This window comes from Thermobia domestica, chromosome 2 (genome assembly GCF_964235325.1).
Source record: "Thermobia domestica chromosome 2, izTheDome1.hap1.1, whole genome shotgun sequence".
NCBI lineage: Eukaryota > Metazoa > Arthropoda > Insecta > Zygentoma > Lepismatidae > Thermobia > Thermobia domestica.
The window spans coordinates 154,326,624-154,470,802 of NC_137455.1; the positions used below are offsets into that span (position 1 = coordinate 154,326,624).

The window sequence follows — 144,179 nt, forward strand, 5'->3', positions numbered from 1 at the left end:
ACTAAATGCCTGTGCTCTTAATTTGTATTTATCCTAGTGGTTGAAGATCAGTGAGAGGTGTCTCATAATTACCCTCCATAAACAGTCACAAAATTACGATCATTGACCCTAGATCCAACACAGGTTCCGATATATGCTGTGAGACCTGTCTTCTTACACGGAAAGTACATTTCAGAAAAGTATGTAGTTTCATTAAAAAAAAAAAAGTAATTTTAAATTCGGAAACTTTCAATTACGACATTTTAAGTTAGTTAATTTAGACTTAATGAATATAAGATTCTAAAGGATAGATGCTGTGTACTCTGTTTCCCCGCAAGCCTCGCCACTGTTTTTCTGACTTCCTTCCCTAATTATTTTGACCAGTGTATTTATTATTTAAACAATACATCTCTAGATTTGCCCTGAGATCTTACAATGGACGAGTCAAGTAATTTATTCACTTCCTGCGACAATGGAAGTGCAAGTTTCTAGAACTTTCATTTCCGGTTCCAAACAAGTAGATGCTAGGTAAAGAAAGCATAGTCCGCTTTGTAATTAAAATGCATTTGTACCCAGTATGCTTACTTATTTTCCTTTCTTTGATAGTTATATTCTTTCAAGTTTTTTTTGTAAGATTCATATAAAAAAAAATCTTTTATTATAACGTTTATAGGTTCAACCCAAAACCACAAAAGGCGTAGTGCAAAGTGTTTATAGTAGCATGGAATAAAAAATTGTTATATGTACGAGTGCAAGTGTAAACCTCGTCATTTTTCAATTGGGTACACGCAATTAGTGCATGATGGCATTTCTAAGATGAGGTAAGAGTTTCCGATGAATGTGACAGTGTTTGCTGAAACGGTTCGATGCAATTACACTACACTTTAGACACATTAAGTAATTATTTCTTACAAATTATAACCACAGTAAATTCAATACGTATAAGCTGGCGGGCGGAAAATGCTATGAACTTAGCGCCAGCTTGTGTAGGAGGACTGAAAGATCGAGTTTTTGACATTATTATACATTGTGATAGAAACGAAGTTTGTACACTATTTAATTCGATTACCTATGAAATAAGTATTCAGGCACTAAACCACGAATAATTCTTTAAATTAGCGCCTTGTTATTAATTACATTATATTAAAAGTATCGTGTGTGTTTTCCTAAAATAAAACTGGCGTAGTTATACATTTTTGAACCTACACAATGGTTGATTCGCAAGCATCCCGTGCTCCTCTAAAGGTTTCATTACTTTGTGATAACCGAAAAATAACATTTTCGTTGGATACAAGAGCTGCTGTATCTGGAATAGGTTCAAATCACTGCCAGGACTGATATGTACACAAAGAATGATGTTTTATAAGTCCAAATTGCATAACGCCGATCATGATTCTGGGTCAGCTATATGCTGATGTGCTTTATAAGGAGAAAATGTACGACTTACCACTGACTATGTTAGAACAAATTAATATGATCCATTTTGCGTCGTTAATGGTTATCTCTTTTAACAGCATTATAGAAACAAGTATTTTAACTGAAATTTTCTGCTCCAAAACATCTTGAGAAACTTAATGCTATTACCAATGAAGTGCAAATTTATACAACAAATATTTTGAATGAATTTCAATCCCTGTTCGAAAAAAGTAATTCAACTGGTGAAGAACTTCGAAGTTACAATACCTTTGCGATTAAATGCTATATTACCTGATCTGGATAGTAGTGCTGATTTTGGCTGGGGATGTTCTAAGTGTTTGTTTACCACAATTATTGGGCGAGCACAGGGGACAAGTAAGCAGAGAATCTCACTGCTACAGTGTATTCAATGGTTTTTCCAAGTTGCAGTTTAGATATTATAAGTAGACTGACTGTTTGCGCTTAATATATAACATCATAAATTATATAGTTGTTATTGAATGTAGGAATGGCCCACCATTGCTACAGTAATGAAAATGTATTGTGCATATGCGTGGAAATACCAATTCAAGAACAACATAGCACAATTGACAATTCAGTGAGGGTTTACAATGCATTAAGCAGACTGTACAGAAATTGGTTAAATGTCATCGATTTCATTATAAAACAGGAGCAACTTTTAAAAGGCATTTATGACTAATAGAATAATTTAGGTTTAATAATTTAGAGAATTGCGATAAATCTTGTAAGAGTAAATAAAGTTAAAGTTCAGGCTCAACGAATTTTATGGTAATTGTGTGTGTTTTTTGTTAAGTGTATGTTTATCGGTTGACACAAATTATTTTCTCGAGTTTTAACCAGGAGATAAATCAGATGATTTTCCGGGAAGACTCTGAAAGTCCTTTCCGCTGTTTTAGAGGCTAGGGCGTGTGCCATTGATCCACGAGTTCGACTCCTGGTGGGATAACACAAAAACACAATTTCATCTTCAATTAATCATCCGTCTCCTTTAGCCTAAAGGGAATAATCGTGGGACGTTAAACTAAAAAAAAAAAAAGAAATTAAAGTTTTCGAGGAATTAGAATCCTTTTGGGGAAAAGGGAAAGGAAGAAAATAATTTTCCTGTGCAGTTTTTAAAGTATTATGGGATTGGATAGCTTGCCTTTCGAGATTAACTTGTAAAATTAGATTAGATTGCATCTTTCTTTTTAGAATTATTATCGAAACTCAGCTCTTTGGTAGAGCTGGAATAAAAGTATTTGAGCATTTGGGTGGTGTAAGCGTAAGTGTCATTGCTTTAGCATATAATAAATTCGTACATTTTTATTTATTAGTACAAAATTTCTCCCTAGACTCCCTCTGGTTTTCTCTCTGGTTCTACCACAGATAATTACTCCTACTAACTCAGGGATGCAAATAACCACTCGCCCGGGGCGAGTGGTTCATCAGTGCGGGCGAGTATTTAATATCATAGCAAAGATAAGTAAATGATTTCTATTGTGGAATGTGGGCTATAGCTTTTTTCCTTGGGCTAGTAAAATTTTATTGCTTATTTGCATCCCTGTACTAACTGTTTTCACCACGTGATTTTGAAACATGAGGGAGTGTTCTTTTTCTATCTGTTTTTCTGGAGATAATAATGGCAACACGTTATTCTAATGAACAATCTTTTAATGGTATTTGTCGGTTGATTTGAAAGAACTAAATTTACCCTGGAAATACAAGATGTTATAGTTTAAACGTGTCAGATGTACGGTCCACTCCAACTCGTCTCTCTCTAAAAAGCCTTGTATTGTTATCCACAAGTAGAATTTAATAAAAGGCCAATTGCTTTTAACTACTTGTGATCTACATTTAAAGTCATAGTAAAATGTGCTATATATAGTTGCAAAAGAATGGAAATAGTTCTTAAACAATACTGAACTTACGTATTTGAAATTAGCACCCACAACTCCTGAAACTGTATTTGTCTTAACATGAACATACTGTATCCGTGAAGTGGTTTATTAAAAACAGCACAATAAGAACTGAGGTAGATTAATTACAAAGTTTACTGGTTGGTAACACTGCTGTTTACATTTGTTACAAACCCGGCCGTCTATATTCGTTCGCTGGTCGGGATATATCAATATTTCTAAACCCACAGGAAATTCCAAATGCATTGTTGAAACAAGTTTTATATATATATATATATATATATATATAAAAAAACTTAAATCACTTATATGTTGCTAACATTCTTCAGGCAATTTCACACCTGGATTGGGTCACTCCCATGGCTGTTGTCAAAGTGATTTACGGTATGTTTCTATTTCAAGCAGACAGCCAATTATCTCACAGAAAAACATATATCTACTTATTCCTTGCCGAAAATCAGGATATATTTAATCAACTGAAAGAACAACATCGATGGAACACACCAGATCAATGTAAGCTACAGCCAATTTTAAATGCACACCCTCCATCATCAATTTCGTAGTAGGAATCATTCTTAGGGCTCACTAATTTTTATAGTCGGCATTTACCTACCAACTCTTTGAAGGTGACATTTCTTTTCCAACGATTACAGAAAAGAACATGATGGGCGTGAACAGACGCCCATCAAAAGGAATTTGAAGGTGTAAAGAAAAGTATTCTTAATGCTGAGATCTTACATCCACTGGATTAGGACGCAGATGTGTTTGTAATGACGGAAGCTTCAGTACTGTCTGGAGTTCGAGCTGTTTTATTTAATCAGTTAAATGGAAGTCTGAAAATTATTACATGTACTTGAGAAAAACTACTCGCAGTTCCGAGTGAGAAGTACTAACTGCTTTATTTCCCATGCGCAATTTTCGCAAGTGTATTTACAGTAGACCTTTGAAGTTACTTACAAATTCCCAACCCATCAGTTGGATTTTTGGTGTGAACGCCCCTCCAACAATAGCATCACATAGATTATAGACATAGTTTCTTCTTATGTCCAATTATGGTTTTCAAATTATATATAGGCTACCAGGCATTTTTAAAAAAAATCAAGATTCGTTATGGTAAAGGGAACCCAGGATGATGAAGCCTCAAAATAATACGTGAGTTAAATACTTTCATGGTTTCGACAGATCACATTATACTTGAAACAAAGCAAATATATGGTTATCCATGGTCATTAATGTCACGAGAAATGGATGACGCAAGGAACTTCCAACTACAATGACTTCGAAAGAACATCATCCCTTCTTCAAAAATATATTTATGTTTGAGTTGCAGAGTAAGTTATTGTTATATAATGGATGTGTAGTTCTACTTTATTAACTTGGGCACCTGTTTAAAAAAGTCGCACAAAGATCACATGGGCGTAGAACATGGAAAGTGCTGCTTCTGAGGAAGTTTGGTATCCGGATTTACTAACTGATATTTATAATATAGTGAACAGTGTTCATTTTGTCAATCCATGGCCAATTTGTGATCATCTGAGAATCAACCTTGGGAACGAATTCATTTGGATTTACCGTCTTACTATTAGTCGATGCTTAAACTAAATGGAAAAGCATTTGGTTTATGAGTAACATAACTTGGAACAAATTCTCTTTGTTTGGATTCCCTAAGGCAGTGGTGATGGACTATGATGGCAACCTCTTTCCCCATAAGTCTTTTCCAATTGTGGCCCATTTTAATCTTTCCACGGAATTATCTCGAAAACGGTTAAAGATAAATAAACCGAACAAAAAATTCAAATAGCAAATGTGATGGGACACATCGAATGGTATTATCACGGTGTCCTCCAGGGCCGCTCTTCAGGGAGGGAAAGGGCCCAACTTTGAAAGTTTAAATGGAAACATGGGTTGAGTGATATCTCGTTCGATATATCTTTGAAAACTAAAAAGCATTGTCGCAAAAGATTTCATATGGTCACCGTTTTCAAAATGGCCGCCAAGAATTGTGCCTGTATCAGATAAAACGTCTACTACCACTAATATGAAAACGATTGGAGATAAATGAACAGAACAAAAAGTGAAACAGGAAAATGACAGAGGGCACGTCGAATGACATTGCCTCGGTGCCCCAGGGCGCCTTTCATGTGGGATCAGGGTCCAACTTCGAAATTTTAAATGGAAACATGGGTCGATAGATTTTCAAACACAAAACAGCGTTGTGGCAAAAAAATTTTCAGTTGGGTCAACGTTTTCAAAATGGCCGCCTAGACATGGTACCTGTATCAGATAAAACGTACAGTATCACTAATATGAAAACGGTTGGAGATAAATGAACAGAATAAAAACTTGTATAGGAAATCACAGAGGATAGTTGTCATTTCACGGCTCGAGAATAATGCAAAGGAAAAAAAGGATATTTTAAGTAAAAGTGACATAATGCAAACGAGGAAATTTAATTCTTAGAAAATTATTTTTCCGGCCTTCCTCTGTAAGTGGGTGAAGCTGAAATGAATAGTAAAATCTCAAATTAGAACCCACTTTTACTTGCAATAGCAATGGTTTGTGTGAAACATTGTTGTGTACAAGTGACTAGTACTGCAATTAATAAAAATAAGGTGAAATTCGGTTTGAAGTTTAACACCCATTTTTATTGTATTGTGTGATTTGATGTGAAAAAAGAAGCAACTGAAATACAAAGCAAAGGTTTTAATAATACATTATTTAATTATTATGTAGGTTATGTTAATTATTTTCATATTAGTGGTACTGGACGTTTTATGTGATACAGGTACCATGTCTTGGCGGCCATTTTGAAAATAGTGACCGATATAAAAATTTTTTGCCACAATGCTCTTTAGTTTTTAAAGATCTATCGAACGGTATATCACTCGATCCATGTTTCCATTTAAACTTCCAAAGTTGGGCCCTGAGCCCCCATGAAGAGTGGCCCTGGGGAGCACCGCGATAATACCATTCGATGTGCCCCATGACACTGCTTATTTGAGTTTTTGTTCGGTTCATTTATCTTCAATCTTCTTCAAGATATTCCCGTGGAAAGATTAAAATGGGCCACTCTGTATATAGCGGAGAGGTCAGCGCAGTCGACAAATAGAACATAGGTACCCCTTCAGGTCCACCACCCTGAGGCCAAGTTAAGTGAATTACGACAAAGTAAACTATTTCAAACTATTAACTAACCAAAATGCCAGTTGCATAATAGGATTTCTTTCAACAATCTACATTATAAAATAACAGTACGGGGAACACGCATATTATTTTAGAATGTATTATGTTTTTGAGAGAAAACCTTCATGCAAGTGGAATTTTGGTTAATTAACAATTTCGAATAATTCATTTTGTCGTAATTCACCCAACTCGCACCAAAAAAAACAAAACTAACCAGGAACATCAATAGCATCAAACAATGAAAAACAATATACCCATTGTGAACAAATGAATTTCAAATAACACCATACTGTATGCTTATTAAAAAAAAAAAAAAAAGTCCATACAACCCAAGCACACATACAAACACACCAGAATCAAATAGTAGAACACACATGGTAATGGATTGTTCTAAGATTGAGTGTTTTTAGTTTCGGTAATAATATATTTCAACGATAAAAAAAAGTCCAAAAACTGGATTAAAAAAAAAAAAAAAAAAGAAAAAGAAATGAAAAGGTACATAAAATATATTTCATTACTTTTATAAAGGGGGGCCCGTGTTCTAGAACCTTCTCTTTAAGTTCAAACCAAGGAGGAATCACCTGGGTCAGATTTAAATTATGGAAGAGCAATATGTGTTAGAAATCACCAGCATTCAATTATTATTATTATTATTATCAGGGCTTGAAAAATACACTCACCTGCTCGCCGGTGGCGAGTACTTTTTCACATTTGACGAATAAAGTCCGATCAATCAAAAACGTTAATTCAAGAATAAATAGCAGATGTTGCTCTTTTTATTATTTCTAAGAGACATGCTAATAAACAAAATAAAAAATGTATTGATATATCTACTGTATCGCAAAGTGATTTTTGTTTATTTGTATAAACACTGTGACTGTAAACTGGTTTGGCTAGTACATTCTTTGGCTGGCGAGTACTTGCAAGCAAGATTTTTCAAGCCCTGATTATTATTATTATTAAGTATTCTGCCGTTTTGGCAGTTGATGGAACTAATGAGGGTTCTTTTTTTCCTAAGTTACTTAAATACTGAAGTTAATTGAAAGGGTTGTTTTGAAGGAAAACGGTAACAAAACATATGAGGTGGTAGTTAATGGAGTTCACAGACACCAATGAGTTGAGTTGATTTTGAGTTTAACGTCCCGTTCAGCAGCGAGGCTATATGAGACCTGGACCTACTGATTAACGTGGAATCCGAACCACATGAACTCCCGCCGGGAATCGAACCCGGGCCTCCCACTCGCAGATACCAAGTTCGAGACATTAACCAAAGGAATCACGGACATTCATTTAAACAGAGAATACCCCAGGGAAATGCAGTGTTTCTAGACAATCGTTGGAAATCGGTGCCATTCATAGTTGATCAGTTGCCAGTGAAACAAATGTCAGAAGAGGTACTATTTTAGGAGGGCTACGACGTTCACAAAGGATTCGTAAGACGTTCAACCGATAGGGTTATGGCTGCTAATTAAAAAGAGGATAAAGGTATTGGGTGGAAAATACTATAAATTTAGCATAAGCTTGTGAAGATGATGTTGACTTTTTGACATTATGATACATTGCGATAGCAAGGAAGTTCATACACGATTTAATTCGATTATCTGTGAAGTAAGTGTTCAGGCACTAAACTAGATGGATTTCTTAAATTAATGCCTTGTAATTAGTTACATTTATAATAGAAATAACGTGTGTTTTGATAAAAGTAACATATTTCTTTGAAAATCACTGGAGGCAAATGGTGCATACGTCACTCTTGACCCATCAAACTAAATTGAGATGAAAAACAATAATTTCGAACACAATTTAGCAGGGCACAAAATTTCGGGTCGCTACAAGTATTTATCCTTTCTGCGATCTGTGCGAGAAAAATGACGACCAAACTCTGATCTGACTACTATATATGTACATTCAAACCTGAAATTTCATGCCCTGCAACATAGTCGTAGATTCACACTTTTTTTTTGACTTCTTGTTTTTTAAATAATACACAGGAAGATAGAACGATTTTGTTCGCGAGCTGTTGGATCAGATTAACTGAACACTGAATTCGCCGGAACAAATAGCCTAAATAGGGAGAGTTACAAAACAACATTTTTCGATTTGCACATGGCATTTACCGTATTTTTGACAGAGTTCTCACTTACTTGGCGAGCACAAAATTCCCTGACGTTTCCAGGTCACGATTTACACATTTTCACCTACACATAATGTAAAACAGCAACTATATTTTCTCCTATCACGGGGCTCCTCATCTATAATTCACGTACACCTGTCAAGTGTATATATAGGTAGAGAAATTTTGCAAAATAAACAATTTTAATTTTATAAAGTATTCCTTACCAAATAACCGGGTAGGGTAAAAAGAGAAAAAGGTTTTGAGAAATAAAAATCCATATTAAAATTCCATGACTTTCTAAGGTTTATTGGAACCGTTTTTAATTAAATTCCCTGACTTTTTAAGAGTAAGCTGAATTTACTAACTTTTTCATGTCGATCGAAACCCTGTCTCATAAAGTGTACTTCTTGGGATACATGCAAATATCCTTTGCTGTAAGTTGATAGTTTTCGAATTCCAATAGCATTAAAAAAAATCAAGCTATTAATCGCTACTTTGCAACATACGGTATAACTTAATATAAACGATTAGTTTAGTAGGCTAAATAAAAAATTCATTTGCATTCAAAACAAAACAAAACAGATGCATAAATATGCATTAACCCCCTCAATACATGGAGTTATTGGTACAGTAGTTAAATGTATGCTACACATCACTACGAACATCGTTTTGTGAAATACATAAGTAGTACTGCTCAGTATACAAGAACTAATGAGTTAAAATTCAGGGCGCTTTTGAAAACTTCTTGTTCACTATTAAATATTAAGGCTACTTTTTATCGTCGTCGTCTATACGCACTTTCTTGGTTTCACTGATTATCTCATCCAGTCGATGCAAATCTTTCAGCGACAAATTAGCGCTTCCACGAGGAAGAGGCTTTGGCTGGGAAGCGTCTGGCTTCCACCCTAGCATATAAATTATTTGAAACGTCGCTGGTATGGTGCCGTCTTTATTTCCATACAAACTATGATAAATAGCCGCTGCAGCTAATAGTGTGTCCCTGCGCAAATGCAGCTTTCTATTCCACGCGGCGTTATTTTCGGCCATCCCTTGCAAATCCCACATGAGTTCAAACGGCGTTGGATAACCTATACATATTTCATCAGTGTCAATAGTTAACATAGTAAAGCCTGCTCTTGTTAATAAGCCACCAATATCTCTAATTTCAGTGAAAGGAGAAATATGAGGCGCAATCCCTCCCTCACGTTCCAATTCTGCCAACTGTAATGAAGACCTAAGTTCAAACAAGGTTTCTCCACCAAAAACTGAAGCCATAAACACACCATCATTCTTTAAACTATTCAGTATCTGTCCAAAAGTTCCTGGCAGATCATTAACCCAATGAAGACTCAAACTACTTATTACAAGGTCTAGAGAGTTCGGTTCAAATGGTAAAGCTTCTTCATCAACTACTATCTTTTCTACATTTATATCCTTTGGAGTTTCCGCTTGTCCTAGCCACGTCGGTGATAGATCGCATATCGTAAGGTTTTCAACTGAATCTGTTGAAATATGTCTCGCAACATAACCACGCCCACAACCCAAGTCCACAGCTTTAACAAACTTTCGTTTTATGTCAAAAACACGATCGGCCAGTCTGTAACCAACTTCTTCCTTCAAATAATCGTATAGCTTAACATCAGGCGATAATGCAGCTCTCTCCTTCTGAAGTAATTTAGCTTTACGGTCGAAAACATTCATTACAGTGTCTTGGATTCTTTGTCGTATACACTGAGAAGAGACACATATTGTTCTAGCTAGTAAAATACTTGCCGAACAAGACTGAAAGGAACTGTGCTCTATTATCGTCAAACTGTTTATATTGGACCTTACGACGCAACATATATTACGTGACACTGCTTGTACCGGCCAGATCATACTTGGGATTTTCAATTAATTAGCTTACAACCTTCCTGAATTGCAACGTCAATGAACTAGAGTATTCTACGATAAAAGCACAATAATAACAAATCCACTTTTCCAACAAGAAATGGTCATTTCTTTCTGCTACATTGCAGCACTAATCAGACCTTGCACTTAGTTCATATACAGAACAGTAAAGCGCTAAAACGGCTGTCAGTTGTTTAAAATTGGTCAGTGGTACCAATACAACAAATCAATTTAATTTTCCACTAAATTAAATGTTTTGCACCCAAATCCGCAGTTCTCCTTCTTCACCAGTTTAATGTCCCAGGCGGGTAACACCGTTGAGCAGCTATTAAGTGTACTAAGATTATTTATAATTAATTAATAAATGCATTTTCCATAGTAAAGTATTAAAAGTATAGAATGAGAGGTGTTGCCACCTTCGACGCTATGACATCAAAGGAAATCCGCACTTCGGGTGGCATTTCACGCCAACCTTTTCAAAATTTGCGATGCATTAAATAACGCCAAACATGCTAAAATCAATTTTTAAACTAAACGCAGATTTTGCGTTGCGTTGACGCAAACCGGAACGTAATGAGATCCTTAGGTATATCGCACAACTAGCATCCAAATTTTATGAAGAATACGGAAGAATTTGTAGCATTTAGACCCATCGCAGAGTCATTGTCAGTGTTGTATTAGGAATTTGACTAATTTCAAACGGGAAACGGTTGCTGCAAACGTCTGCACTGAAACACATTGAACGATTTCAATGAAAAACGGCAATCTCGACTTTTTCGCAGGATTATTCAACTATATTAGGAAAAAAATGAGGTAAATGAAACCACTCTCTCCGATATTGATTTCTCCTAATGTGTTGTGAGAATCCTGCGGAATAGTTGAGAGAATTAGTATCACGTGTTAGCCCTAACAGCACAAGATGTGCTAAGCATGCGCCATTTGGGTGTTCTAAATTCATCTCCCACATTTCATGCATTTGTTGCATCTTTTTCTAAGCGATTGTGTACTAGAAGCAACAAACGCATCAACTTTATTTGATGACACCTGTCGCCAATAATTTGAAAGCGAATATGGAAGAACCATGACCATAGACACTCGTCATTTTGTTATAAAATTACATAGAGAGCAGATTTTATCTGATCCCGAACGATTATTGTCGAATATACGCGGTTAAAAGAGCACTCCAATTAGCGAAATTCAAAATACCTCAACAATTTATCTCTCAACAAGCTACGTTTTCTTCATTGCCTCCGTGGCCAAGTCGGAAGAGCAAGCGGCGAGTAATGCAAAGGTTGGTGATTCGCGCTTACCCCGAATACATTTTTATTAGTTGTTTAAAGTGTTTTTAGACTCACCTTAATGTAAACACATTATGTATATAGGCGATTAAACATATTTTGGGGAAGTAATTTTGTGGTTCATTGAGGCTTGCGGCATTGGGAACATACCTAGAACATACTACAGACGTTCCCCAGGTACATATCAGTCATGTGCCTAGGGTCGGACATAGATTATGACTATCACTTGCCATCCACGTGATCTCTCTCCCCGAGGTACATAAGGCACATACTGGGCGCATTCCCATGCACCTGGGGCAACATGAGAGGCATATGCCTGCTATGTAATTGTGCTGTTAGTGCAGTAGATCTTCCACCAGGAAATACCTTCCTAGCACTGGAGCAAATCTTGGGGGGAGATGAGGGAGATATGTCTCCTCCAATCTAGGAAGTGGGGACTATCTCCCCAAATAACTAGATTTGAAATGTGTTTTTCGGGAAGAAATGTGATTTGTGTCTGATTGCCACAAAGGAAAGTGAAATGAAATTGATGTCGCCTTCAGAATAAGCTTCAAATCTGCCTCCCTCCCAATGTTGAAGACAATTCTGCTTCTCTGATCTTCCACAGCATTGGTATATATATATATATATATATATATATATATATATATATATATATATTGAAACGGTCGTACTCGTCCCCCCTCCCCCAATGTTGAAGACAGATTTGCACGGTGATTCCTAGTACTTTATGAGTTATTTGATGCGGGAAAAGTTGCTTTCCCGAGTGGAGATTTATTTTAGGAGAGCTCAATCCTTTTAAGTATACGTTCGGGTATATGTCATGGAACCTACAGTGCGAAAAACACCAACCAATCTGTGTTAGGTACCCTGGTCACTAATGTATGAATTGTATCTAACCATCGTAAGGATAGGATAAAGCTTGTATGCCCGCGCAATGTTTTTGAACATTATAAGAGATTCTCACATGTAAGATCCCCATCCTCTTTTGGAAAGACATCAGACATTTCTTCTGTAAAGTTTACAAGTATATGCTTCCACAAACCAAGATAATACCTAATAATATTAATTTTACTAGGAACTTCATATTTATACACCTGTCTCTGAACAGAGTAGGTATACACAGTGTTTTTTTTTTTTTTGTCTCCCTGGTGATACAATGAATGTGTTATTGCAGAAATTTCTACATGTAACCAATCATCCGACATACTCTCGTCGTCATGTTTAAACCGCTTTTCTTGCTTTTAGTATCAACTCAACCATAGAATGACACAGTGGCGTAATTTAAAGCTTCAACGCCTCCCAGCAACCTTTAGGTATGCGCCCCTATTTTCTATATATTTTGCGCCCCTGGAGCCGGTGCGCTTCACGCGCCGCAGGGGTTTGCGGGGGTGCTATTTACGCCTATGGAATGATAGCACCGGAGCAGCCATAAATGAAAATTTGCGACTGCGAATTACATCAACGTGTATCTTATGAAGATTCAAGTTATATTTTAGGGCTGAGAATTCACGTTTTAAGCTTCTGAGAGAGCGGTAACAGCGTACTAATACTTATCATTAAGTACAATAAATATAATTTTGCTGTCGATTAAGGAATTTATATTCCGTTTGTGGGGTTTTAAGTTTCCTCTAGAGAGTCATAAGGACGTCAGCACCCCCACTATATTCTTTTACTTATATTATAACACGGTATGTCTGGATAATTTTGATAATTAATATAGTATAGAGAGGTGTACCCAACAAGTTTCTCTTGGGGGGAACCCAAGAATTTTTCAGAGATGCCGGACTTTTACATACTAAAAGCAAACCGAAAGTGCTGCTTCAGTATGTGAAAGCATTAGTAACTCACTATGCGTAAAGTACATATATATTAAACATTATTATTATTATTATTATTATTATTAATATTATTATTATTATTATTATTATTATTATTATTATTTGCAGTTGAAACATGGGTTTTGATAATGAACAAAATTGGAATTGCAAGTTGTAGGAAATGTACCAATAAACTATTCATAAGAAGGGAAAAAATATTTTGGGAAGCCCATTTGTTTGACTCCAGCTTTATGTATGTAAATAAAAGGTATATGTGCCACCGTATTGAACTTTCCTGCTACAACTTCTATGTTATACTGCAGTTATTACTGAAACATTTATTTATGAAATACGAACAGAATTATATTTGCGCAAACTTCGTTCGAAGAAAACTCAGTACCGTTTGAGGACTTCTTAATGACAAATGACTATAACGTGTTAGGGTAATAGGGTATTTGTTAACGAGACACCAACAAAATCATCTGAACCGTACTTGAGGATATAGGAAACAATAATAAAAAGGAAGTTACCCCTGTAAACATTTTCGGCACAAGTAATTTTTGCAAATTTGTAGAGTTATTAATGATACATTAACAAAGTACTCTGACAAGTAAGTCACTTTATTTAAAAAAAGAAAAACTCATATCCAAGAATAAACTACCGTGTGACGTTCATTGCCACATGGTGAAAGTAGGTGAGGGTTTTTTCCTGTAAGGTGAATGACCTGCATCACATGATTTTTATTTCTATCGTATTATTTATAATAATATTCGTTGTTAAAATATGCGTAGGAAGCTTTGCTTACGTAAGCATGGTCCCTGCAGCCCCTGATCCATGTAAAGAATGGTACCTGAAGCTCCTGACCCCTGTAAAGAATTGGACCTGAACCACCTAACCCCTGTAAAGAATGGTACCACCTGACCCTTGTAAAGAATGGTTGGTTCGTATTATTTATTTTAAATTGGATCATTTACTTCTTGCAAATTCAGAACACTACGTGCTCGATGAAATAATCTCTGATTCTGATGTATTAAAATTAAAAAAAAAAAAAAAAATAGTTGTTAAAATTGTAAAGAATGGTTCCTGAACCACCTGGCCCCTGTAAATAATGGCTCCTGTGTAGGACCCCTCCTTAATTATTTTTTACTGTGATATGATGAACAATCTTCGATTCTGATCCAATTAAATTATATGCTGCAATCCAATTTTTTATAGTTCGTTTGTTATACAAACTCAGTATATGGGGCTTAAGCAAGAACTTTAAGGTATGTAATAGTCTCAAAACCATTTCATTTTGTCTGCAGTAGATAACGATTTCAAGCTATTATACCCTTTCATAAGTAGCTACCTACGATGTTCTCACTAGCCAGTGGAGGATTCAGAGGGGCGATCGGGCGATCACTCCCCCAGAAGAGAAAAGTTATTTTTTAAAATTTTATATATAAATTAAACCCATCCCAGAGTTTGGAGCTCTTAAAAGTAGCTCTAAGTACCAGTATTACAACCCACCGCCTCCCCAGAAGTCCGTCCTGGATCCGCCCCTGTCACTAGCGTACATTAATTTTCCCTAACTTGAATTATTTTCAAAAAGATGCAACTGTTAAGAAAGCTTTGGATCAACGAATTCATATTACTATTTATTTCATTAAGTCTTACAAATATAAACTTTTCATAAGAAATTATGCACAGGTGTTGTGTTTTATTCAGTCATGTTAACCAGGGCTGATTACTTCCCATAGACCACCTCCAATATCCTTCCTTCCCCAGTCTCTGCACTCCTCACCCCGGATAGAGGGCGTAACCCTCGCAAGGGAGCTAGCCTTCGGCTAGCACCTTAAAAAAAAACCAGGGCTGGCCTTAGGTGGTGCGGGGCCCCAGGTTTACAACTAATTTGTACCAAGGTCTGTAGATCCTGTATATACATACATATATATATATATATATATATATATATATATATATATATATATATATATATATATATATATATATATATATATATATATATATATATGTGTGTGTGTCGCTCTCCTAGCTGGTCTAGTGGTTAGCGCGTGCGACTTTGGAGTATAAAGTCTCGAGTCCAATTCGCGGTGGAAGAGCTCACAAAATTTAATTTCATAATCACTCCCTTTCATTAATGATTGTTGATTACTTGAAAAATTTTGATGTCATACCTTCTTGAGGATGATTGTGGAAATATCCTTAGGTTTGAGAGTAATGTAAAAATTATCTAAGGTTGGTGGTATGATGTGCAGCTTCTTCTGTAGAATCGTATTTTTACATATAGTTTTAGTACTAAACTTCGTAGCACTGATAACACATATCTACAAATTTCGACTTTCAAAAATGTTCAGAGATAAAACAATGCAATGTTTACTAAATCACACGATGAAGGAAGATGAATGACACATTTTCCATTGGATTATTCGAGTTAGAAGACAAAACCTTCATAAGCAGCCACCTATTCAGTACGCACTAGTATACATTCGATTAACCTGACTTCATTTTAAAAATATTATATCCGCGGGATTTTTCCCAGGAGAGGGCAAAGTTTGTTCTCTGGTTTTATATTTTTAATATAGCTATAGTAGGAGAAAGGATATGCAAAGAAGTCGCAATGAGGCTGATTTATTTGATACCATCTCGGTATTCACAACAACGGCGCCGTATTTCCTTAATTTATGTGGGTGCATATCAATAGCAGGGCATGTTAGCCTATATGTTTTCAGGGAAGTCTCGATATATGATTGATTTATTTTTAGTTAAAATCTTTTATGAACACTGTCATAAAGGCCTGTGCTGTGATAAAGTAAAATATGCCTTACTACAAGGATAAGTCAGACGTGCCCTAGCTTAGTCGGTAATACGGCTGACTTAAGCACAAGATTAACGTGTTCAAACCCGGGTCCAAACTAAAAATGTCGTGGGTGCGCCACACCCACAAGATTATTTGTGTGAGTGCCGGAGCCCCAGAGCACCCACGTAGTCGGCGTGCATGATTCACGATAGTATCACATGACATAATCAGTAAGAACGACAGAAACTTAGTGTGATGTTCAAAATAGGGATGCGCACGAGTCGAGACACACTTTGGAAAATTCGAGACGAGTCGAGACAAACGTATTTCTCGACTCGAATTTTCGAGTCGAGACTCGAGTCAAATCGATACTCGAGTCAAGTCGAGACAGCTTTTTAAAAACTCACTCGACTCGAATGTCTCGAAAATCTTATTATTATTATCTTTTAAATATTATTTTGAAGAAAGTACTCACTCAGAAACACTCGGCACGAGAATTTCGGAAACTGCAGGACTTGTCAGGTGTTCGAGGAGTGCTGAGGTGATTGTTTTCAACAAGTGGCGAAACCAAGGGGAAAAGACATCCAAATGTAGAGGGGTTGGGCGCCCCCCACCTCATTACAGATGTCGGACGTCGTAGGCTGGGCAGACTGGGAAAACAGAACAGGCAGCGAACTGCGTCGGAACTAAGATCAGAGTTTAATGCTGTTCAAAGTACAAGTGTGTCTTAACTAGTGTTGTCAAATTTCCGGAAATTTTGAACCTGTTTTTTTTTAAAGAAAACGTTTTTTCGATTTTCCGCAAAAATTAAAAAAAATATTTGTATTAGGTTAATTTTACTAGTAATGATGGGCCTTATGCAGAATCATTTTGAAGTGCGATTAGCGCCATTCTAAAGAGTTCGACTAACATAAGTCTCCTGCAGTTGTCAGTGTTTTAGTATGAAGCAAATCAAACTTCGAAACGACTCTGCATAAGGCGGGATATCTCTTCTTTTTCAAACACTCGAAAAATGTAAGTTCAAAAATTTCAATATTGCGAATATTAAAAAATAGCACTCGAAAATAAAACTATTCCAATTATTAATTATATATTAAAATACTAGATTTACGCGTATATGGTTGTCCTCAAAGAAAAGTTTATATCTTTGTCTCCAATCCTTTCAAGAATGAGATCTCGATCCCACAAGTGCTTGAAACGTGCCGTTTTCAATTGTCGATTCCAAATTTTGTGAAAATTGTCCAGTTCTAATTGAATATATTTTTTTAAAAAACATGACCATTAGTTCTTTATTACATTTTTAGGGGTACACTAGAAGTACTGTGGGGGCGCGGTGGCTCAATGTAGAGCGTTCACCTCCGGTGCTTGGGGTCCCTGGTTCGATCCGAGATCCCGCCGTGTGGACTTTGTGGTAGACAAACACCGTGCTCGTGGGTTTTCTCGGGGTTCTCCCATTTCCTCCCACTTTCTTCATTCCACCATTTCATTCATTTCTCATCATCACCGTCTTTTTTAGCCTAACCGGCATAACCATGGGACGTAAAACTAAAGATATTTCATTAGAAGTACTGAAATTTTTGAAAAAGTAAAGCATCATACTCTACGAGTTATATATCCCAACATCACTTAGTTGTATATAGGGGTTGTATATCTGTCAGGGGTTTGTTTCATGGCCAAATGATAATGAAAACGAAGGATAACCATTTCTCCAGTCTAAGATTTCTTCATTGTTTGGAGAGTTTTTCCCCCCAATAAACACCGTTTATCACTGACATAATTAATTGTTTGTGTAATTTATTTACTTATTAAATAATGCATGCAAATGCATGCATATACGATATGGGCATTCAGTAAATGGATACTTGAAAATTTGAATTGAATTATCTATACAAGCCTGCTACGAGTCTTTTGTTTTGGGCCACGGGCGCAGTCCAAACTATTCTCCTTCTACCAATTTTACAATTTTACAATTAGGATAGAGCTTCTTACCGGATGTGTAGCCTACCAAAGGACCACACAGATGTTATCGAAACTATTGTGCTATTGTTTCTTTGTTTGCTTTGGCAGAAAATTCTGTAGATATCAAAGCCCGCCATTGAAGCTATACCTAGCATCTTGGTGCTAGATCTAGCATAATTCACTCCTATTTAGCATCTAGCATCTTGGCAAAATCTCATTCTTTCCTCTGGAGAACAGAAAAAGAACGAAAATTTAGATGGCTCAGTGACCGTTTGGAATTATTCCTTAGTTGAAACGATGGTTGGAGTAATAAAACCAGTTAGTATTTCCGCTGTTGTGTTGTTGAATTCACAGAAATGTTCAAAAATAAGCAAAACGTGACTCTGCACAAGATGTTTACTTACCCATAGTTTTATTATTGTCAACTAAACCCTGAGTGTCTGGTATGTTTCTGTCCCTTCTCACTTTACAACTTGAGAGGGGAGGGGGTATGATCGTCAGAAATGCTTTAGTGCTGCATTGGAAGCGGCATGTTTTGTATATATTTCTTAAAATGTTATCCATTCATAAAGTATAACTTCCCCCTTCCTCCTCTGATTCTCTTTCCAATATAGAGAACCGACTCTTGAAATGAAGAAAGAACCCTGAACCCTCCCGAAAATGCTAAAATGAATGATGCGTACAAATAAATCTGTGGATGAATCAAATAATGCAGATACATGAGAAGATGATGACGAAGATAACAGTGCTTGATGCAGCGCAGTCCACCACATGTAAATAGATTTGAAGTGTTCATATTTGTGTATGTGTACGTGTGTATGTGCTTGTTTCTGACTATTTATATGCGCGTGTGTCTTGTAATTGTTATATTAATATCCACTGGATTAAGTGAAAGTATAAAATGGATTTGATGACTGCCAAATTGACGTCACCTTGGTAAGTCATTTTTTAATATTTAGTAATATTAAATTAGATTATAGTTTAGCGTCGTTTTCAGGAGCAAAGCTCTACAAGACATGAACGTACAGTTTAACGTCGGATTTGAAACACATGAACTCCTACCGTGAATCAAAACTCGTTCGAGACAGGTGCATACGCTAACCACATACAGTAGCAACGGGGAGCTCAACATTTAGTAATATGTATATTAAGTTGTAAAATTATATTCGTTTAATTTTCACTAATATAATCTTCACAATGTAAAGCGTTCGCTGGGTACGTTATCTTGTTTAAAAACAAAAAGCCTAGCTCTTATGTTTCCGTCTCGGGGTTGGACTGCGGGGTGATATAAATCCGAAAGAGATGTTTTCATTATATTTTGTACAGTAGATCTGCTCCTTCAGAATCTCCATGTTTGATAAGAATGAACCTCCGTGGCTCACGAAAATGTATAGGTAATATAACAAACCATGCACATTAAATGCCAGACTAATATAGTAAACATTGAAGATGCCCCCTAGAAAATTTTCTTCGGCCGCCCATGTCTGGAGGTACACAATTTCGCAACTCAGTGGATACGATGTGGATGTATTCAAAGTCCACTGATTTACCCATCAAATTTAAATTTTATAAAAATATTCTCAGTGAATACTAACCTGAGGAAAACTATTTTTTTTTTAATTCTATCGCTAAAGGAGTTTTTTCTTTTCACCAGGTCTCGGTAATCGTCCGGCTCGAAAACTGAAGTTTCTATAAGTGTTTCCCCAGCAAATTTTTTGAGAAAGGGGTCCTCCAGGAGCGTTATTTAGGGTGTAATTCTTGCGTTTGTTATATACATATATAGATATAGATAGATATAAATATAGATATACTGTATATATATAAAGATAAGTAGGAGCGGGTCTTTAAAATTAGTTCGGAAAGATATTATGAAAATCTGGCATAATTTGCAAGAATCTATCTAGTCTAATATAACTAACTAACTAACTCTATGGCCTATGGAACCCGCAGGTTCAGTGCCGCGTTCACAAAAGCTCTCCACTGACTTCTATCCTTAGCTAATTGCATCTAGTTTCTACTTTGTATTCCTATCTCTGCGAGATCCATCTTAATATTATCCTCCCATCTGCGCCTAGGTCTTCCTAATGGTCGTTTTCCTATGGGTCTTCCAGTCAAGACTTTGAAAGCGTTTCTACTTTCTTCCATTCTAGCTACATGACCTGCCCACCTAAGCCTCCTAGACTTTACGACCCTGACAATGTTGGGTAAACCGTATAAACTATGTAGTTCCTCGTTATGAAGTTTCCGCCATTCCCCATTCTCGTTCCGCTTGGGTCCGAATATTCTTCTCAGGATCCTGTTCTCAAATACTTTCAGTGTATGTTCTTCCCTCAGAGTAAGTGACCATGTTTCGCAACCATACAGAACAACAGGCATGATTATCGTTTTATATATTTTAAGCTTCAAATTCTTCGACAGAATTCGCGACAACAAGAGATTTTGAACCGAATAGTAACACGAATTCCCTGCTTTTAGTCGACATTTAATTTCTTCGTGAATATGATTTTCGTCTGTTAATATTGATCCTAAATATTTGAAAGTATCCACTTTATCAAAAGTATTATTTAATATTTTAACGCCTCCACAATTTGCCGTATTACGGTCCCGACGCACTTCCATGTATTTAGTTTTCTCTGCATTTACTTCTAAACCCATGTCCCTGCAAGCATTTAATAAGATCTCTGCATTTATTTCTACTGTTCTCCTATCATCCCCTATTAAATTTACATCATAAGCATATGCCATCACCTGGTGAATACCGTTCAACTGTAGGCCCTGGTTGCTATCTTTGATTTTCCTTATAGCGTATTCCAGCACAAAGTTAAATAATAATGGCGACAACGCATCTCCTTGTTTCAGGCCATTTTCGACGTGAAAGCTCGTGGACAAAAATTTTCCTACCCGGACTTTACTTTGGGATTCACTTAAGCATATCTTAATTAATCCAATTAGCTTTCTCGGTATTCCAAATTCTGTAAGAACGTTGTACAAGGTTTCTCTCCTAATCGAGTCGTAAGCCTTTCTAAAATCAATAAATAGTTGATGTACCGGGATATTGTATTCCCATTTTTTTTCGAGTATTTGGCGAATGGTAAATATTTGGTCGATAGTTGATCGATTTCGTCTAAATCCGCACTGATAATCTCCAATAATTTCATCTGCGTATGGGGTCAATCTTGCTAATAGAATATTTGAAAGGATTTTATAGGATGTTGACAGAAGAGAAATGCCTCGATAATTATTACAGTCAGTTTTGTCGCCTTTCTTGTGAATTGGAACAATGATTGATTCTTTCCACTGTTGTGGCAATTCTTCCTTGTTCCAGATAAGGAGAATGAGTTTGTGTATCTTGTTCCACAATTTTTCGCCTCCAGCTAAAATTAACTCAGCCGGAATTTCATCCACACCCGGAGATTTGTGTTTCTTTAATTTCTTTATAGCGGCTTCTACTTCTATTCGATTGGGTTCTGGAATATACGGTTCTGCGGTGTGTATCTCCTTTTCTCCACGCACATTAGTTTTTGGCTGCGTGTTCAGCAAATCGTCAAAGAAATCTTTCCACCTATTTAAGAGGCTATCCGTATCAGTGAGAACTGTTCCGTCAGCTTTCTTTAAGATATAAGCACGAGGTTGATAGCCTTTCTTAAATTCGCTGATCCCCTTATACATGTCCCGAATATTTTTATTTTTACTATTATCTTCAAGTTCCTTAATTTTAGCCTTCAAAAAATCCCGTTTCTTTGTTCTAAAAGTTTTGGAAGTTTCCCGCCTGATATCTGCGAAATTTTGTGTAGTTATTTCATTCGGATTTTGTAGCCACCGTAATTTTGCCTGTTTTCTTTTCTCTGCTAGTTTGATGCATTCTTGGTCGAACCATGGTTTGTTCCTACGTATTTCCGCGTGTCCCAATTTTTCTATTGCTGAACTTTTAATGCTATCTCTAATTTCAATCCAAGTATCCTCAACACTAGTGCATTCCGAGTCTTCTAAAACCGAGAATCTATTCGAAACTTCAATCTGGTATTCCTCTCTTACCTGGCTCTCTTCTAATTTCTTTAAATTAAATCTCTCCGTTTTCGGACATTGAGTATTACCTTTATTCAACGATAATCTCTCCCGTATTATCGCTACTACCAGGTAGTGATCAGTGTCACAATCAGCCCCTCTAAACGACCGGACGTCAATTATGCTAGATTGCCTTCTTCTATCTACTAAAACGTGATCAATTTGATTATGTGTTTTTCCGTCTGGTGATGTCCAAGTGTATTTATGAACGTCGCGATGTGGGAATTTTGTACTCTTCACGATTAGGTGTCTAATATAAATAGTTTGTAATATAAATAGTCTAATATAAATAATATAAATAGTTTGTTTGTGTGTTTGTCTGTCTGTATGCGGCCTGGTGACCAGACGAGTGAACCGAGAGTTACCAAATTTTGGTCAGGGTACCTTGGTCCAGGCCCCAGATCAAGACGAATCATTTTTGTTTTCAAAATTCGAACCACGGGTCTCAGGGGACGCTTACAGGGACATGTAAAAGTGGTAGAAAATGGCCGATATTACTGTCGAATTCATAGTTTTCGAGGTCGCTGAGATCAATAGTGATACTTTTATTAGTGATGACTTGCAAATTCACCGACAATTGTATGCTGGCTGGGAGCTAGCTGGGTTTCAGGGGAGCGGTATCCGTCCCCGGTGACCCCCGGCCCAAATAGGGTGAATTTGGAAGTTAATGCGATCAGAGTTTCACCATTGATTTCAGCGACCGTGAAAACTATGAATTCGACAGTAATATTGGCCATTTCCTACCACTTTTACATGCCTCTGTAAACGACCCCCTGAGACCCCCTGGTTGGATTCCGAGACATGTAAAAGTAATCCAAAATGATCGATATTAGTGTCAGATTCATAGTTTTTGCGGTCGCAGAAATGAATGGTAATACTTCAACAGGCGTTGTCTTCCAAATACTGCCCCCATGCGAAGAATGGGTATATTCAACTATCTAATATAAATAAAATAAAAGAGTTTGTTTGTGTTTTTCTGTCTGTGTGCGGCCTAGGGACCAGACGAGTGGCCCGAGAGTTACCAAATTTTGGTCAGGGGTACCTTGGCCTAGGCCCCAGATCAAGACGAAAAGTTGTTTTCAAATTTCGAACCAGGGGAGTCTCAGTGGAGGCGTTTACCGAACCGGCTTGGGAACCAGACAAATTGACCGAGAGTTACCAAATTTTAGCCACGAATACCTTGGTCCAGGCTCCAGACCAGAGTTAAACTATTTTGTCAAATTTCGAACCAGGGGGGTCTCAAGGGTCATTTACCGGGAGATGTAAAAGTAGTAGAAAATAACCGATCTTAGTGTTGAATTCATAGTTTTCGCAGTCGTTAAGATCAATAGTGACACTTCCATTAGCGATGATTTAATTTCAATTCAGCTACAATTGAATGTGGGCCGGGAGTCAGCGGGGGGGGGGGGGGGGATACCGAGACAAGTAAAAATAATCGAAAATAACCGATATTAGTGTTGAATTCATAGTTTTCGCGGTCGTTAAGATCAATAGTGACACTTCCATTAGCGATGATTTGATTTCAATTCAGCTACAATTGAATGTAAGCCGGGAGTCAGCGGGGGGGGGGGGTACCGAGACAAGTAAAAATAATCGAAAATGACCGATATTAGTGTCAAATCCATAGTTCTCGCGGTCGCTGAGATCAATGGTAACGATCACTTGCACTTTTATTAGCGATCACTTGCAAATTCAGCTACCATTGTATGCGGGCCGTGAGTCAGTGGGGGAAGGGGGAAACCGAGACATGTAAAAGTAATCCAAAAGGATCGATTTAGTCTCAGATCCATAGTTTTTGCGGTCGCGGAAATGAGGGTAATACTTCCACAGGACTTGATTTCCTAGAATGCGTATATTCAGCTAATATATATATACTGATCAAAAAATTGGGAATCAGATGAAAACACATGTAAAACTTCTTACGAATAATGTGAGAATACTGTATCTTGTCCAGTTCAGATTAAAATCATGAAAGCCGAACGTGCAAACGAACCGTTTGGAACATATGTGCACGTGATCAGTGACGTGGCGCTACCAGATATAATTTTGTAGTGTGGCGCTGCCAACACATTCCAGCTCCACGTTACCTTTGTTCTCATTGTGTTTAGTGCGTCACAAATCTACGTAGTGAAATTGCGCAACAACGTGATTTGCCAGAATCGTTGGCATGGCGAGCTATCGGCAGGTTGGAAGCTGGTCAGTCACAGCGGGAGGTGGCACATGCCATAGGAGTGGCACAAAGTGTGATTTCCAGATTGTGGAATCGATTTCAAACAACTAGAAGTGTTCGAAGAAGACAAGGACAGGGCCGTCCACTAGCAACCAAAGCCAGAGACGATCGTTATCTCTTGTTAACAGCCCGTTGGAACCGGCGTCAGAATAGAACTCTGCTCCCGCGAGCCTTCCGAACAACAACAGGACGCTCAATATCCACTCAAACGATCCGCAATCGCCTTCGAGAAGGTGGTCTCTACGCACGTAGGCCTATGGTGTGTGACCCATTAACTGCACGACACCGTGTTGATCTAAGAGCGTAGGCGGAGGAACATCGTGGGTGGAGACGCAATGAATGGGGCAATGTTTTGTTCTCTGACGAGTCTCGATTCAGTGTGGAGCCTGATAATCGACGTGTTTTCATCTGAAAAGAGTGTGGAACACAATCACATGTTTGTGCGAGAAAGATCCCACTATCATGGTGGTGGACTGATGGTGTGGGCAGGAATCAGCATTGGTGGGCGTACTGAGCTCCACATCATCCGAAATGGCTCTTTGACGGCTTTCAGATATAGGGATGAGATCATGAAAACTCTTGTTCTTCCTTATCCTGGTGCCATTGGTGATTCGTTCCTTTTCATGAATGACAATACTCGTCCTCACAGAGCTCGGTTAGTGGATGAGATGCTGGATGCGGAGGGTATCGCTCGGATGAAGTGGCCAGCATGCTCTCCGGATCTCATTCCAATTGAGCATATCTGGTATATGCTTGGCAGACGAATTGCCGCTAGGCCAGTAAATCCAACAACCATTCCAGAGCTGGAAGTCGCTCTTCTGGATGAGTGGCACAACATCCCCCAAGAACTCATCGATAATCTGATTGAATACATGCCACGCAGGTGTGCGAGGCTCTGTTAACTATTCGAAGTGACCATATGACATATTAAGGAACAATCAGTGTTTTTGCATTGCCTGTTTGTGAGCAGTTCGAGAGGTGCACACATAACCGCCTTGCGGCATGAGCCATGTGAACAAGGCTTTCCGTGCCCCATTTTTCTAGTGTATTTTACAGCATTCCTTCTTGTATGATATACGAGGGCTATCCAGAAAGTAGATTACGTTTTGGAATAAAAAATCAACAAAGTATAGGAAACAAATTTTATTATATACAGATGAAAGCCACACACAAATACTACTTTTCGACATAGTCACCATTCAAATTAAGGCATTTATCGTAGCGATGTACGAGCTTGGAAATTCCTTCGTCGAAAAATTCGGCCGCCTGCGACTTCAACCACTTCGTTACCTCTTCTTGCAGCTGTTCGTCGTCATCAAAACGCTGCATAGCCAGCCACTTCTTCATTGCTGGGAATAGGTGGAAGTCGCTCGGTGCCAGGTCGGGACTGTACGGCGGATGAGGAAACAACTCCCACTGAAAAGATTCAAGAACTTCACGCGTGACATTTGCCGTGTGGGGCCGGGCGTTGTCGTGAATCAACAAGATCTTAGAGCTCAACATTCCTCTGCGCTTGTTTTGAATTGCTCTTCTGAGGTTTTGCAGAGTTTGGCAATACCTTTGAGCGTTTATTGTAGTGCCTCTTTCCAGGAAGTCCACCAAAATCACACCTTTTCTGTCCCAAAAAACAGTCGCCATCATCTTCCTTGCCGACATTGTTTGCATGCATTTCTTGGGTTTTTGGGGAGAACCTGTGTGCCCCCACTGCATTGATTGCAATTTCGTTTCACAGTTCACGTGTTTCACCCATATTTCGTCACCAGTAACGATGTGATCGAGTAAAGAGTCACCATCCTTATTGTAGGCGTCCAAAAAGTGCAACGCTGCAGCCATTCGCTGATTTTTGTGGTCCTCTGTCAAGATTTTTGGAATCCATCTTGCACAAAACTTGTGGTAACCAAGCTTTTCGCTGATGATTTCGTGCAACAAACTTCGCGAAATTTGTGGAAAACTCAAAGAAAGTTCCGTTATTGTGAACTTTCGATTTTCACGGACTTTAACATCGACTTTTTCGACAAGTTCGGCAGTCACTTTGCTGGGTCTCCCACTTCGATCTTCGTCGTGAACATTGGTTCGGCCATTTTTAAATCTTATGACCCACTGTCGCACTCCACCTTCAGTGATAATGTTGTCCCCATACACTTCACACAGCTGCCGATAGATTTCTATCGGTTTACAGTTTTTTTGCTGTCAGAAACCTTATTACTGCACGCACCTCGCAGCTCGCGGGATTTTCAATTAACGCAGACATTTCAAACCGTCACAGTATCTTAACGGAGCACAGCACGAACCTCTCACTAGCACGGCTAGATGCCGACTGAGCTGCGCAACGCTCTGACCCCAAGATGGCCGCGCTAGCCCCGCCCCTAGCGGACACAGACGAAAACGTAATCTACTTTCTGGATAGCCCTCGTATATGAGTCAAACACAAGCTTATTCATACACTATATTAAGGTCTTGTGTGATATTTCAGCTGAACCCCTAATTTTTTGGAGCATTATATACAGTATATATATATATATATATATATATATATATATATATATATATATATATATATATATATATATATATATATATATATATATATATTGGCGGATCCAGGATATGATCAAGGGAGTGGCTAAACCATAATTTGCAGTTTTATCCAGTGTAAAGCAGGATTGAAGCCCATTTTATGCAGTGTATACTTGAGTGTGAAGGGGGGGCCTATAGCCCCCTTGGATCCGCCTCTGTACACACACACACACACATATATATATATACAATACTCGGTTCCATACTCGCTGAGATGAACAGAAGATGCCGTTTAAATCCACAAATTCAGCACTATCAGTACTGTAAGGGGGATGGTGACATGTAAAGATAATTGAAAATTATCGATATTAATGTCAAAAGTCATAGTTTTGGGGCTACATAAGTTCATTGGTGACAGTTTGGGTGCCCTTTGTGTCCAAAATGAAAGTATTCTCCCCGTGCGAAGAACGGATATTCTGCTAGTCTGTAATAATAACTAACGGAAGTTCCACTTAATATATTTCTCGCTGCTCAAATTTACTCACTTGTGCGATATATGTGTGTAAAGTAAAATTAAAACCTGTTGCTTTAAGTATTTTTCCGTTAGCAAAATACATTGTATATACAGTAGGACGTCGATCCTAACGTCAAAAATCCGAACGCGATCCCTAGAAGCTTTTTACATTTTGTCTTAACGCTAGCGATAAACAAAGTGTGTCCATCGGCGTTATGTGAAGTTAGTGTTTTTACAAAAGTTCATTTATATGTAATTGTTTATCATGTATTTTTATTTTTATTTTTGCTTAGACCTATAAGTTTTAAGTGTGACTTACAAAAACAGTGTTATTTAGAGTACAAGCAGGTTCTTTAGAAACATTAAATGTAAGTAGCCTTACGTACGATATTGTAATGTATGTACTGTACTGAATAACCACTGTATCGATAGAGGAACATACCGTACAGTATATGCAAGTCTAAATGGCATTTTCTTGGTCATTTTCGAAAATCCGAACAACCTGTGGTCCCAATTAGTTCGGATTTTCGACTTCCCACTGTATATGTTGCAGACATGTTACAGCAAGTAAGATTACTAGCATCAGGCCAACAAATAGTTTTTAAACTATATTTTCCTGTTTTTGCCAATATATCCGAACAAATTATTTTTTCTAATGATTTCAAAATTTCCGGAATTTCACATAGAACAATGAAGATATCTCTATGCAATATATGTTTGATTTAACATATTTACTAAAATGATTCTGTGATTAACAAAAATGATGATTCTGATAATACCCAAATTTTCCGTTTTTTCCCCAGCTCGGGAAAACCGTAAAAAACTGTTTTTTTACCCAAAATTTCCGTTTTTTCACAGGCCTTCGCAACACTAGTCCGAACACACAGTGCACCGAACACTCCTAACGATGGCGAATGTTAACACCACGACATCGGCAACTACAACTGAAATGAGCACGTGACCATCGCCACTAGACCTTGGCACATTGGCAGAGCGTTGCATTGTCTGATGAATACCTATATCTTCTTCATCATGACGATGTGAGGGTGCGAATACGTCGTGTTCCAAGGGAACAGCTCCTTGACATCTGTACTGCGGGACGGAGACAAACTGGGTGCGGCTTAATTATTATCTGGGGAACATTCAGGTGAGCATCCATGTGTCTAGTGGAGCTCGAGCAAGGCACCATGACGGCCGAGGCGTCGCACGCTGCTTGCAGACTACGTACACTCCTTCATGACGGCCATGTTTCCCATCGGTAGTGGCATTTTTCGACAAGATAATGCACCATGTCGCAAGGCCAGGAGTGTGATGGAGTTGTTCGAGGAACACAGGAGCGAGTTCCAAATGATGTGCTGGCCCCCAAACTCTCCGGATCTGAACCCAATCGATCACATGTGGGATGTGATTGAACGTGACGTGAGGGTGCATCACCCTCTCCCTGGAATTTACGGGAATTGGATGACCTGTGTGTGCATATGTGGTGCCAACTCTCTCCAGCGACACAACGAGGGACATTGCGACCATGCCAAGACGCGTTACCGTTGTTATTCGTGCCAAAAGGTGGACATACTAACAATTAGGTAGTTAGTCATAATGGCCTGGCTGATGTGTGTGTATATTTTAACTCTATTATGTCTCGACTCGAATTCGAGTCGAGTCGAGACACGAGTCGAGACAACATTTTCTCGAGACGAGTCGAGACAGGCTTAAATCTCGACTCGACTCGACTCGTGCACATTCCTAGTTCAAAATAATAGAAGGTGTGCACCCAGAATAATGATATACATTTTTATACAAACTAGGAAAGAGATATGTATTTTTATGACCAAGAGTATGTGTTAGGAAATTTAGGGGAGTGCGAGGAGCGTTGGGGGTGTGCAGATTACTCCCTGGACATAATATCTACTTTTACAGCAGAAGTTGTAAACGTAAAAATATAAAGAAACTGCTGAAACATTAAATTGAGAAAATATTTGCTCATGCCCGAAAATTTAATACAAACTCTTCATTTACTTGTTAGGGAGGGGCGATACCCTTCCCTGTGGAGTTCATGGATGTACCTGTATTGCAATATGTTGCGTGTACTTGACAACCAAGAATAGCAGAGCCATCTTTAACGGTACAATAGCCACTTGACTGGGAGCTCCGCGAGCAGAATGGAATGTTAATTACATGTATTAGGAGCAAAATTTAATCATAGGGACCATAACAAACTTGTTTGCTCTGGGGCCTAATATGCTGTTAAAACGGCAGTGGAGAGTAGATTAGACTGGAAAGTAGAGTAGACGGCACTTTTTTTTTTGTCCGTCGTCCCGCTAAAGGGTTTTGCCCTTTCTTCGGGTAAGTGCTTTATATAATTGGTCGGTCTAAGAGGTGCACAAGTATATAATATTTATTTATTTATTAAATACATATACACAGAGAGGGGATGGAAGGGTGACAATAACATCTAATGAAGTACAAGCATACTATAAGCATGAGACAGCAATATTGTAGAAAATAATAAGTTTATTACCATGTAGTGCGGAGTTAAGACGAGTGCAAAACTGGAATGAATATGGTACAGGAGGCAATATGGAGAGAAGTAGATGAAGATGAAATGAAGTGCTCTGAACGCCACATCACAAGGTATTTTTTAGTACAGACGAATGCAAGTTATCTTCTGTTCCTGGGGCGATTCAGGAACTGATGGAGACAGAGGAAGCCCATGTTAATAGGTGGTTACGGTGCGTATGATGGATATATGAATGATGAAAGCTCACGTGGTTCGTAGATGTGAAAGATTTCGGGATCCACTACACCATCATCGAGTTGCAAATGATAAAGAGTCATGAAGTGCTGTAGGAGAGTATCAACGTAAGCTGAGGGTGCGTCGTGATCCCGATCGTACCGTAGGATATCAAGTAACATGGGATGCTGCTGGTCAATTCGCTTGCAAAGTACGAAGCTTTTCGAGATTGTGCAATAAAGGTGGAAAGTCAATCAGCTCGTAAATTAACCGTGTCGTATGCGGTAAGCTGATGCGATGTGCTAGGCGTAGAGCATGGCGCTCTAGGATAGCCAACTTCTGATAGAATTTGGGCGGTGCAGATGTCCAGGCAGTGTGACCGTATGTTAATGTACTGCGCATAAATGCTTTATATATATGAAGTACTGTTAACGGTTTTAAACCCCAGGTTGTACCAACTAGGCGCTTGAGGAGGTTGAGCCGATTTTGCGCTTGGCGTATGATCTTGGTGAGGTGTGGGGTCCAAGTAAGTTTGGAGTCAAATATGACACCAAGATAAGTAAGAGTATTTGACGGCACGACAGGTGTATGGTCTACTTTTAGGTTTAATCGACTTGGATTCCTGTAGATACGTGAACGGCGTCTACGTGACAGGAAAACAATAGCCTGAGTTTTGGTAGAGTTAATACTTAATCGCCATACATTACACCTGTCAAAGAATGCATCAATTGCCGTTTGCATAGTTTTACTAATGGATTGTACTGTGCGGGCTGTCGTAAAAAAGGCGGTGTCGTCAGCAAACTGAAATATGTTGATGTTGTTTGTAAACACAAGGTCGGCAACATACAGTAGGTATAATAAAGGAGACAGTGACGAGCCTTGAGGAACGCCAGATTGGATGAAGATCGGATGAGATGGTGTTCCGTTAATAGAGATATATGCTAGTCGCCCTAGTAAGAAGGAAGGGATGAATCTGATGTAAGAAGATGGTAAAAAATAGTTATGGAGTTTGTATAGTAAACCAGGGTGTCAAACTTTGTCGAAAGCTTTTTCTAGATCAAAGGCTACCAGACAAGAAGGAAAACCTGTGTTGTATTGATCATAAACAGCCGTAGATAGTCGTAATAACTGATCCATTGTACTAAAATGAGGTCGAAAACCGGCTTGATGAATAGGAAGTGGATTATGAGTTGCAAGATGAGCGTGCAAGCGGCGGTCTAGAATGCGTTCTAATATTTTGCAAAGGCAACTGGTGAGATGAATAGGGCGATAGGACTGTACGTCAGTTGAAGGTTTGTTAAGTTTGGGAAATAGAAGAACTTTCGAGTATTTCCAGTCGATTGGAAAAAATCCAGTTCGCAGGATGAAAGTATATATGGCACTGAGAAAAAGTAGAAAAGCAGGTGATGCTTGCCTGATGAGAACATAGGTAACAGAATCAAAGCCTGGTGCAGTGTTTCGTTTACGGAGCAATGTTGGGCGAATATCATCTGGTTAGATCGGAGTGGTAAGTTGATTATTGGGCTCTAAAGAGTGGCTAATAGATGGGCGCAGAGAAGCAGATGTTGGATCTGTACGTCGGTTTATTGAATTTTGTAGGCGCTGCGGTGTATGCCAGCCAGGAAGAGGTGTAAAAATATCTTGAAAAAATGATGCAAACGTATTCGCTTTATCCATATCAGTGATCACTGCCTGATTATTGTGAACAATGGGGTATGGTGTGCGGGATACTGTACCGGTGAGTTGATGGAATTTGCGCCAATATTTACTGGGGTGTGATTCACTTGCAAGTGTGTTGCAAGTTTGAATCCAATGGCGTTTCTTATAGGCATAGACGGCATTAGCACGGGGCGCCCTTAAGTGCGGGGACCGATTGGGAGCAATCGGTCCAATCGGCTTAAAGCCGGCCCTGACTACAGTATAGTCTGGCTCACTCTTGGTTAGTCCCTCGTCTTAATCTTAATTTTAAAATCTTAATTGTGCAAATGCTAAGAGAAGAATATCTTACCCTTATGTTGTCTGTATTCAAAATTCACGATACAAGCTACGTGGCGCCATCTGTGGAGCAACTTTTCAGACAACTATCCTTTTTCATAGAAGTTTATGCCTCTGGTGGACCCCCTAAACATGCTTTAATTTTTATAAAAAAATTGCTAGGCTGGATTATACCTCAAATGGAATATTTCTAGTCCAGGGACAAGTCACTTTGTGAACAGTGGGGGGTTTGATGCACAACTCAAGGAAAACGTACGAAGTAAGTGAAACGTAAGATTGAGTGGAGTTGAAGCAATATTTCTTGCAGGTGTGGTCCAGGTTTCGATTTTGCGATCATGCTTCCGTTAAGCACTAGATTCGTGCTCGCATAGCATTAACAGTGAATGCTCATCGGCATAGCACAACACTCTAGATCAGTAACCATAAAGCAAATATTGTAAGGAAAATAGCTTTGGCAAGATTTGTCACTGCCTTTCTTCTGCTCAGATGCGCGCGCTTTGGAAAGTTGACCCTTAACACTAAAAGTCATAAAACCTAAATAAAGAAAGATAACGACGAATGGTTTTAAAAATAACTTCAATCATTTTTCAATATTTTTCTCGCATTGAACCCCATCTAACTTGAAAAATAAAAATGTTTCTCACTAGTAAACTTTTAGCTATTGCATTGCAATCAGTGGCGTATTTAGGGGGTCTTCCGGGCTTAAGCCCCCCCGAAACCTTACTTACTATAGTAAAGTATATGAAATATCTTGCAGAATTTTCACATTTTCAGGCAAAGCCCCCCCTGAAAGTTAGCAAAGCCCCCCCCCTGAAAGTTAGCAAAGCCCCCCGAAACAAAACCGTAAATACGCCACTGATTGCAATACTATACGCACTTTTTCTTACATTTTATTTTTTATTTTAAAACTCAAGAAGTTTTTTGAATGCAAATTTTGGAACATTGCCACCAAATATGGTGTTAATAGCTGTATAACTTTCAAACTTCGTGTGTCTTATAGGTAGCTCCGAACTTATGACGTAATATATTTAACGCGAAGTTAGAATTTGAAATTAGCAAGATTTCACTATTTCAATTTATTTCAATATTTGAAAATTCTTCTTGACATGAGAAAAACAGATTATTTGATAGAGAATACAATGTTATACAATAATCTATCCATATCTAGCAAAAACCTATTTCTAAAATTTACTAAGTTTGGCAACAATGGGCATAATGAAAAGCATTGCTATTTACTCCTATAAGAGTGAGACGATATATAGAACAAGCCTACGCTGTCAATCACCGTCCAGTTCGAGTTAGCCATATAACCTGAACGCCCGCAAAGAGTTTCGAAACCACTGTTCACCTTCAACAACACTTTGGGTCTTATGAATAAAGTGGAGCAAGGTGAGCATGCTCCAGTATTTGTGGAGTTTACTCCTTTTGGTATGAATAAAGAGGAGCAAAGAGAGCATGCTCAGGGAGAGGTTACTCAGTGCTGGAGCATGGTCTGAAAACTATCGAGCATGCTCACATTTCATATGAATAAAAAACGAGTTCGTGCTCGCACTTCGGAGTACTGTCTCCAAAAATCTGGAGTCACCTCATTAGCTGACTCAAGCCGTGCAGTGAAGGTGTGTTGTGAAAATGGCTGCATTCATGAATTTACAACGACGTAAAATATACAAGGAGCGCAGAAACACGTGGGAAGTGAATTATAAAACTCTGTATCGCTTTGATCAAGAAAACGTGAAGTGGTTTTCCTAGGTGCAACAAATGAAACTAGAGGCGGGGACAGAGAATGCGAATTTTTTTGAGATATTTGAGTGATCCAGGGTTTCAAAGTGGGGAAGGGGAGGATATAGGTGTGGATCAGAGTACGGTGTCCGTGACATTTGCAAATGTTCTAGACAAAATAATCGAAAAGGCTCCCCTGTGGATAAAGTTCAGAACAACTGTTGCTGAACAGCAGGCAGAAATGAATAAGTGGCGCCAAAAATACAATTTTTCCTTTGCCATCGGGGTCATCGATTGCACACATGTGAAAATTAAACGGCCTCATGTACACGCGGAGGAGTACATAAATCGTAAAGGACGTTTCACCTTGAATGTTCAAGCCACTTGTAATTGTAACGAGGAATTCACGAGCGTTGATGCTTCCTGGCCAGGTTCGGTGCATGACTCCCGAATATGGATGAATTCAGCTGTTCGTGTGGTCATGACAGAAAACAGGTCAGGAGCCTTGCTTCTGGGCGATTCTGGATACGCCATTGCTCCTTGGCTTATGACTCCTTTCCAAAATCCAGCTACAGAAGGAAAAAGAGATCAACAACTGCTTCAAAGGAGAACGAGTTATAATAGAAAGATGCTTCGTCAAGTCAAGCAGCGATTCCCTTTACTGGAAAATAAAATACGATTGGCGACCAACAAAAGTGCCTTCGGTGATTCTAGCCTGTTTTGTCCTTCATAATGTGGCTAAATATCTGAAAGACGGCGAGTTTTACGTTGTTGAGAGAGCGTTTGAAGACGATGACGACATGGAAGAGGATAACGAGGGCATCCCGCGCGTGAGACAACGTGGGCAACAAAGGAGAAATGAAATTGCCAGGATGATAGTTGGTCATTAAAATGTAAGAGCTTTCATGAAAAGTACAGTTTATTTACAGTAGTAGTTTGTCAAATACTTGATATAAAATATTCATGTTATACTACAGACCTAGTAATCCTTATAAATCTTATAGCATCTATGAGGTTTTATAGAAAAGTTCAACACAAATTTCTTGAAATAAATGTCTCTCTCTCTCTCTCTCTCTTTTTTTTGTTTCATTTATGTCCGTTGACACTTCTTAAAATAAATAACAATACATGCTATTCTTTTAAAAATAATATTGCAGAAATAAGTGCAGTTGCAGACTGCTTGCTTCGTCGTCCCAGCGCGGAGTGGAGCAACCTCTATGAGCATGCTCGGCTTCTGCAAGAGTAAGCTCTCAAAACTATTGATAGTTTTTATTCATACGAAATTTTTAGAGTTTGCTCACGAATAGAGCATGCTCACCTCAAGTGAGCTGAGTCTAGGCTCCATTTTATTCATACCACCCTTTATTGCAACTATAATGCTGTCTAGGACATGCAATGTGGGTTCTCGATTATTAGAAACGCATATGGCCCTATGTGCGCGCTTTTCCTTATTTCCAAGAGTATTCTAGGCTCTGCTCATGTTCGACGGACGCTCAAAGAAGCTTATCCAGACAGCAAAAAACATGTACTACATACACATGTAGTGCACATGTACTATTCCCCGCTTTCACATTTGCATCATACTTGCACATGTGCAAAGACATGGATAAGTGTAAAACTGTACGTGTATAATACATGCCGTATACTCGAATCTAAAACGCAATCTTTCTGCCATAATTTCAATTACAAAATTTGGGATGCGCATAAGCGGTGTTAGGAATTGTCTGCGGTGGGGCAGACCTGGAGGGGCAAACCCTCAAGAAAATCGTGGAATTTTTATTTTTATGTTATAGGTGAAAATTTTTTTGTCAAAAAGTTGGGGGGGGGGCAATGATCCCCATAACTCCGACCATGGGAGTGCGTCTTGGAATTGTTACAAAATCGCATACAAAGTGATAGTGGAAGTTTGTGTTCAAACAGTAAAAGTGCTTAAGCAGGATGTCCTCTCTTCACATTGTAAGATAGTACTGTTATTCTCTTTTAGATATTGACATTTAAATGTTTAGTTTGAACAAATAAACCCGTATGATTTGATTTGTATTGTCACATTCTTAGTTGCTTCATTGGATATAAAGGATACGTCTTAGATTTGAATACAAGAAATTGACACAACTTTTGAAGTTTAGAAATGGGAATGCGTCTTAGATTCCAGTATATAAGGTTTACTACACGTAAAACTGCTCGGCGTGTGCAGCATTTGTGCAGCATAATGTGCGCATGAACGCATAGCTGCACACGGGTGTAGCACTTCTATTAATTCGCTTATACATATGCATTGTTTTTTAAACGGAACATGCACCCATGCCAAACACGTATCTGCTGTCTGAGTATTCTCCTAACTGTCTCTTCTCTACGGTGAAACCGGATGGCGGATCTGTGGTGCAGTATGCAGCAATTTACTGGTATTCCATGAATTCTGTTGTGGTATTACTGCCAATGATTATTTGGACATTTTAAGTGGATGTCGTGACTCCTGTGGTATAGATTTTTTTTTGACAATGACGCAATTTTCGAATATTACTATGCATCAATTCCCACTAGTGGAACTGTTCAGAAGTGATTTCATTCATGAATGAGAAGATGGATTTTTTTGAACTATTAATTTATTAGTTTTATCCTACAAATTGAAAATTAACGTTGAACTTTTAATTTATTAGTTTATCCTACAAAATGAAAATTAACGTTAGAATACAAAAGTGTTATATATTATACTATATATATACAGGGCCGGATTTAGCATTTTTGCGCCCCTAGGCCCAATAATTTTTTCCGCCCCTAGTCTGGTTAAAGTTACTTTCCTAAAAACCTTTATTAAAAAAATATATCAGGCCTATATGCTAATTGCTTAAACATCACTCCATGATACAATTTTATCATTGCAAGTTTTTTGAGGAATTTACTTGGTTCTGGGCTTAACAAAATACCGTTAATGTATTAACAAACGATTGGTGAACTTTACCAATAATTATTTGTTCCAATGAACTTCTAAATCAGAATGCTTTATTAGCCTGATTTTTTTAATCAATTCAAAAAATATGTTAAGTTATGGCTATTTATTTTTATTTCTAGATATTTTTTATTTTTTTTATCTCGGCCGTGCACCCCCTGGGAGCTTGCGCCCATAGGCCCGGGCCTATTAGGAAATCCGGCCCTGTATATATATATATATATATATATATATATATATATATATATATATATATATATATATATATATATTCGCACATATGCTTGTTATATGTTTTTGAGTTAGACCATGGTAAATATGTATAACTTATCACCTACTCTAACATCACAGGGTACTATACTAGGTTATATGATCAATGTTCCTTTGGAAATGAGAAATAAATGAAAATCATAAAATTAAGAAACATTTGCTAAGTCTCTATAGAGAACAGGAAATTTTGCCCATTGAAAGGTTAAACCATTTTTGATATGAAGAGCACTGCTTAGTGCTATACTGAGGACAAAACTTTAGTCCTATATCTTTATTACCTGCATTTTCATATTGGGTTTTCGTGACAATGCTTTGCATATAGGCATATGAAAGGAAAGACAAAAGTATGAATATCAGAGTTCTAAACCAAGAAATGTTTCCAAATCATTTACCAATAAAAATAAACCATTGTAATTATAAATGGGAAAATGCCAGTCTGTGATTCACGCTAAGGTATACAACCTTTCTTAAAATATTGATAATGTTAGTTATAGAAAGACAAGAGACATAATAAGAATCAAGGGCGCCGATCCTGGGGGAGCCGAGGGGGCCCGGCCCCACAAGGTCATGTGGGCCCCCCTATTGTATTTATGAGTATGCAAATATTTGGCATAAATTTGAGTGCAATTTGTCTTAAAATCTTCATCTATATAACTTCTGCATCTGAATGAGCCAAATTTAGAGAGAAATCTGCGCCCTTGATAATAATTCCTTACGGTAAACGGTAAACGCCTCAGTGCTTCACGCTAATTCATAATAGTAAAATCATACTGATAGATGTCGCTGTGTGTACTATCACTGGACTTGACTGCCTGCCTGCCAACTTCTAGTAGACATTGCTGTCCGCGGAACTGTTATGTATACGAAATCCTTGAATAATTGCATAAATAGTGTGGTACGGAGTTCAGGATTATTTATGAACAAAACTAAAATAAAACAGTTAAATAAATATACGAAATTAAAGCTTTAACTAACCCTTTCCGGTCGGATGATTCCAATTGGAACCACCTACATTTTTCGCTTTCATAGCTCAAGTACGCAGCAAATGTTTCCAACTAGCATGATACGACGTAATTTCGTTCTTTGCTGATAGACTGCAGCTGTTTTTTTTTTTTTAATTTGCTTTCAGTTCATGAACTAAGTGCTTATATTCACCAACTCATAGACCCACTCATAGACTCTCAGGCCGTACTAATATATATAGAAACATGAGATTTTGACAACAACAAACTCCTTTTGTTATGAGAACAATGATTTTTAAAATACGTATAGCTAAGCTAGGTAAAGGGAATTCAAAGCGGTTATCTCGAACTAGGTTTAAATCATTTTAATTACAGGTTACACCCTAAAGAGTACATGGAGTTCAAGATTTATGCAGAAAATACAGTATTTCTCGAGCCCCTCAAGTTAGGAAGATGAAACTGTATATAGAAAATACTCAAAGCAAATAAGGGGACAGGTGATCCAACGTTTTTCAAAACTCCAAATGGGCGTACTCAGGTTGTTCAAAATTTGTGGCAAAAATTAGAGTATCTTATTATTATATTTATTATCATTATTATTGTAATTACATTTATATTGAAATGTGAATCCTAAAAGGGGGGAGAGGAAGGGTTCAAATATTTTCTATAATCATATTCTCTCCGTGCGAAGATCGTGCATTTCAGCTAGTAAACTTTGTTTTACACATCTTGCTAGTAAACTAATAATGGTTTTGCGTGTCTTGCTAAATTCTTCCAACGAACTTTTCTATCTTGAAAATGGATTTCAATCAGTGATTATTTCAAGAGGTGGTTCCATATTTCCGATTGTGCTTAATGACGATTACTAATACTTTGGCAATACTATTTTTCATTCCTTGTATATTGCACGTTCTCAGGGAAAATCGGAAATAATAACTGATTTCCTTTACATTTTTTTTTTAAAAGAATAGGTAATGGCTTACCGTACTTATCGAAGTTTCAATATTTTTTCTTAGTCATTGTGATATTAGCAAAGTATGGACAGCATGTTGAACATTCTTAATCTATTCAATATATCGCAAGAAGATGTGAAATATGTGATGATGTGCAGGCCCGTATCCAGGGGGGGTCTAGAGAGGGCCGCCCCCCTAAATTTTTGCTTCCCCTGTAAAACTTTCACGGTAGGCTTGAAAATGAACTATAATATGATTGGATCTGGACCTTCCTAACTTCAGCAGAGCCCTCCTACATTTTTGGGCTGGCTACCGGCCTGGTGACGTGGATATTTGATGATTAAACGTGATTTCGAAACTTTTCTGAAGGGAATACCCACTTAGTTCTTTATCTCGCTGCAAGATGGCAGAAATATATACATGTTGTTTAGTGACATCTGCAGGAAATCGCGGGAACTGTGAAATCCATTCTCCGTAAGAAGGCTGAAACCATTGAAGATGTGCTTGAATCAATCTTCATTTCTGCAAGCATATCATTTATTCGGAAAATGTCGTATCTGAAGTGCATTACCTACAGAAAACTCCCTAATAAATACAATTAAAAAAACACACGTTCTTTCATAGATAACAAGATATCCAAAATATAAGAAAATTAAAAATTCTTTTTCTTAATCATGCGTTATTTATTGCAGTATCGTAACACAGCTTTAGGTGCAAATTAGGAATAACGAATACTGTTTATAAGATAATAATTAAAAATAGTTCATTTCTTGCCTAATGACAACAAATACTCAATACTATTTTCCCTTTTGTGAAATATACTACTCTTGTGTAATAATTAAAAATCTGTACTAGAGAGAGTTGGTTATGTGGTTAGTGTACGTGTCTTCGACACGGGAGATCCGGGCTTGGTTCCCGATGGAAGCCCATATGGTTCGAATTTCACGTTAAGCAGTAATCCGCACCTTCTCATATAGCTTCAGGCCTGCAGCCACTCACAGAAATTTGTGGATAGGGGGCATAAATAGCGAGGGGCACAAGTCGTTAAAAATTCTAAACAGGTTTGTATCAATAATTGTTAAGATTTTGTATCCGTCGTAACCATAATTCTCATTCTATCTCTTCATTCTGGCTCCCTAATCAATAATAATAATAATAATAATAATAATAATAATAATAATAATAATAATAATAATAATAATAATAATAATAATAATAATAATAATAATAATAATAAATGAATCTTTTTTTGAAACCTATATTGTCCCACTATATATACAAAATGTATAAAGACTAACATTTCTGTTAGATGCTTGAGAAGCTTCCTATAATCAAATTGTATTTATTCAAGTATATTTTAAGTAGTTCAGCGTGTTTATAGTAGCATAATGGAACTATCAAGTTTAGTTATCAACCTCTTCAAGTTTTCTTTTTGGCACCATTTCTTTTGACTAAATATAATTAAACTGTCTTTTCCTTAAGCTGAGTGGGCTCTTAACTGTGGGGGCTCTTAATACTACTGTTATTAATTTAGGACTTTATAATGAAGAAGTATTATATTATATTAAGTAAGCATAATACCTTTTACTTTTAAAATTATTTAAATATTAATGTCCGAGATATCTAACGAGATACGTATTTAAAAAGAACTAATATGAAAAGTACGAACCATGCCACTAAGCTCTCTCGTTCCCATTTATTAAATTAAATCAAGTATGCTGTAGTTATTAATATAACATTTATTTGTGAAATATGAAGGAAGTTATAATAGACGTTTTCGGAAAACTTTGCAGAAAACTTAGCCTCAAAACTAAACTATACTCGTCATTGACCTTTTACTTAAAATAATATGTGCATACTATACGGTTGTTATTGTGTTTATTTATAAACTATGAGCAAAATCTTATGAATATTTTGTCCTTTTTAGAAAATCGTCTGGAAAAGCTCATCCCAAGAATTAACTACTCATCATGGATTTTTTTTTATTTTTAAAAGGAATTACTTTCACCATAATGTAGGGTTGCTTATGAAATATGAATGAAATCGTCTGAACAGGGTTTTGAGAATATCATTGGGAAAAAATGCCTAAGAATGAAATACCATTTTTGTATATAATCAGAAGAAAGGCATGTTACATGATTGTTAATGAAATATTTATGAAATCTGAACAAAATGGCCTGAGTATTTTTAATAAAACTCGCCCCTAAACCTCACCCCAAAAATAGGCTATTGCTTTTGGATCTTTCCTGAAAATTACTCCAGGAGAATGTTACAGGATTGTTTATATTTGTTTATGAAATATGAACAAAATCATATGAACAGTTTTTGAGAAAATTATCTGAATAAAATTCATTCTGAAGAGTAAAGTACTCCCCTTTAAACGTATTCAGGAGAAATGAGGAAGGTAATTATGGTGTTGTTAAGGAAATATATATTTATGAAATATGAACAAAATCGTTTGAGAAGTTTTTGAGAAAATTGTTCCAAATCAACTCACCCCAAACCACTTCTCATGATTATAATCTCCTACATAATAGTGCATTTTTACGTATACAGTACACAGAGCAACTGTTTCATCATAAAAAAAAAACTATTTTTATTAGAAACGAATGACATGCTTTTTAGCTCCATAAATCCTGTGTTTTCTAAATTTTTCGAAAATTATGCATGATAATTTACTGTCAAGATGTGATCTAGGCCTAGTGATTGATATATGCTTTTTATAGACAAACAAAAATTAAAGTTCAATGTTAACCATTATTTTGGACTCTATCTTATTAATAATACTTTGTACTATCGTCTTGCTAATGCCATAACGAAATGTTTGATGAAGTACACACTCATCAAACATCAGTTTCATTCTCAATAGTTGTTTTGTTATAGTACATCGATTTCTAGGTTTACAAAAATAGTTTTTCCTTCGCTTTTTCAAAAACTTCACATGAAGATTCACACACACCCATACCATTTTGTTCAACTTAGTGACATTTATTGATAGTTATGTGTCTCTCCATGTTAAGGAATTGTTTCTTATTGTTGCAAGCGTATTATGGGGGTTCATTATACAAAACGGTGTTGCCCATGTTACGAGACAGTTGATGAACGTGCATTTACTGTCATCACGCCAGCAATGTTGACAGTACTTTCACATCGTACATGCAGGAGAATCATACTGTTATTTAAACGGTGGTGTACATACAGACACTCTGGAATAAATAGTAAAGAATGCCCACACTATCTCTAAGTTATCCTCTTCCATAATTTCACATTAATACAATTCGACCATCTATGAATATGTGGACACACAATACGGGGTAACAGGACTTTGTGATCACTTTGTGCATGAGGTGCAGATTAGTTCATTATAGAATTGGCACCAAACGCATGGATATACGTTGTTTAAGGTTAATGTTAACACACACACATATGCACAAAATCCATAATATTTAATTTATTCATTTCAGCTTATAAATTACACACAAAATGTATCAAACATTATTATTATTATCAAGATTATACAAAGTCTTTATAAAAAAAAAAAAACATCGGAGGTCTCGGAAGGAAAATGTTTAAAAAATGCTTCTTCGTCGATGGTCGTTGTTTCTTCTTTGTTATTGGTTGATCTAATATTGAGGTACTCTAATCTGAAATTAAATTAAAATGAACGTTATGTAATATTTACTTTAATATCTGGTTGAAAATTATACTCATTATTTACAGTAATAATATTTAGCAACATTTTGACAGTACTATTCAAAATAGCAGGAAGTTTTAGACTCCAGAAAATGTATATCTTGGTCACCTCGTAGAAATTACTTACCTGACAATTATTATACTGAAAGAAACGGGAAATTATTATATTAAAGTCAAACTTTCTGTCTTGTTAAGAATATTTTCTGATAACTAAGTCTCACGAAAATCTGAACTATATTGGGTGGTAAAGGGATATACTTTTGTGGCAAGAGCGTCATTTTAGGTTTTGTTTGGAGAAAGATGGGGTAGAGATTCTCCACCGACATAAGAAGTTTGACTTTTCATATTAATAAATGTGCTGTGCCGTACAGTATCTCAAACTTGAAACTCTGTGGAAGGGTTGGGGGAGGGAAAGAGAGAGCGATTGCATTCTCCAATCCTCTAACTGATGTTCCTGTTTTATGGGGCTTTTAATATTTTCCAAGCTCCAAATACGCCAGTGAACCGGGTCTCTGGACAAACCTTGACTTAATATCTGTTCTTGTATTTTAAATACAGTACAAAATATTTGGCTTTGTATTTGAGATAAGAAAACATTGAACGACTGGCAACCTGATTTCTCGACTCCAGCTGGTGTCAGTGTTGGTGAATAAGTATTGTCAGAATCCAATATTTAAATATATAAAATTATTTCAACATTTGCCTAGTGACACTGAGAGAAAACCTTTTGTTGAATCCATCCCATCATCTAATAATTCGAAGCAAGAACGCTAATTCATCTACATCCAACTTAACATTCCCTAATTGTGTACTTCAAGCTAAATAATATGAATAATAAATAGAAATGATTAGTGACAAAAATAAATGAATTGAGGGAATAATAAAGTAGGAGGAAAAGAGAGTGAGAGAAATTTACACTGATTTAGACTGATTATTACACCTCCAAATATGACGTAGCATTATAGAGACTAGATATGGATTAGATGACACATTTAGAATATGAAAATATAGAACACTACATGACTCTTTTTAAATTATCTAGGTACATTGGTTCAACTATGTTCTCAAATCTTGTAACCTTAAGCCGTTTCCCGACTTGATACAATAGTGAAAGTTTCCACAGTGACGTAATTCGGGTGACAAAACTATATTTTATTGTTACTTATATATACACACAGTAGACTCATGACTATCTGGCTCGCGACTCTTCGGCCGTAATATCCAGCCTACTTACAAAGAAAGAAAAAGTAATAAAATGTTGAAAAAATGATCTAACCGTCTTTTACTCTTCTATTATCTACTTGGGTAAGTGGAAAAGACGCTGGGTCACGGAAGAAGGCTAAAAGGGAGATATAGTCATCTATCAAGGACTTGTTCAAAAAATAAAAAATTTAAATTTTGACTCTTTTTATCCTAGGCCTACCTTTCAACTTTTATGTAATCGTTTATCGATGAACAGTAAAATAAGTGTAATTTTTTAAAGTAAAGAATTAGACCTACGATTCACTTTAATGCTTTGTTTATCTTAAAATTGTATGTATGCAACTTGTACAGTGTGCATCATTTTATGTTTTCTGCAATTAAATTGAATATTATAAAAATTATCTTAAAATTTGTACAATACTTATGTACTTGGACTTTATTTTACTGTAACAATTTTTTAAAACATACAGTACAGTATATAACGAACATTCGTAAAGTACTGATTTGTACAGAGATCAGAAAATATGAATAATAGAGGGTTTGGTACAAAAAATCTGTTTTTAATGGTAAGCGTGGAGAAGGAATTAAATAATTACAGAACTCCGACCTATCCTGCTATTCTGTTATTTGACCTGCCAATGCGCCACACTAAATCGGCTAGTCCTGAGTCTATTTACTTAATAGTTTAAGTTATTAATATTGCTCTCTACTAACTATATATCCTATTTCGTTACACAACCAAAAATGCTATGAAAATGACATGTACAGCATAACACCCAATGAATCTTCGGAAATCATGTTTCAGATTGTGCAAGTACGATAGGCTTCAAGAAATTATTGAATGTGAAAACGTCTTGTAACGAAAGGTGAAGAATTAAACTGTACAACAAATCTGAGGGCATGTTCTGTTCTTTAATCGAAAACAGGCGATTTTAACTAAGTTAGAAATGTTAGATCGATAGTCTGTTAGATAGGAAATGTTAGTCCCTTTTTTCCTAACATGTATTATTTATATTGTGCAATCACTGATTTTGTTACAGAGACATAGGACAGGTATTTTATACATACAATCAAAAGTCTTTAAAAGTTTCTATGGAAATGACAATTGTGACTTTTTTCTCTTGTATATCTCAAGAGATAGACCAGCAATACGTATTCAGCAAGCGTACTCCGGTTGCATCGTCCACTGGACCGGTGTTCAAATGTTACAATGTCTTGGTGGAACCATTCTCCATGTTCATCGCCAGCAACCCCTAAATTTTATAGAAAGAAGTCCAAATGTGAATCCAAAAAATGTAATTTCAGGAGCATGTAACATCCCATTGTTTGGAAGCAGTGCATTATAACACTAACAATAGTTTCATAATTTGTGCTTTAGTATTACCAAGGAAATTAGAACACACTAACTTAAATACTTGCCATGCTGTCCTTTCTATGTCCAACAGAGTACATTCAAACTCACTATCCTGCATGACAATTATTATTTGTGAACCAATGAACATGCCTTTCTTTATATTTGCGTCACAGACTTGGGAATTTTCTATTCAAGTGCTTGAAAGTTGACCCGTCTCGATTTAATGCTTTGATGTAGATTTTCATCAAACTTAGTTTGATGTAAATGGGTGAAGGAAAAACCAGGGTTCACGAGTTGTTGATGTGATGCGTTCTTGATTCCTGGAACACATTCCTGTTGTAATGGCCATGTCTTCACACAGAAAGGAACAAAATTTGTTATATCCTTTTGTATGGCTAAAAGGAATCCAATAAGTTTAAGGTCTCCACAGATTCGCCACTTGAATGCATTATATTGAATGTACTGCAATATGTCACACATTACCTCATGTTTCATTTGTATGAACAGCCTACGCCGCTGGGACGGATGGATATGTTTTACCAATATGAAGGTGCACTGCCTTCAGGTTTATCTTACACGAATCAATGAATAATCACCATTCTGTTGGATTGGGTTCATGGCTAAACTCCTGAAACAAACCATTAGCATTGATACAAAACACAATTCCCAAGTCTCCGAAAAGTAACATGAAAAGTTACAATGACGCCTTCGAAACGCTGATTTTGACACTTTCCTCCAATAGATTCCACTCCTAAAATCGACAGCCCAAGATTTCTGTTTTTGTTTTCCATGGATTTAAGTCCCGTACGATATCGAACTTTTCTTTTGATGAAATGTGGTGCACATGAGAGGGTAGTGGCTCGAAGTTGAAGTCTTTCTTACCTGAACTTCCTTCTTCTAAATCAAATGTGCAATTTTCGAGAGCTTTTGGCACAGGTAGTTCTCCACTGAGCGCGTCAGTTCACTGCATATATAACAAAATGAATCAGTGTTATTCTTACACTGACAGGACATTCTGACACGTTGAACACAGTCTCCTTTTTTACACACCCCACTAGCTGAAACCCAACGGAAACGTTAAAACTTTGCTAACATCTGCAATTGCAAAACATAACACTCATGTTGCATTACACAAAACAAATGGCAGCACTTATTTCTCAGTAGTGCCAGCCCGGTTATTGTTATGTAACAAATTTACCATTACATGGTTCAGCATAACATTTCTTTTTTATATAAAATGTTAAACTTATAGCGATATCATTCTTATTAAGCGCCGAATAGAAACCTTTAAACGAATTCAGAATTGTTTCAAAGGCCATACACGCAATGTATAAAGATGGTGTTATTGGGAAAACTGTACATGATATGAAGAAACTAATCGTAGATTTGTGTTTTTTTTTGCAAAACTACATTAGTAAAACATTTTAAAGCAAAGGACAAATTTCATGTTGTGCTGTGTAATATGCGTTAAAAATATTAATGCTTTTTATAAAATGCACGAAAAGGCAAATATTTTGTTGGTAAAATGAAGAAATTGTCCTAAGACTACCAAAGCATCGGGTGTAATTGGTTATAATGGATTATAGTTAACTAATTAAAGCGCGTAATGTCTTTTTAGTCTTAGTCCAATTTTTTCATTTTAACTCATCAAGAAATCTTCATTTTTATGTAATTTTTGATTGTTCCTCAAGAAGACTATAATGTCAAGATGCACTGAGTTTTAGTAAGCATGTAGAAAAGGAAACAAATCCCGTAACGTTACAAAATATATTTAGTAATCACTAAAAGTAGAAAATAGAATAAAATATTTTTAAAAACATGCTTCCAGTTTAAAAATAACAAATAAAATAAAAGAAATCATAGTAATGAGTAAAAAAAAAAGTTCTGTTTTTAAGAAAATTACTTTTCTGAAAAAAAAAATGCGTCAGGAGAAAGAAAAGCATGGGAAACTTTCTCCTATATGAGAAATTGATTGCATATGAAGGCACTTCCCATGGTTTTGTTTTTAGTCGTGCATAAATAGGATTTTTTTTAAAAATAATTTTATTGAAAACAGAATATTTTTTAAAAATTTTATTACCATTGTTTTATTTTGGTTCTTATTTTTTAAAGTCAAGTATTTTTGTTATTTTTTTTAAAAAAATTTCATTACTCTCACCACACTTATCGGTTAACAAGGGAGTGTTTTGTAATACCGTCGATTATTAAAAAGAGCAAATACTACGTACTAATTAGGATACCATTGGTAAATATTTAAAGTTTGTTACTTTGAAGAACGATGAATGAAGGAAAAGAGGGACAAAAATAAGGTTGCATTGATTAAGAGAAGTTTAAATAGGATGTAGTGCTAAAAGAGGTTTCGGCATGGAAATTTCTCACTTCGTTAAAAATGATTTCGAAGGAATTTATTATTATTATTATTATTATTATTTATTATTTATTATTATTATTATTATTATTATTATTATTATTATTATTATTATTATTATTATTATTATTATTATTATTATTATTATTACTGGTAGTTTCCCCCAGGCCTTTGCTTCATCATCAAATTGCCTCCACGCTAGCGACATGTCTTACCGTCAGCTAGAAGGGAGCACAGCTGACGACAATTATTAGCGTGACTGTGAACTACTGGGAATTAGTGTGACTGTCAGAAAGAGGCGTTTTACACTTATAATAAGGATTAAGAATATCTAAATAGTGTTGCCTGTTGCTTATGCAACCCGTAACTCTTAAGTATTTTAAAGTTTGCATATTAGTTACTGACAGACTAGTATGTTTTTGTTTTACAACAAGAATTTAGAGCTGGGGTAGCATAGTCGGTAAGGCGTTATTATTGCTATTATTATTATTGTAGGAAAAGCGACGATAAAGCTGATGAACATGCTAACAACTTTCAATGAGGATACTTTAGCCGTTTCAGCTAAGAAAATGTGTGTTAAATCAAGCTATATGAATATAGCGAGGGTATTTTAATTTTTTTCCAGGAATGCTTCCGTGATGCTTGTATCACCTACTGATTGTGCATGATTGGCTTCACTAAATTTGTTCTGTTTACAGAGAAATAGATCAATGTAGTGGAGAAAAATGTACTATAACTGTTAATACACTTTACGAAAATGATAGTTGTGTTACTACTGTTAGGCGAAAATGTCATTGTTATTTTAATTTCAGTAGATACGACACTATTTCAGCTAATTATTTATCCAGTGTGCGGATGAAACATTTTGAAGCTATGGGAAACTTGAAAAACGTACACTTTGGGATAAAGTATCGAAGTGGAAAAGAATAGGATGTCTTAACACGAAGTTCAAAAAGTTCTGTCGGTCAAGTTTCTTTAGTCGTGCGTATCTTTAGTCGTGCGTTGTAGTGTGCATAGTATTCTACGGAAAAATTTGAAGTTTTAAGTGTTCAAGACACTGACATTAAAGTTGGGTGAAAAAGATTTCGAACATTTCTCTTTGTGGATAAAACGAATGACAAGCTCTTCTTCACTTATTATGAGTGTGTAAGAAATCATACTTTCATCTTAACGGTTTTGTGAGTAAACAAAACTATTATTACTGGTTACAGGATAATTCTGTCAATTACATCTACAGTCCTTACTGAACCAGAGAGAGTCAAAGTGATGTGTGATCTTTGCAATAAGAATAATCGATTGTTACTTTGCAAGGATGAACACGGATGAACAACATCAAAAGCATTTCACAGGCATACTCACTAATAAACGCATCTGTATCTACGCGATTTCCTACTGATGAATCATTTCAGTTACAGCAAATTGGCTTCACGTCGTACTCGATGAACATTTTAACGAGAATTGTGTGTCAACTTTTACAGAAGTGCATTAAATAAAAAAATGGCAACATTTCATCGCACCTGAAGTATTGGGATTGTAGTTTCTGATATAAAATGTTATATACAAATATTACAAATCGGTCATACTCTGTAACTAAGCTAAAAATCTATACGGGCATCAGAAAACATTCCTATGGTGATCAACTTTAGGACATAATATTTAAAACATGAACGTGCCTGTAAATATTTCGTAAATTGCAATCTATCTGTATAAGACTAAAGTGAATGTATTTGTTGCTTTATTCTGGTTAAATTCAATTGCATTCAAAAGCATCTACTTTGCTGTCTCTCCCTCTATTTGATTGAGTAGATAATATCAAGTTTCATTATATTAAAAATTATATTATGCTTTTCTTAAATTAAGTTCTCTTTTGTAAACAATTATTTATTTGATCTTTGATTAACTTTACAATCCTCATTACCAAACTAATGCACATTCTGAATTTTTTTACGTTTCAGATTTTTAAAATTATATAATCAGCGATGGAATTAGGCTGGTATGGCATACCGGTACTAAATTAAAATACCAAAACACACATCACTTATAAAATTTTAAAAATAACTTCTACTATATTGAACTAGATATAAGATTGACATACGAGCATAGCTGCAGTAGTTTATTTTCAATTCGATCACTCACTGATTATTACAGGTTACTCACTCAATGAATGAGATATCGATGTAAACTTTAATTATATTATATTCAATTTCTTTACAAGGAAGCAGAAAAATATTAGGTCTACTTAAGGCCAAACTACTGTTATTGTTGCCCTTTCTCAGAATATTATCCGTACAAGAAGTAATCTTGCTTATCATTCCAGTGATGCAGTTACGAGATGGGCTAATGCGTAATTGTTATTATTACCGTTTGATGACTTACAATGTTAAGACACACGTTGTTAAGTTATTATTATTATTTTATTATTAGAGTTAGGTTACTATTTGTAAGATTATTCTTCCTGTTACGTAGTTCCTAACGTACTAATTCCTAACTACATTTCATTTTTTTTGTAAATAATGCATGAATAATGAGAAAATCTTAATTAAAAATGGACCACTTCATACTTACGAAATATGTATAATAAACTGATTACTTATGTGCAAGATCCCACACGGAGAGGTAAATTGTTAGTCAGAATCGTGCCGACATTCTCAAATTTACATTTCATAAAAAAAAAAAATCAAGTCTCAAATAAACACTTATTAAAGATAAATTTCCTTTCCCTGATTTATTCTTGTATGTGTTTCCAAGACATTCCTTATATTGAATTTTCTTATCGATTATGACCTTTCTAATTTTCGTGAAATTCGAGAAATGTCTCGAAATTTTTGTCTATTTTAAAACATTTTTACAATTTTAAGTAGTCTTTTGTTGTTGGAAATTGTGTCTTTTGCATTAATTTGAGTTACTTACAGATCATTCTTGTTGTGTACATATGAGTCTTAAGTAAATGCACACATTTTAAGGTAGTTTGAAGAGATAGTACACAGCTAACATCTTTTTCGTCTTTGTAAATATTATTATTACACATAATATTAGAGTTTGGATTATTTTTAGAAGAATACATTAATTAAAATATTTTTTATACTTTATGTATTTATAAACATTGAAGCGATATTTTTAAAATCCTAGCAAGTTTTTCTAATAGACACGGTATCGTCATTAGTGTTATTTGAAATACTTTAATATTCATTTTAATATATTATTATCATTATTAATATTTATGTCAGGTGTTATGTATTACTAGAAGTATTTTACCGCGCCTTTTTTTACAAGAAAAGTTTTTACCATTTCTTTCAAAAAGCAATATAATCTAACTCTATCTTGACTTATTTGATTAATATCTAAAGTAAAGTTACACAGTTGCTGTTTTATATTTTATACAAGATACTTACTTTCAGCTTAAGGCCACCTCCTTCATGCTGTTCAGGTGTTCTCCCACCACCAGCTTCCACGGTTTCTTCAGAGCCAGGAGGTAGGCTTTGGTAGCCTTGATGAACTGCAAGATTTATGCTACGAAGTTGCTTCAAAAGATCTGGAGTTTCTGTGGTTGTAGGACCGAATTTGTGTGCGAAGACTTTGCTCATAAATTCCTGTGCTTTTCCAATATAAAATTCTGGTCCTACTGGGACTCCTGGTGGAGTGTCTGGAATCCAAAATGATGGATCGACAATTGTTGTTGTTTCAACACTTACAGGATTAGGGGTTGGGGGTGGTCCAAAAAGTGCTCTGATCAACTTCTGTCCAAAGATATCTGTAATTTCTGGAGTTTCATTGACTGTGTTACTTGAAGTGTTATTGCTAGGATTTGTTGCATTTGTGATTCTGTGAATTGTATTTTTTATTGACTGAATAAATGTATCTTCGGTTGTTGTTGTTGCTGTCTGGGGAGATTGAGTTGTTACTGTTGATCCAGAAATTCTTTGACTTCCTGTTGGTTCCTGCTGTGATGATGATGCTTGGTTCACTGCGTTTGTAACATCCTTCTCAAGATCAGTTAGCATATCAAATACTTCATTAAGGACTTCTAATCGTGTTTTGTAGGGTTCTATAGGATCTTCTGTTGGTTCAGGTGTTGGCGTTGCGACTAAAGATGCGAAAGGACCACCAATTGGCTTACCAAAAGGACCTCCTGGGCCAAATGGACCTGCTATGGGCTTAGCAAATGGGAACACTGGTTTTTGTTTCGCTGCAGCTGCAGCAGCAGCTGCTTGTTTTGTTAGAGCCTCTGTAAGAGTGTCGACCATAGTATTTTTCAGATTTGTCAGCTCAGAAATGATAGTTCCTACTACTTTATCTTTGGCAGCCACTGCGGAAGATACTACATCAGGGATAGCCGTTGTTGATTCTCCTGGCGCGGTTCCGTCTTCAGTAACTGCTCTAGAATATATAGAGTTTCCTCTTTTAGACAAAGGTTTGAAAAGCTTTGACAAAAAGTTATCTGAATCTGTGCCTGCTTCATTATCATCAACACTTCTTCTTGAAATTATCTTTGATGTACCTTCAGAGGAAAACGTTGGTGTAATATTTAGTGTGGTGAATAATTTATCGAGGTACTCATTTACTTTTTGAGTATATGCAGTAGGATCTGAAGCGCCAGGAGGCACCCAGAAATCTGGAGGAACGATTGAAGTTTTAGTTTTAGAGGGACCGTCACTAATACTTTCTGCAGCTACTGCTCTTGCTGCAGCACTCGAGATTGTTGGAGGAAGTCCTAATGTATCGAATAGATCATTAAGAAACTGAACTTTCTTACCAATGAACACTGATGGATCAATAGGTGCTCCAACAACTAAAGAGTCAGACGGCACTAGATATGTATCCACGTTTGATGAATCTAAAGATGACGTGGATGATTTCGGAATATCAGAATTTGCAGTTTTTGCAGCCATTGCTTTCTGAGCGATAGATGGTATCCAATAGTCAGGGGGCAATACTAGGCCAGCTAAAGGACCTAGAGATCTTTTTCTCTCTTCAGGAGAATCGTTACTTTTAGAAGAATCACTGTTTTCCACGGACGTTTGATTGGCTGCAATGGCATCAAATAGTTGACTTAAAAATGCAGCTTTCTTACTGGTAAATATTGTTGGATCAACAATAGGTATTTGTGGTGCTGTTGTTGGTGTATCAGTTGCAGTGGGATTCGCAAGAGTACTTGCAAAAGGACTGAATGGACTAATTATAGGTTTTCCAAGTGGTCCTAAGAATGGTTTACCAAATGGACCACCAATACCAAATGGACCACCAATGCCAAATGGACCACCGATACCATATGGTCCTATTAATCTTTTCCTAGAAGAAGTGTCGAATTGGGGACCTCCGAAAGGTTTAGCGAAAGGTGGTCCGAAGGGTTTACCGAATGGTCCCCCAAAAGGTTTAGCAAAAGGTGGCCCGAAAGATTTGCCAAAAGGGCCGCCAGCAAATGAGCTGCCACCAAATGGGGGTCCACCAAGAGAACGTTTCTCTGAAGTTTCATCAGTTGATGTTGCTGGAGTAGCAGTAGCTAATTGGCTAAACAAATTATTTAGAAACTCTGTTTTCTTGTCCGTAAAATACGTAGGACTAGGCACAGGAGACCAGAAGCCGGAAGGAGGAACGAAAGGTGGTGGCCCAATTTTCAAACCAGTTCCAGTTGCAAAGGGGGGACCAATAGCACGTGTTTGCGGACCACTGTCATCCGTCTCATCATTTATCAAAGGTGAAGAGAAGAGAGTATCGAGTAATTCAGCCTTCTTACCAATAAACAACTGAGGATCAACAAGAGGTCCAGACAGAACAAACGGCAAGAGTGGATTAAGAAAAGGACTTGGTTTGATAGGCACAACAGGTTTCAATGTCATGTACGGAAGGAGTGGATTAAATGGATTTAATAAGGGTTTCTTCTTCGCTTTTGGAGATTTGGTAACCAATTTGTTGTTGATTCCTGCAATAGGTGAAGTTGGAAAGTCTTGAACGTCAATACTATCGTCACTATCTACATCAGAAGTTGCCCCTCTTGGTTTCTTGTATGCATCTGGTTCATATTCTGTAATACAAAGAAATAGATAATGTAGAATATATCTCAGAATTAAAGTGTTGTTTGGTTATGACGAACATTAGTATATTTATCATTGATGGTGAAGTATTAAATTGGAACAAAAATTACTTTGTTATTGACTCTTGTGTGCTACAGAGTTACCAAGTGAAGCAGTGATATTCTGGTATGGCAGGTTTGCTTACACTAACCAAATCATCTTTTGTAATTGCAGTTTCCACCTTTCGTACACGTTGAATTGAGTTGATTTTGAGTTTAACGTCCCTTTCAGCAGCGAGGCTATATGAGACGGGACCTACTGATTAACGTGGAATCCGAATTACATGAGCTCCTGCCGGGAATCGAACCCGAGTATCCCACTCCAAGGCGCGTACGCTAACTCCTTAGCCACGAAGGAGCTCCTTTTCGTACACGTATCCTAATTGTAATAACTTAAAATTACTTCAAATAAAGATTCATTCATATTACATTTGAAACTTTTTTTTAAAGTTTTCTGACTTCATTATTTTTTACTGCATAGGTTCTTACAATTTATAGTAGACTATTACTTAAACACAAACGTTACGTACAAAATTAAACTAAACTGGTCATTCTAACATTAGTTTTGTAGTAAAAGTTTTACACTACGGTGTAACGCTTTTATACAGTATACTTTTAAGAACAGAAGTTCAGATTATTTTCTTTACCATGCTACTATTCGTATTGTTCGTTAACTCATTTTCAGTAAGAGCTTTCCTGTAGTTCCTCTTATTTCTATCATTTTACTCACTTCATCATGGGCAATTGAAAAAAAAAATACAAAAAATACTTAATATTACGACCAATATGTAAAAATAACTTTATTTGAAATTTAAAATAAATGTATATGATATTTTCAATTTACTAGTGGAAGACCGTTTAGAAATATGGTCGAAAAGGTTAGTCTGATTGGCCGAAACTAGACAATATCGACGAATTCTTTCTGGTATTTGAATTGACCATACATTTCTCCATATTCTCGGAACTATTTTAAAATTCAGTTGATTTTTTAAAATAAATTTACACTAATAAATGTCATGTATATTTATTTTGAATTTTAAATAAAATTAATCTTTCCTGTTGGTAGCAACATGAAGAAAATTTTTGTTATATTTTTCTGACTATAAGTCATAAAATGAATAAAATGGCAGGGACAAACCACACAAAAATTCTGCTGAAAGAAAATGAAATCTTTCAGTTTAACGTCTGACGATTATGCCCTTTAGGCTAAAGGAGACGATGATTCAAGGAAGTGAATGATGATGGAAGAATTGGTGGAATGAGAAAATGGGAGGAAACGGGAGTACTCGGAGAAAACTCACGAATACGATATTGTCCACCATCTTATTGAAAATGAATTGACATACAATACGTATAGTAGCATTTAGGAAAAAATCTGAGTTTCTGACCTTATACCAAAGTACACTATATGTAGAGCACCATAGTGTAAAACTCAGCACTATTTTGGCTACAAACCTCATGATCAGAATTTGTATACTTGAGCAGTAAGCCACTATAAATTGAATCGGTTATCCTAACAAATTGTATATTTCGGGAAAATTGACTCACAACTATGTCTGTTAACATACACCCTTTATCATTTCCAAATCTCTTCACTGGGACGGGAACTCCCTACTTGATGTACTATGTTGGATAACTAATGTATAACACGTGAATGAACCGCCAGAATTCAATGTTTCGAAAAATGTAACATAACACCTTTATTCTTTATGCGCTTCAATTGTTTATTAAGATGGATCGAGAAGAGACCATTTGAGTTTTATATTTTAATGCTCCTAAGAAAGTTAACTGTTACACCTTTACTAAAAAAAAAAGAAAAAAAAACCTCAGGCGCATTCATAATAAGTCAAATGGAATCGATTGAATCTAAACGTATCACCTCGCATGGGCGCAAATGACACATCTGTCTTATTGTTATGTATTTTCTCAGATAAGAAGATAATCCTCTTGATCTGCCCTCTCCCACTTAAACAGAAATTTTGTTCATGGTCGGAGGAAAAAAATGTATTTTCGAAATCGATTTTGTTTGACAGTGTAATCCACATTCTAAATATATCACTACATATATAAGTTTTTAAAACAAAGTATACTTAATTTTGGTGCAACAATTAGAGGTTAAAATGAACCACGTTAAAATTTAAGATCGATTTTGTAAAATAAATCAAATGCCTGAAGGAAAAATATTTATCAAAATTCTTTAATACTTCATAAAGTAATTTTGTTAGGATAAGTGTTAACTTAGCGTTTTTTACTTATCTACATATTGAAAATCTCTTCCACTTTGTTATATAAATCAAATAATAATCTGCTACGTAACAGATGTTATGTAGCATGTTCGTAAATTAATAACAAACCTATTCCAATAGAATAAAAGCTATCAACTATATTATCTGTGCATTGTAGCTTGTCATGAATGTGCAGAGCTCAGGATAGGAAACGGCATGAAGTCTCTGAAGCCACTCCTCCCCATCCAAAGTAAGCTTTTACAAGAATCGAACCCGAATTTTCTGCCACAAAAATGAGAACAACATTCTGCCACATGAGATATTTAATTTATACTATGAATTTAAATCTATAATTATCGTAATTAAGGAGACAAATAAGAACTTAATCATCAATACAGTACAATTATAAGGTCTAATAAAAAAATTGAAATAAATAATGTTCAAACAAGTTTCTAAAAGAAGAAAGTAGTGTATTGTATTTGAATGAAATATTGTTTAATGTTTCTGTCCACGTGCAGTTTCTAGGAAGCGGTCGTTATGCATATAAAAATGTTATATAAAGTATAAAAACTAACATAAACAACCAATTAACGTGACATCATTTTTGTTAGTCATTATAGTTATTGATTCCTCCTCCCTCCTGTTCCTTGCTATGATAATGGATAACAAAACTCTTCACAGCATTAGCGATAGAAGGATAGAAGTTAAAATGAGTAAAGTCTTTTTTTTTTTTTTTTTTTTTTTTTGCAGTAGTTGGAATAGCTCTGGTTTGGTTTGTTTACTCTTTCCTTAATTGCTGAAATTATTTCAGCATGACAAAACAATTGAAACAATTGCGCCGATTATTATGTTTGTTAATAACGAAGCTGGAAATTAATAACTGATACATTAATGTTATGTAGTAAATGATCCGTAACTGAAGCTGAAATTGTAAAGGACATTTACCGGCTGGGATATATAGTGTAGTATATGCATGTTTTTGACTGGCGTTATGAATGTGATCGATTCTTCTAGGAGTTATATTCTTTAGAACAATTAATCATAAAAAAAAATATGTAGTGCAAGGAGATGTCCAGTGCTTACAAATTCTCGTAATTAACGTAGGAGCGATAAGTTACAGTAATATTTGAAATGACAATTTTATAAGTATATGCGTCACTGTTAGGAGTGTATGGGTTACTTTTAGGAGTGTGTGTGTCACTGTTAAGAGTATGTGTGTCACTGTTAGGAGTATATGTGTCACTTTCAGGAGTATGTGTCACTGTTAGGAGTATGTGTGTCACTGTTAGGAGTATATGTGTTAGTGTTAAGAATACATGTGTCACTGTTAGGAGTATGTGCGTCACCGTTAGGGTTATGTGTATCACTGTTAGGAGTAGAATGTGTCACTATTAGGAGTATATTTGTCACTGTTAGGAGTATATGCGTCACTGTTAGGGGTATGTGTGTCACTGTTAGGAATATATATGTCACTATTAGGAACATATTTGTCACTGTTAGGAATATATGTGTCACTGTTAGGGTTATGTGTGTCACTGTTAGGAGAAACCAAACAAGAATGGGTACAATAAATTACTTAACAGGTGTTATGTAGAATGCTTTTTCACATAAAATATTCTTCTTCAGTTGAGTTGGATTGGAGTTGAGTTTAACGTCTCCTTGATCAGCGAGGCTATATGAGACGTGGCTCTACACCTTAACGTAGGATCTGAAACACATGAGCTCTCTCCGAGTATAGAACCCGGGTTTCCCTCGCCGAATATGTGTACACTAACCACATAGCTACAAAAGAGCTTCTATTTCAGTGGAATAAAAACTATAAAACGTTATCAGGTTGGCAACGAAGAATTTAGTTTCTAATGCCATAAAAATTATTTTCTTTTTTAAAAATCTATCAATTCCTACATGTCTCATCTTCATATAATATTACAGTTACACAAAAATTAAAATTTTTGGGGCTAATCGTAACTTTAGAGCTGTATCTAATTAACCTGCGTAAACATATGCTAGTGCCACAAAGAAAAGCTTGGTAAGAATACGTATACTTAAGTATCAGCTTTGTCTTGATAGTTGACATGGTTGTCATGAAGCATCAATTTTTAGATTTACCAATAAAAGTTTCTTTATTTTCTCAGAAACTACGCATGAGGATTTGCACTTACCTATCTGATTCTATTAAGCTCAATGAGAGCTATCGATTGGTATATGTCTCTACTTTGGACATTTTTTCGTTAAACACACGTATTATTGTAGAATTTAATGCACTGTAGGTGCAATAATGTTTATTCATTACTGAAATGAAATGTTTAGATTGATGTTTTAGCAATTTTGCCCTGAAGATTAAAACTGATGAATGGTAAGTAAAAGTGAATGATGATGAACGATTAATAGAATGAACGGAATAAGATTCGAGGGAGAATCCCCAAAACAGGAAGGATCAAATTTTCTTTCAGGAACGCAAAAGAGGGAGACTCCATCTCTTTTATTAGCTCTCGGTGTAAGTATACAGGAGCTTATAGTTTCATTCCAGGTGTATCCATATCTATATCTATATCTATATCTATATCTATATCTATATCTATATCTATATCTATATCTATATCTATATCTATATCTACACATGTATATATATATATCTATGTCTGTATCTATATATTATATATATCTATGTCTATCTATCTATCTATCTATCTATCTATCTATCTATCTATCTATCTATCTATCTATCTATCTATCTATCTATCTATCTATCTATCTATCTATCTATCTATCTATGTGTGTGTGTGTGTGTGTCTATGGTACTTTATTTCTTGGTAACTACTGACCGGATCTGAACCAAATTAGGTGGGCAAAAAGTCATGGCAAAATCCATAAAAATGCTATATTTGGTGGCCGGGATCGGCGAGGAACAGACTCGGCTAGGCTAGGTTCGGTTCGACACAACATTGATGCGGTATTTCATTTCTCGGTAACTACTAACCGGATCTGAACGAAATTTGGTAGCCCATCATCTAAGGAATAAAGATCGTCATATGTGGTAGTGAACTCGGCCAGGGGCAGTCTTGGCTCACCTTATATGTGGTACTTTATTTCTTGGTAACTACTAACTGGATCTGAACAAAATTCGGTGAGAAGATAGGTCATCCCCTAGGAACTAAAGATCGGTATATTTGGTGGCCAGGCTTGGCTCGATAACAGATGTTGTATTTCGCAGCTTTACATGCCGAGAGCTTCTGATTTCAGTACACTCCGACTTCTTATGACTAAAAATTTTTACGTTTGTTGGTTACATAAAAGTACACCTTGAATAATGTACAAAACTAGTTTAGAAGTACTTAATGCTATCTTTTGATTTTTTGCCCTTCTCTTCCAATGCTCCATGAAAACCTAAATAGAAGAAACTTCGTAAGATAAAAAAGTGTGCAATGTGAATTTCGATAAATCTATGAATATTTTACATAATTCATTGGAAAACAAATAGAGTAAAGGAAATATCTGCAGTGATACATTTGAGGCCGAGTATTCGAATGTCCTGGGACTGCTTACATTAATAATAGTCTAGACGAATCAAGAAGGATAATAACTTTGACAAACTGTTGATACTTTGAGGGATGGAACGGTGCAGGAGTTCACTCTTTGGAAATTATTAGTAGGATTATCGTAGAACTTAAACAATGTTGCAACTTTGGATTTACTCAGGAACTGGAAATTATTTCAAAACTGGACAAAATGAAAGCACATAAAACGATGAAGATAGATAAAAGTATGGGTCGCTCCAGACAGATAACAAAGCAACGCAAATTACCATTTTCAGAATCTGAAACATTCATTGCAATGTTTGCTACTTTTGTTACAGTTAAATCTTGTAACTTTAATTTCACGCATTTTCGTACTAACTAGAAATCTAAAGTTTTATACAGTTCCGTAAGCCCGATGACAATACAATATTTTTTTTTACATGATTTTAAACCCAGCAAATCGATGGTTGAGCGCCAAAAGGGCGTAACTGTCGAATTTTAAAATTTGGAGGTAATGCTATGAGGACATGTATAATGGATTCAATTTTATTGTGCCAAGACGCCTTAATGAAAATCTCTATCCTTGGAACGTTATTCGAAAATGATATAAAGGTATAACTGAGTTATTAGCATTTGGTTCTGTGCCAGAGAGGCACATATCACTTAAGCCTCTAAACTTAAGCCTTTTTGGCGCTCAACCATCGAAATTGTTGTTGTTTTCTACTTATTCGTACATTTCCTATTCTGTTATGCAACCACAAATGCTTCTGAGTTTTCCTGTACAGTATAATATACAGGAGATTTTCGTAATTTAGTTTTGAGTTGAGTAGGGTTGATTTTGAGTTTAACGTCCCTTTCAGCAGCACACTAGCTACTAGAGCAGCGGCGGAAAGAGCATGATTTAGTTTCGATTCACTTTATGCAACTAAGATAGACTTCGGGAACTGAATGAAAGTGAAAACACCTTATAATACAATAAAAAAATCTAAGTTTCGCTTCACAATGTGAAACTACGGTAGACTTCGAAACTTTGCGAATTTAATACTCAAATTTGAAGTAGTACATTTATAACTACTTGAATAGAAAAATAAGATCACAGATAGGACCTGAACTTGGGTCTCTGAGTCCGCATCAAAAGACATTACTCTCTATTTTTTCTTGTATTTATTCTATCGACACTAACATTGATACTGGAAGTGCTAATTGATGTCTATCACTTTTGGTTGGAATATATATATATATATATATATATATATATATATATATATATATATATATATATATAAATGCTTGTCGGTATTTATTTTCATTTTATCCATTATACAATCAGTGTTGTAACTGAAAATCGTAAAGTTTTACCGTTTCCGCTTGAGAATATAGGTAGAAGTAATGGCAAAACTTATTCTCGGGACGCCGAATCTGTGTTAAGAAATTACTTTTCGATATCTCTTACCGCTACATGAAAATAAGTATTAAAACCAGAAATACGTACAATAATAAATTTGAACCACTCTCAGTTTCAGTAGACTGATGCAGATAGTCATGATATTTGTATTGAGATACAGAATTGTTTACATAAAATTGCTTCTCCGTTATGTTACCATTTTTTCCATGACGATATGCGTTGAAACCAGAAATGGTTATTTTGAACCACTTCCGGTTTGAATAATGGATTAAAAGAGGAGATGAAACATTCTTGGGACGCCGAATCAATTGCAAAAAATCGCTTTTGGAAATCTCTTATTGTTTTTGCTTTGATGGCTGTCGACAGACAGACGGATGGACATAGTCGTTATATAAGACTTCCGACAGTTATGTATATCATAGTATTTAAGTCTAACAATAACTGTAAAATAACATTTAAAAACAAAGCTTTCATAAAGGGGATTATAATTTTAACTAACACAAATGCTCGTTCGTCGCACGGGTAGAATAGTTTTATAGAAAGTGCTTGAATTCTCTTTTCTTCTCATAATACGCCTTTCAATGAAAGTGTAATGATAAAACCCGTAATATCACTCGTTTCCATACCTAACTCCTTCTCGCCCCCATGCCGATAAGGGCTAACTTGGACTTAAACAACACTGCAAGTGTCACTACTGATTTTAGAGACCTATAAACTATGAATAGAACACTAATATTATTTTTTATATTCATCCACTTTCCACTTTTACCTCTCACCTCATGTCAATAGGGATGAACTTGTACTTAAACGACATAGGAAGTACCACTATTCATCTCAGCGACTGCGAAAGATATGGATTTGACACTAAAATCAATCATTTTCAACTATTTATACATATTTACCCCGTCTATAACATAGGGGTGACTTGCTCCAATAGTACGACAATGACGGCTTCCCAATTCATCTCAAGAGACCAAAAACTACGGACTCGACACTAATATTGATAGTTCTTGACTTTATTTATCCACTTCATTCCCTGGGTTTGCTAAGGGTGTCTTGGCCCCAGGTCCCATAGCATTTGTTTTCAGATTGTAAGAATATGTGTTCCAAGTTTGGTAAATAGCTCGAGGGATTTCTGAGTTATGCTGGAACGTACCCCCCATATATATATATATATATATATATATATATATATATATATATATATATATATATATATAATGAAGAAATGGAACTTAGATCGTAAAAATATTAGATACGATTGATTATAATAGGTAATACCGATCCATTTAAGGCACAGAATGCTTTTATAGTCTTAGTCCCATTAATCGTAGTCCAATTTCTTCATTATACGTACTTCACCAAAAACTTATTTTATCCTTTTTTGTGCATTTTATAATAGCATTAGTTTTAAGTTTTTTCTTTTGTGGTCGTTATATTTTTAGAACTAAAAGGTGAATTTATGGTTAATTAATACGATACCTAGATACGTTTTAGTTTGTCAAAGATATCTTAAGCTACTCAGAGAAGTGTTTATGTGGACAGTGCAAAATTTTATGTTCTATATAAATTTTATTATTTTTTAGAACACTAGTGTGAATCAATAGAGTAACACTATGTGGAGTTTACGTTTGATGGTAAAAGAAAAGTCACTAGAAATAGGGAAGTTCGAATGGTCCATCATATATTTTGGTAAAAGTATTACAGCGTATTAGAATAACTTCTCGGAAGACTTTGGTGGTCAAAGAAAGTTAGAGAATTTTCCTCTTTGTTCACACGTATATGAGCAGAAAAGTAGTACGAAATTCAAGGAATAGGGTGCAGTCAGTGTAGAAAAAAGCACTTCATATTCGTACAGAATTTCGAAAATGGAATTGTTCCTCGTGTTTTCCCCCTTTCTCCCCTCTTCTTAACCCTTGTAATGTAATTGGAAAGGACTAGAAGAGTGTGAAACAGGTGCATATGATCACATTGTTTCATTGTTAGGGATGAGTAGGAAAATTTGAAATGAGCATTGGTGAAAGTGTCTATGTCCAGAGAGGATGAAGGCCGTTTAGCCTATTCGTAGTTACTTAACCATGCACTGCAAGAGAGGAAAATGTATGTAACTCGATAACAATTTCCTCGGATATACACGTTCCTAATGCAGTTATTGTTTGTGTTTATGAGAACAATTTGTAGATAATCTCGTTTAAACATGTATCGTTATACAGTAACAGAGAAGTTAATCGAAAGAGACTTTTAGTGGTTAAACACATACATCTATATTTTACTATATATGTAGGTACACGTGAAAACGTATGTATGTACCAAAGAGTGAAAGGCAGTAGAAGGGGAAAGTATTCATGCAAAGTTTGAGTATACACATGTTTAACCTGACTAGATTAGGAAATATAATATTTCTCACGTTGTGGATAATTCTAAGTTATAATGTAAAATAATTTGATTATTGCTTGTAGGATCTATAAAATATACACATTCTTTTTGGTGGGTTGGTTGGAATTTAGCACCCCTTTTCAGGACTAAAACTTGGATTTTCAGTTTAAGATGGAATCCGAACAACTGTGATGCTTTCAGTGCACTCGTACCGAGAATGGAATCCAGGACCTCATGGACCCATGCATCACCCATGCTAACTATTTTCTTTATTATTCTCTTAAAATTCGTTTCGTCTTGGTCGTTGGTCTCCTTGGTCATTTTCTTCTCTTTTTCCTTTAGTTTATTCATTACGACAGGGACACAAAACAGAAACTTCAAGAACAGTTAAGAATCCACCCATGGTCTGCAGAGAAACTCGAACTTCCAATGAATTTGTCCTAACGACCGTCCTCAGATTGTTTGATTACATCACACACCAACTTGCCACTAGACCACCGGGAAGGAACATGTATTTTTTGTTCGTGCACTTAAGTTCTTGTATTTTCTACAATGAGCAATTAAAGGATTATTAAAATCTGAATCTTAAAAACGTAGACCATTAGCTTGTACTAAACCCTTCAAACTTAACGGTGCTAAACTGAAGTTTGAAAATCGACCCGAAGAGATATCTTATTTGATTACCTATAGCTATTTGAGATTTTACAAAATTTCCTATTTATTTATTTATTTATTTATTTATTTTTCATCTCATTTTGGTATGAAGAACTCTCTTTGACTTTGCTTTCGGAACCCCTTAGTATCTGGTCTTTGCGTTTTAGAGACCAATTTTCATATTCAAGTATTAGATAATTAGTTTTAATAGATTTTTGTTTCGACAATAAAAAGTTTTCGAGGGTAGTAGCAGTAGGTACAAGCTTAAATTGGTTTTAATTTCCCCATAGGCTTCATTCTAATTTGTTATCAGTACAACTACAGTATTTATCTGTTTATCTCTAATATTATTGTGTTGATTGTGAAGTTTTGGTGAATATTATCTCAACTTGTCAAAGTAACTATACAACCTGGTTGTAAAACAATTTTATTGATACCTTAATATATTTCTTATTTTGCAATTCTTTATTTTGAACATTAAAAATAACAAGTGAAAATAATAAAAACTTGATATCATTCAATTTCAATATTTTATAGTAACACAATTGTAAAACTTCACTATTCAGAATAGCCTACGAAGTAAATGAATGAACGATCTGTATAATAGTATGGAATACGTTACCATGCACATCACTATAATTAGATTTCTAATCAAGATAAGAAGTATAGGTCATTACACAAAAATTAGTTGATCCCACTTCTCAAACTGAAATATGTTATGGTGTAGTTATTACGAGGACATTTATTGATTAAATATGAACAAAATTATAAACATGTAAATCCATTGAAATCTCAACTTCAATTTCTTTTCGCAATTATCATACTTTCTTTTCTTCTGTCGTTGCTCGAAAGTAGCAAATGATTTAAAATTTATATTTATTAGATTTCATTAAGTATGTTTCCACCATATTACACAACCATACACACACCCTTCATGTCTGCTTTCACACTTACGTAAGAATAAGAGAGAAGAACTGGATACCGATGAAGGAAGTGTTTCTTTTCTCTTAACAGTGTTATATGATTTAACTATAGGTAATAATATATACACTAAATCTATATCTTTGTTCGTCATACCAGATGATCTCTAATATTGTATCTGAATACGTAGAATCGATTCGAATTTTTCTATCTGTAGCATATTTTCGTTCGCAACCATTCCGTTTGAATATTTCATTAAATGTTAATGCCTTCTTGAACATCGACAACATTGAGATGGGGCATACAGTTTACAGTGCATTAGCCACTTGGCCGTGAAGGATCTCTACTGCTATTATTATTATTATTATTATTATTATTATTATTATTATTATTATTATTATTATTATTATTATTATTATTATTATTATTATTATTATTATTAACTTTTGGAAATAATGTTTAATATTACTTAATTTTCATAGCCAAGTCGTTTAAGCAGGATTAATTTCTTTATTTAAGTCACTAAACAAAAATATTATTGAACGATTGAGATCAAGAGAAGTAATTTTCATGAGCAGCAGAAATTGTGATAAGTTAAATACAGCTCTATTAAGTACATAAACAACTAACGTTAGGAACTCTCATCTAATAGTCTTAATGCTTTTAAGTGAAACAAAAGCGATCATGATACTCTGCAAGAAAAAAATATAATAGTTATTTTGTACAAGTTGAAAGAAGTTAAGCATGTTGTAAAGAACGTCTCGTTTGCAGTAAAGTTCGTTTCATCGTTGCAATTCGAAGTCCAATAATCCGTACTGCCTTTGACGCTTCATCGTGTGTTTGCATTCAAGTGTTCGTAAGTACCATGAATGTTTAGACGATGATGATTGGTAATTGTTGTTCATAAAGTACACATAACAGACCAGAAAAGATGCTTCTGACATTTCGTACTTTAGCAAGTGAGAATATGGCTGTTGTGTCATGTTTATGTCACATCTCGGACAGGCATAAAAATGATTTGTAGATCTTTTCGGCAAGCATTTGGCCTTGTCCCTTGATATTCCCAGAGTAACTCCCTCAGGTAGTAAAAACGAGATATTCCAAAGCTTAAAACTTCGTCCGAGAGCAGAGTCTCCTCTTTCCCCTCCTTCTCCTCTGCGCTCTGCAAAAGCTACAAATGTCTGTTCTGTGAAATCATTTAGGAAGTGGCGTACGGCAGACGGAGGGCGGAGGGGATGGGAAGACTGGAAGATAGAAAACCACAGCATCCGCGGTGGTTTGTTACATGGCAGACGGTAGAAGTTACATTAACGATGATGCTGTGAGGAGATGGTGGTTATCTATGGAAGGAGAGCATTATAGGCATGGTTCAATGGGTTTTTCTCTAACATACAAACTGCATATGCAGCTCTTTAAATAATAATAATAATAATAATAATAATAATAATAATAATAATAATAATAATAATAATAATAATAATAATAATAATAATAATAATAATAATAATAATGTGATCTCAAAAATGGGAATATTAAGGGCAGCAAGTGTCCGGGTACTCGATTAAACGAAAGCCATAATTTTTTTGGAGCCCAGAGTTGAATTTGTGTCGTTTTGTGTTCTTATACAACACCGAGATTATGAAGGCGGAATCAAGTATTAACTTGGGTACCGAACCCACGAACGAAACTTGAATGCCGTGCAGTTGGTTGATGAACACATCATGCAAGATCAACCTTCATAGAAGAAGCCGTCACCCACAACACTTCTCACCTCCAAGAGACTTGGATTATAAAACCACATCCTCAGTGCTGGCAGCTCTTCTCGACCAGAGTCATACAAGTCTCGAAAAGACCCCGATTTATCAATTATTATTATTATTATTATTATTATTATTATTATTATTATTATTATTATTATTATTATTATTATTATTATTATTATTATTATTATTATTATTATTATAAGGTGGAACAAATAAATGATCTTGGGATAATATACGATAATAAACTAATTTTTGGGAGGTATGAGACATAATAAAAGAGGTGCAAATGCTAAAGGATTAAATCTTAAGGGAATGTTCCAATTTAAAAAAATGTGGAAAGTTATCTATATCTATATCTATATCTATCTATCTATCTATCTATCTATCTATCTATCTATCTATCTATCTATCTATCTATCTATCTATCTATCTATCTATCTATCTATCTATCTATTTATCTATCTATCTATATTATCTGACCTAAGCTAAAATTCGGCTGCGTAGTCTGATTTAATATATGTAAATTAAACAAAGAAATCATTCAAAGAGTACAGAAGTGGTTTATTAGCTATTTGTAACATCATTTCATATTATATCACTTTTACTAAGACTATAACAGGATCTCTGACAACCTTGAACTAGAATCTCTTGCAACAAGAAGGGAATACAATAACACAATGTTATTGCGAAATTAATTGGAATTAAGTTAAACAGTCAGCTTATTTTGAGCAAAATATTATTCCGAATTCCAGCTCACAAAACATCACCAAGAGATCTATTATTTGTAAAGGAAAATGAACAATCACTCCTGCAGGTACTTATAAAACAATTCTGTGCTAGCTGAAAGTCCAGACTGTATATTGCTTAAAAAAAGAAACTATATTGTACATTGCAACGAAAAATATCTCACTATGTATCTCATATACGATTTATATCGCCTCGTTGTATTCCTATTTATGTATATAGTATACATTTTAGAATTTTCTTGTATGTTATCCAAGCAGAAGGTGGTCTATCATATATATTCCCATGACATGATGACAATTATTTTTTCACTTGCATCTTTATTCAATGTGTTATGTATGTGCTATATATATATATATATATATATATATATATATATATATATATATATATATATATATATATAGTGTTATAGTGAGTTTCTGGCTGTGGCACTAGAAATTCCAAGAAACCAAATTAAATAAAAATCGTTATTATTGTTGTTAATTGTTAATCCATCAATGAATTCGCGTTGTTGGCTACACTTTTAACAAAACATTTTTAACGCGATAATAATCTGAAAATTGATATATATATTCTACTCTTCACGTTCTAAGCTATCGAGCAGCAAATAACAAAATACTTTGGTGCTGAGCTCATGCCATCTTTACTTTTCTAGTCTATCTCTTATATAAAAATGAAATTGATCTTTTTTGTAATGAATTACGGGGAAATGGTTGAACTAATTTGCAATCATTCTTTCTGGATATAGTTGCCACCTACCTCAAAGTGGGTTTTGTTTCTATTACTTTGATTAAAATGCATATCTTAAGGGGAAAGCAGGATGTCAAAATTTACGCGAATATTAATTATCTCACGATTTTGTGAAGACAGGAAGATATATAAACTCCAAGTTAAAAATAAATGGATCCGTGCGCCATCAGTTTTGAGAATACCCATTTTAAGAGGGGAAGGGGAGTTTTTTTGTTTACATTAGAAGTGATATTGCCTAATATTTGTGATTTCATCACAGGGAAACGGTTTGGCCGTTTGAAACTAATTTGAAACATACTACTCCAAGCTGAGATTTTATCATGTCACCTTCAGTAAAGAAAATATCTTAAAGAAGCATAGACGGAGTTCAGTATTTCAACCAAAACACATTATCTCACTAGCCTGTTAAGTTAGGAACATGGAACTCAGTATAGAAAATCATCATTAAAAGTAAGAGGAAACATGACTCATTGTTTATGAAAAATTTCCGTTTTAAGGAGGAAAGGGTGGCATTTTCTATAATTTCCTATTTCATATTAAAATTGGAGTTGTCTGTTGTTTGTAACTACGTCATGGGAAACGGTTGACTTATTTGAAATTAATTCCGGAACAAAGATAGTACTTACCTCAAGCTGGAATTTTAACATGTCATATCACTTTCATTAAAGGGTGTATAATAAGCGGGATAAGGGCTTAAAATTTCTGCGAATAATAATGTACGTCATGGGTTTTTATCATTACATTTTCATTCAAATCCGTTTCCTAAAGGCGGTTTAAATATTTTCCATAAATCTATGTTCCTCGTGCGAAGAATCAAAATTTCAGCTAGTTGATTTATATGTGATAACTAGCTGAATATACCCATCCTTCACATGGGAACTATATTTGGAAGTCAACGCCTATGGGAGTATCATAATTCATTTCAGCAACCGCGAAAACTATGGATTTGAAACTAATATCGGTCATTTTGGGCTATTTTTACATGTCTCGGTATCCCCCCCCCCGCTGAACCCCGGCCCACATGCAATGGTAGCTGAATTTGCAAGTCATCGCTAATGGAAATGTCACCATTGATCTCAGCGACTGCGAAAACTATGGATTTGACACTAATATCGGTCATTTTGGATTACTTTTACATGTCTCGGTATACCTCCCCCTCCCTGGTGACCCCCGTCCCGCAGGCGAATTGGGTGAATTTGGAAGTTCATGCGATTGGAGTTTCACCATTGATCGCAGCGAGCGCAAAAACTATGAATTCGACTCTAATATCGGTCATTTTCTACTATTACATGTTCCGGTAAATGCCCCCTGAGACCCCCCTGGTTCGAATTTTAAAAAAAGCGCTTCGTCTTGATCTGGAGCCTGGACCAAGGTACCCGTGACCGAATTTTGGTAGTTCTCGGTCCACTGGTTTGGTCTCCAAGGTGCACACAGACAGAGAAACAAACACACAATGATTTTACTGATTTCTTCTTTCCCATCCGGTTTCAAAATAAATTTGCATTACATATATACTTAGGTTTAAACTTAATATTACTCAAGTTGAAATCGAATACTACATATAAAATTTATTTATAACAAGATCTAACTTTCATGAAGTAAAAGTGATTTAAATAGATTTGAAGAACAAATTAGTAAAATAAAACCATTAAAATTTCACCAACAATTTATTTCAAAACAAAAAAATCATTATATAAATCAATTTGATAAAAAAGAAAAATACAACATAGCTATTAAACACTATTAAGCATTATGGAGGTTTTGTCAAAGTAGGTATATAAAGTAGAAGTAATGATATGTGCATCTACGTGTAAAAATATTTGGCATAGATCGACATTTAGATAATACGTAAAGAATATTACTTTACATTTATAATCTACATAAATAACCGTAATGATTGCCGTGCTTAAAAGTGTGAAATTTGAATTTCTTAAGTGTAATTGTTCTGTTTCACTACTTGGTGTCAAATCTGATGGTAGAAACATGCACATCATCATCACAACACTTCTACCATTACCGGCAGATTGTTCACCAAATATTGACAAACTTTGATGTACTCTTTCCTCAGTTTACTTCTTCGTTTTTGACGTAGTATTCGTCTGTTGTACTTTTGAGATTGTACCCTCAGACTAAACTGGAAGCGTAGATTATAGTGGATCAGTGACAGTTCACCTTTGATGTGTAATACCCTTGGTTCGATCCTAAATTGAGGGATCTTAGGGACGATATTATGTCCAAGCATATTTTCAAAGTTCATGATCATTCACATGCATTTATTACTCTTAACTCCTCTTTAGTAATTCCTTCATTTTCATGCTCCCATTTTCATTTTCAACTGATTTACAGCTAGTGATCGTTGAGATTAATTGTAAATTAAAATGATTCAGTTAATATCTAATGGAATTTTAATTGATGTTTTTAAAAAAGAAATATAACAATTGTGCATCGGTAATATGTAAGGTGGTACAAAATATCCAAGATGACGAGGTAAAAGTATTATTCAATGATTTAAGAAATATCCAAAGACCCTACTCAGCTTCTGTCTCAAAGAGAATTGCAGCCGGGGTCCGGGACCGTGGCTGTACAGTAATCTAGCTCTCACAGAGGTGAAATACTGTGGTAGGATACGACTTGTACTATGAGAATTGATCTTGTATGATGGTCTCTGCAACCGCACTGGACTGGTGGTTTGAATCCTACGTTAATAGTAGGCCCGTCTTTTATAACTTGCGTGTTACTTAAGGACACAAAACTCAAAATCTCAACTTGACTCAAGAAAATGTTGTTTGATTTGAGCGATTGAGTTGATTCTATGAATAATGTATTCCTTTATATTGTTTTAAGGTGTGTACAATCACCTGTCTAATTGTTGTAATATTTTTGGATATTAAGAAAATATACCAGTATTTGAGAAAAACAAGGAACAATATGGAATGTTGTTAAATCTTGTTCTGTAATTAAAATAAGCTATGAACCAAAGTTAAAAATACTTGCGAGATATTATCACTAAATGACTAATTCTTTGATGTCATAATTGAGTGTACTTTGTTTCTTCTTAGATTGTAAATAATAGATTAACACCATCTCCAAATTTTGATGTCTTGTTTCCTGTTTCTTAATGTTAAAACTATTAAACTAAATGGTGATTTTTTTTTACTATTTATGGAGTGTTTGAGAGAATTTAAGGACGGTAAATGAAATTTAAATTATAATTTGGATAAAGTAATTATAAGACCAGCACAAAAGGATTTCTTACCGTGTCGAGTTTTATCTTTATGAAAATAAAATATTTAGTTTAACACCATGCGTTATGTTTTGGAGGTAAAGGAGTCATATTTTAAAACCAAATGAATGAGAGTTGCCTACGACAAAAGAGATAAGGCTGTCCTGTTTTGAAAAGTACCCGTGAACGTAAATAGAAGTGTATCTGTTTCTATTGGGAAAGATCAATCTCATCTCGTATCCCGTTACAGAAATTCTATCTCGTCTCATGGGTAACCCTATGAATGATGGTGAGTGAGTTCATGAAAAAAAATGACGCTGGGCACAATGACGCGACCAAGGTGTTATCCATAACTATTTTACTACATTGCTTTGTTCTTATGGGAAGATTGGTTCATTAATTTGTGTTTACATTCTCTATCAGCAGCAAGGCTAAAGTGGACAACACCAACAGTGCGATCTGAATGCATTCTATTCTTTCCACCAGGAATCAAAGCCAAGACTTCGTGCGCTAAAGGGTGTTCTTATGATAAGAGATAAAAAAAGTCTAAATTATTCTGTACTTTAGGATATATTATAGACAAAATCTGTTTAGAGATAATGTTGGTCAGGTCTGTTCTTGACTAGCCAACAGAGTACTGGTGACATCAAATTAGGGATCTGAATGCTTCAGATGTTACTTTCTTTACGTCACTCGCTCTAAAACCGCCTCTATTGGATTGGTTGGTTGGAGTTCATTGTTCCTTTTAAGCACCGAGATTATACGAGACGTGAACCTACAATTTACGGTAGAATCCGTAATGCGTTCAAATTGCAAGGCTCTCCCATCAGGATCCCGGGTTACAAAGGAGCGCCGCTAGCAAGTAGACTAGCAGGAAGGACACCTCTATTGTAAACCTTAGCAAAATACTTTCTTGGCTACACTATGGACAGCACGTAATATTCACACTTGCCAGATAAACCGAATTTGATGCTTTCGAGTCTAAATGCCATTTTTCAATAGCTCTTTTTGTTCTTCGAAACAGCAAAGCTTCATCCTTTCAAAATACATTTCTTGCTACATCACTGACAAACCTACTCGAAAAATCCCGTGTAAATAGAGGGTACTGATTCCGAATTATAAATCATATATTGATATCTTATTTCATTTTCAAGACACAGGGAGTTACAAATGAAACGACAAACACACTAAGCAAATGTAAAAGCCTAATTTTTCCCCTTGTGGAGCAAACGAATATAAGGTATATTTGGATTGAAGATGTCCCGAATGCAAGGCAGTCAAGCTAATACTATTAATTCACTCCACTGAATTAACAAGCATATGAATCAACCTTATTACACGATATTGTAACCTTTGTAGGAACTGGATATTTTGAGTTCTGTCGTGGTCTAATTGCTCCTCAATTTCATGCACGTGTTCAGAAAGTTTCTTTGCAGTGGATGTGGGTTCATTGAAACATACACTTTTATGCTTGTATATATGTTACGTTATGGAATGTCTGACATAGACATGGACTAGGTTAGACTTCATATTTCAACTGAGACGTATATTAAGCAATAAAAATGGTGTGTGTCACATTGTAGCCATTTGCCGTGGAGAGACTTAACGAATGCACTGTATAAAAACATTCACTCATTTTCACACAAAATATTTTGTGGAATATAGTCTTATAACAGTCATATAAATAAGTCTATAATATTTAAGAACGTACCTTGCACATATTTAGTCCAATCAGCAGGTGCGGATGCTGACGAACCCCCACGGCTTGTAGGAAGTGTGGATACATTCACCAGTAAGATGGTGGCGAATAACACTCCACACACCAAAACCCCTCTCATTGTAGAGAGGTTTCTACGGCTGCTGTTGGTGTCCCAAAGGTATCTACTGGGATCTTGAAATATCTGTGTGGTAAAATATTCGATTGTGATTGTTATTTATATGGGCAGGGGAAGGGGACATAAGGAGGGGACGTTATTACAAAGGATAACATTAGAAACAAATACATTTCATGTGAAAAGGATATTAAGGATGACGTAGAAATTTATAGTGGGCAAGGACAAGTTGTTTCTGAAGAACAGAACACGAAGTATGGCTGTCATCTACAGGATAATGAACCATCTGCGGATTATCTTTAAAATAATGAGGAAAAAACATATATCTGTTGATAGACCATATTCTGTTAATTGTCGGAGGTTGAATGATTTGTAGTGTCGTTCTCGTATGAACTGGCACAATGAGCGGTAGATAACTAAATACGCACTTCGAAAAATTAAAGACAAGTATATACTATAAAGTTGTTAGTAAAAGTAAATTTAAAGATAATACTTCTATTATCACTTCTATATATACCGTATGTATCTGTCGTTCTCAGTTTAAAAGCTAACCATACTTGCTGGTCTAATAGTTAACGGGCGCACTTTCTTGCACGTGGTCCCTGGTTTGATTTCTATTAGAAGAGGATTGAACGCTTTACATTTCAGATTAAACTGTAGGTCTAGGTTTCATATAGCTTTGGGTCTGAAAACCGAATTTAATTTCAACAAACAATCAATGCCTTTAAAGCAACATATCTTGAAAAGCTAGTGCTTTTATATGAGAAAACAGGGATTAATTCGGAAGGGAGAATTTTATTGAGCAAATATAGCTGTTGGAAACATGTTTATCTGTGTTTTTAGCAAAATTAATTATAGCAAATCGTTCCTCCTTTTTTCAGATGATTTTGTAATCCAAGTGAAAATGTATGATTTCTCCACTTATAGAAAATCTCAGAAAGTCTCAGAAGGAAGGTTTGTTCATTGCCAGCACTTTACAATGTATTTCTCAAAACTTTCTAATATACTTTCAGGTATTGGCAATAATATTTACAATCATTCAGTTGAATTCAAGAGATGGATATTAACATTTTGGCCAAAGACGACTTGAACCGACAAATAATCACAGAAGAAGATAATCTTTTGAAATATTATTTTGTTTTATCGTTGGGACTATCTTATTTTCTAAATCTTAGCAAAATGCTTACGATAATTAAACTCTCGATAATGAACGAAAAATAAAACTTTACGGACAATCCTCTAATTATTATAGTGTTCAATTTATGTTTAGGTTGGAAATTTGGATTTAATCAATTCATATGAATTAACTGAATAGCTGTTACTGTTGTGCTCCTCAAAATACATGTAGGAAATGTAGGGGAAAATACTGTGATTAACGTACAGACATTTACACTGATTTTAAACATTTCTGATTAAAATACCAAACTTCAACTTAAGCAGAATATCTTTAATTAAGTCTATTCTTGGAGATTTGGTAGAATTATATTTGAAATTGATATCTCAAATATTTACATTGTTATTTTCTACATTTATTAATTATATTTTCGTACATAGAATTTTGTAATCGATCACTTATCCTGTGAAATTTTATGTAACACATGTAATCAACTATATTATACTCGGTAAACCATTATATGGTGGATTCAGTGCACAAGAAAACCAAGCCCACTTTTGGTCATGTTGGACACATTTCAGTTTTATAATCTGTATTTTGAAGTCTTTTCAGAATTTAAAAAAAGTTACGTCCAGATATTGTAAATAATAATTATAATATAATAAAAAGCTTTTCAATGTTTTTAAGCGAAAGTACAAATTTCGTCTCTTTTTTTTTCACAACTTTGGCAATTGAATTTTATTCTGTTATGCTCTGGATGACTCGTGTGAACTCACGTAAACAATTTGAAATTTGGCCTCGCTGGTTTAGTGGTTAGCACGAAAGTTTTTGTTGCACGTGGTCCTGGTTTCGATTCTCAGTAGGACAACACAAAAAATAATTTCACAGTCATTCACTTTTATCAATAATCGTCGTCTCCTATGATCTAAAGAGCTTGCACTGAACATTCGAACGCCAAATACTGACTAAATAAGTCAAATACATATAATTAAAGAAAAGTAACAACTTTTGACAGTAACATGAAAAAAAATGGAAACGAACATATAGAACCGCTGGACAAAACCACTAAGAAAACGCACGTAATAATTTTAAATTTGATCTTGAGATTCATAAAATAGAAGATAAAACTTTTCAAAATTGAGATAAAGAAAAGAGTTGTATTTTAGATTGATGATATCATTGAAGAAAAACCTGTTTACAAAGTAGAAAATTGAAGTGTCATACTTTATAAGTTGATAAAAATTTAAAAACCGACTTGGCAGCGACAGTCTTGCACCCGATATTCATAAGAACATTTAACGGCTAAGAACATTTATCTTCCTATAAAGGAAGTCTTACTTAGTAAACTAGAACTTACAAAAAATGCTTCAATATGACCGTAGGGTAAACGATATACTTTATATATTCCCAAAATATATATATTTATATATTTAAGGGAAGTTTGATATTTTTAAGGGATGAAAAATAAATTTGCATTACTTAAATTGCTACATCTTATATAATAAACTTATTTGCTGCAGAAGAAAGCTCGAAAAATATATAGATTTTTTGTTGAATTACTGAATATCTTACGAATGTGAGAATGTGCTTACACAGATAAAATAGAATCTTATAGCAAAATTTAATTCTTTGTTTCAACTTCCCATTTTATACTTCTTTTACCATAACTATTTTAATTGAAATAATGTTTTTCACTTATATCCTTACTAATGAAGATATGTTAAACAAAATTTTAAACAAAAATAAAAGATATGTTAAACAAGATTTTTATATCAAAATAAAATGTATATTAAATACCGCTTTAGTAAAATAGGATCTTTGAGGTTAAATTGAGAATCTTTAGTTTGAAAATAAAGAAAATTATTTGTAACTGGAGAGGGTACATAGATCTTGCTTTGCCCCGGCTGTCGTAGTTATTTACCGAGTTTCTGGAACGCCAATAGCATATTTGAAATATACATAATAGAAAGTATACAACTTTTAAAAAATCAAATTTAGTTTGCTTTAGGTTAAAACACGTGTTTCAGAGCACACAAAACGTGAAAATGCGGTATTACCGTAGTCCGCTCGTATAAAATGAAATCAGCAATAATTGATCTGCTCGTTATAGGTGGGGACAGGAAATTCCTCAGGAAATGAATTCTTGTAATGCCAGCTAACACTGTAGCACTCAATTCATTGAAAAAAAAAAATAACAGATTTAATCATGTTACAAACGAACATGATGTGCAATACATTCATTATACCTTCTCTGGCCCAAAGCAATAATTAAGACAGGTTTCAAATGGAAATAATAATATATTTCCCAAGGTCAAATAACTGACTGACGTGAATCTGTAGAATTCAGGATAGTTTGAAGCATTTTATCTGATTATGATGTGCTGTAATGTAACAGATTTTACGTAATTCCTGAGGATAAAAAAATCGGTTTTCTTTAGAATATAAAGTAATAATAATAAGCATATGGAATTAAAATAAAAGTAATGTTTGGATAAATCGATTGCTTTGTAATGTCAACAATAACAATCCAAAAAATTGGGGTTCGAGTATCGCTCTTATTGCCACGTTGAAAGGACACTTTAATACTTCCAAGTACTTAAATAGAAATCCTGATTTATTATTTTAAATTAGTGGTTTATTAAGAATTTCTTTTGTTAAGAGTACGTATTAAGAAAATTTGTAAGGTGTAAATCGAAACTTCAAAGCTCGTCGAAACTTTTCTTCGTTTAAAAAAGTCGGAGATACTCCATACCATCAACTATCCTAACAACACTATTAGTGAGACAGGACTAAAAAGGTCTGAAAATCTACCCTTATTCTAAGCTTTTACCATGGCAGTTTCACATATTGTGTAATAAGTATGAAAAGATAAGAATTTTTTTCATATCTTATTTGAGTTATTTTCTCGCACTATAATCAAGGGTCCTAGATTCTATCATTGGTTACGACACATAATGTGGTTCTTTTTATTTGATATCATCTGCAATCAATGAAGATACTGACAGTGAGAAAACTTTGCATTGATTACCTTCCTCTAAGCGAGAACACAAATTATATTGAGAGCTCCCTCGTGGCTATGTGGTTATCATACTAGTCTCTGGAGCAGAAAACTCGGGTTTAATTCCCGGTTGAAGGTCATGTGGTTCGGATGCCACATTAAGCTGCTGGTCCTCGTCTCATAAGCCTCGCTGCTGAAAAGGACACTAAACTGTAATCTAATCTAATCTAAACAAATTGTTATAATGTCTGAATATGTAAATTGGAAAATTTAAAATAAATTAATACTATAAATAAATTTAAAGATTAGGTTAAATGTGGTTTCTTCTCGCTGTAGAATCTCCATTAAAGTAGATTAGTCATCAATATACTGAATAGTGACATACGACGTTCAGGTAGGTTCTTGATAACAAGTTTCGGCTTCCCCTCGTATCTATTTATGACTTCTTTTGAAAAGGGAAACGATGTTCTTGTCCTTTATATCATTTGTATTGGGTTACATATTTTTAAATTGACCCCTTTACAACTTTAATTTCTTAAAATTTTCGATTCCACTGTTTTAGTTTCTTTTATTTGTTATTACAACCCAGCAACTTCGTGAACAAAGATTGAATAGGGTATATGCAGCGGTGTAACATTAGATCCTGCAAGATGTACAGTGCAGTTGACGGTTGAAGTCAGCAGACTCCTCTTCCTTTTTTTCTTAAATGAGAAAGTTCAGATTATATTTATGGCGGTTTTCTAGCCCTAAGTGTTTATTATGGAAGGAAAAGATATATTATCAAACTATCACATAATTATGTTTTTTAAAATTTTGAGCTGAGTTCGAGATAGTTGTTAAGAATGCTCATCGTTAACACCAATAGTGTATCACTGAGGACATACTGCTTTCCTTTCTCCCAGTGTTGTTATAGTATGAGTTGATATTATTCAGTAATAAAGTGAATGCATTGAATTTACTAAACCACTTAAATATTTAACTAGTGTTACCGTCCTTAATAGCACCACATAACCAATGTCTATGAACATAGAATTCATCCAAGTTTCCCAGTTCTTTTAAAAGCTGTAATATATGGTACGCGTATAAACACATGAAGATAGTTGTCACAGTAGTTTTATTTAGTAAATTTGCGTAAATAGGCATTGTTTGCAGCCTAAGTTAATTCACTAATTAATTTCCTGTTAACAACCGACCTTACGATGCGAAGTTTGTTCATTCCTAAGAAAGAAAAAAAATCGTATAGAAGCATGGTGAACTGATAGTTGAGTGCTAATTTCTGATATGCTAGTTCGTAGTGAATTCGATGGTTATGCGTTCTGGGGTCAGCGAGAAGAAATTTAGCAATGAGAAATCATTTTCCCAGGTAAAAATTGTCTAAATTCTCCATTGAATTCAACACTAAGACGAACAAATATAAGATGATAATTATGTTCATGAGTTTTCTGAATATTTTCCAGTGCTATTATCGAACTACTTTAAACATTAACAATATTATTTTGCCATATTTTCGCGCTTACAGTCGTTTTCTTCAGCCAATGGAACATACTTGTAAATTGTTTATACTAGTCCAAGTGAACATTTACATATCGATTGAAGTGTTTTGAACACAAAAGTTAACATTTAAATTAACAAATAAACAAATATGACAGCAAAGTAATTACGACAAATTAGTTCCAATTGGCTGATTACTGAATGAAATTTCTAGTTTCACGCCCCATGTTTATTCTATGCAGTCTAAGAGAACCGGATGATTAAGGAGAGTGAATGATTATAAAAGAATTAGCGGGATTATCATGTGTGAAGAAACACCATAATCGTGAGAAAACACACGAACATGACGTTATCTACCATATACTCAATAGCTTGAGATCGAATCAGGGACCCTTCGCACCAGAGGTATACACTCCACTACTGAGTCTTCTCTAATTATGAACATTTGTGATACGTCATGACTACAATATTCTGTTCTAGTGAATGAAGCAATATATGGGAAACCAATCTAGACCAATGAAACTTAACATAGTATTGAACTCTTCAAACATTTGTTTTTATGTTGTGTTCTTTTCTTGTGGATCTCCGCAAACATACAAACCGCATACTGTCAAGATATAATCTTTTGCAAATGTACCACCATATACCTAGGTACCAAACATTACTCACATTATGAGCTGACGAATGAAAGAATATAAACAAACCTATGTTAGTATGCTTAGAACCTATCTTGTGTGAGGTCATTGAAAAGAAAAAGTTGAAGTTTCAAAGTAACAACATATGAAATACATAATGAATTTCTGCTAATATACCTCTTCTTCAAGCTCAAACATTCCCGGGCGTCATGGCGAATGGAAAAACAATTCTGGCGCCTAGATAATTTAAATCAAAAATAAAATTATACCCCAACAGAAGTAGTATAATGAAGGTGACATCCTGTACTTCAAAAGCAATACATATTACTTTCGATTGTAATGTAATAGACTCTAGGACTCTGTTTAACTCTGCAATGAACAATGATTTTAAGACAGATACTTGTAGTAGTATAAGGATGCCAAAAGTCGTGATTAATGAATTAAAGTTTAACACACACACTCAATTAAAACGCCGGTGTTTGTATGTGCTGCGCTGTGTTCCGGATTCGATTCCCAGTGGGAACACAAATGAGTTGGATCCCACTCTAGGTCCCGTTCTTAGCATGTTATCATCGTTCCATGGAAGGCTAAGGCAAGCCCCATCATGGGTTCACTTTGCCCGGGCACCTTCGAGCAGGACACTGCATCATCATAATGATCTTCCACTAATCGGTCATTGTGTCCTTTGTATATTACTGAGGTGTCGTCAGTGATACTACACTGAAATGACGGCTTCTAATGTACTGTCTTTTTATGGTATTCAATATATAGTAGCCTATTATTTATGGCATTAAGTATCTTCTGAACCACTAACGAAATATTTTAACCCGTTTATCTTAGGTTGCAGCTTGTGTGGCTATGAAGAAAACGTTTAGGGCAATTATTCTAACACTTGCTGAGATAAGTAATGAAAACCGCAGTCGCTCTTCTGAAGCAAGACGTCTATTGAGTGAAGCGAATTTTCAGTTTGTGTTCCAACTCAACTTGTTCACATTTTTCTTGGAAAGTTGAAAAGATTGTCAGATTATCTACAAAATAAGTAGAGCACACTGGCTGATGCTGTTTTAGTTACGAAGGGTGCAGTGGATTATTTTACTGATATTCGAAACAGTCGAGGAGTTCGAAAAAATTGGAATGAGTCTTTGAGTCGTGCTGAAAATAACGGTATATCTCTAACGGGTCCAATGTCCAGAACACGATCACTGCCCCATCATTTACGTCAGTATATTATGACTGAGCGAATGTCAGTTGAGGAAGAAGATATCCAATCCCAAGAAGACTACAGACTTAGGATATTTCTTCCCGTACTTGACAGAATACTTGTAGAAATGAATAGGCGTTTTACAGAAAATACAGGTATTCTATGTGGGATAAGCAGTCTTCACCCTAAAAGTAAACCTTTCTCTCATTTGAGAAAATTGAACCACTTGCACGTTATTAAGGATGTGATCTCGATAGGGTAAAGATGGAACTTAAACTTCTCCAGAAAGTTTTGAAACGTTATGAGGATTAAAAGAAATGCAAAATTCCTCCGTTTCTCAGTTTACTGAAGTGATGGATCGTTTCAAAATTGCTTTTCATGAAATTCCCTACTGAACCGTAATTGCTGTCACCATTAATGTATCTAGTTCACCATGTGAGCGTTCTTTCTCGTGTCTAAGACGGGTTAAACCATGTCTAAGAAATTGAATGTCAAACGGTCGCTAAGTGATCTTTGTTTCCTTTCAATCGAAAGAAAACTTGTAATAGATATTGCAGTAGGAGATGAGATAAACGCATTCGATGCTGGACATAAAAATCGATGCATTGCACTTCATTAAAGTGCAGGTATAAAATTTTATTGTAAGCTTGTTCGTACCATGTGATCAGCCCTTGATAGCTTAAAATACATTGTTGTTTCTGTGGATCATGAAGAAGTTTTGTTAATTGCTATTTACTTCTTTATCCAATATATATATTTTTTGGTAACTTGAGTTTCAGTTTCAAAGATTTCTGTGTAAGGTATGGTCAAACAATCATGCTGTCGAATTTCCCTATTCTTTTAGTAACATAGGTCTTTGCTGTTGCATATAGAGATCATGTCAAAAAAATCTAATGTGCACAAATTAAGAATATGTGAGAATATATATATTTTTCTCTCTCTCTCTCTCTTTGCTTTCTTGTAATAAATCCTTCAAAGATAAAAATGTTTGCAAGGTCAGAAGAAAAAAATGAGCACTTCTCTTGCTCATGATGCTCTTTCTGCAGGCTAACCATCTACCTCTATTCGCTACAGCTTTTTTTCAACTCCAAAACGCCGCGGAGACCAGGAAAGCATTTCCCTTGTAGAGTTATAGTAAATAAATAAATAAATAAATAAAATAAATAAATAAAGCGCTATACAATACGATTCTTATAGCATTATGAGAGAATAGTTGTAGCAATTGGGTGGGGTCAGTGTTGGGCAAATTTCAATTGAATTAACAATTAACAATTAATCTGTAAATTTAATTGTTAATTGCAATTAACAATTGAAATAAGTAATGGTTAATTGTTAATTGCAGTTGGCCATTGAAAAAGGAGAATCAATTGCAATTGATCAATTGATTGAAAGTAATTGCAGTGGAAAGTAATTGCAATTGAATTCTGTAATTCAATTGCAATTGAAATTAATTGGCAATTGATTCAATTGCAATTGATTTCCACAGCAATTACTTTCAATTGATTGATCAATTGCAATTGATTTTCACTGATTAATTTTCAACACAGTAGTTCAGAAAGGGCGTGGGACAATGAAAACTTTAGCCACGACCAATTGACTCACCACCCGTCGTGACCCACGACCCACCGTGACCCACTCTGACCCACCACCTACCATAAACCACACTTACAAACTGTGACCCACAGACCCACCAAAACCCATTGCCATCAACTCTGACCCATGATTCACGACCTCTTCTCTACTGACTAAAGAGTTTAAACTTGTAATAAAACAAGCCTATAAAATTATCACTCATCGGAGTTTGAATTTCTACGATCAATCGCTCAAGCACCGCACTAATACAATAACGGCGGATCTGACTTTTCTAATATAAATAAAATAGAGTTTCTTCGTGTGTCTGTCTGTCTATCTTTGTGCGGCCTGTGGACCATACGAGTGAACCGAAACTTTTCAAAATTTGGTCACGGGTAGCTTGATCTAGGCCCCAGACCAAGACGAATAGTTTTGTTTTAATTCCTTACTAGGGGGGTCTCCAGGGGACGCTTACCGGGACCGGCCTGGGGACAAGAAAAGTCGACCGAGAATTACCAAATTTTGGTCAAAGATACCTTGGTCCAGGTCCCACACCAAGGCAAAGCGTTTTCAACAAAATTCGAACCAGGGGGTCTCAGGGGGGCGTTTACCGGGACATGTAAAAGTAGAACGATATCAGTGTCGATTTCATAGTTTTCGCGGTCGCTAAGATCTATGGTGAAACTCCGATCGCATTAACTTCCAAATTCACCGTGTTCGGCTGCGGGCCGTGGGTCAACGGGGGGATACCGAAACGTAAAAGTAATCCAAAATGACCGATATTAGTGTCAAATCCATAGTTTTCGCGGTTGCTGATATAAATGACGACACTACCATTAGCGATGACTTTCAAATTCATCCACCGTTGTATGCGGGCCTTGGGTCACCAGAGGGGGGAATTCCGAGACATGTAAAAATAATCGAAAATGACCGATATTAATGTCAAATCCATAGTTTCCGGGATAGCTGAGCTCAATGGTGATACTCAAGACCACGTTTACTTTCATATTTAGCCCCCATTAGCTAAGAAAGGGGGGCATTATAAAGGGGATCACGAGACATGTAAAAATAATCCACAATGACCGATGTCAAATCCGTAGTTTTCGCGGTGGCTGAGATCAATGGTGATACTTTCATTAGCGATGATTTTCAAATTTAGCCACCATTGTATGCGGGCCGGGAGTCATCGGGGGTGGGGAATTGCGAGACATGTAAAAATAATGGAAAGTGACCGATATTAGTGTCAAATCCATAGTTTTCGCTGTCGCTGAGATGAATGGTGATACTTTCACAGGCGTTGACTTCCAAATACAGCCCCCAACGGCTGTGGGCCAGAGGCATTGTTTTTTTTTTAATTGGAACCAGAGGATTATAGGGACTTTTACCGGCATATGTAAAAAGTAGTAGAAAATGGCAGATGCTAGTGTCACATTCATAGTTTTCGCGGTATTGGTTGGGGGTTGGTGGGGGCCAGAGGAGATTTTTTTCACAATACGAACCAAGGGGGTCTGAGGGGTGGTTCACCGGGACATGTAAAAGTAGTAAAATTTGTGTCGAATCTATATTTATTGGGGTTGCTCAGACGTATAGTGACACCCCCGATAGTGTATACGTTCAAATTCAGCCCCCATCGACCTTCCCAATGAAAACACATGTACGTTGTTGGATATATATTCACACAAAATATATCCAATTTTAGAAATGTTTCTTAATTGTTCTCCCGTTGTTCAGTTCGTTTACATTGATATTTTATCTGATCCATGCGAAGAACGGGGATAACAGCTAGTACGAAATGGTAAAGTGTTTGTTATGGAACAAATTACAATGAATTCAATTATATAGATAATAATTATAATTAATAAATTATTTCCTTGTTGAATTATAGATACTTTTCAGTGGAAAACTGAATGAAATTTAAAAGTCCCAAATCAACGTAAAGTAGACCAAAGGAAAGGAAAAATGTATAAAATTTTCCATATAATTAAGCTTACAAACTTAAATGGAAATTTAGCTTAATTACATGGAATTTTTTTGTGTCGTTTTGTGCGCCTATTTCATCGTTTTCTGCGTCGCCGGAAATGGGTCAATGTTATCCTACAAATATGGTGGAACAAGTTAATGCTGTTCCGTCAGGAACGATTTCGAGGTCGTTTCCTTCACATCATCTTGTGCGTGTTTTCTACCGTTTTGTAAAGCTATTTCCACGTTTTGTGAATCAATGGTAGTGGGTCAAAATGGGCATTCAATGTGGGAAGAAAAATGATCCACTCTCCCACCAGTATCGAATTTCAAGGTCGCTTTTTCGCATTGTTTAGTGCATGTTTTTACCGTTACTGCGCATATTTTCACGTTTTGTAGGCCAACGAAAGTGGGTCAAAGACGACCTACAAATATGGCAGAAAAAGACATATCCATTCCACTTTCAAGGTCCATTTTGACCCTCTCCCACTGATGCACAAAGCAACACAAATCATGCAAAAAAAAAAAAAAAAAGTGAAGAAAACGACCTCGACATTCGATGGTGACGGAACAGCATTAAGTTATTCCGCTATACTTGTAGGCCATTTTGACCCATTTTCGTTGTTGCACTAAAGTGGAAATAGGAGCACAAAACAGTACAAAGCAGGCACTATACGATGCGAAAGAAACGACCTCCAAATTCGATAGTGGCAGAACAACGGCTCTATATCCTCACACATTGATCGACCATTTTGACGCATTTCTGGTGATGCTCAAAACGTGGAAGTAGGCGAACAGAACTGTACAAAATACACACTAAACGATGCGAAAGAACCAACCCCGAAATTCGATAGTGGCGGAACAGTGAGCCATTTAACTCCCACTTTAAAGCCCCGTCTAACTCATCTCGGGTGATGCACAAGACGAGAAATAGACGCAGAAAACTTAAAAAAAAAAGGCACTAAACGATGGGAAAGTAACGATCTAGAAATTCGATAGTGTCGGAACAATGGGTCATTTTCGTCACACCTTGGAGGCTCATCTTGACACACTTCTAGTGACGAACAAAACGTGGAAATAGGGGCAAAACGTAACAAAACAGGCACTAGTCAATGCGAAAGGAAGGACCTCGAAATTCGGTAGTGGCGGAGGAGTGAGTCATTTTCGTCACACTTTGGAGGCTCATTTTGACACACTTCTGGTGACGCGCAAAACGTGGAAATAAGGGCACAAAACGGCACGAAACATTCACTAGTCGATGCGAAAGGAAGGACCACGAAATTCGGTAGTGACGGAGATGTGGGTTATTTTCGTCACACTTTGGAAGCCCATTTTGACACACTTCTGGTGACGCACAAAACGTACAAAACAGGCACTAAACGATGCAAAAGAACCGACCCCGAAATTCGATAGTGGCGGAACAGTGAGCCATTTAACTCCCACTTTAAAGGCCTGTTTAACTCACTTCCGGTGACACACAAGACGAGGAAGTAGGTACAGAAAACTTTTTTAAAAAAATAGGCACTAAACGATGCAAAAGAAACGACCTAGAAATTCGATAGTGTCGGAACAATGGGTCATTTTGGTCACACCTTGGAGGCTCATCTTGACACACTTCTAGTGACGAACAAAACGTGGAAATAGGGTCAAAACGTAACAAAACAGGCACTAGTCAATGCGAAAGGAAGGACCTCGAAATTCGGTAGTGGCGGAGGAGTGAGTCATTTTCGTCACACTTTGGAGGCCCATTTTGACACACTTCTGGTGACACACAAAACGTGGAAATGGGGGCACGAAACAGCGCGAAAATTCAGTAGTCGATGCAAAAGGAAGGACCTCGAAATTCGGTAGTGGCGGAGAAGTGGGTCATTTTCGTCCCACCTTCGAGGCCCATTTTAACCGTCTTCCAGTGACGCACAAAACGTCGAAATAGGCGCACAAAAGGGTACGCGGTGTGAAATTAACGACCTCGAAATTCGATAATGGCGGAACAGTGGGTCATTTTCGTCCCATCTTGGAAGCCCATTTTGACCCACTTCTTGTGACACACAAAACGTGGAAATGGGGGCACGAAACAGCACGAAAATTCAGTAGTCGATGCAAAAGGAAGGACCTCGAAATTCGGTAGTGGCGGAGAAGTGGGTCATTTTCGTCCCACCTTCGAAGCCCATTTTGACCGTCTTCCAGTGACGCACAAAACGTCGAAATAGGCGCACAAAAGGGTACGCGGTGTGAAATCAACGACCTCGAAATTCGATAGTAGCGGAACTCTTGGTCATTTTCGTCCCATCTTGGAAGCCCATTTTGACCCACTTCTGGTGACGCACAAAACGTGGAAATGGGGGCACGAAACAGCACGAAAATTCAGTAGTCGATGCAAAAGGAAGGACCTCGAAATTCGGTAGTCGCGGAGAAGTGGGTCATTTTCGTCCCACCTTCGAGGCCCATTTTAACCGTCTTCCAGTGACGCATAAAACGTCGAAATAGGCGCACAAAAGGGTACGCGGTGTGAAATTAACGACCTTGAAATTCGATAGTAGCGGAACTCTTGGTCATTTTCGTCCCATCTTGGAAGCCCATTTTGACCCACTTCTGGTGACGCACAAAACGTGGAAATGGGGGCACGAAACAGCACGAAAATTCAGTAGTCGATGCAAAAGGAAGGACCTCGAAATTCGGTAGTGGAGGAGAAGTGGGTCATTTTCGTCCCACCTTCGAGGCCCATTTTAACCGTCTTCCAGTGACGCACAAAACGTCGAAATAGGCGCACAAAAGGGTACGCGGTGTGAAATTAACGACCTTGAAATTCGATAGTAGCGGAACTCTTGGTCATTTTCGTCCCATCTTGGAAGCCCATTTTGACCCACTTCTGGTGACGCACGAAACGGAAGTAGACACACAAAACGGCACAAAATGATGTGAAGGAAACGACCTCGATATTCATTGGTGGCGGAAGAGCAATAATTTGTTCCGTCATATTTGTAGACCCATTTTGACCCACTTCCGGTGATGCACAAAATGTGGGAATAGGTGCACAAAGCGACACAAAACACGCACAAAAGATGCAAAACAAAGTTTCTCGAAATTCGTTGGTGGTGGATCAAGTTAATGACGCCGTGAGCACCAATATAAGTATATACTGTAGTTCTTACCAGGGGGCGCGGTGGGTCAGTGGTAGAACGTTCACCTCCGGTGTTTGAGGTCCCTGGTTCGATCCCAGCTCGCGCAGTTTGGACTTTGTGGTGGACAAACACCGTGCTCGTGGATTTTCTCGGGGTTCTCCCGTTTCCTCCCACTTTCTTCATTTCATTCATTTTCCATCATCACCGTCTCCTTTAGCCTAACCGGCATAATCGTGGGACGTAAAACTAAAGATTTCATATATTTTTTTGTAGTTCTTATCATCAAAGCTGAGAACTGCACGGTCCAGTTTTTTAGCCAAAGTAGAAGCCCAACCGGAATAGTGATGTCAACCAGCCCGGCTCGGTTCAACTTAGCGTACAACTTGAGCTGGCTTGGTTGGGATTACCCATCGACTGGGCTCAATTGAGCCAATGGCTTGAACCGGCTCGATTGGAGCCAATGGCTCAAACCAGCTCCGTTGAAACGAGTCCATAGGCTCTGTTCGAGTTAGCTTAACTGAGCCAATGGCTCGAACCGGCTCGGTTGGGGTAAGCAATCAGCTCGGTTCGGTTCGGCTCGTGTGAGCCTTCAGCTCGAGCTGGCAATGTTGGATGAGCTGTTGGCTCGGCTCACTTCTCGGTTCGGCTCGATAAGTGAATGAGCTGTGAGCGAGCCGCTTGAGTCGTTGACAACCCTAAACCCGGGTCGAGCAGTTTTAAACATGTTTGGCTCTAGTCCCATAACTTCTAACAATTTTTGGCTCGAGCCCGAATACTTGCTCCTCCTGAACTCAAGCCAAGAACCTCGTGACCGATGTCCTTGCCTCCTGAAGATTTCTTGACTACCAAGATCGACAGTTAACTAATTTTTAGTATTCCGATACAAACCGCCTATATTCCATGTTTATACAGGTACACGGTGTTATAATAATAATTAGTTATAGTAGTAGTAGTATCATTGATAATTATATTGTCTATGTAGGATACTTGAAGATAGTAGTACTTGGAACTACACAATGGATTTAGCTCGAATTGGCTCGACTCGACTGGAAACTCGATCCGAATTCGAGTCGAGTTGGGGGAAATTTTTCGAGCCGAGATGTCGAGTCGAACTCAAAGATGTCTGCTTCGAGTCGAGTCGAGTTTTAAAGAAAACTTGCTCGAACTCGCTCGTGCTCATTCCTATTGTATGCATGACGGACATATATATAGAGTTCGTTCGAGGGGGATAGAACCATAAACATAATATATTTAAAAAATACTTAGTTTCACGGCTTTCTTCCCAGGGGGGAAAGGGATGGTAGGTATCCAGCATTTCTTATAAGTACCTTATTTGAAATATGTAAAACAGTAACAAGTTGACAATACAATATACACACATCTTCTTATCTTCAGTTTTAATTGCTGATTTCAATTGCAATTAACAATTACAATTAACAATTACAAGTTTCAATTGTCAATTGCAATTAACAATTGAATGTTTCAATTGCACCCTTTGCAATTGACAATTAACAATTAAAAGTTTCAATTGCCTGGTGGCCAATTAACAATTAACAATTGACGAAAATTTAATTGCAAATTTTATGATTGAATTCAATTGCAATTGAAATTAATTGTCAATTACAAATTGAAATCAATTGCAATTGAAATCAATTGCAATTGATTTTCAGAGCAATTACTTTCAATTGATTGATCAATTGCAATTGATTTCAATTGATTTTGCCCAACACTGGGTGGGGTGACCGATTGCTAATATGTATAGCAAATAGTAGAAACAATGTAAGGATGTATTAGAATTTTTAAAAGGCATTAAAAGCTTTATGGTGCGGAAAGTGCTTATTTGTAGCAATAGTATAATAACATGGAGATTCACGACAAATTTTCAAAATAAAGAAAAGTTATAATACGGTGGCTTAGATATTCTTAAACTGCACGGGATTTAATTTGAATTGATATAGTACTTAGACTTCTTATGTTTTGGCGCAATACAATAATAAGTAATCCTGCTTGCATGTACCGGTATCTAAAATGTTTGTACTGATAAAACATTACTGATGACTTTTAATGTATTTTAAAGTACGAGAATAGGTCTCATTAAGACGTTAGTTTTATATATAGTAACTTATTTCGTCACTTTTTCTTTCACTATTCCACTACATTTATTTGTAGTTTACAGTAAGAAAATGCAATATGATAGGATTCCTCTGATGCTTTCAATGACTCAGAGAGGGATACGGAGATATGACGTCATGCCAGAACGCTTGTTTCTGTCCCATGACTTAAGCAGCTCATTTTTGCATTGTTTGAAGGGATGTATCTCCGTGACTAAGAAATATTTTTCTGAGATTTTTGGTATGTGGTATATTGAAAACTATTTATACTTTTAGACGTCAGTGTCTTTAAATTACAACTTTGGTCAGAAACGAAATTCCATTGGTACCAATATTCAAAATCAAGAACATAAAGCTAAAAAGAGAAAAAAACATAAAAATAAAACTGAAATGTGATATTTTTATCTTAAAGAAATCACCTAACATATTTTTCATTTCATCCTTCAAACGTTGACTGAAAAGAAAACAAGTCTCCTTACCGAGAACATCAATCATACTTCAAACGAAAAAGTAGAAAATCAATGGAATTTCTTTCTTCTAGTGTTATTTGAATTTTTGACTTCACAGAGGAAGAATCAAATTTATTTGACTTTTTCCCTTTGAATTCTAGTTATTTGTCAAGCATAACACAAAGCGGCCAAGAACAAAGAATGTAACTGTAAAAAAAAAAAAAAAAAAAAAAAAAAAAAAAAATTCTTGGAAATTCAAAATAGAAAAGTTATAGATGTCAAATATCCGATACTTAATAAATAATAACAAAAATATGTTTCATATGCTGTATGTTCTATTGTCAATACCTTTCCCGTGAAGACTATGAATTCAAGCGGTAAAGTACGTTGAAAACATAAGTAAATATGATTGTAAGTTGTTATTAGTCCTTCTCATTTAACTTCGAACTATATTCGTAAAACCTGCAGCATGAGTCAAGATAACTTTATTTTCAATGATATTCGTATGAAGATGTTGATACTACATAGGTAAATCTGTGGACTTTATCAACTAGTTAGATTTCAGTTTAGCATTCCGTTGAGCAGCGAGGCTGTATGAGACTTGAATCTACAGCTTAACGTGTCATCCGAATCGCATGAGTTCTTTCCGGGAATCGAACCCGGGTTTGTCTAGCCCAAAGCAAGTATAATGTCTAGACAACCACAAGAGAGCTCGTGGAATCTATTAATCCATTTTCGTCTTTAACCAAATGGTTCTACCTTGGAGTGGCAATAAGAGACTAAATAACACAATGAATATCATTGAATCTCTAGTATAACGATTATGCTGGGAGTGGATTGCAATTCACTTGGGTATACTTTAGAAATTTTATGTTGTGGTGATTGAATGCTGAAAGTGAATAAAAATAGCTGTTTTGCATAAGTTCTTTGCTTTTAATACTGAGCTCTTCCATGTTTAGTGACGTTTCATGCACTAAAGTCTTAAATTAATGACTTTGTCTGATACAGTTTTTGCACTACAGTCTTAGACTAACGTTATCGTCAGGATAACTTTCTCATACTACAATATTAAGTTAACATATTCATCTGAGAAACTTTTATGCAATACAGTCTTAAACTAACATCCTCATCTGAGAAACTTTCATGCACTACAGTTTTAAGATAACATCCTCATCTGAGAAACTTTCATGCATTACAGTTTTAAGATAACGTCTTCATCTGAGAAACTTCATTGCACTACAGTTTTAAGATAACGTCTTCATCTGAGAAACTTTCATGCACTACAGTTTTAAGATAACGTCTTCATCTGAGAAACTTTCATGCACTACAGTTTTAAGATAACGTCTTCATCTGAGAAACTTTCATGCACTACAGTTTTAAGATAACGTCTTCATCTGAGAAACTCTCATGCACCATAGTATTTAACGCCTTCGTCTGTGTAACTTTCATGTACTACAATCTTAACCTAACGTCTTCATCCTAAGAAAATAGTTAACCATGTTATTACCACCCATCAATTAGTCTTATTCCCCTCCGTAATTTTCTTCCGCCATAACATCTGTCAGATCATGTCGCTGGTTCATATATAAGTTTCTTACGAGTCTTAAATCTTTCCATTTCACCATAACTTTCTTTAGTAGCCTCATCAGAATTTCACAATTCCATGGTTAAGAGACAACTCTATATCATGAAACACTATATACACTTCCTCTTCTTAAAAAAAAAAAAAAAAAAAACTTGCGCTAATTAGTCGTAGTAAGAAAATTTAATTTCAGTGGAAATAAAGTTTAAATTCTAGTTGAACGCCCCCACGTACATGCTCTTTAGGCTAAAGAAACTGATAAACAATGAAAATGCATGATTGTGAAATAATTGGTGGAATAATAATGTGGAAGGGAACAAGATTGGAAGAACCTCAAGAATCCCTGCTTACACGATTATATCTAATTCTATAGAAACTAATATCTAATTCTATAGATCAAATTGTTGTAATTTCGATTTCTTAGCAATCAATTCTCTGAGGAAATTTTCCACTTTTCTCCCATTTCACCCCTCTTCTATTTCATTTACTTTCTCTAATAAGTTATTCTCAATCTTGTTTATCTTGTATCCCCTTCATTAACCCTGCATACTATACGCCTCCTCCTTCCAGCTTGTTGGCCATACATGCCTTTAGTATGTTCACCTCTGCGATTTCAGAACCCGCATTGAGTTCTCAATTCTCCATTAATAATCGTAATTACAACCCACAGAGCACATCACAGCCAGTGGACGTACATATTAGATCCAGAACGTCCAGTTTTAGTACATTGACTTATGCGTAACATCCATTGGTTGTCCATATTACGTTCGGCAATGGATATCCACATTCTGAACTTGATTGGACGGTTCATTGGATGTCCATATTACGTTCAGAAGTGAATATCCATTTTCTGGACTTCAATGGATGGTCCATTGGATGTCAATATTTAATCCACGAATGAAACGTCCACGGACTTACATTATCTTAATAAAAAAGGGACGTACGGAAAACAACATTCAATTGTTAGTGACGGCACATGCGCAGATCCTTGCACAGTCCACTCTCAGCCGGTTTGAATTCAGTGGTTGATTAGAAGCTTGTGGAATTTCACTAATATAATATTTTTATATACGAAAGCCTTCTATGTTGAAGTGAAGAAGAAAGAGAGAATAGGAACTGCGAACAAGGTAAAATATGATGAGTGATTTGTTTATATAGATTTATTCCGGTGCACCATTTATTATACAACTGAAAATTTCTGTGTATGTGGTCAAAAGTAAGTCATTATCAATTATAAATCAATTCTTAATTAAGAAGGAACAATTCAGGACGTGGATAACTTCACTATTACGTCGACATGCCATTTCAAATCTTATATTCGGGTGTATTATAATAGGCTGGGGTAACGTAGATGGGCACATGGGAATTGGTAATAGTAATATATATATATATATATATATATATATATATATATATATATATATATATATATATATATATATATATATATATATATATATATATATATATATCAGTGAATTCAGATGGTGAAGGGTGTAATAACACCCTCATATAAGATACTAGTGAGGTTCGTTCCTTCTGTACCAAAGCTCAGGACTCAATTCGACATTACTCGAGAAGACGGTTCTACCAAATTTTGACAGATTTCTTACATTCCCAGGTTAGATTAGAGTTTTGTATTTCTTTTAGCCCAGCATGCACAAAATAAGGAGCTCCATTACTCCTTGCAGATTGACTTCAGGAGGGCTCAGTATGGGTTAACTACTGTATCGCCAGACCAATTTTAGAAAATTTACCAGATAAATTGGAGAGTTTCTTTTGGTTCGTGAGTATAAGTAAGTTGAGGGTGATAGTTACCAAAATACTTGTCGTTAGTTATTTTTGATATTGTAAGCTATACTATATATATGGGGGGCGGAAGGGACTATTTGGCGGTATATTTGTTATGATTTTTGGGAAAGGCAGTGCGTAAATGACAAGGTTGTGTCATATCGTGATTGAGTTTTATGAAGTTATATAAAAATGAGTGTCAGTTGTCGAAATTGTGTGAAAGGCATGGTCTACTAAACAGGCAAAAAGTTTATTGTGACTAGTGTAAACAAATTGAAGCTACAGAAAAGAAGAGGAACATTTAACCAAACCTAATCGAGTATAATCTAATTTAGTACATTTTGATACTTTTTTGGATTGCATGTAGTACCTTCCCCAAAGCTGTGCAACACATAAGGCGTGCATTTTATAAAATGAACTGTTTGATGAAATTGTTTTTCCACCATCCTCGTTTATGCGTATACTCATCGCCGCTGACGCGCCTGCTCCCTACGGACGCTGTTTCTGCTCTCCTGTTTTGACTCGGTTAGATGGCATTCGTGCTTTTTACTGGCCACGTAGCACAAATTAGTCAGTGTTTTATGGACTAGCTTTTATGCCATACGCTCACATCGTATTTCGAACAATAATCATTATCAAGTGAGCCAGGGAGAATATCTAGTATTTTGGGTGAGAAACTAAATAATATTCCTTTTCTTATTTTCGTATTCTGGCAATACAGCAGTAATACCATAAGTATAAATACATTGCGGATGTGAGCTCCTCCGTGGCTAAACAGTTGGCATGCGAGACCCGAGTTCGATTACCGGCGAGAGCTCAGGTGGTTCGGATTCCTCGTTAATCAGTAAGTTTACGTCTTATATAGCCTTACTGATGAACGGGACGTTAAACTCAACAGCAACGACATTGCGGATACCGGTTCTGAAAGACGGGCCTGAGCCTAATAAAAAAATACGGGTGTGTGGCATAAAGCCTACAGTGCATGATGATGTACCAACTTGTGCTAGGTGACCAATAAAAAGCACGAATGATATATTCCCGAATCAAGGCTGGGGCGCGGTAGGAAGGGCGTACGTCCGTAGGGAGCGGGCGTCTCAGCTACGAGAGTTATACGCTAAACGAGGATAGTGGAAAAGCACATATACACATAAGATACTTCCACTATCACTCGAATTCATTTTAATATAGTGTGCACTGACAGTAATTACTCATATTCACACTTTCATTCCTTCACGAAATGTGTTTCCCGTCATATTTTACCCATAAATTTTCTATTTGGTGGAATCGTTTGCTTGGATGAACCCCTCAATTCACATAGCGAGCGATAGCGGGTAAAGGCGGGTTGTTAGAGCCCCGTAGGGCACATTACTTTCTTGTTTTATTACAACTGAATGGGAGGCGAGTCAGTGTTCTGCACCCGTGCCGCTTGAATATGTTGATGCTATATGAAATGTTCTGGGAAGGATCTAGATAACTGTTCCATTATTATGTGCATTTACATCAGGTTAGGTTAGGCCTGGTTTGTTTCAGAGTATAATGAGAGTTCTTGGACATTTTACACTTCTAGTTATCGCTTAAAAGCTCTTCTCGCATCATTTCTCGTCTGCTCAGAGAAATGGGGTGAACATGTATTCGCCAAGCGGTGCTTAGTCTCTACCGAATTTGCATACGGCACAACCCAGTAATGTGTATCGTTAGATTTAAATAAGGAGAAGAAAAGTAAACTCTAACTCTATGGCCTATGGAACCCGGAGGTTCAGTGCCGCGTTCACAAAAGCTCTCCACTGACTTCTATCCTTAGCTAATTGGATCCAGTTTCTACTTTGTATTCCTATCTCTGCGAGATCCATCTTAATATTATCCTCCCATCTGCGCCTAGGTCTTCCTAATGGTCGTTTCCCTATGGGTCTACCAGTCAAGACTTTGAAAGCGTTTCTACATTCCTCCATTCTAGCTACATGACCTGCCCACCTAAGCCTCCTAGACTTGACGACCCTAACAATGTTGGGTAAACCGTATAAACTATGTAGTTCCTCGTTATGAAGCTTTCGCCATTCCCCATTCTCGTTCCTCTTGGGTCCGAATATTCTTCTCAGGATCCTGTTCTCAAATACTTTCAGTCTATGTTCTTCCCTCAGAGTAAGCGACCATGTTTCGCAACCATACAGAACAACAGGCATGATAATCGTTTTATATATTTTAAGCTTCAAATTCCTCGACAGAATTCCGGACGACAAGAGATTTTGAACCGAATAGTAACACGAATTCCCTGCTTTTAGTCGACATTTAATTTCTTCGTGAATATGATTTTCGTCTGTTAATATTGATCCTAAATATTTGAAAGTATCCACTTTATCAAGAGTATTATTTAATATTTTAACGCCTCCACAATTTGCCGTATTACGGTCCCGACGCACTTCCATGTATTTAGTTTTCTCTGCATTTACTTCTAAACCCATGTCCCTGCAAGCGTTTAATAATATCTCTGCATTTATTTCTACTGTTCTCCTATCATCCCCTATTAAATTTACATCATCAGCATATGCCATAACCTGGTGAATGCCGTTCAACTCTAGGCCCTGGTTGCTATCTTTGATTTTCCTTATGGCGTATTCCAACACAAAGTTAAATAATAATGGCGACAACGCATCTCCTTGTTTCAGGCCATTTTCGACGTGGAAGCTCGTGGACAAAAATTTTCCTACCCGGACTTTACTTTGGGATTCACTTAAACATGTCTTAATTAATCTAATTAGCTTTCTCGGTATTCCAAGCTCTGTAAGAACGTTGTATAATGTTTCTCTCCTAACCGAGTCGTAAGCCTTTCTAAAATCAATAAATAGTTGATGTACCGGGGTATTGTATTCCCACTTCTTTTCGAGTATTTGGCGAATGGTAAATATTTGGTCGCTAGTTGATCGATTTCGTCTAAATCCGCACTGATAATCTCCAATAATTTCATCTGCGTATGGGGTCAATCTAGCTAACAGAATATTTGAAAGGATTTTATAGGATGTTGACAGAAGAGAAATGCCTCGATAATTATTACAGTCAGTTTTGTCGCCTTTCTTGTGAATTGGAACAATGATTGACTCTTTCCACTCTTGTGGCAATTCTTCCTTGTTCCAGATAAGGAGAATGAGTTTGTGTATCTTGTTCCACAATTTTTCGCCTCCAGCTAAAATTAATTCAGCCGGAATTTCATCTACCCCCGGAGATTTGTGTTTCTTCAATTTCTTTATAGCGGCTTCCACTTCTATTCGATTGGGTTCTGCAATATACGGTTCTGCGGTGTGTATCTCCCTTTCTCCACGCACATTAGTTTTTGGCTGCGTGTTCAGCAAATCGTCAAAGAAATCTTTCCATCTATTTAAGAGGCTATCCGTATCAGTGAGAACTGTCCCATCAGATTTCTTTAATATATAAGCACGAGGTTGATAGCCTTTCTTAAATTCGCTGATCCCCTTATACATGTCCCGAATATTTTTATTTTTACTATTATCTTCAAGTTCCTTAATTTTAGCTTTCAAAAAATCCCGTTTCTTTGTTCTGAACTTTCCCTCTGGCCCCAATCGACAATAGCACAAGTTCCTTGAGTCCACCTCTTTTCCTTCTTTTACCTTTCTTCTCTTCACCTGCTTCCCCTTCCCCCTTCTAATCACTTATGCTCCGTCGTTTCTTTAATGAATGAAAATTATATTTTTGAATTTTACGTCCCACGGTTATACCTGTTACGCTAAACGAGACGGTGGTGATGATGAGAAGTGAATTAAATGGTGGAATCAGGAAAGTGGGAGGAAATGGGAGAACCCCGAGGAAACCCACGCACATGGTGTTTGTCCACCACAAAGTTCACTTGGCGGGAACAGGGTTTGAACCCAGGGCCATATGCACCAGAGGTGAACGCTCTACCACTGAGCCATCGTTTCGTAAAGTGAGAATTCTTCAAGTCAACTGAAGGCATTATTTTATAGTGAAGATACGCTTTCACAATATGATATACTAAAAACTTTTAGATGCAGTGTTTATCTACTTAAACATATCTTCAGATATTGTAATATAAGTACTGAAAATACTGCACAATTAAAACTGAAGATGCTGGATCATAGACACTCAGATGAAAGTAGTCGCCAAATTGTGTATTTCTATGTACTTTGTGTAAGGCGCATTTACTAAGGGGGAACTTTCTAACGGTGGTCCTCCTTCGTATCTCTGTTTGGTCACAGACTTATAGCTGGTTTGAAGATAGTATAATCTGTCTGTATTGAGAGGACCATACGTTTTTGGGGTCTATGTCTAATTGTTTCGGTTTAAGTCAACAAATGGTTGTAAGTTTTGTAAGTCCATAGCACACCATCTCCAGAATTAAATGGCATTTGCAGTACTGTCCTAGTAGAAATGCAGTGTTAGGTTCATACGTGTAGCATGTTACCAGAGACACGCGTCTGAAATATAAAAAATTGTCAAAAATATTGCATCATCAATTTGGTTTTAGTCTTAATATTTAAAGATTTGGTTTTAGTCTTAATATTTAAAGGCTAAATTGTAAGCTATAATGGACGTAGATAAAATTGTATTTGATTTCATAATTTCTTCTAAGGCAGTTAATGAAATTTTTATCCAGGATAACACTGAAATAAAATTTACTTGAAAGAAAAGGGTCGGGTTGAAAATGGGCTGTAGTGTAATAATTTGACGTGCAATGACTCAAATATGTTTATCTCCTTTTTTTTTTTAAAAAAAAATAGTACAATTTTTATGTTGCAAATTTAATGGGCGATAAATATATTTTCGAAGTAAATGGGCTCAATGTTAGATAGATAATATTTTTGAAGTCGATTACAAATATTTACCTTATAACATTTTTCCTTTCAATTACACATAATATATCATGTCTTGCTCTAAATTAAAGTTAGAGGCAGCGCCGTAACTTAGATTTTTTTGGGGGGGAAAGCATTAATATTTGAGCCCCCTCCAAAAGATTGTTTTGGACCCTCCCACAAAATTCGAAAATAGATCTTGTCTTTCCATCTTTCTCTTACTCTTTGTGGGCCCTCCAGCTCTCTGCAGGGTCCATTCCGTACATGACAAATTAACTAAAGGGACAATATTTACAAATGTCAAAGCCATAAGAATAAATATTTCTGGGGCATTTAATAATATAGACATATTTTTACTGAAGTGGGTCTACGACACATTTTTGTTTTATCTACCTGTTGTGTGCTGTTTTGTGTATGTAATGTAGTGAACCTGTTTGATGCTTCATTTATAATTACATGTATTACAGTATATGGAATAAAAAAATGTCTTAAAGTAGGCCCACTCGAACGGCGGGAAGCTTCCCTGGAGGGGCAGTTGCCCTCCCTGCCCCCACAAGTTACGGCCTTGGTTAGAGGCAAACAGGCATGATTACGTTAATTGCTGCAAAATTTTTTAGTTGCTGTTTTTACATTTTCTGGTTATAACTAGTTTAGATCTCATAGATTTGCAGATGTTAGAATGTCAAAATAATACACACAGACTCAAGTATAACATTTATTCTTCTTTCCACAGAATCCGTAGAAAAAGCTTGCGGGACAGTTACAGAGAAAAAGTGGAGACGATAATTCAGAAGCGGCTGCGACGAACGAAGGAGAGACAGGAGGGAAGAGAACAAAGGTTAGTTATGATTTATTGAGCAAGTATAGTTTTAAGTTATAAAATTCAACAAATCTCGAAAGTAGTAAAATGATATTACGGTTGTTTTAATGGATTGCGTAGAACATAAGGTAGACGAACAAGATAACGTACAGAATAGAAACTGAAGTTTAATGTACTCTGGGAACAAACTCTACGATACCAAGAAGCTGTGTTGTATTGAAGTAATAGTATACTTGCTTACAGTTACCCGTTTAATTTAATTTTTTAAAAAATGTCAGGGTGTTTACTCAGTGTTTAACAAAACTTTTGAAAAGAAAAATGATAGTCTCACCGAACAGCTTGATATTCATTTGTATTCATGCTACATAAGTAGTAGATTAAGATACGAAGCTATAAATAAATACATAGAAATGTTTAAACCTTTTAGGATTTCCACTTTTTGAGTTAACCTGAGACTTTCACTCAAACAACTACTGCTTCCTTAATATTTGTCGTAGGATCAAGGTTCATACCTTGTTTATTAAGGATAGAGGATACTTTCCAATGGTATCATTCGCTTGTCCGTATTATACACTAGAAACGAGGGGAAAAAAACTGGGAGATTTTTTGGAAAAAAGAAATCGAAATTTCTGCGCCCTTCTGGCCTGGACCTGGGTACAGTCATGGTTCAAACGTCATTTTCTTCAGTATAACGAGCTCTTTCTAACAATACCACTACATGTCCGTATCGTACACATCAATCGGAACAATCGAGACAATCGGAAATTTTTCAGAAAAACTCACCGCTTTGGACCCCTCCGAAAAACACTTGAGCCCCTCGTACCCGACCCTGGTTTCACATAAGAATCTCAAAAAGAATGAGAAATACCTAATGGTGCACGCAATCAGTATGCAAAGTTTCAATCTGATATCTTGAAAATTAAAGGCGTGAAAAATTTCTGAAATTTGTTTTATGAAAATTTTCACGCCCCTCCGCCCCCACTTGGCGTCGCCAAGTTCACCATCCGGTTTCAAAACGCATCTGGGGTGTTCTTTGGTCCATCCTAGACTTGACCAATATAAAAAACCGGCTTAAATATTTGTTATAGAACCTAAATAAGCGATCAAATACGATACTACGCCGTGGTAACAGAAGTTACTATAAAGCCTAAAAGGGTTAAGCTTTGGAAGCAGAACGCCACTGTTGAGCTTAGCACTGCCGCCACCTGTATATATATTATTTCGGAAAGGTGGGGATATATTCGTACTTACAGTATATATTTTTTCCGATATTTTAGAAAATCGGAAGACAATTAACATTCTTCGATCTTACAATGGAATGAGAAAGCCTGTTTCTTAGATGGAACGACTTTTGGGAGTTAAACTTGAAATTTGAGAATCATTGTATTGTGCTTGAACAGAATAAAGTATGAAAAGGAAATACATTTTGTGGCCCAAGGCTGCAAGAAAAAAAGTAGATTTTCAGAAACTTGAAACTGCCGCTAATAATACATTTTGTAATTTGTATTGATTAATTTATTTTTAGTTTAACGTCCGTTTCAGCAGCGAGGCTGTATGAGACGTGCACCTATTGATTAGCGTGGAATCCGAACCACGTGGGCTCCCGCCGGGAATCGAACCCGGGTCTCCCACGCCAAAGGCGCGTATGCTAACCGCTTAGCCACGGAGGAGCTCATTTTTGTAATTTGTAGTTCAATTTGGAATTTGTAATTGTAACTTTGTATACCTTTGAGTCCCGTTTGTATAGTTTAAAGCCAAAAAGTCCCAAGTTGAATCCGTCATGTAATTTTTACTCTTTAAAGTTACACATAAAGAACCTTACTTAATAGCAACTTCATAATCTGATTTTAATTTTGATCGTTGTGATGTTGATTATACCTAGAATTAATTTTCCCATTTTCTTAATTTCAGAAAAAAGAAAAATGGAGTGCACGAAGAAAGAATCTCATGATATATCAGTGAGAAGGTTAAAATTCCCTTGCTTTTAAAAAATATTTATTTTAGTAACAATATTATGCGTTTATAATACATGTCATAATCAAGAATAAAACATGTACACGAAACTTAATATCATTGAGATGCGAAAGAAAATCGTATTACAATCTTATTCAATATATTAAAAAGACAAATATTGTGGAGCAGTATATGTAATTAGAGGTAATCCAATAAAGTATATTGTTATGTTATTCGTTTCTTTCTATGTTACGCCTTTCTTATTATTTAATGTATATAAGTTCAATAATTTGTAACGTTCTCGGCCATTAATGGATGGCATGTTTTGATTGAAGTTAATGTTTCTCCTATGAGTATGATAATATGCAAAAAAAAAAAAAAGAATAGTGTTAAAAAGTTTTGATCATCATTTGTTTCAATATGAGAAGTGAAGCGTAGCTGTCTTGTCTGTTCTCAATACTAAGGAAAAGTGAGAACTGATATTTCCAAATGAATTTGAAACTTTAGAGTGAATCGAGGGAGGTTTCGGGTTGTGATATCTTTCTATGCATCTACAAAGAGTGGAAGAGGATGCAGGTTTGAAGCTTTTTTAATCAACAAATTGTATTAACTGAAGCGTATGGGCAGAATACTTTACTTTGTTAATTATATTTTGAGTTCTCATTTTCGGGAGATAAGGATGCATTATTGTAAGAAAGGATTAATTCATGTAAAATTGGAACTAGATTTGCTATTGATACCGAATCTTCAAATAGTTTGACCTTTCAGTAGATAAAAATCGAAAACCTATTATATTTCTCATTGTTTTTTTTTGTTTGTTCATAAAACTTTATAGTATAAATGTTGACGTGTGTATTTGTTGACTGATAGTAAACATTGATGGAAAATGGCTTATTTAAATGTCACTTTGATATGGTAAAATTTAACCTATGTTAAAAATAGATTGATTCCAGATAGTATGGCTTCTGTATCGGGCTTTAAGTGAATAATCCTTCTGTGGCAGTCCTTTAGAACATTCAATGAAAGGCCATAATTGGTCCGTGTAGGAACCAAATATAGTCACAATTTGTACGTTCAGGTTCCAATGATATCCACATATGGACATCCTCTACATCAGTTTGAAGTCCATAATAGGTCCATTTTAGCTCCGAATGGACGTCCAGGAGAGGCATGGCAACTGTCCCAAAGTAACATCTTGTGTATATCCATTGGGCGTCTGTACGTCCATAATTAGTTCGTTTTGGTACCAGAAATGGACATAATATATACGTTCTGGACGTCCAGTAGATGCACGGCAACTGTGCCACCCGTATTCTCCCGTGTACATCTACTAGACGATGTATGGACCAAAACCACACGTCCACTGGACATCCCGTAAATCCTTGCCCGGACGTTAAATGAATGTACATTGGACGTCGGTGTGCTGTGTGGGAATGTAACCATTTCCCGGTTCCATTATATTTTTTTTTGTCTCCGATTATAAGGCAAGGAAAAATTCATTTTAGTATTTTTTATGCTCAAAAGAAAAGAAAAAACCCTTTCTGTATGTTGGTGAACATCGATAAGTATCCAATTCCCTTTAGCCGTCGTAGCTAACAGAACAACGCATGTTTTCATTGCAATTCTATTTTCATTGTATCAAATGTATCCAAGACGGACAGGCACCTCTCGACAATATTGCTAATCGAAGTTTATTTGAACTAAAACATTCTTATATATACGATTGTTGATGAATATTCGGTAGTTTTTTTGACATTTTTATGCAATGATGTAGCAACATTTTACATGATTGAGACAATATAATCAGCAATCTTCTCACGAAATGTAGTTTTCCGATAAGAAAATAAATATTGCTGGAACTGAATATTTTACTAAGAGCATGATTTGCATAATACTCTATATACGCAATTTTATTCGCTCACTCTGAGTATTTAAGGGAGCAACTATCAACCCTTCGGAAGTTTCCTGGTTGGAAGTACAACATATCAGCCACCCTGAGAAACCACTCTCTTAACTTTCCGTGCGTTTACATACTCTAAATATGTAACCTCGACTAGTTGTTCTCTTATATAGAACATTGTAAGCGCCGAAAACTTCATAATAAGATTGGATTATAGTCTAACAATTATTAAACAGTATCTTCGCCAGGAGATAACCCTTAGAGCTGCTGCCCCCTTCGAATATAGTATGGAAAAGTTTGAAAAGTGAAAATACGACATTTTATAACTGAATTACGATAAATAACGTATTTCATTTTTTATTATTTCGATATTGTGACTCGTAAGTTTTATGGGAATTTTTGTGTGTTGTTTTACTTTTTAAGCTGGAATTCCCAATAAATCTTCGTTATCCAGGTAAAGCATTTTTTCTTTGTATGATTGATGTTGTTCCGTGGTCATATTACATTGCAAGCTTACCGAAACACTGTTAACAAAAGTGGAAATTTCGCCAAAATTACCCAGGGCTGGTTCGGAACCAATCGGTTAGAACTAATGTCACTCAATATAGGGACTAGAAGCAAGTTTAGAAAATAATAGGTTACAATAATTATAATATTCTCATTGACAAATTAAATTAAGGAACTGTACGGAATGCTCCAGTGTCGAGTTAATTTCGTTCATGTGCATACCATTGACGGATACAAATGATTAGAGCAGCCATGTGTAACAGCTGGCCTTCGGGCCAGTTGCGGCTCACTGAACCGTTTCATCTGGCCAACCTGATTGCAAATGTATTACGTAATCTCTCAACCTGAATTGCATTTTCTTTCTGGATAACTGATTTCACCATGAAAATATCCTTCGCGTTGGAACATCCAATGTACCACCGAACAGTGAGAGACTAGTTCAAAACATGAAGGATCAAATTTCCCATTAAAATAGTAAGCAAATAGAATTTTTGGCGTTTCTTTGATAGGTAAATATTTTGGTCACCATTATACGTTTTTCCGTTCGTGTGGTGTTACTGTGGGTCATTCCATGTAAAATCACCTAGAGCACTGTGCTTCAATGTCTCAGATTCTCTTCAAAATTTTTTCATACATAAATACCAATGAAATTATGCTAAATTAATTTTTTCCGATTTTTTAGATGAGAAATGGGCCGGGGAGAAATTTTTGAAAAATGTGAATTTTGCTTCAATTTCACTTTCCGGCACTCAGCATCAATGAACTAAATTACCATATCTTCCTTATTTTTAAAGTTATTGGGCTCATCTAGGTGTCAAATGAAAGCTTAATTTTTGCTCTTTTACTAGATCTTAAGTAACCTTGCAAAAGGTTACACTGTCAAACAATAATGGGCATAAAAACCAAACTTTTAGGTTTTTACAAATTGTGCCATTGCTCAAAAGTTACAATGTTGCTATGAAACTTTTGAAACTTTTTTCGTACATTCATCTTGACACGTACATGGTTGAAAAATAAATAGTCTTTTTTTGTACTTTTGTAATTATTATTTTTCATTTACGGAAATACACAGTTTTAAGTTTTGTTACAAATTGTGTTATTGCTCTTAAATTACAACTGTTAAAACTCTTGGAACTTTCTTTTTAAGGATTATCCAGCACATACATGATATGGTTAAACAATAAAAAGGGTGCTTTTGGTATTTTTGCAAATATTGTTTTTGTACGTCAGAGTGCTATTCATGAATCGCTCTGGGCCTTCTATATTCTACTGGCCAGAAAATAAAGACTTTGGTTGGATACCTTTTGAAAATATCATCTGGGAAGTTCCTGTTCCATCTCTTACAAGCCAATCAGCCCGGACTTACGCAACTGAGAGCAAAATTAAAAGGAGACATCATATCATCAATGAAAAGAATGAGCTGTGAAATATAGGACACAAAATGTTGTATGTAAATCTATGTAATTCTCAGAAGTATTACTGGTACGTATCTTTATTGTTTTCATCTATGTACATTAATCTATTAATTCTTATTTGTGTTGATGGGGTTTGTAATAATCATTCAACCCCTTACATTGCTAGGCCTATATTTTTTATCCACAAAACCGCAAGATTATTACAAAAATATCCCTTTTTGTTAATTAATCATACCTAGTAAATGCAAACAAATTCTATAAAAAGTTACAGAAGTTTGATAGTTTTAAGCGATGGTACAATTGAGAAAAAAATTGGTAAGTTTCATAGTTATAACTTACGAGCAATGACACAATTTGTAACAAAACTTAAAACTGTATATTTACATACATGTAAAATACGAAAAAATAATAATTACAAAAATACCAAAAGTACCCTTTTTATTTTTTAACCATATCATGTATGTGCTAAGATGATTCTATTGAAAAAGTTTCAAAAGTTTCATAGTTGTAACTTACGAGCAATCACACAATTTGTAAGAAAACTTAAAACTGTATATTTCCGTAAAGGAAAAAAAATGAAAGGAAATCTTTAAGTTTTACGTCCCACAGTTATGCCGGTTAGGCTAAAGGAGACGGTGATGATGAGTGATGAATGAAATGGTGGAATGAAGAAAGTGGGAGGAAACGGGAGAACCCCGAGAAAACCCACGCACACGGTATTTGTCCACCACAAAGTTTACTTGGCGGGGGCTGGGATCGAACCCGAGACCCCAAGCACCAGAGGTGAACGCTCTACCACTGAGCCACCGCGGCCCCTTCCGTAAAGGAAAAATAATAATTACAAAAATACAAAAAGAACACCCTATTTATTTTTCAACCATACTATGTACGTGTTAAGATGAATGTACAAAAAAGTTTCAAAAGTTTCATAGTTGTAACTTTTGAGCAACGGCACAATTTGTGAAAAAAAAAGAAAGAAAACATAAATTTGCTTTTTATGCCCATCAATGTTTGACAGTTTAACTTTTTGCAAGGTTGCTTAGAATCTTCTGAAAGAGCAAAAATTAAGCTTTCATTTGACACCTGAATGAGCCCAATAACTTCAAAGATGAGGGAGTTATGGTAATTTAGTTCATTGATGCTGAGTGCCAAAAAGTGAAATTGAAGCAAAATTCACATTTTTAAATATTTCTCCCCGGCCCATTTCTCATCCAAAAAATAGGGAAAAAAAATAATTTAGCATAATATTATTGGTATTAATGTATGAAAAAATTTTGAAGAGAATCTGGGATATTGAGTCATGGTCATGTTTTAAAATTAAGTGATTTGACATGGAATGACCCCTGTACGATGGACGAATTTCTACATTAAATATGGATATCCAATCCTTGTGAAAATGTTATACGTTTTCTTGTACGTTCCTTAACACCATCAAGTCCTTTAGGATTGAACCTTTTTTGTTCCAACTTGCACATGCCTGGATTAGAGTTACATTGATTTCCGATGGCTAGAATGACCAACCACCAGTATGCATTAGCTTTGTCACCTCGAAATCGTGTTATCAGATCTGATAGGGTATATAAATGGGGTGTGCAGCGTCAGATGGTTATAAAACACTGAAAGGACACGAAAAACGCTCCATGCTCGTGTAACAATGTTGTCAACAACACATTACAAATATTGAAAGGAGCTACAGTGTAGGTCTGCATGTGATCGGCAGGTCGAATTGTGCTATATCCAGGCATGTATGGCACTCGGATGTGACAGTGGCCCGAAGTTGAACTGAATAGGAACGTGGGCAAAGTCACACGCATTGTCAAGGTTACGGTAGGCCAAGGTTCACCACACCAAGGGAGAAGTGTTTCCCAAACACTTCGTAACTTCTTCACATCTGTGTCTTCCGTCCGGGCACTGATAATGGATTTTTACCATATCTCATGTCATCCTGTATTATTGTGGATACTAGCAGCACCCGGACTACTAAGTCGCTGTTCCATTCGTAGGCTGTAATTAACATCAACGCATGAGGCTCCATTTAAAGTGGTACCATACTCGGGAAGCACGGATTGCTAACCAGTAGCGTCGCATTTTTAGCTATTATCTCCGATACTCTCGGTTCGGCAAAATCCCGGATGACCATTTGGGAGTACGGCTGCCTCAAAGGAAGATGACACACCAAAGTTACTCCTGGCATCATGGTGTGGGAAGATATCGCGTATAACTTCAAGTCATCTCTGGTAGTGATTTTTAGGGAACTCTGATGGCACAATGTACGTCGCAGAAATCCTCATGTGTTGCTTCAAATGAGATTGTATTCTGGCACTATCTTTCAACAATACAGTGCTCGTCCACACATAACACGTGTCTCTATAATATACATACATAATGATGAGTTACATCATTGACAAGAGAGATTCATCGATCTATACCTGATAGAACATGTGTGGGACCAGCTTGGACGTCAAACCCGTCTCAGTGTCAATGCTCAAGGTATCAAGGACCAGTTAGAAGATTAGTAGACCTATTTGTCTCAGGAGAGGCTACAACAGCCGTATAACACTCTTCCCAACTGAATTTGTGATGTATCCAAGCCAGAGAGAATGCTGAAATAAAATAACATAATCACGTGGAAACAGCGCTAGTGCACTCTGGTGGACGTTCTAGCGGTCACAGATCATTGCAATTCTAAACATTTACATATCCACAGCTGATAATGACATATAGGAAATAATGTTAACATAGGACCATTTTAAATTTATTGTAAGCAAATGTAAAATAATAATAATAATAATAATAATAATAATAATAATAATAATAATAATAATAATAATAATAATAATAATAATAATAATAATAATAACCTATTTATGTGTGTTTCCTGCAAGTTCTCTGCATACCAAAGTAGTGCAATATTATTTTTATCAGCTTTGTTCTTAGTAAAATCACAGTTCTTATTGAATTATTATTTTGTGTTTGTACGATACTTAATTTATTTCATTTTGCTACAATATTCGTAATACAGTATTTGCAAGTTAAGTAGCTATAAGAAACCGTTCAATTATGTATACATTCTTGGCTCCTTGTAAATAAGTTATTAATTGCTTAAATGTAGTTTACACACACACACACACACACACACACACACACACACACACACACACACACACATATATATATATATATATATATATATATATATATATATATATATATATATATATATATATATATATATATTCATACTTCTTACAACAGTAACAGCCTTTGAAGTGCAAAGTTATAAGTTAGTTTCTGTACTTCACGACTGTATATCAAAATGAGAATAGATTTATTTGACCATCAATATTTAAATTAAAGTTCATTGACATAACATGTATTTTTATTAATTTCTTTTATTTTATATAATTTGATGGAATATTTATTCTCTGTTTCACATAAAAGGATAGGAAAAAGAAGAAGTTTTTCCCCCCACCACGCTCAAGTACAGGTGAATGTTGGTGTTCCGTCTTCCACCATCAGCCCCCGCATACGGAGGTATAGAGTGTATTTAAATATGTCTAGGCCTAAATAATAAATTACAACTTTCATAATAACATTGAGTATTTTAAAACACTTAATGACATTTACCTGCATTAGTGAGTAAGTAGCATATGTGTTATTTTAATGGAAATTTTATTGAACAGTTGTATTGTTTATTTTCCTTCTTTTTTGGCAGTCGGGGTTATGACATAATGTTGGAATGGCAAGGGATGTCAGGGTTGGTAATTGAATTGGTATTTACTGCTTTGATACATGAATTTTATAATATAAAATCGGAAACCAAGTACAATATGTATGGGTAAATTATCAGTGCGTTAAGATAATAACAATGGAACCTGAAATAATAATAATAATAATAATAATAATAATAATAATAATAATAATAATAATAATAATAATAATAATAATACACTTCTTGTTTCCTCTCTTATATACATGTGTTCTTACATTAAAAAGAACCAGAAGAAAAATAACCAAATGTATACACACTGATAATAGTGAATAAATGCGTCTCGCCCCGGGCGCCTCAACTCAGGCAAATGCCCTGGTTTCTATTGATTATTTTTCAATGAAATCATTTTCCTACGTTTTTCTCTTCGTACGTACACCTGATGTGATGGTGGCAAAGTATCTTTTTTTGTTTGTTGTTTATTAATACGCGGCGATAAATTTACGGTAAAGCATCATACATACAAGATTCATCAACATTGAAGTCTTCTGAGTTTATTAAGGGGGAAAATTTGTTATGGTGGACTTAGAAAAACAATCCCAGATTGATTGAAGCCTGACACGAAATAGTAACTGCAGATGCTACGTAATTTGAACAGGCCCATGTCTGAGTCTGTCGTTTCAAGCAAAATTATAACATTGGAGCTTAACCAACACAGTGAATTTGACGCCCCTAAAATCCCCTAAAATTTGGCGCCTTGTGTGATTGCAATCCTCACCCAGCCCTTTCGTTGGCCTTGAGTTTAGCCAATTGATAATAGAGGAAATTGACTTTTGAATTGTTACTTGACTATTTTAATAAAAACGGAGTTGTCAACAGTCCTGACGACCGTTGAGGGGGAGGGAGAGTAACAGATGTTTGGAAATGAAATTAAATCTTTGAGTTTTACGTATCGCAGTTATGCCGGATAGGCTAAAGGAGACTGTGATGACGAGAATGAATGAAACTGTGCAAAGAAAAAAGTAGGAGGAAACAGGAGAACTCCGAGAAAATCTGCAAAAACAGTGCTTGTCCACCACAAAGCCCACTAAACACGAGCTGGGATCGAACCGGGGTCTTATGCCCCAGAGGTGAACGCTCTACCACGGAGCCACCATGGCCCCAACAAAAGTTTTTAGTTCTCACAGAACTCTTGTCTGGAGGTCAATGCAATTAATGGGTGCTATACATACTTGAATTTCATTATTTTCAACAGTCTATGGAGAGTTGAGTGAGAAAAGCAGGGCAGTTCATCATCGGTATTTATAGCTATCAGAATTTTATTTAACGTTGGCAATTCATTACGGGAAAAGACCTGATGTACCTCTCGTAACGCTGTCCCGGGCTCATGTTTTATCGCAGAACTACTGCAAGCATCATGAATTGTCGCTTCACAAAGCACTAAATACGCAATTATTTACAATTTAATATGCACTAAAATTTGTTTCAGATAATATAAACTATACAAAACATAATGGATACAGAATACAATTTAATATGCACTAATTTCACACGACACTATATATAATATAGTTACCACACACGCTAAATTCATACAATATTTGCACAGGTCGATAGTCTGCGCACTCGATACTCAGACAGCCAGAAGATTACCTTCCTTGAACTTGTAAATAAAGACAGAATGTCGACAGGATTGGTTTGCTTTCTCTCCCGATTCTTAAGTGAAACAATAATGGAAATTAACTTTATAACGAATTAGTTCTTATTTCTAGAAATGCAATTTAATAAATAGGACTAAAGCCAAAACTTTAATACATAAATAGTAAAAAATACTTTTCTTAAAGACAACAATTAAAAACAGTAATTGTTTGTTATTTGGGGTTGACAGGTAAAAACAGCAGTCAGTGCTTTCTCGCCATCAGGTGCGAGCGAATTGACGTACGAATTTAGTGTGTACACGATTTTGTTTATTAGAAAAGCTTCCCTCCCTGTGAAGGTCAACGGCTTGATTTCCCCTCCGTACTGGAGAGTGGTGGGAGGAAGGGGAGTTTCCTATCAGGTTGCCTGGAATAGATCTTAGTTACTACTCAGTTACATACGAGAGCAACTATAAAATTGTATATTGTTTAGAATTAATATGTATTTGCATATAGGGAAATTAGGCAGTGCTTTGAATATCTACGATAATAATGGGCAGAGATGGCACAATTTAATTGATTTATTTTTATAATGACGTTGAGAATTTCACCATTTAAAACAATAGTTACGAATCTAACTCAACATTAAAGTATCTCAATTATATTAGCCTTTCGTATGCTTATAGTATATTTATTTCAATGTATATTACCGCTCAACAAACCTTTCCGACAGTAGATAAATGTCAATGCTATTGTTCACCAAAATTTTGAAAACGAAGAGTTACAAGTATTGTAGAAAGAGAACAGTATTTGGTATTTACTATCCAAATATATAGGACATGTGAAGTTTACTAAACCATGATTGTAAATAGCCATAACAAGAGGTGTTTATTCGCGGTTCATTTCTGTCAGTAGCTCGCCCTTTGATTGCTCTTTACGATCCCAGTTTGGGAACCACTGCTCCATACAGTATTCTTAAATAATTCAATTTGTATCGATTTATTATTTATCTATGCCAGTTGCCTTTCTATTAACTCATTCCTTAACATTGCAACTCTTTTCATCCTTACTCATTTCGTTTTGCAGTTTTAGATTATAGAGGCGATTTTTACGTTCTTTTTACATTTTAGATTAGCGTCCCACTATTATGATACGAGCCTAAGAGAGACATTGATAATGAGATGAATGATAATGGTGGAGCGATGAAAGTGGGACGAAACCCAAACACACAGTATTTTCCCACCAGAAAAGTTAACTGGACGGAAGTTGGGATAGATCCAGGAACTTTACGCACCAGAGGTGAGCGCTCTACCACAAGATACAGGTGTCCCAATTCTTACATTCGTACAATCCTTCAACATACTCCTTTCAACTGCCTAAAACTTCACGTTGCACACTTATTGTTTCTTCAATCTTAGTTTCTCGTTTCATAGGTATTCCTCCATTGATTTTAACTCACTGTACACGTGCTTTTATTTTGTTACCCTTCTAACATCTCTATTTTATGCCTGTAGTGCGTTTTCGTTGCCTTGTTGGTTTCTCTCGATAATCGCTGTTCAACTTCCTATAAATCCTCTTGTCCTGCTTTCGGTGAAGATTTATTTCTACTCTTCCTGTCCCTAATTTTCCACTTCTTGACTCTGCTCTTTTCTGATTCTTTTCGTTTTCTTTTATCATAAGATCTGTCGTACAGAGTTTGAAATAATCGCACGAATTTGTAGTTTTTGTGTCCATTTTATCTGACTTTAGGCTTTTATCTATCTAATCTAATATAATATAAATAAAATAAAGAGTTTGCTTGTGTGTCTGTCTGTGTGCGGCCTGGGGACCAGACGACTGAACCGAGAGTTACCAAATTTAGGCCACGATTACCTTGATCCAGGCCCCAGCCCAGGATGAAGCTTTTTTTAAATTCGAACCAGGGGGGTCCCAGGGAGGTCGTTTACCGGGACATGTAAAAGCAGTAGAAAATTACCGATATTAGTGTCAAGTTCATAGTTATCACTGTCACTGAGATCAATGGTGAAACTCCAACTGTATTAACTTCCAAATTCACCCCATTCGGTTGCGGGCCGGGGGTTACCGGGATGGGAAAAATAATCCAAAATGACCGATATTGGTATCAAATCCACAGTTTCCGCGGTCGCTGAGAAGAATGGAGATACTCCCAAAACGTTGATTTCCAAATACAGCCCACATGCAAAGAATGAGTGTTTTCAGCTAGTTTTCAGCTAGTTTCCTAGCGAACTATTTAAAATTTTCCTATTTTCAATTTTTCAAGTTTCAACTTGTACGCACCGGATTCGGAGACCCGGGTACGATTTCCAGTGTACGCTCATGTGGTTCGGAATTCTAGTTAATCAGTAGGTCCACGTCTTATATAGCCTCGCTGTTGAACGGGACGTTACACTCAAAATCACCTCAAATCCCAACTTGTTTTCTATTTTTCTCCTAGATCAGTTTGATTACGTCTTCAGCCAGCACAATACTGAGATTTGAGATCTCAGCCCATGGAGAACCTTTCCGATTTTTAATCTATTCCAAATCTAACCTATAATACATATTTGATCTAATCTATCTGTTATCTATATTAATCGAATAGAAACTTACAGTTGTATCTTTCTGTGCTGGTTGAATCAGATTTTCCCCAATATTGATATGTTTATTTATTTTTTTTATTGGCTAAAGTTGATAAACTTGTCTCCGAGGGCGCCCATCAGGAGGGGGGGGCAAGGTGGGGCACTCGCTCCCCTCTAGAGTAAATTGTACTTCGGAAGATGAAAACCCAATAGATTTTTTTGGGAATAGTTACCGCAAAATTTCAGACTACATTTGAAATGTCGCTTATATTTGCCCCTCTAGAAACCACAACATGGGCGCCCTTGCTTGTTTCTACTATTATTTCTTCTCCCTAAAGTACCGATCTATTGTAATTCCATCTTCTCTTTGCCCCACAACAGACACTGAAATCACTGATGACAGTTAGACATACACCTGTATTCTCTATATCTATTCTTCTATACCTATCCTCTGTATCTATTTCTCGTAATTTTATTCCTTTTTGGGTTAAGTTCTGTTCGAGTACGTCATGTATATGCCTAAATTACTACGATATATTTAATCATTATAATTATCTTATTATTTTACAAGGTTGACTATTATATACAGATTGATGAGGTCAATATTACGAGACCTCATCATATACAGATTTTACTTTACCTTCTACTTCTGTCGTTTACTCACAATTACATTCATTTTATTATGATTATATTTACGCCTTTCTTATACCTTAGTAAAACATTCTATATACTAATTCCCCACTACTTTATCTCCTAACATTACAAATTCCTACCATTTCTCCTGTGAGAATTTCTAATTTTTCTCCTGGTAAGAGACACATACTTCCCATCATTATATCTTAATTATTTTGATTTTATTCATAGTTTCACCTTCAACTTTTCTTCTCTAATTTTTTTTTTTATCCTTCAATAGTTTCTGAAGAGATATTCCCTTCCTGAGAATTCCGCGGAGTGTTTTGCCCTATGATAAACTGCTGTGCACAGTTTTACCTTCTTTTCTTACAACCTAGGAAAAAAAAAAAAAGTAGCAATTTTTCCTTGTTTTCTACACTGCATTATTACAGCCGTTCAAGTAACTCTGATTACAGCTATTATGGTTTCCGTCAACCTGACTACCGGAAGACCTGCCGCCTCCTCTCAATATACTCTACATCTATGCACTTAATTTAGTCCAAATGCGCTGACCTTAATCTTTTCATAGTGAATTATAGCGGTTTATCTCTAATTTCACCGGTACAAGAACCTTTTCCACCGATACATGAAAGTGTCCTTGTAAAGGAGATGTTTACTGAGGAGGTGAAAGATGTAACATGATAAAAAATAAGAAGAGAAACGAAATTCATTACATGTACCAGAGAAGGTTAAGACCAATGAAGTGTATGCTTAGGAAAGGAGAAAAATATATGTGTTCTTGAATATGGGAAACTGTGATTACTGCGTCACAATGACAAAATATGTGAGAGCGTGGACTGTGAAGTTAATAACGTTTTATTTGTGCATGTATCCAAATATACATCGAGGGAAAAATAAGAAATAACAACTTAATGAAGATGTTTATTTTCAATTTACGGATCAGAGTCTCCTTTAGCCTAGCAGGCATAACCATGGGACGTTAAACTAAATCAAACCAAATCAATTTACAGATCAGAGTCATGATTATTGAGAAAATGAAGAAGTAAAAATTGGAATTTGTTGAGAGAATGCTCCATATATTCTGAACATAAGAAAGATGAAATTTTGAATGATATAAATGAAAGGAGGAAAATTCTGACAACTAGAAAAGAAAAGAAGCTTATTGATTGACAATCTATTACTACGTTCGGAACGGATCAATGTTTTGTTTGAATTGAAAGTGGAATTAAAAGTGAGACGAACAGACGATGATTATAATTCATATGAAAGATATTAAATCCATAAAATATCTCAAAATGAGGAAGAAAGTTTAGAATAATTGCCCAGTAACCAAATGTTAGAGGACACAATTGTTGTCAGCCTAAAGAGCTATGCAATACAATACCACAGTGTAATTTATTAGACCCCGATTCATATTAAATAATAATAATACTCTTTCTGCTGCTCGTATTCATATACACAATTTCAATTCAATTCATTTATGCATTCCCTCGACCTTATTTTCTATATAATACTTCAAGGTATGGATCATGTCAATATGTAAGCCTTAAAAAGATTTACATGTAATGCAATATACACCAAAATCATTAAGTAAATTTACATTTATAATGAAATAAGAAAGATTAATGGAATGTTCAAATTCGTTCGGTTGTATCAGTACAATCACATGCAGTAAATCTGACTCCTGAAAGATTATTTTTTCTTAATCTGATTAGAGAATTCATTCACAATATAAAATGAATACATAGCCCTAATATTTTGGATAACTTACTTCAGTGTCTCGTTTTTTTTATCTCAACTGGAAGATGATGATACATTTTATTTCCTTTAGTGTTTCGATCTGACTACAATTAAATTATCTTTAATCTTTGCATTATGGTAATTTCTATCAGAGTTCTTTTGAAAATCCAAGCCTCATTTATTCGTTATAAGAAGTCATTTGTGTGTCTTAGCAAAAAGTGGAAATGATTAACTATAACTCTCAGTTCTTGATTTATATGATTGAAATTAAATATACAAGATAATTTAATTTTATTTTTGTCCGCTGATTCACCTTAACCCGTAATCAAAATATACTAAATAAAATATTAAGTTATGCGGAGATTATTTACATTTAATTTTTATTTAAATGATCAAAATATAGATGAAAATTTTTGTAGTTTTCCTAATAAAATAAACGGAGCAAGCTTTTAGATTAAAAAAAGGGCCACCGTTCTTGTGAAAAAGTAAGTACTCTCTACCATTTTCTTTTTTTATTTTCATGAATGGGAAGTCAGAATTTTACTGTGTTGTGGTGACACATCTGGTTAAAACCATATGTGATATAATCTTCGTCGCATATAGGCGTAGGGAAGAGAGAGGAGGGAGTAGGGAAAATATTGCGCAGTAGTGCAGTCGCTGTGTCCGAGATAAGAGGATTGCAATTAATCCGCGATGGCAGAAAGTGGTATAGTGAAGCAGATGTCTTGAGGCTTAGCTCAAAGGAACATCAGGCAATGTTAAGGTCAAAGGTTTTATGATGGCATTGGACGCTGATGGTGTAGGGGTATATGTATGTTAATGATTTATTCGAATATAATTATCTATATTACTGCTCGGAGGAAGAATAAGTATTAAAATATTATTCCCAAAACAAAATCTCTCAATTCATGATCTTTTTTTATCCTTTTTCTTTAAAAAAATATAGCTACTTGGCACACATATGATCAATAGTTGAACCTTTTTGTGGAAGTATCTGAGTTAGGCTGGAAGTGTAATAAAAGATCGATAGACATAATATCCAGAGGTTTATAATCTCTGTCTGAGAACTGGCATGTCGCTTAAGAAGCAAATTGCTTGTGATTTTGAGATTTCAATATGTATTTTTTGTATATATATATATATATATATATATATATATATATATATATATATATATATATATATATATATATATATATATATATATATATATATATATATTGGTATATATAATGGAATGTTCTGTCTGTCTGTTTGGAGTATTCATAAGTATATAGTTGTTCACCTTGGCATCACCTACATGGTCCTGTTTGAGTACTTACTCATAATATTAAGGGCAATCGTGGAGAAGGTCACCCTTTACTCTCCCTCTGGCGTAGTCACTGTTAAGGGTTAATACGCATCAAGACTCGACTTCAGATTTGCGGATAGCAACATTAATAACTTACATTATATTAGCAGTGGCGCAGTCGGTGGTACGTTTCATTAGCAGAAATAATAAATTCGTTTTCATTTCTGGTCAGTAGTTGGTCTAAAAGTACTGCAATATAGCGAGAGTTTTCATTTAAAGAAATCTCCAGTAATTAATCTGAATAACTTATTTTTCATTAATTCATAAGAACCTCCGGGAAGGCTAGCAAATGCCGCCATATACCACAGTGGGCTAGTAGCGTATCCAGAAAATCATCAAAGGGATGAGGCTTATACTAAGTTGCCACCTGTCCTGAATTAGGCGGGATATCCGGGAATAAATTCACAAACTTCACACGTATGTTCAGAATTTTAATACAAAAGAAAGTTTATCTACGACTGGTCGAAACTCCATTGGACCAATTTAAGGTAATTAGTGGAATTGCTTGTAGGGCAGCTACACTGAAAAAAACAAATGACTAGTTTTGTATATGTGTTTAGGACTTCAATACAAGAAAGAATATATGTAACTTTGGTAAAAACCACTTAGTTACCAATTGAGAAGTGGCCAATTCATGGTATTTAGTGGAATTTGTTGTAGGATAGTTATCATAAATTAGCCTCCGCAATTTGGCGTTTTCGTCCAAAATCGCAGATAAACGTGTTTCTTATATTAAGGTCTTGAACATGTATGAGAAGTTTGTGTATTGTTTTATACAGTTTAGCCACCCTACCTCCAATCCCATCACCATAATTATGCGTCTCCGACCGAAGTTGCAGATATACTTTTATCCTGCAATGAGTTCCTGAGTATGTATGCGAAGTTCGTTAATTTATTTCCGTAATACCATGTATGTAGTTAGACTCTTTTGATTTCTGTAATTGACAAATAGTTAACAGAATCATATTTGATACTGGTGGATCCGAGTTCGACCTCAGTGGAAGTTCAGCATGCTTCATGAAAACTTAATTCCACACAATATAAGCAATGGATTTACAATTTAAGTTGCTACGAAAGACAACGCACGTATTGAAATTTATAAGATCGATTGGTTAAAATTGAACTTAGAATTATTAAATTTAAATTATCAAATCTGCTTGATTAAGTGACTCACATATACATACTGACATTGTAAGACTTTGGTTGGCAATCAAAGCTCAGAATAGGAAAACAACACTGAATTAAGTTCTGTTTTATTAACCTATACTGGTTAACAGTCCCACAAATAACACTCATTCGAAAAACATTCAGGGGAATTAGAAATATGAAGTTATTTATTTATTTATATGAAAGGCTGTACGAAGACAATACGTATGTTACGAAAGTGCTTCCTTCATTATGATTCATGGTAGGCCTACTTCTTTATTAGTATCTGACGAAAATTTTAGGCAAGCAATTTTAGTTGCCAGGCATTAAACCTGGAAAGCTAGCTTTCCTTCGAATTAAGTTGTTACTAAACATTCGTAAAATTTACAATTCAAGAAGTTTTAGTGTACTAAAATTTTTATTTGCAAAAAAGATACAAGTAAGCAACAATAACTCTTGAGGGAAACATTTCCCTTCTAACTAAATTAAAAAAACATGATATTTTTATAAATAACATTTTTCTTTCCAGTTTCTTACGATCATGAAGGAAAAAAGTTATATGGTTTGTATTAGTTGCGAAAATCTCTAAAACTCAGAATATGCAAAAGTTTCAATTACACAATATTGACACAAGTTACTTTTCAGAACACCATTTTGTTAATTAAACGTTATGACCTTGGTAATTGCTGTGTATTTTTTATTAGATCTTAACTTTTAAACCAGCTTCGCATTCCACATTTTAGCCCTTGTCGTCACACGAGATGCAGCTTTGTACCCCGTGTTCAGCACACATAAGCTTTTTGCAGTGATGGCAGTACGTCGTAGTCATTCTCCGTTTTGCAGATGGGTAGAAAAAGCAAACGTTTCTTGGACTTGGACCTTCAGGTGGTTGTGGCCTGAGCTGCTCTCCAACGTTTGCGATAATGACCTAAAGAACTGAACGTTGCAATGTAAGGACTGTCAGACGAGTTTGCATGAGAGGAGATGGTTTAGGACTTTTATGAACTCTTTCCTTGAAAGAGTTTTCTGATGCCTTGAAAACATGCTGGTGCAATAAATGACATGGATTCACGAATGCAATGCTCACCATCCCATAAAACACACAAAGAGGCCCCCGGCTTGTCTTCCTGCTGCAAGTTACATTATCCCTTTCCGGTACCCGGTTTTTTGGGCTATTTTTTAGACTTTCAGTCAAGCAGCTACTGCATCGTCACTATTTATCCTAAGATCATGGATCATACCTCATTCTCTTCAGAATGGAGCTGGATTTCAAATGGTACCACTTGCATGCTCATACCATATACCAGGAGCGGGAAAAATGATGTCAAAGGGAAAATTTCGGAGGGAAAATTTTTTTCTTGCACTTTGCCCGCCCCCCTGGAGCGGCCCTGTGTGAACGTAGCCATCTAAAAAATCTGAGAAATAGTACTTGGTATACTGAATGTGTGTGCCAAATTTCAAGTTTCTATCTTGAATACCAAGGGCGGGAGAAATTTTATCAGGAATTCCCACCATGCCCCAAATTACCGTAAAACACCATGATGTATTCCTCTTCTTTCTGTTGTGCAACTCTGTAGGTATCTCTTTTGTGTTCGATCAAAGTGTTTCCACACTGGTTAAGTTGAACGGGGCTTTGGGAGATCACCTGAGAGCTTGGCACTAGTAAACCAACTGTCTGTCGTCACGATTCTGTTGGAGCCGTGGATTGGTTTTATTATCTTTTTCACTAAATATTCGGCCAAAGGAAGTCCGCCTGAACTTGTACTCTTACCCAAGATATGATATTGCATTTACCAGATAATTTGTAACAACGTCACGCATTATTACAATTTTGATCCCGTATTTACTTGGTTTACTAGGGATGTACATCCGGACAGTCCCCACGAAATGCAAGTAACTGTCCATCAATTGCAAGTATAACTGTTCAATAGTCACGAATGATTCTGGTTGTTCCATTTTCGTGCAGTTAAGTACAAAACTATCCTATATCTCACGTATTGGTGGAAAACTATCTGTTTTTTTCCATTCATCATTCGTGGCTTTATCATCGAAACGAAGTAGACAAGGAACTTGCATTTTTCAGCACACATTGCTGCTTTGAACTTTGTTCAACACAGAGATTTATCGAACATTTCGCGCACCTCAAGATGTTGAAAAACAATCACCACAGCGGATAAAACTAAGAGGTCTAGAAATGTTCTTAGCTCCTGTATTGCTACTTTGGAGGCAGTATTCTTCTGATCCTTGTACTCAGCAGACACCCGATCAATTTGCTCATTTGTATGAAGCTGTTTTATCTACAATAGTTTCATTGATAAATAGCTAAAAGCATTCCTTCTGGGATGTTGAATTTTTGACAATTTCTCTTGATCCCTGTGTGAAACGAAGTACGTATGTTTCTAGCAGAGATACGACCTGATCTGGTTGGGATACTTGTAGACTACATATGTCCATTTATTCCTCTGATCACTTTTGTTTTCAGTACAATAATATTTGGACCCGGTCCTGCTGTAATTGTAATTTCCCATTTTCATTTTCCAACCGTCATGTTCGAATGGCTTTTAACTTAGGTGGCACATACCGTTACAACACAGGATTTGATGTCTTTACTGATTTACTATTATGCGTAGAACAACGATCACGAGAATGTTCATTTTGATGTCTTTTGTTGGAGATGTAAATCGCAGTTCATCTTCACTTTCATTATTTTCAACCTCGAACACGAAATCAGGTTCAACAACACTGTCATCTAAATCTTCTTCAAATTCAACTTGATCCTCTTCATCAGTAATTTCCCTGAACGCTTCATCATCACTTTCTTCAAGAATTCTGTGCAGTTCTTCAGTGCTCCAGTCCTTACCACTTTTCTCCCAGCCAGTAAAATACAGGAAATATCTTACCTTCAAAACCTAAAATTAAGTAACCATTCGTCAAATGTACGACAGCCGAAAAAAACAAAACCTTCTGTCTACTTAACCAACAATTCAAATAGTGAAGGAGAGCCACGTGCAATCTTCTGCTAGACAAAAGAAAGTACTGTGACTGTCGTATCAATCCACTTCCGTAAACACAAGAAACACGAAATGCGACTCATGCCTGTCATAAGATTTAAGAATGGTTAGCTTTCGAAGGTTAAAATACAATCAATTCAGCAACACTAATTAAACCAGTTATGAAAATTTGGAATATTTTTAATGATTCCTTGAGTGGGACTCGAACCCACTATGTTTTCAGAATAATGCTAATAACTAAGTCTACTGGAGTTCGATGGGACTCCAGTTACAATAGTTTCTAGGTTTAAATTAATAGTCTCATGGCTAAATCGCCTTCCAATTACTAGGTGAGAAAGCTAACAAAAATGACAATAGCATTTCGAAACGATATAACGGGCATAATGGGTTTTGTGTTAACTTTTGTCAGGTCTCATAGAGTTAATAGATAAGGGACATTATAGTAAACGCTACGCTACACACTATGTCTGCATTTCGCATGCACTAGCATCTGGTGAATATTGCACAAAAATAAATAAATAAATAAAATAAAATAAAATAAAAGCGTATCGCTGGCTCTTGCACGTATAACTTTAAAATATAGCATATTTCGTCTGCACAACGGTAAGTTTTGTGATTAAATGTATGGACTATTCTTCTATTGAGCAAGAAGCCAGAAAAGCATGTTTTTACACTCTATGTGGTTAAACAGAATTATACTGTTCAATCTGTGGTTTCATCTAGTTTAATGGACATTAGCACTCGTATATTGAGTAAAGTCACAGCTTGTACAGAATGATTAGATTATTGGAACCACAATAGTTAAAAAAATGAACAGTTTTACACCGTTCACTTTACACGTAATTCACAACGTACTAACGTTAATACAGGACGTCCGTAAAGTGGCTCAACCCGAAATTTGGAGCATCAGAACTTTTGAACCATAAGTGCGAATGAAATTAAAATTTCACTTAGACCTGTTTTAGTAAATGTTATTGAGATATACACTCTGAAGTAAGGGTTTGATGTTCGTTCTCACGAATACCAGAAACGTGAAGAAATTTTTTCGCACAAAATGTAAAAAAAAAAATAAAATAAAATAAAATAAAAAAAAATAAAGGCAGTTTTACTTTTTTATTGAGCAAATGGGAATGTTAATAGATAGGCTGGGTAGAAGTGTGTCGTTCTGAAGCAAGAGCGACATATTGACACCAAGGGCACACGGCCATAATAACGGGTTGTAACAAAAACATCTGTTTTCCGCCATAATATGGCAATACTGACATTACCGGTACCAGACAGTGTGAACACATGTAGCTGACCACCAACTATGTTACAGGTAAACTGTTACAAACAAACATAGAACTTGCAAATCAATTAGAAACTGTAATCATTTGCTTTCATTTATCTCTGACTATGATATCCTGAAAGATTTGCAAATATGTTATTTGTTCTTCGTCTGTTTCTGGCATTCGTGAGGATGAATGGCGAAACCCCATTACACGGTTTATATGTAAAATAAATATTTACAAATACAGGATTTCCCTGGGTAGGAATCTCATTTTATTTGCACTTATGGTTTAATAGATCTGATGCTTCAAAGTTCGGATTGCATAGCTTTACTGACACCTTGCATTTGAATCAACGGAAAGACCTCCTCGATGGTCTGGTGGCTAGCTTGTTAGATTGACAACTGACCGTATTTTACCGGCTGGCCGGTATTTCTGTCAGACTGAATTATATATTTCAAGGTTTAAAATACAATTATCCTTCATCTGTTTTGACTATTATGAGCGGCTATCGGTAATCTTATTTTTGAGAGTTGGCAATCGTACTAGCGGATGTGTTGTTGTTGCACGTAGTCCCGGGTTCGGTTCCCAGGGGGAGAGCACAAAAATTATTTCACAGTCATATACTTTCATTAATCACCCGTCTCCATTTGCCTAAAGGGCATAATCGTGGGACGTTAAACAAATATTTCTATTATTTTGAAGCAACGGTCTATAGCGGCTCAATAGAAGAAACAGCTGACATCTGTTGATACGAAAAACAAGTGTCTCTTTACTTCAGGGCAACACTCACTAGATGGCAGTACGTACAAGTCGATGCTGTTGCCCTCTCAAGTTAGTGAGTTGAAATATATTATCTTTAATTGGGTAAGGTTAGATTTACATCGAAGTTGCACTACTCGAGCGTGACGTAATGTTAGGTGGTATTGTCATGGGGGGCAAAGATGAAATTAAAAAAACCCTTGGAGACTTGTAATTCCCTTCGCTCGCTGTCGCAAGCTCAGCTATGTTTCGTAACATACGTAAATAACTTTTTTAATCAATAAAGTTGTGTGCAAAGTGAACTAATTACCACGTGATATTACGTCACGACCGGATGATGCAACTTCACTATAAATGTAACTACACTCTCTTGAATTAGGGGAGGTAGGAGATGAATCATTGCATCTTTGATCCCCTACCTTAAGAGGCAGAATAAGACACGTATACACTCCTTAAAAATAAAAACAAGTTGCGAAAGAAATGCTTATAATTAGCTAGAAAAATATGGTGTTATGAAGTACACTGGATAATGGAGCTTGTGATTTATCCACATCAACCATTGTAACTAAATATATTTCATGAAAAATTAATCCTTAAAAACAAGTTTTGTCGGTGTAACCAGTTTTACTTAATCAAATTACTTTAGCTCATTCAGAATAAGTAGCTATATTTTTCAGTCATCTGTCATGAGATTCAGTGAAAGTATAAAGCGGTTAATTATTATTATTTTTATGTTGTTCGCTTAGCTTAATCTAATAACATCAGTAGAACTTTCTTGCATAACGCACGTATATTTCTCATAATGAAAGCCCTTATATATATAACGTGTATAAATGAAATATTAAAAGCTGCACAGAACGGGTTTCTCTGCTTCAGTTAATTTACAGTTATCCATATATGAAAGAAAATATAAATTCAGCTTCGTAGTATCTCCAGTTGAATATTTCTCGCTTTCTCCCTTCTTTCTTCTATGATTGACATAAAGTCATTTCTCCTCTCTCGTCCTCTCTCTCTTATTTCTTTTGCTTCCACAAAAGTAAATTAATTATACATTACGTTTTCTGTTCATTTGGGAGTAAACTCTAAAATCAATACTAGGAGCTAGTTGGTCTCAGCTCCTGGCTCTTACTGACTTGTGTTTGTATGTACGTATGAATTCGAGTGTGACGGAAAAAGAATCAGAGAGAGAGAGAGAGAGAGAGAGAGAGAGAGAGAGAGAGAGAAAGAAATAATAAGAGAGAAAGAGATGTTAACTAAAAGATTAAATCCCGTTTCCTAAGAGGTTAAAATTTGCATGTAGCAAACGGAAGCTGTTAATTGATTTGACACATATCAAAACTCCGAAGTTTTAAGAAGTAAAGGCGATGTTAAATTATTTTGTTGCAGCATGCTTGGAAGATTGGATTTTTTTTTTCTAAATAGATTGATTTTCAATGTGGGTGTAAGGAAGTGTCACGTTTACTAGATTGTTTAGCGAAAACTCTCTCAAATAATACTTTTTTTTTTTTTAAAAAAAAAAGGAATATTCTTTTCACACGTTTATGCGTTGGAGAACATTGTCAAGAATCCATCAAAACAAAAGGAAATTGAGGTAGTATTTAGGGTTGCCCCCGTCTTAATTTTATCAGAACAGACCCTATTTTGGAGTAAAATATCCCGCGTCTCGACTTCGCCGTGTCGGGATTTTTAAAATGTCACTACTTCCATATTTATTGATGGAGTTTGCAACTATTGTTATTATTGGAACTTACACTGAGAGAAATCCGTCATTCGGATAGCGATATATTATACAATATACGGAATCCTTATGTTTACTACGGAAATCAGTACGGAGCATACGTTATTCATATGCTACATACTATTCCCACTTAGACGTTACAGCATGCCGTTGCAGGATATATGACATGTAGCAGTGTTCCGTATATTGCATACATATGCGTATGTTACATACGTCAGCTATATGTTACATACGTCCGTCTGTATGTGAGATCCTGATGCCTATATACACTTCTTTCGTTCGTACGGAAAGTACGTTTATGCGGAACACTTATACGGAAAGTACGTATAAAATAAACTTTTTCTGTTATACGTTTGTTGTACATTAAGTCCAAAAATCACAGGATTTACACATGAAACCTACGTTTTAACGTATGTTACATACATTTTTTTCTCAGTGCAGTTTCCACTTTATTATACAAAGCCTTCAAAATAACAGGAAATTATTTATAACGTCATATTTATAGGGCTGTTAATGATATATTTTATTTAAGAAATGCGAACAAAATGGTCTGATTAGTTTTTGATGAAACCATCTATTTGCAAAAAATCGACTAAACAACGTTAGAGAAAATTGTCTGAATAAAACTTCACCAAACAATCCCTTGTACACTTTTTCAAGAGAAACGGATATGCCACACTATAACGTTGTTAACGAAATATGTTTATAAACTATAAACAAAATCATCTGAGGAATGTTTGAGAAAACCGTTCTATGTAATTTCACCCACAAGAATAAACTATCTGTTTTTGATATTTTCCAACAGAAATGGCTTACATCACAATAGAGAGTAATTAATGAAATATTTATTTATGAAATTTGAACAAAATCACCTGCGATGAATTCGAGTTAATCGTTCGAAAAAAAACTTAACTAAATACTATTGTGATTTTTTTTTTCAGGAGAAATGACTTTACACCGAAGTATAGCATTGCTGATGAAACGTGTATTTATGCAACATAAACGAAATTGCCTGAATCTTTTTTGAGACATCTACAGAAAAAAGAATTTACTCCCAAGACTAAACTACTCTCTTGGATTTTCCCTAGAAAAAACGACTTATTTCAAATTATAAAACACCCAGAGTTAAATAATAATTTTCGTGAATTTATTTTCGATACTTTATAATAAAAATTCTTAATAATATATTGCTTTATGCAATAGTACACAAACAAATCAATTGTACCGTTTTTGAGAAATTCACAAATTTTAAGTTTTCCCCTCCAGTATACTGTCCTTAGTTTGGGAATAGAAAGAAAATTTTAAAAAATTACTCTAAAGAACCTTATAAAAATTTTCAAGTTTAAAATTCTATCTGGATACGTTGAATGGAATGACCTTTAGGCGAGCTTACACGTATATATATATCGGACGAACGAACAGATGGATGCAAAGATAGACAGACAACCATTTTTTTTTTTTTACTTCATGTACAGACCATGAAACCTGTAAATTCATTGAAATCTTGAATTCGTTTATTTTCACGATCATTGTAATTTCTTCTGTCCTATTGTCGCTCGAAAGTAAAAATAATCTGAAATATAATAGCATATAAAATAATATCGGAAGTACAAATAAGTATTTAAAAATTCCACTTTTATTTAGTTTATAGAAAGTAAGGAGAGCTCACTCTTCTCAAAATCATTCATTGTTACTCATACCAGCCTGCACAATTACAGGGCAGTTGCACTATTCTTGCTAAAATAACTAAATTCTTTGAAACATTTGCAAATTTGTGGTCCTGCGTTCGACAGTAGCACAGATTAAATTTAAGATTTAAAAATTCCGATGTTCCTATCCCCTGGTGATTGAAAAGTAAAAATATTTACACGCACACCATCGACAATTTATCTATCTACTGTATCTATAATATATTACGGATTTCATTTGGGTCTTGACACGAAATGAAGTGACAGTGTCTTACATTGGAGGAACATTATTTAAAGTGTGCAAATGAATATTTGTCTACTGAAACTGTAATTACTCAGTTTCTGTATACATGAAATCATCAAATCTACTTTTCAACTTATTCTTCTTCTCCAAGTTTCTTAATTTTTAATTTATATATGCCATTTGAACCAGAAAAGAAACACACTGTCTTCTTCATTTCTATTTTCTGTACCCTATTGGCATAAAGTTCTAAGTATATACAAAGTGAGCTGAAAAATAATCTCGTACGATTTAATGGTATCGTAATTCACTAAGGTTCTAGTGTTCATTCATTCAATTTTGCCCAGATGATTTCTCGCCCTCGAAGTTACACCTACATATTACGACAGATATACACCAGAAATACGTCTAACAATCCATACACTTGCACCTTGGCTTATAAATGATTTCGATTTGTGAGATTCGTTGCATGTCTACATATTTATCTATGCCTTGTGGGTATGCAATCACGGGTAACATTTAAAACTTCGTCATGTTGAACCCAATCGCAATATCGACTTGCCGACAACGAACTTCTCTTTCCAAGTGATATGCTCTTCCCTTTATGCTTATTTCAACCTATCTTCACTTTAAAGGGTTTTGAGGAATCCGTCACGTCCTTTGGAGAATTCCTTACTTAGACACTGGGTATATTTGCCATATGCAGTTTTAGATAGAACAGAGTTACTTTCAGTGACGAACGAGCTCTTAGTCATTCAAATTCATGTTAATTGTTTGCTAAAGAAATGTGGCTCTAAATTTGCCTCTTTCCCGTTTCAACAATCTCTCGATCCCAACCTATGCGGTACCGGTATATGACATATGGGGCATTCAGAGCATAAGGGAATCAGATCCAATTACCAATGATGTGAGAGAGACAAAAGTTTTACGTTACTTTCAAGAACATGAAAAAGTTATCATTTTTTACATTATAAAAGTTATTTACAGTGTGTGGACATGAGTCATGTATGCTCTGAAAGGAGCTTCAGATAAAGATCTTAAAGATGTATGAACAAAAATAGTCCAAAATGACCAAAAAGTGGACTTGATTCTCTTGTGCACTGAATGTTTGATATGGAACTTTGTTTTTTCGCACATTCGTGTTCACAACCACCTCTCAACTCGGCGTTCATTAACAAGCAGTACACTACTGTGCTGCATAAAGGTAGTTTTAGTGCATAGTGTAAAACGTGGTCATTAAATTCTTCACTGTTCAGATATGAACGCAATCATCTACAGGAATCTTTAATTGTAGAAAACATGTTATATATTCAAACTGTGTAATATTGTGTGTGTATGTATTTGTGTGTGTGTGTCTGTGTGTGGAGATAGAGAGGAAGAGAGACAGAGAGAAAGTACAACACCAAGGGTGCAAGGGATAAGTATTTTCAGTAAGAGGAAAGCAAGAAAAAACAAAAAAGTAATCTTTGATAGAGAAGGAGGTTTGAGCGCTAAGAGCCAGAGGATAAGGAGGATAAAGGCCAGAGGATAGGATATCTTCGCCCGAGGCAAGTGCTTGGTCAGCCCTAATTACCCAAGGTAAACTGACTCAGGAAAATGGATACGAACGATGAATGGGACTCATTACAGGAGCGACGCAAAAGTCATTTCATTTTGGGTGTTTTCGGAAGATTCCAAAGTTTCTGGTGAAACCCTCTTTCTTCTAATTGTGGCCTACTTTACTTTGATCCTTTTCCTCTCCCTTCCTGCTTCTAAGCATTTTCTGAGATGTCACGCTGTTAATAATGAGTGTAAACGTAGAAGGTCTTGTGGGCTGGTTGGTAAGAACCTTCTGTGTAAGCAGAAGTTGCTTGCACAATATACAAAAGAATCTTCTGAGATAAACCTAGTTTGTAGAGGTAATAGATCACCACTAATCGATTGTTAAAATCACCTAGATCTTCGAGTTAAGAGCAGCGCACTAAAACGACATCATTTATTACAGTTTGTTTTCGTACAAGCGAAATAAGACATAAAACCAAATGAACTACAGCAATTAAATTAGTTGCTTAAGTAACCAAAACTTACATAATACTAATTTTTTAAATAAAACTAAAGTAAAAAAAAAAATCGTTTCACCATTCATGTTATTTTCTGTATTTCGATTATTTCAATCCTTGTATACTATTTTATAAAACTATTTTACTTAAAACATTCGATAAACAATTGTATTTACAATATTATGAAAAATCCTTAAAAATGATCTTGGTCCAAAATACAAAGTACTTGTGAAAGATAACTTTAAAATATACTTCCAGGACAAAGTTCAAAACACTATTTTATAAAAAATTTTTTTTTTTGCTTTGAAGACTTTAATTACGAAAGAAGTTAAGAGCAAACTAAATATAATTTCTATGACTATTCAGGGCTATTAAACATTGGAAATAGAAAGGTAAGTACTATATCTCTATTTTTATATCTTTTCTGGTATAATTAAGCATTAATGGTTGGAGTAATATGTATGAATGAATACTTGCCCATCAAAATTTGTCCACCGATTTCAATGATATTTTCACGAACGTCTTTAATGGTACATCATGATACTTATAGTCATACATTTTGCCTCCAATGAACAAGCCAGTAGTGTTAGGCGTGGAACAATGTGTGTGAATGCTAGATCATTATATGTAAAACTTTGCTATTATTACATGTTTCTTTCGAACCGCTGGAAATACGTAATAGCATGAACATTGGTTTATTGAATCTTTTTGTTTCACGGTATACGAATACATCCACTACTTGCACGAAGTCAATAATGGAAAGCTTAGGTAGATGCAGAGCTTTTCCTTTTAAATCACTAGATGTATATGCAAAAAACTTGGCGTAGGTGGAGCTTTTCAACCCACAAAAAATGAACATTATACGTACTTATACAATTTTCTAATAAATCCACTCGGAAGCTTTTCCTGAATCGAAGTGCACAGAAGTTAGTATATGATTGTGATTTGATGCCTAGCCTTCATCGATATCATTTCCTCATTTAGAAATTAGAAATTTCATTTAAAAAGGTGGGAGATTAAATCTATATTAAAGTTGAGTCTTTTTTCTTATGTTCTTTCTTTTTATTGAACCGTTGATTATAAAGAAATGTAATGTAATTTTTGATACACAAAGGAACAAATGTGTTCTTCAGTTGAATGAAGGTCGAAAATTCCACCTTAAAGGAATGAGGGACAAATTCAATAGGCGAATGGAAGAGCTGGGGAAAAGTACTTCCCAAACGTCTGACTTGGAAATATGAAATTTTGTCAATGTGGGATTTTTTATGCTTAGAATGAATATCTCATTAACTTGCACAATATTTAGAAACTTCGTCGTAAAACAGGAAAGGAAAAATTGGAATTTGACAATTATTATATACCAATGACTGAACAAAATTTGATATACATTTCCAAACTATGGTATGCATAAATATGGGAAGTCTTATAGAGCGGCTTATATCCGTCACTCTGTCTGTCAACAGATATCAGAGCAAAAACTGTAAGAGATAGATTCGAAAAGCAGCTTTTAGAGTCGATTCAAAGTCTTCAGAATAGATTCTATCTCATCCACTAATCTTATTCAAACCAGAAGTGGTAAAAGTTTACAACTTCCGGTTTCAACGTTTATCGTCATAGTGACAAGAGGGTTTTTGAAATTGATTCAGTACTTCAACGGAAGGTACTTTCTTCACCCACATCTCTGTATTTAAACAGGAAATAGCAGAAACTTACTACTACTTCCGATTTCAAAATTGATTTCCAATAGAGCAAAAATTGTAAGAGTTTATACCGTCGCAACAATAGATCCCATCTGCTCCATTAGCCCTCTATTTCAACCAAAAGTGGAAGAAATAATTCATTTCCAATTTTAACATTGATCACCATAGAGCACTAAGATATAGCAAGAAACGGTCTCTTGGAATCGATTTAGCGTCTCAAGAATGGGTTCTGTCTAGTCTGTCTGTAGTCTCCACTAAAACTCGAAATTTATTTCTACCTCAGTTTTGAATATTGATTTTCTTTGCCTGAAAATTGTAAGAAATGGCTTTTAATAAGCCTTGAGCGTTCTAAGAATAAATCTCAACTGCAGATTTATCACACTTTTAAAATTAAAAGTGTTAGAAATACGATTTCTAGTTGCAAAATTGATCATCATACTGAAAAAAACGGTAACATATAGCGAGAAACAGTCTCTTAATATGAATTCGGTACCGTAATAATAAGTACCATCTCTGACCTTCCCGTCTGTTACAACTGAAATTTATAGATGTGCTACTTCCAGGTGAAATTAATTCACGTAGTTTGGAATTTTACTACAATTTCACATTGTAAAACGAAAACCACTTGTCTGAATTTGTTGACAAAACGAAAATTTCACTGACTTCAACTAATGTTGGAACTGTGTCACCAAAGCGACGAATTCTGTTCAATATGGTAAACGTATGGGGAAAGGAATTGTTTAATTTTTTTTTTTTTGTATATGAGTACTTTTGGATACAAAAATTACAAATTTCTCGTTGATTTGTACGACTTTAAGAAATTTCACCTAAATAGGAGTGGGAAGGGCAATTTTATTATGGCATGTTTCTTCTGAACTTCTGCAAATAAGACACGATATTTGGGAATTCTTTACTTAACTATATGTCTTTCTCAAAAGGAAACAGTAGATTTGCTTCATTTTATGAAAATGGCTAGAGCCGCAGGAAACATTAGATTTATTCTATTTGATGTAAAATGATTCAAGGCCATCGAACTGAAGGTTATAGAAAGTAGATGAATGAGTTTTGTCAAAGTGTAGATCTAACTAAACCGCTCTCCTTTACCCAAAAGGTTAGATTCATTTGATTTCATGAATTACTATTCATCGCTCGAGTATGAATTTTCCTACAAACAATCTAAAGCGAGTTACAGTATGCACTACGAAATGTGGTTTTGTTGAAACATCAAGGTGACACAATGCTGAGCGAATACATGTGCACGCTATTAAATTAAGTAGACTAAAGATAAAGTTAGCAGAGTTTCTGCGCGAAAGGCAGTGAAATTCCCAGAAATTCCCACCTGCATGTATTTTTTGTCTCGCAAGAGACAGTAAGAGACGAAAACGAGTTGAAAAGCATTAAGGATACAGTATATAACTTATCTACTGAAATCTTGTATAGAAATAAGAATAGAGCTTATGGAAACTAAGTATTTCTTAAAATATTCTCTGTAAAACTTGTTTTTCGTGCCAAATTATCCACATATAAGAGTCGTAAGATGTCTACATAAGAAAAAGTCACTAATGGAACATACTGCTGGAATTCAGAATTCATTTTCGGTATCACTGTACAAAAGAGGAGAAGGCCTGCTGAATCAGAGTCCTGCCTACGCCATTGATGTTGATTAATTGTCAGCTTTGTTACTCTCATTTACCTAACTAGATGCACACAGTTGCTATATTATTAGCTACTATGCTATTGCATAACTGTCTAAGTGTGATCTCATTTTTTGTTTCTTAGATTTTTCTTCATTTTTTACCATAGTTGCTTTCAAGCGATGATATAAGAGAATAAAGTACGCTGATCGTGAAAAAATATCAAATTCTAGATTTCAGCAGATTTACATATTTCATGACTTCTACAAGCCGGAAAACGGATTTTTGGATGTCTGCCGTTCCGATGTAAAGACGTTTACTCGCTTAGAGGCCATAGGCCTACCTAGGCGAACCAGGTTCTATCGTACTGTTCAACGTAACTTAACCAAATTTAAGACTTAAAGTTTTTATAAGATTTTCTAGGTGTGTTTTAAAATTTTCTTCATATCCCTAAAACAAGGGTAGGATGAATATTAAAATTTGTGATTTTCTTATAAAACAGCTCCAACAATTTTATTCATATTTCAATAAAGCAATGTCCACTAACAATCTTATAATATTGCATAATTCGTTTTTTTAAAGGAAAAATCCAGATAGTATATTTTTGCGAATGAGTTTTCTGAATTGTTTTCTCAAAAGTGATATAAGGCAATTTTGTTCATATTTCGTGAATAAATGTTTCATTAATAACCTAATAATATGGCATAATTCATCTGCCTCAAAAAATTTAGAAGAGTAGTTATTCTTGGGGGTGAATTTCTCCTGGGCAAGTTTCTCAAAAACAATTTAGGTGATTTTGTTCATGTTTCATAGTAGATGTTTTATTAACAACACTAACAATATACCATAAATCATTTGCCCTGAAAAATTCTCCAGGAGTAATTTATTCTTGGAGTTGAGTTGGAGAAAAATCGCCACAGACGATTTTGTCCATGCGAATTTTTTTGAGATATTTGAGTGATCCAGGGTTTCAAAGTGGGGTAGGGGAGGATATAGGTGTGGATCAGAGTACGGTGTCCGTGACATTTGCAAATGTTCTAGACAAAATAATCGAAAAGGCTCCCCTGTGGATAAAGTTCAGAACAACTGTTGCTGAACAGCAGGCAGAAATGAATAAGTGGCGCCAAAAATACAATTTTTCCTTTGCCATCGGGGTCATCGATTGCACACATGTGGAAATTAAACGGCCTCATGTACACGCGGAGGAGTACATAAATCGTAAAGGACGTTTCACCTTGAATGTTCAAGCCACTTGTAATTGTAACGAGGAATTCACGAGCGTTGATGCTTCCTGGCCAGGTTCGGTGCATGACTCCCGAATATGGATGCATTCAGCTGTTCGTGTGGTCATGACAGAAAACAGGTCAGGAGCCTTGCTTCTGGGCGATTCTGGATACGCCATTGCTCCTTGGCTTATGACTCCTTTCCAAAATCCAGCTACAGAAGGAGAAAGAGATCAACAACTGCTTCAAAGGAGAACGAGTTATAATAGAAAGATGCTTCGTCAAGTCAAGCAGCGATTCCCTTTACTGGAAAATAAAATACGATTGGCGACCAACAAAAGTGCCTTCGGTGATTCTAGCCTGTTTTGTCCTTCATAATGTGGCTAAATATCTGAAAGACGGCGAGTTTTACGTTGTTGAGAGAGCGTTTGAAGACGATGACGACATGGAAGAGGATAACGAGGGCATCCCGCGCGTGAGACAACGTGGGCAACAAAGGAGAAATGAAATTGCCAGGATGATAGTTGGTCATTAAAATGTAAGAGCTTTCATGAAAAGTACAGTTTATTTACAGTAGTAGTTTGTCAAATACTTGATATAAAATATTCATGTTATACTACAGACCTAGTAATCCTTAGAAATCTTATAGCATCTATGAGGTTTTATAGGAAAGTTCAACACAAATTTCTTGAAATAAATGTCTCTCTCTCTCTCTCTTTTTTTTTGTTTCATTTATGTCTGTTGACACTTCTTAAAATAAATGACAATACATGCTATTCTTTTAAAAATAATATTGCAGAAATAAGTGCAGTTGCAGACTGCTTGCTTCGTCGTCCCAGCGCGGAGTGGAGCAACCTCTATGAGCATGCTCGGCTTCTGCAAGAGTAAGCTCTCAAAACTATTGATAGTTTTTATTCATACGAAATTTTTAGAGTTTGCTCACGAATAGAGCATGCTCACCTCAAGTGAGCTGAGTCTAGGCTCCATTTTATTCATACCACCCTATAATGTTGTGCAAATCACTTGTCACGAAAATATTTGGAAGATAGTTTCCTTTTTTAGCAATTTTTTATTTCGTTGATGTATTATAAGCAAAAGTTTCATAAATAACCCTAATATTTTACTTTTAGGCTGAATTTTCTTTAAAAAAAAATGGCCGAAAAGCAATTTTGTTCGCATTTCATAAATGAATGTTTCAGTAAAGGCTTTAGCATAACATGATTTAGTTTAAGAACTTAGAGTGAGAGAGTTTAGTGTGGTGGTTTATTCCCTATATTTAAACACATAAAGGCGAAATGGAACAAACTGCTCCCTACAACATTTTTCTTTCTTTTGTTATAAATAGTTCATTGGCAAATTTCTTACAACCTGTGATTCTAATTTTGCACAGTGTCAAACCCATATTTCAACAGGAAATAATAATAATAATAATAATAATAATAATAATAATAATAATAATAATAATAATAATAATAATAATAATAATAATAATAATAATAATAATATGTGTAATATGTATGTAGTTTATGCATGGTGAGTTATTAATGCCTTCGCATTCTGAAGCAGGATTTTCGAATGTAGAAATCTGGCTTCCCTGAAACACTTCCCCCTCTCAAGAAAAACTTGCAGGATACACCCTTGATTCATACATTCTAGGCCCTTTTCACCTTATTGAGAGATCATAAAGATATAGTTTTTGACATATTTCTTAGTTTCTAGCTCATCGCTTCAGTTTCTTTCAGGCCAACAATTTCTTTACAAAATATATTTTCTTTTTTCGCCACAGTTCTTTATGTCTGCAAATGAACATTATTAAAAATGAATATGAAATTAATAAAAATTAAACATAATTATTTCTTAAGTTTTTACTTTGTATACTACAACAGTTACATGAAGGGTTTCCGTGAAAACATAGTTTTTTTTTAAGGTAACAACATATATTGCCTACTTTATTTTATATGTAAATTTGTGAGTCAGTTATTACAGCTAGTTCTTTGCATTTTTCTGCTCTCTAATTTTTATTTCTCCTTTCTCCTACTTATAGCAATTTTATTCCTTCTGTAACTTTATGTAAAGTTTCATTCTTCCAACATACTTCTTGCCTTAGAATTATCGTGTCATAAGAATTCAAATTTACAATAAGAGATAGAATAATAATAATAATAAAATGAGGCAAAGAACCATAGACTGGTATGCACGAATGCCATGTAGTATGTAGTCTCTTCCCAATGGAAAATTAGAGAATTTCGTTGGAATTCTGAGGAAGTTCTTGAGCAGGGCAAAAGTAGGCGGAGAAAACGAAGGTGGGCCTAGTGAGAAGCAAAGGAAGTGAGTACGTGTCCGAACTTCAAACAACGCAAATTCTAAAACGAGAGTGAGGGGAATGGGGTTAAGGGGGAGTGAATAGGGAAATGGATAAACCACACAATTAATGGTCTTCCCTTCGCGTGGAAGCAATCATACTCTTCGTTTGTGTGGTTTTCTATCCATTAAGCATAGAAGGTTAGCCCTCATTGCAAGGGTTGGGGGAAGGGTGGAGGGAGGAAGCTAGTGAATTATTGAAACTCTGAACTTCAGAAAGCGAATTCAAAATTCTTCTCTTTTTCAGTATTATATAAAGTTTCGCTTATGAAGTTGTCATGCTTCTTGAGGGAAAGTTTATTATATATTCCAGTGTCACAAAAGCACAAACACATAGTCTTAAGAAAAATAGATGGAAGGAGATAAAAGAAGAAAGAAATGAAACTTAGGAATTCAAATTATAATTCGGAAAAAAACGCAGAAAAAAAAGAAATCAGTTCTGAATATGGAGTCGAATCATTTTATGTTGTTGATATTAAAACTATTTTCGTAAGAGAAAAAAAAGAGTGTTACAATAAAGACATACATATTTAACATATCAGTCAGATGACGAAATACTTAATCCGTAAACTCCAATTTTTTGTTTCAAATTTTGGAGATGTTTTTGGTAAATGCTTATGGGATTGTTTTAACGAAATTTGCTAAAACAATTTTAGACAAATTGATGATAGAAAAATTGCTACTACCTTGGATAGTGAAAAGATTTTTGTTATTTGTACAATGAGAAAATCCGTTATTTGGATAGCGATATATTTTACAAATATATGAAATCCATAAATTTACTACGGAAATCTGTATTTAGCATATGTTATCCATATGCTACATACACACTGCCTTCGTATACATACGTTTTCAGTTACACATTTGACGCAGAATGTTGCATTTAGTCGTACATTAAGTCCAAAAACTACAGGGTTTATGCATGTAACCTACGTTTTTATGTACATCACATTCGTTTTTTATTTCCTGTATGTAGATCAAGATTTCTCAATCTTTGCCACTGACGTACCACCTAACAACAGCTCGCCTACTACAGAATTAGAATGTATGTTATACACAGTTCAATTGATATTTCATTTTACTTAAATATATATCTTTTGATCTTAGAACTTCCACTGAGATACGATATATTCAATGGATAGCTTTGGCAATTGGATACTCGTGTTGATTTATCGTTCGTTTCATACGTGTTTTTACCTCGAATTACAACATTTCAAATCATTACAAGTAAAATTACAGTTGTCCATGAACTTCAGAGGTCATCTAGAGCCTTCGAAGTAATCTTCCGAAGAATCCAGTAGATAATAAGATCATGATTGCCAAGGAGGAAGTACTGTCGGAAGATGCAAGGAAAACAGGATCTAAAGAACTGACGTCGACTTCCTTCTTCCGGGATGCAGGATGCTTCCTGTCTTTCAAGTTCGTCAGTGTCGACGATGCAAAGAAGTTCTATTCCTCGTCGACCACGGAGACTTGACGTGTTTGTGTATGTGGAGGATTAGGAGCATCTCGTTTGTGAACAAGCATTCGAGCATCTTGTTTGGACTTCGGAATTCAGTTTACCATTTGACAAATTTTTCTTGTTCTAAATCAGTGTCAGAATGCGAACAAAATCGATTTCTTCAGGAAAATTTAAATCCAAAGAGCAAAAAATTCAGTACGAGATAAATATTTGACAAGTTTGGCTTTTAATCTCTTATTTCCCTCTGCAAATCGTGGATCGTTCCCTCGCGGGAAATATTATTTGACGAAGAATTTTCTTCTCATTTACATGCGAAACTCATTAGAGTGTATAGTAATTCAAATAAAACGTTTTGAATCATATTCTCAGAAATAGAGATAACAGTGGGAACGCGACATTTTTAAGCGGTGGTTCCAATTGCTAACAACTAATTCCAGAAAAGCTTCATGTGCCGTAAAGGCAATGCGCGCCGATAGCCACAAAACTGAGTTGTATGGTATTGTAATACAGGCATGGTTCGTCACCGGTCGTGTTGATGTCTACTAAGTTCCTTCCTGTTCTGTCTAATGACCCTCTAGCACTTTGTAACACAGCTTTTATCTAATCTTATATTTAGGCAAAACAGGAATTCCTGTTCTGCCTAATTCTCGCAAAAGGGATATGGAAATTTGAGGGAAATTTATTAATACCTATTTTCCCTTGATTTTCAAGTGTTATTCCAGAACCCTTTAAATTAAACTTGCTGAACCTGCAGTATCTACTCAGCGCATCGTTCTGTTATGACCATAAATCTCCTTTCCACTGTGCAAGTCTCCTTATAAAAGTAAAGAATAGGAGACTTACAAAGGAAGTGAATTGTTATGTTGGAGTGAGTTTATAGCAAATTTGTAGAAGTAACACAATATCAAGTGGAATTATATTTTTACAGTAAATCCATATCCATCAGAGTACTCCTCATTGCATCTCTTGGGCCTTTGAAGTTGCCAGCAGGCAATGGGCTTTGCCATTCAGATTTAAGCAAAGCGCCTGCAATGTCCGTCGACCCGCCATACGTAACTTCTCTACTAGTTGCCTAACACCGTAATTTTGGTCTGCAACAATGTTAATCTTATATGGGCTCAAAACGGCCCCTAAAATGTTGAATAGAGCAATAACGACACGGTTTCTGAAAATTTGAATAAGAACTGGACAATCTACATAAAATTTGGAATCGACCAGTGAAAACGGCACGTTTCTAGCACTTGTGGTTTTAGAGATCTCATTGTCAAAAGGATTGGAGACAAACATATAAACCTAGCATTTTAATGTATATGTGCTCTGAAATGGGAATATACGTATATACTGTAATTCATTACGAAAAAATAAGCCATACAGTCATGCTAAAAAAATCACCTCTCATTAACTCCAACCCCACACAATATTTCGACAAATTGGTTGTACCGGTATATTCTAATGTATTCTTTATATTTTTCAACTTGTTGGCTTGAATAACGCATACCATATAACTATAATTTAATTATTTCAACTCATTTGCATTATAATATACATCAAATTTTACTCTGCGGGTGCGAATATAGAACATTAAAAAGAAAGTGGATGTTCGAGATTTTGTTTAGCCTCATTACTGCGCTTTAGTTTAACTGAATTCTCAGCTCGCGTGTCTTCGTTGTGACTGGTACCTGATTCTAATCTCGTTAGAATCATTAACATTTTGTAGTATCGACCCAACATCTTGAGGCTATTTAGGAGCTACCTGCGTCGAACCTAACAAGTAAACCTTACGTTTGGGTGAATCGAGTTGCTGACTGAGACACATATGAGAAAGTAGTACTAATTGTGGTCAGTATTTCAGTGAAGTTATAGGTGCGAAGCTCCAGGGGTTTAGGAGATACAGCTACCAGAACATCACATGGAAGTACAGAATAGTCTTCATACAGTTTGAGGTGAAAGCTCTGTAAGACCTCTTGTAACGACAAAAGGTGAATAAAAAATATATGTGTACATATTAGGACTAAGTGGAAGTCATATAGTAAGGGTATCCTTGACGGCGGCCATCTTGAAATCCGCCATTTTGAATTAAGGTTAAGTTTTTAAAATAGGAATAGGGTCATGTGATACATGATTTAAGGCGCAAATTTAATCAGAAGAACAATGGTGACGTTAATTTCGATTTACGCGCAATTGGTAAAAAGTTACAGGGAAATTAAATATTGTTGCAGCATATGTATTAGACCTTTACCCCACCTTGTAAATTTTGTGTTAATGATAATAATTAAATAAAAAGCAGGTGGATAAATATTAAGTCTATGGTAAGAGTTGCCTTGATGGAGGCCATGTTCAAATCCGCCATTTTGAATCAGACAAAAGTTTTAAACAAAACGCATAACATTGACACCTTATTAATAGCAATTTTTTACCATAACTCCAACGGTATAACCATTTTTGCTTTATCATTAACCAGCACAAAATTAAATGGATCGCTCCTTACGACTACTGCTTTGACAGAAATGTTAACGACAAATGTTTCAAGTGTAACTCGATTGGCTTTGTCAGGTGTGCTCACTGTGAGCAGAGCATTTGTGCAAGTCATGCACTCTTTTCTGAACTACATATTGATTGTACTAACTGAGGACTTTTCTGGAAGAAAGACCCAAGTTCAATTATGACTCAATTCCACTTTGGTCATTTTTCCTTAAATTAGCAACTTGTTTATGCGATAACAAATGCTGGTTAATGATAAAGCAACAATTGTTATACCGTTGGATTTATGATAAAATTTGCTATTAATAAGGTGTCAATGTTATGCGTTTTGTTTAAAACTTTTGTCTGATTCAAAATGGCGGATTTGAACATGGCCGCCATCAAGGCAACTCTTACCATAGACTTAATATTTATCCACCTGCTTTTTATTTAATTATTATCATTAACACAAAAATTTACAAGGTGGGGTAAAGGACTTATACATATGCTGCAACAATATTTAATTTCCCTGTAACTCTTTACCAATTGCGCGTAAATCGAAATTAACGTCACCATTGTTCTTCTGATTAAATTTGCGCCTTAAATCATGTATCACATGACCCTATTCCTATTTTAAAAACTTAACCTTAATTCAAAATGGCGGATTTCAAGATGGCCGCCGTCAAGTATACCCTTACTATATGACTTCCCCCTAGTCCTAATATGTACCCATATATATTTTATTCACCTTTTGTCGTTACAAGAGGTCTTACAGAGCTTTTACCTCCAACTGTATGAAGACTATTCTGTACTTCCATGTGATATTCTGGTAGCTATATCTCCTAAACCCCTGGAGCTTCGCACCTATAACTTCACTGAATTACTGACCACAATTAGTACTACTTTCTCATATGTGTCTCAGTCAGCAACTCGATTCACCCAAACGTAAGGTTTACTTGTAAGTATGTATCTTGGAGTTTTTATTTTGAGGAAAATAAAAAGTAAACAAAGTCAAAAATCGGATTAATAAGTTGGTTGGCACTAATTGCGCTGTATTGCCAAAGAAAGTAACACCTATTTTTTTTTATATGAATAGATTTTCAATTTTTTGCTTCGTTTTATAATAAGTGCAGTGCACACTTGGAACACGTGCGAGTAAGCTATTCTACGTTGCACTGTATTCCTACTCGGAAACATAAGAGAACTTTTCGGTCTGACCGATGACGTACAAAAAATGACGATCATTGTTTTGAAAGCACGAGTGAGGTACATTAATTGAACGTCCAGTTTTGTTAGTTAGATTGAACTCACGAGCGGAGAAAATGTTTTATGTGATCAAACAGCTCTAAAAATCAGTTTTAGTATACCAAATATAGTGGAAATGTCCAATGTGATGTAAAAGCAAAACATTATAGTTACGTAGAATAAAATGATAACGTAAATTATAGATCAATACTTTCAAGTATCTGCAGCAAAAAGCTTTACAAGATCAAAGTTTGCATTACTTTGAAAATCGTACTTATGTACACATAAAATTGACACATATTTTGACATATTTGCTTACACACAACCTTCATTGTTCTAAATGTAAGCAGTAATCGACAGCGTTTATGTATGAAACCAAATTCAAATGACCTGATTTGAATCTACTCTGTAAGGACTTGATCCTTTGGTAAAACACGTTTATATTTAAGTGTTTGTTCTCTCGTCTTAAAATGTTGCATATTATAAGACTTAAATCCTACACAACTGAAGAGTATAATATGCAACCTTATATGTTAGGTCTATTGTTCTAATTTATGTATTTATGTTACTATTATTCCTATTTTCAACTTCTGTAGGAGGAAATGTTGATTGAATTATCTTAATATAAAATCACTTTAAAAAATGTACAAATTTTCTTCTTCTTCTTATTTTTTAAAGAATTTTGCATGTCATGAGAGAGAATCAATCCACATATTCGCAGGGGAAGTTATACGACTTTAACTATGTTATTGTTCAGTTAGTTGCGCGCTCGGAACCAGAAGGATAAGATCTTCTCGGTGAAGTTGTATATATCGATGGAGTCGTAGACGGCGAACAGATATCAAGTAGATATACTCGTAGTAAAAAAATGATGACCTATGATTGTTAATTTAATTTCATAGAAGCTGAAATAATATAAGAAAATCAAGAGGTCTTGAAAGCAACTGCAGGAAAATAATTAGTATTTAATTTGCCTTAAATCTAAATATCCCTGTTTGTGAAGATCGGGCAGAAAGAGAATTAGGCAGAATAGGAATCACTGTTCTGCCTAAAGATAAGATTAAATAAAAAAATGTGTTACAAAATGCTGGATGGTCATTAGGGAGAACAGGAAGACACCGCCTAGTAGTTTCTTCAAATCCCTTCTGCATGATTCATTTTACGAGTATATAGGCTATATGTTTGCAATCTTCCAAAACAAAATAAATATTTATTTATTTATTTACAGAAAAGAAAAAATCTAAATAAAATTACTTGTTTAAAAGACTGGATATAACCCTGAGAATAAAAACAAAAATTACAGTAAAAACATACGTAATGAAGACGTAAACCTCCTCCTCTACCCTTGTGACACTTCGTTACGCAGGGCCGAACCCCTTGCCGCTTTACGTAATATGCGGATAACCCCAAACAATAGACTTTCTACTGTGATATGGTTTACTACTTTATTTTTTTCCTTGCTTGCCACACACATATAGAAACAAACAAATTAACTCAAAGCTGGATCAAACCAGGCGGATCAGGGGTTCACGTAGTTAGTTCTAATTTGAAAATGAAATGTGTCTTTTGATGTTACTCTGGCTGAAAAAAGAAAAGAAATAAACTTCTTACTTTAGCGAGAGCTTAACATACGACAAGTTACTAGCGAATGTTTGTTTCTGAGTCGTTACACCTTTCAGAATTCTCAAACCATGGCATTAGTTTCTAAGTAAAATTAATACCTTTGTAGGTCTACTTTGACATATATAATTTATGCAGGAATATATCTAATTTCTATCATTGAATTAAGTAAATTGTACAGTCGTGAATTACTCAGAGTTAGAAAACCACATTCCTTTCAAACTTTCATTACTGTCATCTGTAGATAGCTTTTTACGACATTAACGGGACAAAATTTTTATGACGATGTGCAAAAGGAGATGTAGCTCTACCAATAGAAACTGATGTACGATGAGCACGCCGGAAGATTTTGGATATTGAAATTCAAATAGTGTTGCGGTACTGAAACGTATCACGTTTAAAGCGTATACCCTCTAGTAATGAGAGGTATAGCTGAAAGCCTACAAGTTAGTTTCTTAGAAAATTAGAGGACTGGAAGTGTAGGTTAGTTTGAGCTAGGCAGTCGGTAAGAATGAACGCGAGCGACATGATTTTCATGCAATCATCTTTTACGAATTTAAGTACCGTTTAATGCAAAAGGAAGTAAGGGTTCAGAAGAGGCAAGGGCACAAGAGATGCAATTGGATTATTAAGGGCGATCGGTGAAAGATTTATAGAAAAAGGGAAAGAGGTGTATGTTATATTTATTGATCTAGAAAAGGCTTTTGACCGCGTGAATTGGAAATTGTTGTTGGGAGTTCTAACGAAGGTAGGTTTGGAATGGAAAGATAGAAGACTCATAAGAAACTTATACATGAACCAACAAGTAAGTGTTAGGATAGGGGGAGAACTGACGGAAGAGAGTGCAATTGGAAGGGGAGTTCGACAAGGATGCTGCCTCTCGCCAACACTATTTAATGTCTATCTAGAAGAGATAGTGAAAAAGAGTTTACATGATGATGATGGCATTTCGGTAGGAGGTAGAATGATTAGATGCATAAGATTTGCAGACGACATGTCGCTTGTTGCAGAATCTGAAAAGAAAATCAATAAAATGTTAGAAAAAATGAGAAAGGGCTTTGAAGAATATGGGATGAAAATAAATGTTAGAAAGACAAAAGCCATGGTGACTGGAACGAAGGGGTCGGTGTCAAATATAAAAGTAGGAGGGGAGAAAATATAACAAGTGAATAGTTTTCGATATCTGGGTAGTATTCTTAGTAATAGCATGAAGTGCGAACGTGAAATAAAAGCAAAGATAGGAATGGCGAAAGAAGCCTTTAGGAGGAAGAAAAGTCTGTTTTGTGGGACCTTGAATAAAGAGTTGAGAAAAAGACTCATAAAATGCTTCGTGTGGAGTTTTGTACTGTATGGGGCAGAAACGTGGACATTGCGTAAGGGTGATGAAAATCGACTGGAAGCCTTCGAAATGTGGGTGTGGAGAAGAATGGAAAGAATTAGTTGGGTCGAGCGGAATGAGAGAGTGTTAGAAATGGTGGTTGAGAAAAGAACACTTTTAGATATTATTAGGAAGAGGAAGAGAAACTGGTTGGGACATTGCCTAAGAAGAGATTGTATCACGAGGGACGTCCTAGAGGGTATGGTGGCGGGAAAGAGAGGGAGGGGGCGAAGGAGACTACAATTAATGGATGATATAAAAACAGAAAGATCATACGCGAAGACGAAGAAGTTAGCGGAGGACCGTGGAGCATGGAAGCTTCTCAGCTGCGGCAAGTGACCTGCCAATAAAGGCAGAATACCTATGATAATGATGATGATAATGCAAAAGCATTGCGTTGATCGTTTAGAAAATTTTTCAAGGACTTTGCCCCTTCACATGCAACCATTTCTAATTGGTTTGCGGAATTTAAATGCGGCCGATGAAACCTGACAGATGAGCCTCGCTCTGAGCCCCCTAGCACAACAGTTATGGATGAAAATGTTTCAGCAGTAAGAAATCTTGTGAAAGGGGATCGCCATATACATACGAGAAAATTCAATCAATCTTGAAGATTGGATCAACTGCAGCCCAGTCCATAATAAAAGATTATCTCGGCTTTTCTAAATATTGCAGTCGCTGGGTTCCACATGTGCTTACGCGTCGAGCGGTGCCGCTGTATGCTTAAAAGGT

General features: G+C 35.6%; 2 protein-coding genes and 1 long non-coding RNA gene across 3 annotated transcripts; 1 reads left to right on the forward strand and 2 right to left on the reverse strand.

Annotated features, from left to right (window-relative positions):
* Nucleotides 1-8,889: 8,889 nt before the first annotated feature.
* Nucleotides 8,890-10,688, reverse strand: LOC145676644 (arginine-hydroxylase NDUFAF5, mitochondrial). The gene has a single exon (XM_081747486.1). The coding sequence runs from the start codon at nt 10,486-10,488 to the stop codon at nt 9,379-9,381; it is 1,110 nt and encodes a 369-aa protein (XP_081603612.1). The 5' UTR covers nt 10,489-10,688; the 3' UTR covers nt 8,890-9,378.
* Nucleotides 10,689-42,709: 32,021 nt separating this feature from the next.
* Nucleotides 42,710-73,470, reverse strand: LOC145676651 (uncharacterized). The gene is made up of 3 exons (XM_081747496.1): nt 73,262-73,470; nt 51,291-53,920; nt 42,710-42,924 (listed from the first exon to the last, which is right to left on the reverse strand). The coding sequence occupies exons 1-3, from the start codon at nt 73,386-73,388 to the stop codon at nt 42,904-42,906; spliced, it is 2,778 nt and encodes a 925-aa protein (XP_081603622.1). The 5' UTR covers nt 73,389-73,470; the 3' UTR covers nt 42,710-42,903.
* A 19,136-nt stretch (nt 73,471-92,606) lies between these two features.
* LOC145679751 (uncharacterized) lies at nt 92,607-101,233 on the forward strand. The gene is made up of 3 exons (XR_014130522.1): nt 92,607-92,743; nt 98,961-99,065; nt 100,959-101,233. It is a non-coding gene; the product is annotated as an uncharacterized LOC145679751 (long non-coding RNA).
* Nucleotides 101,234-144,179: the final 42,946 nt, after the last annotated feature.

Bases quoted from the DNA above. Each gene is read 5' to 3' on its own strand.
- LOC145676651 (XM_081747496.1), bottom strand. From the start codon at position 73,388: ATGAGAGGGGTTTTGGTGTGTGGAGTGTTATTCGCCACCATCTTACTG. The intron at 53,921-73,261 runs GTACGTTCTTAA...TTTGTATTACAG, and splicing joins TTGGACTAAATATGTGCAAG to AATATGAACCAGATGCATAC. The intron at 42,925-51,290 runs GTAAGTATCTTG...ATTTAATTTCAG, and splicing joins GAGGTGGCCTTAAGCTGAAA to ATTAGAGTACCTCAATATTA.
- LOC145676644 (XM_081747486.1), bottom strand. From the start codon at position 10,488: ATGATCTGGCCGGTACAAGCAGTGTCACGTAATATATGTTGCGTCGTA.